Source organism: Typopeltis vanoorti, chromosome 4, assembly GCF_054136105.1.
Source record: "Typopeltis vanoorti isolate ZY-2024b chromosome 4, IOZ_Tvanoo_1.0, whole genome shotgun sequence".
Classification (NCBI taxonomy): Eukaryota; Metazoa; Arthropoda; class Arachnida; order Uropygi; family Thelyphonidae; genus Typopeltis; species Typopeltis vanoorti.
The window spans coordinates 95293361-95437539 of record NC_143552.1 but is presented as its reverse complement, the minus strand read 5'-3'; the positions used below and the strand labels follow the sequence as shown (position 1 = coordinate 95437539).

Genomic DNA, 144179 nt, shown 5'->3' with positions numbered 1-144179 from the left:
CCGAGTTATAGTGCCAAGAGTGACAGTGTGTTTTGACGAACGGTCCGAAAATGAGTGTCAAACAGAGAGGTGCGATTGGCTTTTGTGTTAAACTTGGCAAAAGTTTTACCGAAACGCATCAAATGCTTCAAAAAGCATACGGTGATGAATGCTTATCCCGTACTCAAGTTTACGAGTGGTTTAAGCGATTTCAAAGTGGTCGTGAGATGCTTGAGGAAGACGAAAAGCCGGGCCGTCCAAAAACTGGACTTAGCGAAGTTAACGTGCATGATTTCATCAAAGGAAACCCGAAATCGTCTGTGAGATTGATTGAAGATGAATTGGGGATTCCAAAATCAACTGTGTACAATATTTTGACCGAGAATTTGGGCCTTCGTAAATTGAATTCGCGATTTGTTCCCCACAAGTTGACCGACGACAAAAAATGTATCGAAGTGAAAACACTGCAAGGACCTCATTAAAACCGCTCGTAAGGACTCAAACTTCCTTGAAACGATCGTTACTAGTGACGAAACACGGTGTTTTGAGTACGAGCCCGAAACAAAGCGCCAGAGTGCTGAGTTGAGACCAACAGAAGAGGGGCATCCGAAAAAAAAGTCGCTTGGAGAAGTCAAAAGTAAAGACAATGCTGATTTGTTTCTACGATTCCAAGGGCATTATCCACAAAGAATTCATTCCGCCTGGCCAAACGGTCAATGGTGAGTTTCATCTCGAAGTTTTGAAGCGATTGATAGCTAGGATTCTTCGCGTACGGCATGAATATCGTGATGCAGGCAGCTGTTCATTCACTTTTGCACGATAATGCACCATCTCATCGTTCGAACATTGTGAGACAGTTTTTGAGCAAAAACGAAGTTTGTGTGTTGGATCACTCGCCGCATTCACCTGATTTAGCACCCTGTAACTTCTTTCTCTTCCCCCGACTTCATTTGCCGATAAAAGGAAAGCCATACGACACCATTGAAAACGTTCAAGCGGCAGTAACCACAACCCTCATCGGTATCCCTAAAACCGATATAAAAAACTCATTTAACGAATTAATTGACCTGCCAAATGCTGTATCGAAACTGAGGGAGAGTATATTGATTGAAACAAACGATTTGAATAATTATAATTGGCCTGTTTTTTTTGTTTTTTTTTTTATAAAAAGTTTGGTTTCGTTTTGGACAGAGGGTGTATTATATTACAAATAACAGAACATAAAGCTTTCCGAGTCATTCTTGCTTTATTATTATTATTAGTAGTAGTAGTATTTAGGTGGGATTAGCACCGCTTAATCAAATGATGCTCATTAGTCAATCACTACAATTAACTTCAAAGTCACAATACCTTAACCGATAATAATATGGATTATTATTATTATTATTATTATTATTATTATTATTATTATTATTATTATTATATTTTATTATATTATTATTATAAGGCGCAATGCCACACAAGATGTTTATTGTATGTATAAATATTTTAGCAATCAATAAAATTTAAAAAAAATATATATATATATATAACATTCTGTACTAAACCGAAAATTATATGTGAATAGTCTAAATGTAAATAGCCGTATGATAATGATAACACTTTGTCAAATAAAAAAAAGGGGAAATAATAAAATGTAAAATGCAGCATGTAATCATGTTAACTACCTTGTGTAACTGTGAATTATATTTGCAAACGATTGCTGTGATTATTATTCTGTTACATGAATTCCACATTATGCAATTATAATGATATTAAGAGTGAAAAGTGTAACGTAAGAAATTATAGCACTGTTGCCTAAATATTATAAAATATATGTCATTCTCTGAGAGGTAATGATAAGTGAAAGTAAAGGGATGTACCGAATTGTACACAAGGTTAATACAGAATTGTAAAGTCTCATTGTATAAATTGCTAATGTGAATTGTGAATAAAAATGAATTGTAAAATTAAAATGTAAATGACAAAATTTTAAAAATAGCTCTTTACCTGTTTTAATGTAAAACTGTTACTGTAAATTGTTTTGGTTAGGATTACAATTAATTTTAACATTAATTATAATATTACATTGTCCTAATCGTAATAATTTTAGTAACATTCAACAAAACGTACTCTACACTCATGTAATTTCTTTGAAAAATAATAAACTGTGTATTATTATTATTATTAAAAAAACAACAACAACTGATAAACTCAACACAGCAGTCAAACCAATAAATAATAACTAACCGGTGTCATCCTCAGAGAAATTACATCTCAACCGAGATCAACAAAAAGAAAAAAAAAGGGGGGAGGGGGGAATCCATATATTACATTTAAGTGCCGTAGTTACAACGCATAAATACATTAAATCAAAAATTGTAAATATATATAACTTATTGGTATTGTATAAATGCTGTAAAAATGCATTGTTATTCAACCGTAACTATAAATTACCAGTTACAGTAACTTTTAGTAATACCTTATACAGAAAAAAAGAGAAAAATTTGTATGAATTTCAATGTTAAAAAAAAAACAAAAACAAAAAACAGAACTATGTGTTGTGAATATGTAATCACAATACGTAATCATAATTTTAAAAATAAAAAAATGATTGACCCGTGTGGGGACACCTGTAACCCCCATCGGGCGCGTCCCCTGGTGGCGGATCGGGGAATGCTCGTCATAGTTTACTATGAAGGGTAGGAGGGAAATAAAATACCTCCCGCGGACCAACCATTTAGGCAGTTCGGCTATCTCTTTGTTATTTCGTTTAATGAGTGAAATTTTAAGGTGTTCTGGGGATTAGCCTTCAGCACCCGAGTCTGGTGGTGGGGCTGCCACCTTCGACTAAGCGAGGAAAAAGGTACATGAGATACGAAACATGGAACGTTAAAAGTCTACATGAAAAAAAAAACGAATTAATAGATGAATTTAAAAAATCAAGATTGGATTTGCTAGCAGTCACAGAAACAAAAAAGAAAGGTCAAAGTTGCCAGAAAATGAAAGATGGGTATATACTTTTCTATTCAGGGGTAAACCCAAGAGAATGGGGAAAACAAGGGGTAGCTTGCATAATTAAACCAGATCTCAAAGAATATATTACTAAATGGCAACTAATAAACGAAAGGTCGTTGACAATCCCTATAGATTTTAAATCAGACAACCAAGTATTCACTGTAATTGTTGCATATGGCCCAAACGAGAATGCCAATAAAGAAATTAAAGATGAATTCTTCGAACTCTTACAAAAAACAGTTGAAGTTCAAGGGCATATCATACTACTACTAGGAGACCTTAATGGCCGGATAGGGAATCAAGTAGATGAAGAAACGAAACAAGTGTTGGGATCACAAGGAGAAATAACCCGGAATAATAATGGAGAAAGAATAATAAATCTTTGCCTTACAAATAATTTAGTAATAGAGAATACTATGTTCAAGCATAAAGAAATCCATAAGTTTACCAGGGAAAAATCTATAATCGACTACGCCATCATAAGCAGATCGTACTGGAAGTATACAAAAAATGCAAGAGTCTACAGAGGTCCTGAAATAGGCAGTGACCACTACTTATTAGTATTGGAAACAATCCATAAAATAAAAGTTGAAAAATGTAGAAAAAGAAGCAAGGAAATAAATGTTAAGATAAAGAACTACAAACGAAAGAAAGAAGAAACAGCCATTGAGTACAAAAGTAAAATAGAAGAGAAGGTGAAAGAAGTAGAAAAAGAGATATATGAAGACCAAGATGTAGAAAACCTATGGTACAGGTTCAAAACACTTCTTCTAGAAACAAGCAAAGAAATTTGTGGTGTATCATTAAATAATAAATCTTCTTACATTAGAAACATAAAACACCCTGGTGGACCGAAGAACTAAAAGAAGAAATTAAAAAGAAAAAGCAATTATGGAAGAGATATATAACATCAAAGCTGCAGGTTGATAGAGAACTATACAACAATCAAAGAAATAAAGTTAAAATCTTAGTGAAAGAAGAGAAAAGAAAATGCTGGGAGACTTCGGACATACTTTAGAACAAAATTTTAAAGGAAACCAAAAACTCTTCTATAATGTTTTAAGAAGAATGAGGTCAGAAAAAGAATGCCCATAAAGTTTATCAAAAATAAGGATGGAAAGTTACTGACAAATTCCGAAGACATCATGGAAAGATAGAAACAGTACTTTCAAGAATTATTGGAAGATGCAGGACACGGGAAAAATAGAACCCTAAGAGCAAGACACACAAGCGAAATAGAAGATCAGAGTGAAGAAATTCATGCAAATGAACTGTTAGCAGCAATAAATAAAATAAAACTGGGCAAATCAGCAGACCATGACCAAATAATACCAGAAATGGTAAAGAATTTAGGAACGAAAGCCATAAAATTTCTTTTACACCTATTCAATGTTGTATGGAAAAAGAAAATTATTCCCAAAGACTGGGAAGTAGCTATAATAATCCCTATATTTAAGAAAGGAGACAACCGCAAATATGAAACCCATAGAGGAATTTCGCTTTTAAGCGTTCCAGGAAAATTATATACCAGCATTTTAGAAGCGAGGCTTAGGAATCAAATAGAGGACACACTGGATGAAATGCAATAGGGCTTTCGAAAAAATAGAAGCACGCAGGATCTCATCTTCAGTCTTAGACAAATATCGGAGAAAACGTTGGAATATGGAAAAGAACTACATTCATGTTTTATAGATTTTGAAAAAGCCTTTGACCGAGTTCCCAGACACTTAATATGGCAAACATTAAAGAAAAACAAGAAACAAGATACCCTAATAGTTGCCATACAAAGCCTCTAAAAAGTAATAGAAATTATGTAAGAACCTGTAATAATAGATCAAAAGAATTTGAAAGAAATGTAGGAGTGAGGCAAGGCTGTATCCTCAGCCCTCTTCTCTTCATCGTAGTAATGGATGAAATTTTAAAGGCATGCCAAAAAAAAAACAAAAAAGTTCCACTTAGGATAAAGGAAACTGAAAGAAACCAGGATTTCACATATGGCTTTTGCAGATGATGTAGTGATTCTAGCAAATACAGCTGAAGATTTGCAGTACAATATCAACATTTGGTATGAAGAAACAAAGAAAAGGAATATGACCATAAATATAAATAAAACTAAAACAATGATCATATCTAGAAACCAACAAAAACACCTAATAAAAATAGAGAATCACCAACTGGAACAAGCCCACTCCTTTAAATACTTGGGATCACATATACAAGAAGATGGTAGACTAGACACAGAAATTAACAACAGGATAAGAGGGGGGAAAAGCTATTTTATGCAATGAAAGGCCCACTCCTAGATAAGAAAGAAGTCACCCAAAATACCAAAATGGCAGTGTACCGTTCAGTGTTTCTACCAACATTAACATACAGTGGTGAATCTTGGTGTTTAACAACAGGAAACACAAATAAACTGCAAACAATTGAAATGAAATATCTCAGGAAAGTGGCAAAAGAAACAAGACTAGACCGAATAAGAAATCAAACCATAAGAGAGAGCCTTCAAGTTGCACCTCTGAATCAATTCATAACACAAACCCAAATGAGGTGGTTTGGACATCTCAATCGAATGGAAGAAGGAAGAATAGCAAAAACTGTATACGAAAGCCAGAAAATAGGAAAAAGAAACATAGGCAGACCCAGGAAAGGTTGGAAAAAGGAATTTAAAGAAAAATTGGAAAAGAAGGGAATTAACTGGAAAGAAGCAAACCAACAAACCTTGGACAGGACGGCATGGAAATCTCTTTGGCAAAATCTCGACGCTTAAAAGCACTAGAGATCACAGACGAAGAAGAAGAAGAAAAATAGTTGAATTAAATATGTAATGTATGTATCATATGTAATCACAATATGTAATCATAAATTTTAATAAAAACTAATTATTATCTAAATTAATATTAAAATATATTAAAATTTAAAAACATATTAAAATTAATTATTATTATTATGAAGTTAAAATTTCATCCAATATTCTTATTCTATTCCCCATTTTTATCCGACATCTATATTTGAAGTGCATCTATATTTACATTGATATTCATAATACTGCATTTTAGTTTCTGCTGCTTAGATGCAAGAGCATTGTTGAATCTAAGTGGCATCCTCTTTTTTCTTTCTTCTTCTTCTTTAGTCTCTTTTCCCTGCTGGATATAGGCCTACTCCTTAACTTTCCAGCCGTCTTTATCCAAAATCCACCATACAACTTAAAACCTTTGTAGATTATCCTTCCATCTTGTTCTTTGACTATCTTTCCTTCTCTTGCTATCCACTCAGTGCTTAATTTTTCTTCACCTTTCGTCTGGCAGTCTACTAACATGGCCAACCCATTTCTAGTTATCTGCTCTTTACAACACTTCACAATAGCTTCTACTCCAGTCATCTCTTTAACTGCAGTATTTCTTATGAGGGGGGGGTCTAGAAAGTTCTGATAAACACCTAGAACAAAAATAATATTACAGCAACTGATATAACCACAAGAAAGAACATACGAGGATATAAGACATAAGTTACCGTCCTCTGCTATTAGTATTTTTATTTCTTTCTTGTGGTTTATCAGTTGCTTTAATATCATTTTTGTTCTAGGTGTTTATCAGAACTTTCCAGACCCTCCCCCTCTCGTATTTTATCCTTTTTTTTGTTATGTGGAGCAGTCTTCTCTCCAAGGATCTTTGGACCACACACCACTTGTCTTCCTGTTTTTCAGTTGTTGACCATGTCTCACTTCCATAGGTCAACACTGGGACAATACACGTATTAAAAAAGCTTTATTTTTAGGCATTCAGGTAAATCTCCTACCAAGTAATCTTTATGCAGCCAAAATGCATTGTTTCCTTGTGTAATTCTTATACAATTTCAATACGATTATCTGACAATTTTAGTTTGGTATGATCTGAATTTGTCATCAGTTTGGTTTGAGTTAGATTACTCTTTGAACCATTTTCCCCTACATTCTCTGTCAAGGTCATTTAGCATTTCCAGAGCTTCTTTATGTTTTCCTAAAAGAACAATGTCATCTACAAAAACGTAAGTGGTTGAGATTTTTTTTCCATTGATGTTAATTCCATAGTTTTCCTGTGAGACATTTGGAAGAAGTCTTTAAGAAAACCATTGATATAGGATAGTAGTATACCAGGCGCTTTGAACAAGATCAACATCAAGATAAGATAAGGAATCATGAAGTGATTGGTTGTTGAGATGATGACGTCATTTTGGAATGTTTGGAATTTCCCTGGGGCATATGTGTCATTGACATCAGTTCTTGTGTTTTGGTTCGCGTATGGAATTATGGATGATGGTAGAGATAAGGATTCGTGTCGTGATTGGTAGTGGACTTCTGACCAGATCAAAATCAAGATAAGATAAGGAATCGTGACGTGGGTGTGTGCGTTGTTTTCAGATGTAGATAAGCGACGTCATTTGTTGTTGTCAATAAGTGACGTAATTTGTTAGTTGTAAATAAATGACGTTGTTGTTTTGAATGAAAAAGGGAGATATATTAGTGGATAAGGATTCGTGGGACACTTCTGACCAGATCAGGATCAAGATAAGATAAGGAATTGTGATGTGATTGGTTGATAAGAAGATATTGCGTGTGTGACATCATGTGTTTGGAATTTCCCTGGGGGCATATGTGTCAATGGCTTCAGTTCTTGTGTTTTGTTTGCATATGGAATTATGGGTAATGATTAGAAATAAGGATTTGTGTCGTGATTGGTGGGACACTTTGAACAAGATCAAGATAAGATAAGGAATCATGTCGTGTGTGTGCGTTGTTTTCAGATGTAGATAAGTGACGTCATTTGTTAGTTGTAAATAAGTGACGTTATTGTTTTGAATGGAAAAGGAAGATATTAATGGATAAGGATTCGTGTCGTGATTGGTGAGATACTATGAACAAAATACGGGTAGGGTGAATGGAGGGAAGTGACATCAGTGTCTTCGATGTGTATTGTTATGAGTTGTAGATAAGTAAATGGCTTGTGCATGGCATTGTGGGTGATGGATAGTAATAAGATAAAGTTTAGAATGTTTGGAATTTCGCTGCCTCCCCCATCCTGTCAGGGACATAACGTGGTGTGTTGGGTTTGCATATAGAATTGTGGGTTTTTTAGAGATAAGCAATCATAAGAAATTCATCAGCTTTTCCAAAGTTTTGAAATTCATGCACATATTGTTTTTATCATTTGGTATCATTTAAATGAAGACTGGATCTGGCTAATTTTAAGTTCGTTAATGATTTTTCATTTTTCTCTTCCAATGACATGCATTTTTTGATATATGCATCTTGATTCACTTGTTATCTGCATACTATGATAACATTTTATTTTTTTGTCACATTTCATGTGAAATGTTCTCCATTAAAATTCTGCCTATTGATTTAAACCCATTTCCTTTTGCTTCCAAGAGTTGACACAGTTTCACCGAGTGGATTTTCAAAAAAAAAAAGATTCTCTGCATCTCTACGTTTTTGAGGCATGAAATTTCACAAGGAAAAAAAATGTCATGGTCTTACTTAAATTTGTATAACACATCAAAAACACCCAATTTGTTCATTTAAATTTACACATTTTATTTGAGTGAAATATTATTTACAAATTGTATTTACTGAATCTAACATACAGAAGATAAATAAAGTGAAAAATACAATCTATTTTTTTGTTCCTTAATCTTCTTATTGTTAAATTTGCACTGTTGTTCAAAGGTTCTTCCCATGCTTGTGGAATTGCCATCATGTGCTTTTTGACAATGTGACTCCCATCTGAAAGTTAATTTTCATTTGGTGATCATTGGAAATTTATTACTGTAGTAAAATTAAGGGTTGCATATTTATTTTTTTGAAACTAATACATATATTTCTGAGCATTATTAAAAGCACAGAAATGTTCGCTGTGTTTCCAAAAGCAATTAAAAGTAAATCATAACGTGAAAACACGTTATGTTTTCACGTTTTGGGCATCCCATTTCATTTAAATCAAGAGCTGGTCTCCCTATTAACCTCGTTAATGTTTTTGATTTTTTTCTTCATTTGGCAAGTAATATTTGATATTTGCATGTCGATTCTATCATCCAATTTCTTAGTTTGTCCGGAGATAGTGAACCAATTTCCCACTTCAGCTGATGGTTATATTTTATTAACCAAGAATTCTGTTTTTTAACTCTTTCAGGTAATTCTTTCCAACTACAAGATGATTTTGTCAATGCATATCTTACAATAATTCCATCAGAAATACACATTTCTTTAGGAAATAAATTAAGTCTTATTCAAAAGAAATTGTACATCAATTATAGCAATGATAACCGAAAAGTCATATTTTTCATCCACTGTCGATTTTGCATATTCGTTTTTCTTCATTCTTCTTCTTACATTACTTCATTTTCCACCACAAATAAATAGTTATTTCACTGATTATTAGCTCTGTTCTTATATTTTATGTTAACTTTCTGTTACAAAATTCTGAACAATTAGAACTTTTCACAAAGATTCAAAGAATTTTGTGGCTCACCCATTGTTTTTACATTACCAAACACAAAACACCACAACACAAAACCAGCAGCTGCAGTGGATGAATGATTACCTTAAGTCCAAAGTCACTCTACTCTATGGTTTTTTCTTATAGTACTGTTTACACTTACCATCCCCTACCCTGACCGTTCCTTCAAAAATGAACCTTTTGCACAGATGACTCAACGACATGTTTTCACATGGTGCTGGATATACTGTTGGTGTGTTTTTATCTTACTTTGTGTGGGAAAAAGTAAAATATGTATTTGTGTTATCTGGAGAGTACAAATATTTTTTCTATACCAAATGTTTAGAGTTTAAATCACGTTTTTAGGGTTAATTATCTGTTGTCTCTCTCTGTAAAACAACCAAATTCTAACAGTTCGGATTTTCGATTATGTGAATGAATTGGTTTCAGATAACACAAACAATGTCAATAGGTAGCATTAGACAATTTCTAAAATAATCAATTACAAGGGTATCAGTTTTCAACACTTTTTTTCCTGGAATTCCATTCCTGGCATTAATTTCACAGTAGTGATTTCTTTTTTAATCATTAAACAGAAAGCATTAAGGTATTAAGTTATGGATTTAAATATCAAATTCTAATCAGAATAACTGAGTAAAAATTCATTGTGGAAAAACAGAACAACAAAAACACACATCTTTGTTCATTTCAATTTACAAATTCATATTTTATTTTGCTGAAATACTATTTACAAGTATATTCACAGAGAAAAAATCGAAACATGTAATTACCTAAAAATATTTCACAATATTTAGTTTACACTCTTAACATTTTCCAAAAAGTTCAGTAAAGGAAATGTTCATTACTCACTGTAAACACCATGCCTACCTAAACCTCTAACTGATACTGTATTTATCAGTATCAGTTGGAAGTGACATCACTAAAAGATATCCGGAAATGATGAGCTTGTTCATCTCCACGAGCCTGAGCATCATCCCCCTATTCTCCCCTCTCCTCTTCTGGTGGAGAGGGGTAGAATAGCAGGATGATGGGGGTAGGTGGTGGGTTGGGAGAGCATTGCAGAGAAGATCTCTGTCAGCCTCTTGACTACTGTTTCACTTCCACCACCTAATGCGATTTTTTTTCTCATCCCAACAATTTTGGACATATGAGTGAGAGACCTAGTCACATGGTCTAACATCAGAAACACTTTTGAGCATAAAATACTTAATATAATAAGAACAAATAATATAGAATACCCTTCTAGCCACAGAGATAAGATTTGCCCTATGATGTCTCAAAATAAGATAATCTCACATCAACATCATATCCAACAGCATGTAGAAACATGTCCAAGAATCATCTGCACCAAAGTTTCATTTTGGAAGGAACGGTCAGGGTTAAATGTCAGGTAAAGAGGAAAAACAAACAAGTCAAATGTCTTTGCAGTTATGACAAATTCGTTCATCCAGTGCAGCTATCATGTTGTTTTGTAGTGTTTTGTGTCCAGTAAAGTAAAGTAAAATAATGGGTGAGCCACAAAAGTCATTGAAAATTTCTTTCTTCAGGAAAATAGCACAAGACAAAACTCTTCACTTAGCTCTAAAAGGATGGAAATCGATTATTATTTTAGAAGACATGTACATTGTGATGTATTTATACAGGATCCCTTGGGAAAAGTTACACAGGAAGTGGCCTGATATCCTCGGCTACTTGCGAAGAAGAGTTGACTATGAAACAGACTTTGGTTAGTGTTATATTCTGAAATGTCAAGATGGGGAACTAATACTCGATGATACAGGAGCTGATGGAAAAGTTTTCTCTATTAGTTGTGAAGAAGCTGAGAGATTTTTGACAAACATGTACGACATTGATAATCATTATTTTTGGAAACTGAATTATCAGCTATACGTATCATGGGGAAAATTATCGCTACCCATTTAAATTCATCAATGGTAAAATTAGACTTTCAAGATTTTATCCAATTCGATAAAGATTCTTTATTTTGGGACATTTACGAACATTTTACAAAAACTGTTTGTATATATATTTGTTGACAAAAGAATACACAGAAAATTTAGGGAGTCATGGTGTCATTTACAGACTGACATGATATCAAATGTATGGTTTTGTGCTTACCATGGCATCTGCTCTAAAAACTTGTTTGCATGACCAGCTAGTTTGATGTAATGTAACCAGTAAACAGTGAGTTACTAAAATTTTCTTTATTGAACTCTTTGGAAAATGTTAAGAGTGTAAACTAAATATTGTGAAATATTTATAGGTAATTACATGTTTCGAATTTTTTTCTCTGTGAATCTATTTGTTAATAGTATTTCAGAAAAATAAAATATGCAATTGTAAACTGAAATGAACAAAGATGTGTATTTTTGTTGTTGTGTTTTTCCACAATGAATTTTTATTCAGTTATTCTGATTAGAATTTGATATTTAAATCCATAACTCTATACCTTAATGCATTCTGTTTAATTATTGTAAAAAAAAATACTACTGTGAAATGAATGCCTGGAACGGGGAAAAAAGGTGTTGAAATCTGATATCCACGTAATTGATTATTTTAGAAATTGTCTAATTCTACCCATTGACATTGTTTGAGTTATCTGAAAACAATTCGTTCACATAATCGAAAATCTGAACTGTTAGAATTTGGTTGTTTTACAGAGAGACAGCAGATAATTATCCCCAAACACATGACTTAAGCTTTTAAAGTTTGGTATAGAAAAAATATTTGTACTCTCCAGATAACACAAATACAAATTTTACCTTTCCCCACACAAAGTAAGATAAAAACACACCAACAGTATATCCAACAGCATGCGAAAACATGTCATTGAGTCATCTGCACAAAAGGTTCGTTTTTGAAGGAACGGTCAGGGTAGGGCATGATGAGTGTAAACAGTACTATAAGGAAAAACCATAGAGTAGAGTGACTTTGGACTTAAGGTAATCGTTCATCCACTACAGCTGCTGTTTTTGTGTTGTGGTGTTTTGTGTTTGGTAATGTAAAAATAATGGGTGAGCCACAAAATTCTTTGAAAGTTTCTTTGTGAAAAGTTCTAATTGTTCAGAATTTTGTAACAGAAAGTTAACATAAAATATAAGATCAGAGCTAATAATCAGTGAAATAATAATAATTATTATAATAAATAACCATTTATTTGTGGTGGAAAATGAAGTAATGTAAGAAGAAGAATGATGGAAAACGAATATGCATAATCTACAGTGGGTGAAAAATACCAATTTTCAGTTATGATTGCTATGATTGATGTACAATTTCTTTTGAATAAGACAATTTATTTCCTAAAGAAATATGTACTTCTGATGGAATTATTGTAAGATATGCATTGACAAAATCACCTTGTAGTTGGAAAGAATTACCTGAAAGAGTTAAAAAACAGAATTCTTGGTTAATAAAATATATCCATCAGCTGAAGTGGGAAATTGGTTCACTATCTCTGGACAAACTAAGAAATTGAATGATAGAATCAACATGCAAATATCAAATATTACTTGCCAAATGAAGAGAAAAATCAAAAACATTAACGAGGTTAATAGGGAGACCAGCTCTTGATTTAAATGAAATTGGATGCCCAAAACGTGAAAACATAATGTGTTTTCATCTTAAGTTTTCACGTTATGTTTTACTTTTAAATGCTTTTGGAAACATAACGAAAGATTCTGTGCTTTTAATAATGCTCAGAAATATACGTATTAGTTTCAAAAAAATAAATATGCAACCCTTAATTTTACTACAGTAATAAATTTCCAACGTCACCAAATGAAAATTAACTTTCAGATGGGAGTCACATTGTCAAAAAGCACATGATGGCAATTCCACAAGCATGGGAAAGAACCTTTGAACAACAGTGCAAATTTAACAATAAGAAGATTAAGGAACAAAAAAATATAATGTATTTTTCACTTTATTTATTTTCTGTATGTTAGATTCAGTAAATACAATTTGTAAATAATATTTCACTCAAATAAATATTCCTACTGTGAAATAAATGTCGGGCTGAGAGGGCAACAGTCAATTGGGACTAACGGAAATGTGTTTTTCATAGTTGAACTATGTAAAAACAATAGTTCAATTTGTTTTGAAATGTCACATGGAGAAAAATCACATGAATTACACATAAACGCCAGTGGCAAATCATACACTATGAACATCAGTGCATGTTAAAGCAAAAGAATAAGAAAAAAATTCTGTGTTTTTCACTTTATTTAATTTCTGTATGTTAGATTCAGTAAATACAATTTGTTAATAATATTACAGTCAAATAAAAGGTAACACAGAAATTAACAAAGTATAATATTACACAGCTAATATTCATTTGAAATAGTAAGAAATAACTATTTATTTGTTGTGATGGCAAAAAGAAGTTTCTAAAAGAAAACGTTATAGGGAGTTCAAAACCTTCTTTGTCTCATATCCATTACTTAAAATTACTAATGCTAAAGAAAAAAAAATAAATAAAATAAATTTCAGTTAAAGAAATAGGTTAAGAGCACAAGGAATCAATGGTAAAATTAATAGTCATATTCGTTTTTTTTTAAAAAATAAATGTAAGCATTAATTTACTACAGCAATAATTTCCCATGTGAACGAAGAGTTCCAACCTAAACACACGATTTCTCTCCTATGTACAACAAAATTGGCGACCGGATAAGAGAAATGTCTTTAAGGTAAGACTTAATGAGAAATCTAGAGTGTTGGAAAATAAATGTACATAAATTTAATTTATTTATTAATTTTGCTCAGTTATTTTGTTAGAATATGTAGTTAAACTGAATTTTAAAAGTAAAATAGAAAAAATAACCAATCAATTTGAAAAAAAAAATCATTTCACTTGTCAGAATTCCATACTCTACCAGCACTCTGAATTCGAAACCGGAAATAACACTTACCCTCAACAAAACAGTGCATAGACTTTTCTACCAAGTTTGGGAAACATAGCATGAGCAACTGTGGGAAAGAATTAATACAGAGAACCAATCGGATAGTAATCTAAATTAAGTAGTCAACTAGCCTTTCTGGTTATTTACAGAAATATCTTTCAACTCCTATGTTTTGTGTGTTTTTGTGGTGTGAATATATGTTAGCCACAGTAACCTATAATGAAAAAATGAACTGCATTTTCAGACTTGTGTTTGTGTTCTGTGCTGTGAATATATGTTAAAAATCAACAATTTGGAATATTCAGAAAAGCTAGATAGTACCAAAATGTTCCCATTCTGGAAAAAAATGTAAGTTAATTTTTTTTAACTTAAACATAACAATTAATAATTGTAATTTCAATAATCACTACTCGTATGTTTTGGTATGCGTAATTCTAATACTGAATAGTTTTTTTTCATGAGAATAATCACAGGGTACATATTAGAGTATCAACATGGATGCATTAGCGACTTTTCATGTCTAATGTGTGTGTGTGTGTGTGTGTATGTTTGAGAGACACCAGCATATAATTAAATTATTCAGAAAAGCGCAATCAATGCCGCCATCACGACTCTACTCTAAGAATTCTTACCCTTTAACAGGAAAGAAATACCCCAAAATGTATTGGAAAATTAGTACAGTCATCTATAGACAACCAAAGAGAAAACATCACGACAATGATGGATGTGTGTCACCATGTGAAAATTCCAAGATATCTCATCTCAAAAACATCGCCCGCAATTCCATAGGCAAACCAAAATACCATGTGATATCACAGAGAGACATATGTTCCCCAGAAATTTCTAAACACAACGTCACGATTGCTTATCTCTAAATATCACCCACAATGATGAACGCGAACCCAACACACCACGTGATATCCCTGACAGAATGGGGGTACCAGCGAAATTCCAAACAATCCAAACTCTATCTTCATCTGAAAACAACACACATCCACGTCACGATGCCTTATCTTATCTTGATCTTGATCTGGTTAAAAGTGTGCCACCAATCATGATACGAAGTCTTATTGACTTATATATCTCCCTTTCCATTCAAAACAATAACGTGACTTATTTACAACTAACAAATGACGTCACTTATCTACATCTGATAATAACAAACATTCACGACATGATTCCTTATCTTATCTTGATCTTGCAGAAGTGTCCCACCAATCACGACACGAATCCTTATCTCTAATTATCACCGATAATTCCATAGGTGAACAAAACTCAAGAACTGAAGCCCCCCCCCCCCAGAGTAATTCCAAACATTCCAAACCTAAGACGTTATGCACACAATTGCGTCATCATCTTATCAAGCAATCACGTCACTGTTCCTTATCTTATCTTGATCTTGATCTTGTCTGAAGTGACAAGATCAAGATAATATATTGACTTTCATTTCAGTTAAGAAACTCAAGTTTGATTTAGCTTAACTAATTATATTCACTCCGTCTCATTATTTCTTATCAAACAGAAACGTTTAAAGATGGAAACAGCGGTACGAACAGCGATGCACATCTTCCTGTTTCTACTTATTAGACTCGTATCTCCTTTCCTAAATTACTCCAGTTTGTTTCCTTACCTCAAACTTTTTATATTTTTCAAATTAACTTTATATGATTGTCTGGATCGGATTCCATGAATTTTTTTTTTTGTTTTTCAAATTTGTGCGACTTTCGCTTTTTTTTTTTTTTTTTTTGTTTTGCATATAGAAATGCCAGCTTCTAAATCTGAAGTAAACCGTTTTCTTTCTTTCTTTCTTTCTTTCTTTTTTTTCATTCTGCTGGCAATTTAATGTTTGCAGTTCATTTTAGCAATTTTGAACTGACTTTTACTGGCTGGTTTTAAAAAAATTCAAAATAAAAATATATAGAGTTTTTAATATTACTGATTGTAATTTTTTGTAGTAAGTTTAAAAATCTGTCTGCTTGGTTGGCTGAGTGGTTAGCGTATCATCTTTCCAGCCATGAGGCTGCAGGTTCGAATCGCGCTTAGGGCATGGATGTTTGTGATTGTCTTTCACCTTCATACATTCATCCAGACAAATATGTATACAGTCTCCCAAGATGGAGTGGATCAGCATGGGCGAAGTAGACTCAACCCTCCCGCAAGTGACAGGCCTTCACCCAGCAATGAAGAGGTTATAGGCTGTTTTCATTCATGTAAAATCTCAAAGAAAAATAATTTACTCTAGACTTTCAAACGTATATCACGTACTTATTCAAAGATATATAGTATGTCAGTCACATTTATACCACAGCGATTAGAACACTTTTTAATCATCAGAACAGCTTCAACTAGATGGGGCATTAGACTACAGAAAGCTTTCCAACAGGGATTTTCAGATGCACACTGAAAATCAGATGGACCGAAATCGATCCTGTTGCAAAAAACTCGTTCCTCGTTCCACGGATGCTCAATGAAATTCATATCCAAAGACTGAGCATCCCAGTGAAGAATGGGCAGTTCATCTTTATCCTTCTGGGATTATTCTAGAATTACCCTTCGCATAGTGTGTTATTCTGCTAAAAGCAACTGTTACCAGGTGAATAAACTGAGATTTCGATGGCATGCATCTCGTTGGCAACAATGCTAAACAGGTAGTGACATTTAGAAGTTGCTCCACCAGTTATCATCAGCTTCCAGTGTTGCCACCAGATATGATGGGTCTGTTGCTTTTAGCTGACAGGAGTAGAACTTATCAAGATCGTTTACTGCTTTATCCCATCCATGACAGGATCCCGCTCACTGTGCATCCTGATATGCTCCATGCAGACCATCGTTGAATTGCGCTGTCATTTGACCGACTGCCTCTCGTCTTTTAGACTACAATTAATCATATTTGCATTTCACATAAAGAAACTGCTTCGGCTGGATCTTTTCTGGTTGTTAATGCATTCTCGGCACATTAGATACGCGAACACTTGGACAGAGGAACTGTCGATACTTGAACAGGAAGGTCTTATACAGCCTATTCATACTCGGTTGACAGCCATTTTGAACGGCCCACTATCGCGTTGATTTGCGCATGTTCCCGAGCACGCACACACACACACACACACACAAAGCTGTCAAGCAAGTGAAACCTAAAAGCACTAATTAAAGGTGAATATATATATTGGCTCCAGGCAGAGTTCTTATCTTTTAAGTAGGGCAAAACCAAGGCAACTCCAATGCCAAAGGTTATATTCTCATAAGCTGTCTGGAAAATTTGAATCTGGCTACATTAAAAGAATAGATATATGATATTCTTTATATCATAACTTCAGTATGGTAAAATGAAGCCTTCCACGCTCTTTATTATGGTCTCTCTCTCTCTCTCTCTCTATATATATATATATATACACACACACACACACACACACACACACACACACACACACATACATATATACAGGGTGTCCCAAAATTAACGCAAGATTTAAATTTAGCGCCATTTGTGCGGTAAAGTGTAGCCAACGAGAAAAAAAAGAGAAGATGACAGCTGACAGTTCAGGGTTATTAAAAATGACCACATACAGCGAAGAGAGTTCGTTGAATGGATTATGGAACAACAACAAGTGGATACTTATTTTTCGAACAAAATCATCTTCAGCGATGAGGCTCATTTTCATCTTGATGGTTTCGTTAATCGACAAAACTGTCGCATTTGGGGTTCAGAAAATCCACGAGTGATTGTTGAGAAACAAATGCATCCACAAAGTGTCACTGTTTGGTGCGGATTTTGAGCTGGAGGCATCATCGATCCATTCTTCTTCGAAAATGCGGCTGGTAAGGCAATAACAGTTAATAGTGTTCGCTATCGACATGATAATCCAGTTTTTTGTGCCTAAATTGCAAGATATGGATGTGGACGACATGTGGTTTCAACAAGACGGTGCCACATGCCATACAGCCCGAGAAACAATTCAATTACTGCATGAGTCATTTCCTGGTGGTGTAATTTCCCGTTTTGGTGATCAGAATTGGCCGCCCAGATCATGTGACTTAACGCCGTTGGACTTTTTTCTTTGGTTTTTTTTTTTTTTAAGTCTTTTTATGCCAACAAGCCCACGACCACCCACGCCTTGAAGGAGGAAATTGAACGCTGTATCAACGAAATTCAGCCACATTTATGCAAAACGGTCATGGAAAATTTCGACAAAAGAGTGCGTATGAGCCAGCAAAGCAGTGGAGGCCATTTACCCGATATGCTATTCCATGCATAACCCTAAACTGTATACTTTATGAATCAATAAGAAATTACAATTTTTAATTAAAAACCTGTGTTTTCTATCAAAATTACTTCTTGCGTGAATTTTGGGACACCCTGTATATATATATATGTAGAAAGTTTTTTACCTTGGGTATAATATATGTTAAAGATGCCAAGCTATTTTGAACCTGGTTTTACTCCATTTCCCAAGTAAGTAAACAGACAAACAAGTCAAGTTTGCGCCTGCATGTATGCAAGTCTAACTGACCCACAAGGTAGTGCAAGTCTAGGCAACTCGTGGTAAAGTTGGAATAAGCTCTGATCACTATTCTTAATACTTACATTTAATGAAAAGTCCATCTCCTTGAGGAGATGTATGATGCTATGCATTAAAGGCAAAGGGCCACTACCCAGACCGGTTTCGACCTTATGAATAAGTGAAACAGGCTCTAAAAATAAGACGATCTCGAGAAATCGCCCAACTCCGCGTTGTTCCACTCAATGACAGGTTCACCCCGTCACCGAGAAGAACTTCTCCGCATTGGCTCTACCCAGTGGCAGGCTCACCCCACCACCAAGCAAAGCTCATAATCTCAGTGGTGGCCTCACTCAGAGACAAGCAAAAATCCGTTCCCAAGAAGAGCCTCTCAGAACCCAAGTCTCACCAGGTTTCGAACTTTATTGAGATCTCATCAGTGGAAGCCAGGCTAGGAAATACCAAGATTAAGTAATACAGAGCTTATAAGTATTTTACCAAAATAAGTTACCGAAAGACGCTTTCACCTTATTAAATAAAAATCTCAGGATGAGAGATAGATGTAGAAAGTTTTTTACCTTGGGTATAATATATGATAAAGATACCAAGTTAGTTTAAACCTGGTTTTAATCCATTTCCCAAGTAAGCAAACAGACAAATAAGTCAAGTCAGGTCAAAGCACCTTTCAGTAACTTGTTTTGGTAAAATACTTATAAGCTCTGTATTACTTAACTTTGGTATTTCTAAGCCTGGCTCCCGCTGATGAGACCTCAGTAAAGGTCGAAACCAGTCTGGGTAGTGGCCCCTTGCCTTTAATGCATAGCATCATACATCTCCTCAAGGAGATGGGATTTGCATTAAGGGTAAATATTAAGAATAGTTATCAGAGCTTATTCCACCTTTACCACGAGTTGCCTAGACTTGCACTACTTTACAGGTCAGCTAGACTTGCAACTCTTGCAAGCGCAAACTTGACTTGTTTGTCTGTTTGCTTACTTGGGAAATGGATTAAGACCAGGTTTAAAATAGCTTGGCATCTTTAACATATATATATATATAAGAAATATAAGAAACTAAAAAAATATAAGAAACTGTACACTCCGTGTATGATAAGGTAGTTTATTTTCAATACTTCAATTTATATATCTATCAACCTAAAGAGGTAGATGATTTTTATCGTCTGGTGTGATAATAGCAATCATTCTTATTAGAAATCTGAAATTGTCTAAAATAGAGTTTCTTAATATTTTTGAGATTGAGGAATTCTTACGTACGTTTTTTCGTGGAACCCCTTTGAAAATTTTCATAAAAAATTATCGAAAGTAATCATGAAAAGGAACCGTTATTGCAAAACATTTTAATCGAGAAAACACTTGATGAATACTACAAATAATAAAGTGATAACGTTTTGAGTAAAGAAAGTCAGTTTGTTAAAAATGAGTATTTTCTCCAAATGTTTTTTAGAAACTGCATCTTATACAAGTTATAAATGTGGGTATACTCTAGGGAACCTCTATAAGTTTTCATGGAACCCTAAGGGTTTCTTAAACTAGGATTACCGCGTTATGTAAACCTTGGCCCATTCACCCGTACTAACGTGCCAAGTTTACAAAAGGTCACATAACAAAGGCTACATTATGATCTGAGATGTGTTAATGTGAATTATTAGTACTTTGGAAATAACAAATAAAGCATTTGTTATATACTTTGAAAAACTAAAGAGACCTGGAAGTGGTAGTGGTATGTCAGAAACAAAAGAGTATAAGAACTGAAGGAGACACACCAGGTCGTACAATAAAAGACTGATATGAACTTTCTCCACCTCCCTTTTCACGTATTAGGCCTAGTGGCCCGTTACGTTCATATTATGAGGCATGGCCTATTACGATTTCGAACCGCGACCAGGGTGACCACTCAGCAAAAATATTTCGTACCAACTTATGCAAGAAAAAGGTACTAAGTCTGAAAAAAAAGGACTAGATTTTTATTTGCTTTCGTTTCACTCTGTTTTGGGCATTTTACGATATCACTACCTTATTATCATAGATGAACTCATTGTAAAACCTCTAAATGAACACATGTACGACAACAATGAAAAGAAAAGAAAAAAAAGTCAAAACTCATCTCACTGTAGTCATCTATGAGTCCAAGAGGTGCAGTTGTCATTCATCATAACAGAAGATGCAGTTGTAACTCTAGCACTTCCTATGTGTATTAATTTAATATATAACTTTTAGTGTTTAAAATAATGTAACATTATATTTTCAGTTATTTAATATGCTATTTACATATATACATATACAGGGGTGCCCATTCACAAGAAAAACACTGGAAGTATTTATTCATTATTTTTAGCAGATTTTGCTAATTTAATTAACTCTTCGGAAATAGTAAAATCTGTAGCTGATGAAAGTTTCAATTTTTCTTTTGTCAAAAGGAGTCCGTTCATCAAGGGAGTTTGTAGTTGCTTTCGTATTTATTGTCACTGCTGAAAATATTCTTTCAGTTCCTGCTGATGAATGACAGAGGTACAGTACAGCTTTAACTAATGTTGTTAAATTAGGAAGCATTTGTTCTCCTACAGCATTTTTCATTTCAAAAACTTTATTCAAAAAAAAACTTTTTTCAAAAGCTTCTACAGTCTTCAATAGTTACCATTCTCTATGTAGCTCTTTGTGGTACTGTCAGGGTACTAGATGTAGTCGCCCTGACCCCGCCCGCTTCGATGATAAACCGTATGCCTCCTAGTATGTCCCATGTCTGTAGATGTGTGTGTTCACGTTGTTTTACGCGGCAATTTATTTATAGTTATATTATATGATCTTAAATTTGGTGTTAATATAAAAATATAATTTTGTAAAAGAGAATTTAATTATTTAAATTTTAAATACACATTTTGAAATAGAAATAACAGATTCAATTATTTAGTATTTGTTAAAAAAATTTTTACAAAGAATAAAAGTAAACTTCCCATTTTGTCCTTTTCATCCTATTAAAATCATTAGTCAGAGCTAAAGGAAAACGTAATTAATACAAACGGAAAACAAACTAGTTGTTAACATGATATAAATTTAGATTTTCATTCAATGGAATCAAGTCTTTTCTGTGCAGAACTGAAATTAAAAAAAAAAATAATACTTTGTTAATCAACAGTTTATATTGTGAATTCAATAACGTTTTGTTCCAGAAGAGTCTGTATATAAACGAATAACAAAAGCGTTATTCTCCACAAGAGGGCGTGTGTCTAGGTCTAATAACAATGCTATCTTGTAGCGGTGAAAGCAACTGGCTCGCCTGCCAAGAGTGTACAGACATTTCAAGATGATTGCATTGTTATTACCAAGTCCTTGCGAGGTGAGGGTACGAACGCTCCGGTAGAAAACGAGACATTTTTATTTTGTTTGCTAGAAATTAAAGAGATTTGAATCTATAAGAGTCTGCAGATGTGGTTATCCGAAGCTTACAGAGCACGCCTTGGGCCTATTTCCTTAACCTTGCCGTGTTATTCTTATTCCAACACTAAGTAGACGAAATGCTAGTCCATGCTCATCCTCCTCTTCTGTTTCCCCCCCCCCTTTTCCCGGCTTAACCATCCCCATCCTCACAGCTATCTCCTCCACCCCACCTTGTATTCTGTGTGAGTCTTCAAAGGGCAGACTTTCCCGAGCTTAGGGCACCGGAGGTGATCACGAAACCCTCTTGTTCATTGCTCTGGCTGTGTCAGCGACCTTTAGTATCTGTCAAGGTCAGACATCTCCGATGATAATAGCGGACAACATAAGCGGACGCTAGGAATGTTTCTTCGTTATGTCTCTGAACCATGTGAGGTTTTTTTTTTTTTTTTTTTTTCAAATGTACGTGAAAGGTGAGGGGGGGCGGTATCTTTTGCCGCGTGATCCCCCGCTGCGAAGATACGAAACAGCGAGCTAATTGTGACAAACGGAATCGTTTGAATCGACAGAGATGTGTCTGGCCCCTCCGACACTTTAGTTCCTTGAACTGTTTGCATCCAACATTGAAGAGAAGGGGGGGAGGGGAAGGAAACTCAGACGCGGGCACTACCTAAAGCATCCACCCTTAAGGCACCCTTTCGTGGAAGCGGTACAAGGAATCCTTCCCCCCGCCCCCATCCCCCTTTCTTCACCGAACGTGTCTTTCACAAGTCCCGCTGTTTTCAGAGATTTAAATCTTCTGTTGAATGTACACCTACTTCTTAGCCTGCCTGCAGTTCTTGTAATTATAAGACGAAAGAAAAAAGCAACAACAAAAAAATCACCTTCTTTGTTGGTTCGCCGTAGCAGTGTCAGGTGAATATACGCTCTCTGTATTGGGAGGGGAGAGGATATCAAGTAGAATTACCGCTTTAGGTACCGTAATAGGTTCATCGCACACTACGCACAATAGGTACATGGGAAAAGTCGAACAGAAGATAGAAGAGAGAGAGAGAGAGAGAGAGAGAGAGAGAGAGAGAGAGAAAGGTTCACACAGAGAGATTAAGAATGTCGACTTTATGTCTAGAAGTCTGTAGATATCTTACTGTTCTTTATAAAATCTTTGAGCTAATCAATTGTTTGCATACTTCAACTCACAAAATAAATTCGGCGCTGCTTTGTAGAACAACTCGGATGTTTTGTTGGTAATTACCGTAATTTATGACGCATTTCAAGAAGTAATTTGAAGCAATTGCAGGTCTATTACTCTGGCTGCTTCAGAGACTTTTTTTAAACCTGACTAGGGAGACTAAAACAAAGTCGTATGGGAGAAGACATGTTAAAGAAAATCAGCTGTCGTTTACTTGGGAGGGAATACGTACAGAATGCAGTGGAAAGATTGAAAATAGAAAAGGAAGCCGAAAAGATAAGACAGGGGGAAACCAAGAAAAGGAACAACAAGGAACGTGGTGGACCAAAATTCCATCATGATGAAGTTCGGAATTCCTTCTACAACAGAGATGATGAAACAGGATCTCACAGATATTACCCCCCTCCCTCCCTTATAGTTGCTATGGATATTTAAAGTAAGAAACCACCGCCAGTGCCATATAATCGGAAATCATTATCAGTAATCAACGCCACGAAGTTGAATTGAACCAATTTAAATTTTTTAAGATTACTTTAAATTTTTTTGTGTTTTTAAATGTAACTTTACTGAATTAGTTTAGACGATTTAAAATTGAACTCCAATTTCGTTTTTGTGTGTGTTGTGTCAACTATTACTTTGTTAAGGTCAGCTCGAGGTTAAAAACTTGTTTTTTTTTTCCCCTAGTATACACAGCATTAGATAGGTTGTTACTCTCTTTTTCTCTACAGGACATGATGGATTATCAGTTAACAATCGCACTTTGTGTTAATGTCTGACAGCTGTTTTCCAACTCCTCCTTGCCGACTTAGAATTATTCTCGCAGCTAATCAAAGGTCCACACTATTTAAGCTTCATACGGGGACATTTGGCCTTTTGCATTCTGAGCACCCCAAAATAATGCAGATCACACAGTGAATGGGAACTAACGAATGTTAAATCACCTGCTCTTTTTTTATGTAGAGAGAGAGAGAGAAGAGTGGACTAAAGGGGAAAGAATGTATTAAGAAACATCCGTCATTATCAAGAATAGTAAATGACGAAAATCCAGGAAGAAACCAAAGGCAGAAGAACAACACAAGAAATTTCCCTTCACTTCCCCATTTAAATTGGTTCCCTCAACCTTCCGAGGTCAAAGGAAAGTTAACGACCTAAACCCACCCAGTGATCCTTCGCTGGGCCTCCGACTACGGGTGTCAGAACGTGCTTTGGCAAGAGGGAATAGAGCAGAGATGGTTGCATGAAGGGGGCATTTACCGATGACCCAAGGGCAACTGAAGGATTCTTTGTACTGCGCCCAACCACAATTTATACCCTTGGGGGGTTCCTGTGTAATGGAGATAATTTTCACGGACAAATGCACTTGTTTTTATATTTCTTAATGAAAGGTATGGAGGCCAAAGACGTAAAACATTCTCTCGATATATCAAAATGCCTATAACTGTATCGTGTCGCCGAAAAGTCAATGATCTTATCAGGTTGTGTCGTCCCTTAATCGTCGTGATCATTATGTGGATAATCTATAAGTTAACGACCCCTTTCGATGAGGTTAGCGATAGACCTTCAAATGAGACGGAAGAGACAGTTTTTTTTTAATTTCACATTGAAATAAAAGGGTTATTTATTGTTCTTTTATTCATTTTTCCCTTAAAAATTCATTTGTCTATCCCCTTTAGTGTTTAATTAAATATTCTGGGCTTTATGGTGCAAAGCTAATCGGTGACACCTGAAATCAATTATAGTCCTCATAGGACTACATATTTTCAAGAATATATTATCAAGACAATTATAGTCCTTATAGGACTATAGTTGAAATCAATTCCTTTCTTATAAGGACTGGCTTAAAGGGGCGAAGCAAGAATGCTTTTCATCTTCCCCGTTATCTGTAGAGGACAGTGTAGGGATAAAGTGTTATTGAGCAATTAAAGCTCTGATCATGGCAGGAGGGTAACAGCAATATAGCCAAGCCTCAGTTAGAACTTCATTGGCTACAGCATTGCCATCCATTACCCTCCAAGGGTATTGGATTGAATGAATCAATCACCGCATCTCACGGTCGATTGATTCAATCAGACTTTGAACTTGAACTTGAACTTAATTGGTTGATGGACTGAGTCCTTGACTCTTTATCCCTTCATCTGGATTTTAAATTGTGGGTGATGAGATTATTGTGGGTAATTTACCCGCTCATTGTGAGCATTGAGGCTGTATCAGCTTTCTCTTGCGATGGAGGATTTCGGTTTTTTATGTTTGAAACGATCTGAGGGCTTGTAGTCCGCTGCCTGTCGAACTAACTGATTTGGGTGATTATCCGTGATTGTGAAGAATTTCTCTGCAATGCTTGTCATGTAGGTCTTAATATCTGGAAGATTGGCTTCTTGATGTAACTGGATGTTTCTGATGAACCATGGGGCATTAAATGCCATTCTTAGGCATTTATTCTGTATTATCTGAAGTCTGTTGATGTTGCTTTTAGTCGTGTGACCCCAGGTTGGAGAGGCATAAGTTAGTTGCGGTCTGATTACCGATTTGAAAAGTAAGATTTTGTTGCTTATGCTTAGGAAGCTGTTCCTGTTCAAAAGTGGATATAGCTGTGCTATAGTCTGACTTGCCTTAGTGGTAACACTATCCATATGTGACTTGAAGTTTAGACGTCTATCAAGATGAATTCCCAGATATTTGGTAGAATTGCGCCAAGGGATGATTTTACCAAACATTTGTATGCTTGTATTCGGTTCTGCCTTACGTCTGGTGAAAAGTACTGCAGAGCTTTTGTTTGGATTAATTGCGATACGCCACTTGGTGTACCAATCCTCCAATTCATTGACTGCTCTCTGTAGCTTGATTGTGGCCAGGTGTGGACGGAGGGATCTGGCTATAATGATTGTATCGTCGGCATACAGAGCGGTGATAGCTGGAGACAGTTTGGGGAGATCTGCCATGTATATGGAGAAGAGTAGGGGAGATAGTAGAGAGCCTTGAGGTACTCCGGCCGTGATTCTCCTCTCCGTGGATCTGATACCGTTGAGTTTTATTTTAAATTTTCTGTTGTGTAGATATGATTTGATAAGTAGCACTAGTGGCAATGGAATACCAACTTCGTGTAGTTTAAAAATTAGTCCATCATGCCATACTCTATCAAATGCTTGAGTGATGTCTAGAAAAACTGCGCCAGTGTGTTGGTGCCATTCATACCCTTGGGTTATATGTTCGATAACTCTATAAATTTGTAGCGTTGTGGAGTGATATTTCCTAAAGCCGAATTGTTCATCTTGAATTATATGGTTGATATCTGTTGCCTCTTGAAGCCGTGTGAGAATAGCACGTTCGGCTATCTTACCTATGCATGAAAGAAGGCTGATTGGTCTGTAATTTACAGGAAACTGGGTATTTTTCCCAGGTTTGGGAATTAGGAAAACGTCGGCAATTTTCCATCGTTGTGGGAAATAATTTAGCCGGAAGATGGCATTAATGATGGCTACTAGATGCATAACCCCTTTGCGAGGAAGTAACTTGAGTACCTTATTTGTTATTCCATCTGGACCTGGAGCCTTTTTGTTATTTAGTTTTCTTAAAATCTCATATACTTCTGTTGGTGATACGGATTTGTTATTGGATTGGAATGAGGCATTTTGAGTTATTTTACGCACTTGGGTGTGAATTTTACTTATGAAATTTATATCTGTATTGATATAATTGGGGCTGCATTGTTTTTCTAAACTGTCAGCAAATGCTTCAGCTTTTTCCTCGTCGTTGTAGACAACATTAGATTCACCTTGGATTGGAGGAAATGTAAAACGCTTTGAACGGAGTGATTTCATCATTTTCCATATTGATTGATCCTCTGTGTTTAATTGGAGAATTTTGTTATTCCAGAGTTGGTTACGGTGGTCCTTTAGGGCATATCGAACCTGGTTTGTTGCTCTATTGACTGCTTGTTTATCCGCTGGGTCCATTGTTCTCTGATATTGTCTTCTTAATCTGTTTTTCTCTTGGATAAGACGTTTTATATCCTGTGGAAGTTTATTTGATGGTGTACATTTGGTTATATTTGTTACCTGCGTTATAGCTGTCAGTAGTTGTTTTTCAAGAGTCTTCACTGCTTTTTCTACATCTTCAGCAGATGTTATATGCGGTATTGGACCAAGGTTTTCCTGGAAGGCTGAGGGAAGTTGTTTCCAATTTATAAATGCGGTGGTGTTTTCTGTTATATCTTGTATGGTGCCTAGTTGTAATATGATGGGGTTATGATCAGAACTTAAGTCGTTGATTGCTTGTATCTGATAGCTGTGCGCTATGTTTTTTAATATAGCTATATCTAGTACATCAGGACGACCGGTAGCTCCATAATGTGTGGGTTCAGTGGGTCCTATTACTGTTATATTCCTTGAAGTGGTGTAAGAGTTGAGTATTCTTCCATTAATATTTGAGTTTCTGCTATTCCAGACTGAGTGTTTGGCATTAAGATCTCCGGCTATAATCACTGCTCTGCCTGTATTTAGTATCACCTCTAAGTCAGATTCAAGGAGTTTTTTATTTGGGGGGTTGTAGGCTGCATATATCGTAATACTGCTTGTATTTTCCATATGTATTTCTATTCCTGTAGTTTCCATGTGTTCTGTTTGGGGTTCTGCTATTGAATTATGTTTTATGTTACTTTTCACAAAGATGGCAGTGCCTCCACCTCTAGCAAAGCATCTGTCTGTTCGGTAAGTGCTATAACTATTGATTCTGATTTTGTCACTTGGACGAAGATGTGTTTCATTTATGAGGATGATGTCTGCTTGAGTTTCTGCTGCAAACTCCTGCAGCTCCTGTAATTTGATAGATAAACCATTTGCATTCCATGAAACAATTTGTAATGATTTCGGTTTTCTTTTAGATTTATCCATTAAGAATTTCCATAAAGAGTGATTGTGTATGCCTTAAGATGATATCTTTGGCTTCTTGAGTTGGGTTGGTTTGTTGGAGTTCAGCAAGCATTTCACCTAAGTGGCTTGTTATGTTCAGTAGGATAGGTTTGTTGGTTTGCTGTGACTGCTTTGGTTTTGGGTCTTTTGGGAAGGTTGATCTTGTAACTTCAGCATACGATCTTCCATCCGTTGTGGAGACTATGGTTTGATGGGAAGACGCTTGTTCTTGAAGAGGTTTACTGGTTTTGAGTTGTAATTTTTGGTTTTGAGGAAATGCTATACATCCCCTATAGTTTGCAGGGTGTGGTCCTCCGCAGTTTGTACACTTTGCTGGAAGTGTACGAGGTTTATGGCATTCATTTGATGCATGTTTGCCACCACATTTAACGCAACGAAATTCAGCCTTGCAGCATCGTTGGGCATGCCCAATCTTCTGGCATCTATGGCACTGGGTTGTAGTTGATTTGTGTTTCAATGCCTCAACTTTTATGACTAGATCACAGATGGTTTGGAGATTGTATATATGATTTTGGTCTTTGCTTATTTCCACTAGAATTAGGGGATAGGGTGTTTTATCAGCCCTCCGCATTCGGCTGACTTTAATTGGGCTAAATCCCTTAAGTTGGAGGTCTGCAGTGAGGTCTTCTATTTGTAATGTTTCAGTTACTCCCCTTAACACTACTTTTAAATTTTTTTCACTGTTGAGTGCAAAAGTGTGATATGGCAAGTTGTTGTTGTCTAGAAGTGTGGTCATTTTTCTGTAATCTGATGATGTTTTAGGTTGTATGCGAATCCCTTCTTCTGTGTTTGTGGCTTTAATGAAGGTGATATCTGAAGATTTCAGTGTGGATGCAACGGACGTCCAGTGCTCCTTGGCCCTTAGGACGACTGGGGGTACCCTTTCTTTAATTACATTATCTGGTTCTATCTCCACTGTTTTGGGTGTATCTGCAGTAGAGGAGATTTTCCTTTTCTTTTTGACTGTTTGAAATTCTGTGTTGGTTTCCACAAACTGCGGAGTATTATCCTGAGATGCAGCATTCTCTGTATTCGTGGAGTGACTTGATTCTGGTTCAGTCAACATACTTCCTTCATTAGAATCATCCATCCTATCTTCTGTGACTGCTGTAGGGGGGAATGTATCTAAGAGCTTTACTTTCCCTGGCCAGTTGTCGCTCAAAAGTTTTCCTAATCTTAGGAATTCTTTGTAAACTTCTTCAAATATGCCTTCATTGAGAGGTTTTGTCATGATTAACAGAAGGCAACAACTCTATTAAAATGAAGTTTGAGAAGTTAGTCCTAGAGCCCAATGTAAATATCCCGTAGATCAAGTCGATCTACCAGCAAAGGTAGTAAATGTTTCACAGAATGAAGAACACTTACCTCTATATATAAATATCCCGTAGATCAAATCGATCTACCAGCATCAGTAGCAAATATTTTACAAAATAAACTTTTCTTTAGAAAATCATAACAACTATTTAAATCACTGATCACATATATAAACACTTGGCAACCGCCATTACGCACCAGCGCCCTCTTTTCTAACCTCAATCAGACTCATTTAAAAGAAAGCTACTTAAAATAAACGTATTCAAATCAATATTGGGTTAATATGTTGCTATTACTAAAATATAAATAAAAATGATTTAATTCGATATTAATAGATATTATAAAAAAGAGTATTATAGATCCCACTATATTTTATAGTTAAACTAGTCATAGTTTATGTACTTTATACCAAGCAACTCCGATACCGAAAATTATATCTTTATAAGCTTTCTGGTGAAATTTTCTTTTTTATATTTGGCTATAAAATATGAATGGATCCATAATATTTGCAATATATTTAAGAACCAGCTGTTCTAGAGAAACTTTACTGCCTTTTCTTTTATCTTTTTCTTACTTGGATACATCCCGTGTTATTGTTTGGCTGTATATTTATTCAGCAATGTATTTTTCATAAAGATCATTCACTATGATAATGCTATTCTGAAAATCACAGCAACATCCAATCGCAACATGTAGTATAATATTCTCATAAATAACATCAATAGTCATACACTCTACAGGTACAATTAAAAATAGTAAATGTTTTTCAGTTATCAGATTGCTATTGTATAGTGGCGCCATCTATCCATAATTCAAAACATTATTTCTGAAATTTCGAAAAAATGGCTTTATCAACTTATATAAAGGTTTTCATAACTGGGTAAGCTGTTAAGCTTGTTTATTTATAGAATTATAAATAAATAAAAAATGTTACCACGAACAAGAATTTAAGATATATAGGAAATAATATAAAATAAAATCAATTTCATTTGTTAATCTAATAATGAATTTAAATTTAAAATTAAAATTTATGTTATGAGAAATCCGTATCTAAAAATAATAAAATTACTTGTATTTATATTTTCAACCACAGAAATATTTTTTAGGCCGTTCCTCTACTGCTTCCCGATTTAGTTGATTTTTGGCACATGAAGGTCGGGAATTTCTTCCAGGATACTGGGATTTTTAACCCCGTAGTTTAAAAAAAAATTAACCGTTAGGGTTTTAAGACAACGAGAGGGCAGCACTTGTCTACGGTAATCTCACTTCCTCAAATTAGATTCATTGATAGGTCAGAGCTCACCGGCAGTGATGGCTTAAGGGTACAGACCGGCTTCAACCGATCTTCAAAAAGTTAGTTCAGACTAAAGGAAGTCTGTGTACGCCCTTGAGGAATATGAAGGCATTCATTTATTATTTATATTTGGCGTTATATATTAATATGCAGCAAAACTAAATTTAGGACAGAAATACTAATTTAATGGAATCACGCATGCGTCCACACACACACGTTGCTTTAATCATCAAAAATAAATATATTATTAATTATTTGAAAGCGCTTTAATTATTTATTTTTACTTAGACGCACAAATTTGCTATCTTATACTTAATTAAGCAATTAGCTAGTTTAATAAGATATTTTGTGTGTCAATGCGGAAACAGACAACTCCACAGGGCATCCAAGTATTTGAATATTTTATTAACGCATTAGCGATATTTTATGAATTTATTTACTTCCATCATATTTTCCTGTGTTGCAAGGAGGAATTGCAAAGCGCTAAACTCTATTGTGAATGCGGCCCAATGGATATCGTTCCCTATTAAAGCTTCAATTTCTCCCACCAGGTTGAATACACAGGAATCTTGCCACTAGGTCAAGGACGCCGGATATAACACACTTTCAACTTCCGTTACGTTCCACTTCTGCTCCTTCCATTGAAAGGACATCCAGAGGGGGTCCCTTTAGAAGAGTGAGGGAGGGGGGGAGGATGGCGCTAGATGAATTATTAAATGCATGCGTTTACTTTCTACCACTTTAAACTGTCATTTAAATGATCGAACATCAGTTTTTATATTTAGTTTTATTTATTTATTTTTATTTATAGTTTTTTTTTTTTTTCAATTAATTACAAACCACGTTAGAGCTGGCATATAAGCATATGCAGCAATGATTCTTATTATTTCGATCCGCTCTGGTCTAAGTTGAATATTATCCATGCGTCAATTTTCATCCATAGACGATACAGCTTCCCAGTTTTGACATGTCGAATTCAATTAATGAAAGGACTATTCAAGTATAAAAGTGCGCATTTTTATTTATTTTTAGTTTATTTTCTTCTTCTTCTTCACCATCTTTAACAGCGATTTGGTCTTGTTGATTCTTACGCTGAATTGCTAAAAGATTTCTTGAGACATTCAGGTTAATCTGATTAAACTGGGAAGGAGAGGATGAAGATGAAGGAGGGGGTGTATGTATTTGCAAACGCTAATAGCGGGGTCTTCAAATGATCCAATACTTCGCTTATTTTATATGAAAATTAATTGTCAAGGAAAAAAAAAATGATAGTTAAAAGAAAAGTCAACTAAGTACTGGATAAAAAGATTTGCAACAAATTTGAAGCGGGCTACTTGGCTCACTTTATTATTATTTTCATCCTAAATCTTTCTCATCGTTCTCTTAAATACATTCTGAGTAATTAATAGCCGCTTATAAATTACAAATTGTTTATTTCCTTGTAGGGAACATCAGATTTAGCGTCATGAAGTATAATTAAAACTTATTCCTACAATTACCATATTTATAATTTAAATGGCTTGTTCTTAAGGTGAGAAGCTTTACGCAGATAAAGGAGGTGTTCAGTCTTGGATATTTTTTGTTATTCAAATTTCATTTCAAGTTTCATTTATCTAATGAAAAGCATTTTTTAAAATACATCTTTCTGTTTCGAAGACTATACCGTTTTACACATTATTCGTGACACCTCCAAGGAGTCCGAAGACTCATCGCGGGAGGACACCTACTGTACAACTCTCCTTCTCCACTACTACATAGAACCTCTACTACCAATCACCTACATCAACGCCATCTACTGGCCACCACCACCACCACCACAGCTAGTATTTTTTGTCTGTAAATTGCGTGTGTTCTGATTTGTCTGTATGCGGGTTGAAAAACCCGAGTTTCCGGGAGAAAAAACCCTGCTACATCCGTATGAGATCGGCTAACTCACGCTTCGATTGAAAAAGTCCATATAAAGATTCCTCCCGTCATGACGAGAATCGAACTTAGGCCTTTCCTAATCGAAGGGCGCAAGTTACCGTCGTTCTTCCAATTGCGCTACGGAGGCCCTCCTTAGGGCCTCCGTAGCGCAGTTGGAAACTAAGAATTAAAAATATTTAATTCTTAGTAATTAAATAGTTTTTGTTTTGTCAGTAATTAACTAAGAAGACCTACGCAAAGACTTTGTCAAGAATGAAATAGGCGGTTTTTTTTTGTTTTTTTTTCCTTGGTGATGTCATTGTGTGTATTAGCTGGTTAAAAATAATGTTCAATATGAATATTAAAGTGCATATATAAATAGATTAATTGGATTACGATTAACTAGGTTAAACGAGAGAGAAAAAAGAAGTCTCAGAGAAAATTTAAGAACACGCCCGTATTCTTAACAGTATTTTTCTTTTAAATCCTCTTGGAATATTTTTTCTTGCTCAATTGAATGCGTTTTTTTTTTTTTTTTTTTTTTTTTTTTTAAATTCATAACTCTCCCCACCCCCTCCACGTTTGTCTGTTTCTCTTTGAAGGATTACTAAGAAAATTTTCCATTGTGAAATGTGGTCGCAGTACGCATGCAAAAAAAAAAAAAAAAAAAGTGTTTACCGTAGTTGGGATTGGTGGAGATCACTTCCCTTCAGACAGTGACGTCATCAATATGTCTTCGAACATTAAATACCTGCACTTATATCATTCGTCCTTGACTTTCTTTATTTAAATTCACTTTCCTGTTATTAATCATGCGAGATATTTTACATATTTCAGATGGCGAAACTGTCAATCCTAATTGGCACCCACTTGTTTTCGATCATTTTAAAAGCAGCCTAAGAGCACATCGCGTTCTCTGTCATCCTTATTTATTAAGGAAAACGCGCGATACATTTTTTTTTACACTCTACGAGTTAAGAATGTATCGGATAGTTCAGCTGGACGATATATAAATAAAATATCTGAACTTGCAATTTTTTGAAATGATCATAATAAAAAGCTTCTTTACAATGGCTTTAAAACAAAAAAAAGTATCTATCCGTTTTTTAATATTTTTTGTACAGCGAAATTATAATAATCAGCATTACGCTGGCAATAATGTAATTATCTGATATTTAGGATGGACCAGGATTGGATGGCAGCGATAGGATTAGGCTGACACAGTACTGCTAATACCTGAAGCTACAAGCATCGGATTAATAATAGGAATGATATCACAAGCGAAAACGCACTTTGCCGAAATAAAAGAATGACATTAAAAAAAAAAAATGCTGTTAAGCAATCTATGGATTGATTAACAGAAAACCTGGATCTCACCATCATTTTTTTTTTCTATTTCACGTGGAATTTTATTTACAGTTTTTTTTTTTTTTTTTTGAAATCCTGCACATAAAACATTGAAGATTTTTCTAATCGCTCTCAAAACAATAAAAAAAAAAAAACTTGAATTTCTTGCCTATTATTATTAACATTTTAGAACTCTTAATAATTAAAAATGATCTTTATTTTAAAAAAGCACATTTTTATTTATCTAAATTAAGTGGATATTAAATCCAACATCATTTCAAAGCCGACTACAGAAACTATAAAAGTTTCATGCGAAAATTGACCCGAGAGCTTGCGGGAATACATTCGCCGCCGCCATAGTCTGGGGTCAATTTTCGCGCTTATCCACTTAATTTAGATAATTTTGCCTCGCCGATGAAGCCTTTTGGCTCTTTATTTTTAGTAAAAAAACATTTTTATGTATTTATTTTTTCCCTTTCAAAAGTAAATAAGTAGACAAATGACTCATACCAACACAGAGAGTGATGAAGGCCAACTAGGATTCTCTTTCTCTCTCTCTCTGTCAGGCATGCTTATTGTAAATTGTCCTCGCATTCATTATCAAAAGAACCCTTCAACTTCGCTTGTTGAAAGAGATTGGTCTGCAGTGTTCGTGTAAAACCTCCGCCACGGTAATTTAAACTTCCGTTTTTGCAACGAGCCTCTGATTGAACGAATGTCACACGAATAATTAGATCCAACATCTACCCTCGATTCTCGCATGGGACGAGAACTTGCCGTCTCCTAGGCAACCGGACATTGCAAACATTTCCCCTCCACGAGACTACGTGGTGCTCTTCTCTGGGTCATCGGGGTCCTCACGTGCGTTGTCCAAACCCTACAGGTTATACACCGTCAGCTGGTCCACCTTATTGTCGAAACCTTCGGTCGCCGTTCCGAACTTAGCGAAAAGGTGAGCACAAAATCCCGTTTCGATAAATACAGTAAACGGACTAACATTGACACGATGATCGAATTCGAGCGCGCCAATCGTTCCCCCCCCCCTTCCCCCCTCTAGCACAGGGGAGGAACTTTCAGAAACCGCGAGAGTGCACCTGTCGGCTTAACCTCTTTGAATGAGCGGATCGCATTGTGTAGGGTCAACTAATGGACGCTCGCTTAGCACTATTGTCAGGACACTTTTTTTTTTTTTTTTGCAATGCAGAGGGCCTTGACCGTTGCTATAACAACCTAAACTTCGATGGAAAAAAAAAAAAAAGTCTAATATGTTTTCTTGGAATATGCTAAACGGTAGAATCATACGTTTAATTTACCACCATGTGACACGCGATCTCCCTCCTCCCATTCCCACACCTCGCGAAGCATTTAAAATGGACCCGGTGCTAACATAGACATTATCATTTCTTTTATATCTTTTCACAGAATAATTAACTCGTAAATTGCCATTTCATTGCTTAAAATCATCTCTGAAATATGCAGAGGTCACTGCGTCACGTACACATGCGCCACCTGTTGAGGAATATGATTTTGAGTTTTGGGAAATGAAATTAAAATTTTATTTCACATTTCACGTTTAGTGAAATAGACGTAACAATGCTTCGAAATGTTCGCGAAGAGATAACACGTACGCTGACACGTGATGACTATGACGTCATCACACATTGAGTCATTATAGCACAGTTATCACAGTACGTTTGAAAAGTGATAGAGTACAGTCAAAATATGCGTATTTCTTCCTTTTTTTTTTCTTTCGTTTTCTCTCCCTGTAACTGATCTTTATATTAAGACGTAGTTACAACAAACTACTGTATAGGTTTTGAAAAAATAAATGAAAAGATGGAGACCATTATTTTTCCCCTACATCGCTACTGTGTCAATGGAAGCATGTATACGTATGAGCCACACTATTTGCAAAACTGCAACCATCTTTAGAAATGAATTCTTCACCATCAGCTGAATATACACACGTTATTCGAGCATCCTGTTCAAAGAAGAGACCAACGTTTACCTACCTCAATCCCCCCTTTTGTTCCCCTCCCCAATACTATAGAAGGATGTATGCCAGTCAGTAGTTTGCTTTTAATTGCGTGCAGTAGAGAGTTAACCCTAATGCTCTATCTCGCAGTTCGTGGCTGCAGGACACCTGTGGGAGTCATCCGCTCTGGTTTCGTTACGGTGAGTAGCAAATCAAGGGCGTGACGTTTTCAATACTAGTGCAAGTGCTTCTGACTCGTATTCATCGTCCATCCTCTCGTTCCAGTAAGTATCCGACTGAGATCTTATTTCGTACTATTTTCGTTTTTTTTTTTTTTCTGGGTTAAACTGCTAATTAAGTTGTTTCTTTTTTTATTTTTAAACTATTATTAGTACTGCAAGTGTTGTTAAAAACATTTTAAATAGTTAAAGTATTGTTGTATCGTCTGCTTCGCGAAAACTATAATTTTTCATTATTAGATTAACATATTGTTGGGAGAACTGGAAATTGTTTATTATGTTTGCATTGTTAAAAGCTTCAAACAATTTGAAATATTGAAAGTATTGTTGTGTCGTCTGTATCGAGCAAACTACATTATTTTTTTTTTATTATTAGATTAAAACGTTGTTGGAATTTTAAAGAGTATTGTTACGTTTATATTGTAAAAACCATCATTTTACATTGATACATAAATATCTGATGTACGAATACAATATATAAAAATCCTAGAAATCTTCCTACGTTTTGTATATAACTATTTTATAGAAAGGAAGGTTCACATATTATTGTAATAAACTTTCTATTTATTGCTACTGTATTTGGAATTTTTCGCAGTAAACAGGTTTAATAATAGTGATTAGGCTAGGAGAAAAGCTAAAGGAAGTTACCCGGTAATTAACTATTAAAACAACTTTCTTTTTATTATGTGATGTATCTCTAAGGGAATATTTGGGATAAGTGAAATGAGATTTTTCGCTCTTTCATGATGTCTAAGGTAAGATCAGATGGCTTTTATTGTTCTTCTTTGTATGTTGGTGCGTTCCTCATAAACAATCTTATATTAACCCAGATTCCATTCCTTTCAATACTTGCGAACCTTACGTGACATAATACTCGACTCGAATATTAAATGAACAATTTCGCAGAAGTTAATAATCGTGGAGGGGGGAGGGGAGTCAGCTGTAAGGTCTTTTCGTTAATGTTTACAGAATCTGGACGACTGCTCCTGAATTTAAATAGATCCCAAATAATAATTATTATTGAGATTTTTTTAAGTTTTCCCGTTTTTAAACAGAGTAGGCGCTTCCAAATAATTATAACGTTGGGATCGTAAAAATCTTAGAGGCATCATTTCCTTTATTCAGCTTACTACCTTCGAAAGATCGAAGCTGCGATTATCTTCCTTTCCATGAAAAGGGCGGAGGTTTAAAATCAACAATCGACATCCACGTATATTAAAGCAAGATAAGTTTCTTTGTTGATTTTTATGTTTTATATCCCCCCCCCATGTTCGTTTCATTTACTGATAAAAGATTTCAATTTTTCGATATTTGAAGAATTATTAAATATTCGGTCAGTAATTCCCAGTGCGGTCCAAATGGAAATCAGTCAGATATGTTTAATGCAATCTGCAGCCAGTTCGGGTTTAAAATCTAAACGAATGTTTTTTTTTTTTTTTTTTTCACTTTTTGAAATTGTAGAATGTGCGTGAAAAGACAAAGATTTCAAGGGACGCCATTTTGATGGCTTCTTTATGTATCTTTACATTGCCGAAACATCTTTACACTTTAGTAATAGGGGGCCGGGATAATGGACAAATATTAGGGGAGATGATTGAGATCTTAGGATGAGATTGATAAATATTACCAGTATATTTCTTATTTTTACTTCAATTTTTCACTGTTTAGGTGTTTATTATATATTTTTTATTATTTACCTGAAACTGAAGATTATTATTATTATTATTATTATTATTTATTCCTTGGGTGTAGGAGAGGGAACGTCGCCCTTATTACCTCTCCGCAGTGCTAGATAACTCTCTAGTCGCTCCTATTATCGGCTACTTGAGAATCAACAGATTGACGGCCCGAAACCTTTGCACATCTTGCTGATCAACAACTCGAAATTAAGAAAATTACGATGAGGAGCTTCAGAAAGAGGATTATTGTAGATGAAATAAGGAGATCGTTACTTATCCATTATATTTACATCTTGAACAAATATATAGGGAGAGGTGGGGATATCGAGATTCTGGAAATAGATCGTAGGAGGGAGAGATTCAATCCGCCCAGTTTGGTAGAAATCAGGAAAAAGTTAACGCTTGCGAGATATACAGGATGGCCCCTAAGTCACGAAGGGGTTTAAACATTTAATACCTTTTTTATTTATTAATTATTTATTATTATTATTTTTTTGTTATAATGAAACACAGAACCTGGAGATTTCTTTTATTTGTTATGAAAAACCTCATCGCATAAATGTCTCCTGTTTTCGGCTTCAGAAAGATGGGTTCCACGACAGCTGTTAATGTTTCTGGCTTCAGTACCCTAATTTCGACACGAATGTTCGCCTTCCGCTGTTGGACTGTCTCAGGCCTGTTCCTACCTACCTTTTCCTTCAGGTAATCCCATAAGCAGAAGTTGGGAGTCGTCAGATCTAAAGAACTTGATGGACAATTGCAGATCTTCAAGAAATTATTCGCGAAGATCTGGTTCGTAACGGGTTAGATGGGGTTCGTTGTGTTGGTTGTGAACTTTTATACGATTAATTTCCCAAATATTCATTAGAATACCTGGAAAAAAAAAATCGTTTACATTTTAAAACTGCTTCGAGACTTTTGGGCCACGAAGCAGTTTTAAAATGAGAATATTTGCAGAGAAATTTATTCGTGGTGTGAAAGGAAAGAAGAGAGAAAGAGCAAGTGTTCACCCCCCCCCCCCTCCGGCAGAAGCTATGTTTGGTTTGATTTATTTTGATTTTACAACCGAAGTAACTCAGGCTATGAAGGCAGTGTTATGATGTCTCTTAATTGCGTATGTTCTAAGGCCGGTTTGCATGAAAAATCCTTCCACCTTCCTACGAGACCGGCTAACTCTTTCCTTTAGTTGTTGTCCTATATAAACAGTAGAACAAAGGCACACACACACACACACACTCGTATATATAATAGCGACTCAAAGAATAAATCACTTTTTAATGTAGGATTATTTAAACTTACGACTGCTCTGGACATAATGAGGTTATGATGCTAGTTGAACAATTGCTTAATAAGTCATTGACTAGCCTTGTAAGTTAATAAAAAAAATATTTTTTCTTAGTTGTAAAACCATTCTATTGGAGACCAAGAATAGGATTGTACAATTTTTTAATTTTGAACGAGCTATTGTCCCCAGATGATTGTTTTGTCTCTGTGTAACTTCGAAAATGAAGATTTGCTAAAAGCGACAAATTAATGAACTTTGAAAAGGTCTCGTAATGAAGCGAACATCCTATCACGAGCATGTCAACAACTCTCCCTTTAAGTAAGATTAGAATGGATTTAATTTGTGTAATCCAATTATAAATAGCAAAGGATTAGTATTTTGCTAGAAAAACATTGAATAAATTTAATGCCCCCATTTAGGAGCGACTCCATGGATCAATTACTTACTGTATTATTCATATTTCCGAATTTAGGGACACAAAACTCACGTGTTGAAATGATTATTTTACTTATTATTAATAAAATAACACTTGACGTTTCAACCTCTGTATTGAGGTCATCATCAAAAGGGATACATGTGTATAGGAAACCAAGCTACATGCTCTTGCACTCTATAAAGGTAAATTAAATCTCGCTGTTAATTAATATTTTTCTTAGCCTGACCTCTATTGATAAAAAAAATAATAAAAATAAAATAAAATTTTAAATAAATAAAAAAAAAACTATAATAAACTCTGCTAAAGTTCTCCTGTACTAAGATTACTAAGATTCTCTGGATTTGTGCAGTTCAGATGGTTATACTACAATTTTCTTCTGTCCTTGTTCAGTTCAAGTTGTTATGGAATGTTAAGGGAAAAAAAAAAGCACTTCACCAAATCTTCTTGTATTGGGATTTTTCTTTGCCTTGTTCTGGTTGCTATAAAGGTTGCAAATGGGTCCTCTACATTCTTGGAATGGTTAGGTCATCATTTTTGTTCAGATTTGGATTATATTTGAGCATTTCACATGCTTCTTTAAATTTCCTCTCGAACTAGGTTTTGGTGCGGTGTAGAGACTTGGTATCTTTCCAATCAATTCTGTGGTAGGTTTGGAGTGCGTGGTCAGAAAGGCCGGTTTTCCAAAATGGAGGTATTTAATGTGTCCTTTGTGTTCGCCCTTCCTAATTGGGATGGTTCGCCCTGTTTCCCCTATGTATGGTAGGTTACATGTGCATTGTAATTTGTAAACCCCTGGGTGGGCTAGGTGGAAGAGGATCTTTGGAAGAACTGAATAGGTATCTTAATTTTGTCGGGGGTTTAAAGGTGGTTTTGATGTATGTTGTATTTTTGTAGTGTTTTGTCTATTTTTTCGGAAATGCCTCTAACATAAGGTATGGCAATAGCATTCTTGAAATCTTTTTTGTTTTTACTAGTATCTCTGTGGAGGATCTCGTGAATAGTTTTTTTATGTATCCATTTTTTATGAATGTATGGTTGATGATCTTGTATTCCTGGTTAAGAGCTCGTTCATTTGAACTAATCGTTTGAGCTCTGTGTTTAAGGGTGCTTATGACCCCTAGTTTTTGTGTTGGGTGGTGATAAGACTTTTTTGTGTATGTACTGGCCTGTGTGTGTGTGTGTGTGTGTGTGTGTGTGTGTGTGTGTGTGTGTGTGTGTGTGTGTGTGTGTAGGTTAGGTTTGCGGTAGACTGAGAAGGAGAGACAGCCTGAGGGAAGACGTGTGCGAGTCAGTTCTTCCAAAGATCCTCTTCCACACCTAGTCTACCCAGGGGTATACAAAATACAATGCACATGTAACCTGCCATACATAGGGGAAACAGAGCGAACCATCCCAATTAGGAAGGGCGAACACAAACGACACATTAAATACCTCCATTTTGGAAAAACCGGCCTTTCTGACCACGCACTCCAAACCTACCACAGAATCGATTGGAAAGATACCAAGTCTCTACACCGCACCAAAACCTGGTTCGAGAGGAAATTTAAAGAAGCATGCGAAATGCTCAAACATAATCCAAATCTGAACAAAAATGATGACCTAACCATTCCAAGAATGTAGAGGACCCATTTGCAACCTTTATAGCAACCAGAACAAGGCAAAGAAAAATCCCAATACAAGAAGATTTGGTGAAGTGCTTTTTTTTTTCCCCTTAACATTCCATAACAACTTGAACTGAACAAGGACAGAAGAAAATTGTAGTATAACCATCTGAACTGCACAAATCCAGAGAATCTTAGTAATCTTAGTACAGGAGAACTTTAGCAGAGTTTATTATAGTTTTTTTTTTATTTATTTAAAATTTTATTTTATTTTTATTATTTTTTTTTATCAATAGAGGTCAGGCTAAGAAAAAGATTAATTAACAGCGAGATTTAATTTACCTTTATACAGTGCAAGAGTATATAGCTTGGTTTCCTATACACATGTATCCCTTCTGATGATGACCTCAATACAGGGCTCGAAACGTCAAGTGTTATTTTATTAATAATAAGTAAAATAATCATTTCAATACGTGTGTTTTGATTCGGATACATGAATACTGATCACCGTGCAACCTTAAAAGAAAGAGACGTAGTGTATTATGCAGTGTGTTTTGACTCCGAATCACATTTTTTTTTTTTTTGATTATTTTCGATCATTAAGACACGCGTATTCCAAGTCTCTTCTATAGTATTATGAAACAGATTTAGAACTTCTACATTTGTTCAAAAGGTCTTAAAAGTATTGCTTCTTCTTTAATTGTTGTAACTATTGTCTCCATTGTTATATTTTGCGGTCTTCATTGATCATTACAGCGATTGTTATACGATGTAGTTCTCCTTAATTGTTACAAACATTGTTATATGATTGATTCTTCTTTGATTATTAGAAATATGGATATTATGTATCATCTTTATCAATTCTTTTCCTTATCTTTAATAAGTATATTTCTTAATCTTCTTTGATCATTATAAAGATGGATATGCATTATTTAGTCTTCTTTATTGATTCTTTGCCTTACAATAATCGTAGAGATTGTCAATTAAAAATAGTCTCAGCCACTTTCCTCTCTTTTCAGATGGATGGTACAATTATAGCACTCTTCCTCCTGTGTTTGAGTTGGAATGAGTTTACAAGCCGTCTAACTGAAGCTACTTATCACCCCAAAGGAAGAAGACAAGTCCCCACGCAACGCTCTTGGTGTCCGGCTACAGACAAAATTTCTCCGTGTAGATGCGATGGTCCACGAACCTTCCCGTTACTGATTTGCGATAGGATTTCTGGTTCATATACCTTAGAAAATGTGTTTCGAGAGTATTTTCCTGTCAAGGAGTTTGGCAAGTTCAGTCTTACCAATTACAATCCATTTACAACCACTTTTTCCAAGGACACCTTTGGACCTTTGAAGTTCGAGTACATCCACATCAAGAAGACCACTTATGAAACGATCGAATCTGGAACATTCGATGGATCCAAAAAGTGTCTTAAGAGACTGGAGGTGACGAACAACAATGTGGAAAAATTTCCATTCAAGGATTTCGATGGATATCACAAACTGGAAGATATTTCTCTCAAATATAATTCTCTTAAACTGATTCCTGATTATGCCTTTGGTCGCAATTCCCGTCTTAAGAGGATCGATTTGTCTTTCAATCAAATAAACTATTTAGGAACGTATGGTTTCCAGGATTTACCAGCGTTGGAACTGTTGGATCTCCGAAGAAACAAGCTTGTAGTCATCAATAACCACGCTTTCAGTGTGAACAAACCCAACTTCAACTTAATCCTTGACCTTTCGTACAACAAAATCATGTTGATTGCCGACAATGCCTTTACCTGTCAGGTGCCCAAATTTTTGAATATGTCCAACAATAACTTGAAGAAATTCACAAAAGAACAATTTTCGGCAATGCTTTACGGCATGGAAGAAGCTAACAACGGATGCATTGATGTGCACAGTAAGTATCTTCCTTTATTCGCGTTAAAAATTATCTTTTATTAAAAGTAAACACCATTGTGCTGGAATGGGTTACGTTCATAGTGTCCACAAGATGGCGCCACTATGATGGTTAGAGATAAACCACCATTGGACTATCTATGAGGTTCACATTGTCAATGGAGTCACACGGTATATTAATAACGATTATAATTTTCATGCTAGTTAATTATTAATTGTCTCTCTCTTTTCAGATAATCGATTAAGATGCACCTGCCAGTATATTGGATGGTTAGTGACAAAGTCTTATTCTTATAAGCAGAGGGTTCAGGGATTTGCGTGTGCAGATAGAGAAGGACAAAACCTCCAGGAATTAAGACCGCGTGACGTGTGCTGATATAACTCTGAGGTGCTGTGCAACCCCTTTAATGTATCATTCTTTATGCATAGTTGACAAATTAATTATTTTTTAAAAAGCAAAACTTATCACTTTTCTCAATATTTAGTGAAAAAAAGAAGCCATATTGGATTATTAGGTTAATATGCAAGGGATAAAAATAGTCTCCGATGAAGGATTGTTTCTAAGCTCCGAGTTCCATTGGTAATTTGGAAATCAAGTTCTTTCATGAGAGACGTGCCTCTTAAGTTTAAGTAATTAATTTAAATATTTCTTTTAAAAATATTTCTTGGATTTATTTGCATTATATAGAATGTATAGAATAATACAGTGAGTTTTTAGCATTGGACGATAGATGTCGCTGTAAGCATCACTTGACGTTAATGAGCGGGTGATGGAGTTCCAATTGTATCTCGATTTTTTTTTTTTTAATCATTTATTTTGTTATTAAAATAAATCACTTTGATGTACAACATTGTGCTATTTTTATTTTTAATAGAAGTGAAGCGTAATAAAAAAAACCAGGAAATAAAACACGCGTTTATATTTGATTATTTAATATTCCAGTTCGTTAATAGGAAAGATTTATTGAATTCTTCCATGCATGGAATATAACATTAAATTTTATAAACCCCAAAATGAAACTATCAAATTTTAGTAGTGGATAAGACTTCCTAGTAGGACATTGTTTAACATGTCACATTACTCGAATGTAAATACAGATCAAATGCTATCTTCAACAATGCCTTTGTGTTCTAGTAAAAAAATATATTACGCAACACGTTCCAACAGACTGGTGTTAACATCTCGAGCACGTGTTCCACTGGATGCATATTTGTTGTAGACTAGTGGCGCCATCTGCATTTTTCAAGGCGTAAAAATAACTTTTTTTTTTTTTGCATACATACGAATAAATATAAACGAAAAATATAAGCACATATAAATATGAAAAATAAAATAGTTATAATTAATGAATGTATAATAGCTAAGCAAATTAAAGCGGCTACTAGATAACATTTTAACGTAATAGTTGCAATTGGTTAATATATTTCACACAAGATGGCGTTGTGCAAAGACGGAAAAAAATAATGTAAAATATTACTATTTATTGATTTTTCTACTGCAGTTTCTGTCCAGGTGATGGCGCTGATTGTCATAATAAGCTAAGTCGTCTTCTCGGCTATATTACACGAAAGTGGCTTTCTCGAACATCTTCCAATTAGAGGGAGCTCACGTTGCTCGTTTTGTCTTACATTAAACGCCATCTACATAATACTAGGAGAGGCACAGAGACATAAATGACTCTGTTCTTTAGCGTCTTAATAAACTTTAACATCCCAGGTACCCCTATTAGCCACGTGTTCGGAAAAACGTAAGAAAATTCTTACGTATTCCTGCTTGAAAGATGATATTGTCATCTACTTTTAAGGTTGTGTCCAAATGACTTTAATACTGATATCCGCCAGGTCAAAGTAATGTTCGTATGAATTATTAAAGGTTACACTGCTAGTCACAGAGCTAATATCATTTTGCTAGACATCTGCATACGTAGAAGAATGTTATACGCACGCACGCACACACACATGCACTCCTTAAACCTATTCGCGAGAGGTAATATCACATGTTGACTCCTAAACTAACATGTAATTAATTATTTACATATTGCACGGAACTCTATGATTAGGAGGATTCTACTAGTGTTTATTGTTTTATGAGTTAGGATATATCAAATTGATAATTTGTTTCGTGCTGCCATCTATGAAACGTTTTCAGTACTTTAACAACATTTAAAATGTTTATTTTTTGGTGGTTGAGGATATTCCTTATTATAGATATTAAAATTGAAATCAGCCTTTCATTGGGATAGATGAACTTAGTAAAGACTGTTTCCACATCACACGATCAATGTAAAATGCGACTGTTATGTTTTGTTCTGTTTTATTTACTTATTAGGTGTATAAATTCAAATGCATCGTCTGGTCGATTACTGTAACAATGAAACTGATTCGGATGTATAACAATTTCAGTGGCCACGTAACAATGCTATTTTGATAAAGATTTTAATCATGGTATTCAAACAATGAAATCAAATGAAAATATCACTAAAGTCGTCTACTTATGGCCTTTGTTGATACATATTACTGTAAACTGAAGATATTAGGTTGTAAATGCATTTTCCCGGAGGTAAAAACGCTAATGCACACACATACGCACACAAACTAAAGAAATCTTTCAACACTTTAGATAAATTAATTTATTGCGGAAACATTCTGAGTACACGAAGATGAATAACCTTAGGTCGGAATAATCGGATATTGATATGGTAGGAGAAAGAGAGACAGGAGCGAGAGACAGAGAAGAATGGAAATGGTACGAAAGAAGGAAGATGAAGAGAACGCATCCAATGACACACAACACTAGAAATGAAGACAACAAAATAGAATAAAATTATACAAAAATATTTGTAACATAGTTTGCTACATGAAACTTCTTATGAGATGGCATAACAGAGATAATCTTTATATATATTTAACATGTGACTCTCTTCGTATTATCGCTGTACATAAGGACTTGTGGAATGATCTGAGTTTGAAGAAAGGGAAGAGGAAGTTGACTTTTCTTTTTTCTTTCTTCAGTCCTCCGCCCAACCAAAATCCCTCCCAATGGACTTGTAAAATATTCGATTATAAGGGGCATAAAACTGCCTCAATTTGTGAACTGCCTCTTGTGACACCACGGGGTGCTTCCGTCCTTTACTTTCGTTCAAACACTTTTCCGTAGTATCGTTCCTAACGCAATAAAAACCTTTAGTCTTGTTGTAGAAGAAATTGTCCTTCGATATCCTGTGACTGAGTCCAAGGAACTCTTCGATCTTCTGCACTTCGGGAAAGGGATCTCTGATGAGCAGGTCCCCGTCGACGATGTGAATCTGTTCGCGAGAGAACACCCGTAACCAGCGTTGGAAAAAGACGGAATACATGCTGATGCGGACTGCCTTGTAGCCCATGTTCACCTGTCCGTCCGGATGAAGGACCAGGTCTTCGAAAGACGCCAACTGTTTGTCCTTGCGGGCCTTGTTGGCAGCGAGCTGTGCGTAATCGGAGATTAACCTCGTGACCGGATCGCGTACGATCAACAGCAACTTGATCGACTCGTTCATGGCTCGAATCCGGGCCGGAACCGATTCGGTGATGAAATAAGCCGGACTTTTCTCGATGGTGATCTGGTCTGGAAACGAGTAAGGCATTCGCCTGCGATACCACTCCAGGCCAAGATTATATTTCGCGTCTTCGTCGAAGAAGTGAACTTCGTCCGAGGCTTTTTGAATGGATGGATGCAGGTTGAGAAACTCGAGCAGCGCCCGAGTTCCGCACTTTCGGACGCCGACGATGATGCACTGAGGCAAACGGCGCTTAGTCCGCGGGAAGCGAACCCGATCCTTGAGGGTTTCGTTTTCCAAGATCCCGCTCCGACGGTAGGAGTCGAGACATATCACGGGGGCACGTGGATATCCGAGATACATCAGATGTAGGGCGACGCAGAACGAGAAGAAGAACAGAAGGAAGCAGAGCGTGTAGAGTCTCCCTTTGGTGAGATAACAGGGACGTTTGGATGAAACGGAGAGGGTGCTGTCCCTGCTAATGTAAGCCCAAGAGCGAGGAGAATGGGACGCGAACGACCAAGGAGAGCAAGGCAGCTCCTTGTTACTGGTCATGCTGTCTTCAACCCATCTGAAAGGAAATAAAAGAAATCCATTAATAAAATATATTTCTTAGTTTTGGCGATGAAATTCACTCCAAGATAAATCAATTAAACTTCATTAAACGCTGAATGAAATCTATCTTATTTTCTAAGGATATCTCAGCAAGGGGTATTGCTTTGTTAATCTGTTGTCCTTCTACCGCATAATTATAGGAGTTCAAAGGACTTCTCCGAAGTTTTAAACTTTCATGCATTAGAGCAACGCTTCCCAAACTGCGGGCACCCCTTGGGGGTCGTTAATTTTCTTGAGCGGGGCCGTGAAATAATGAAAACAAATTTAAAATCTTTTAAGACTAAGTAGATTTTTTTTTTATCTTAAAAGAAACGTATTTCATTTTTATTATTTCTTTTTTGTTATTTTTTATATTTTAATGGAAAAATTCACACATTGGTTTCACAAATTTTGCTTCCTGCGTATTTTGGCGCTTAATGAACATTAGTAAGTATATGCTGATTCATATACGTTTCATTTCAGAGGTACTGATAAGAAGCACAAAAAAAAAAATTACAAACGCAAAACCTCGCGCTCATTTAAAACGGCCAAGTTTTTTGCGCTTTAAATGAATGTTGCATCGCTAGTGTGCGGCGATGCGCGGGAAAGAAATATGCTTGGGGTGTAGGTTTTGTATTGAATATAAATACAATAAATATTATAATCATATATGTCTGTATTATATTAAAATCATTATCATTATAAATGGGCTAACAATCTCTTTGTAACGAAGACCACGAACTAAATCAGTAAAAATTCGAGAGATGAATAAGCGATTGGTGTTCATTCTTCGAGATGCGATGGTCAAATAAACGTACCACAGCAAGTATTGGAAATAAATATTCGGTCGGTTCACATTCCTTACAGAAAACGATTGAACCAACGTCACCCTACATATCGTCTGGACATCCGCCCTCATGACCTTCTCCCCCAAATATGAGACTTAGATTTTCTATGACCGTATTCGCCATACATGACTACTTCTTCCCCCTTATAATAAGCCTTTTCAGCACAATTAACAAGTTGAAATGTACATGAAATATAACAATAGAAATAAATTAAAAAAAAAATTCTATTTTATTTTTACATTCATCAGATGTTTCCCTAAACGAGATTTTTTTTCTTCTCTTTTTACTTGCCCCAATTTATAAACTTGTATTTTGGAGAAAAAATATTTTGTCTATACTTTTTTTTTAAGGAGTATATTTGTTTCTTTATTTCATTCAAAAGTTGAATAGGCTTCCTTTCTAAACCGTTTCTTTGTTCCAAATCTCATTTGGTGTATTTCCAAAAAGCACGTGTGGGGGTGCAAATGAATTCCTTTGTCTGAAATGTAAACTTGCCAGACTGGTTTTCCAAAATGTGGGAGGAAGTGTGTACCCCTGGATGACCTTGGAATTAACAAGCATGGGAGCGAAGGCAGAGAGTCACATGACTCCCTAGTAGCAAAATTCTTACTTCAAATGCCAATCACATGGCATTTAGTACGATCTCCTTCATCTTAATCTTTCTTGATTAATGACTAGTGGGTTGTCAAAAAGATGGATTGTCCTCCAACTACAGAACGGGGGAGAATGGGTCGGAAGGCGGTGGGAAATATGTATGATAGGCCAGCTGTGGGGTTTAGATCCACGAAAAACTTCCTCGGAGATCAATTAGCCCGTCATCTGTTGCGAAATTCATGTACAAATCATAGGAACTTCATGTCGCAGTTGGATTAGCGCGTATAGGAGAGAAAGATGATTTGCTAATACCCATAACAACAGATTGCTTAAGAAGACGCCACCTGACGGGCAGTTTACTAATTAAGAAAAATATCCCTCCCCCCCCAATTCGTCTTCAACACTCATTGGTGTGTTGTTATTGTCCGATATTTTAGAACCCCTTTCCCCCACCCCTCCACCTCCCAATCCATGCAGCAATTTCATTACTCTTTAATTATTCAAGTATTTCTTTCTAAAAAATCCATTGATGGTTTCGAGTTCAAAAGGAACATAAAATGATGTAGATGATCGCTTGGAAAGACAGAACGGTAAAATGATTACTACCCATATCAACTTTGGAACAAACTAAAGAACTTCCGAGGTCCATTTCTGTTTGTTGGCAAAGTGCCAAGAGTCCTGACGTCATTACCGAACTCTTGTATCGGTGTATCTCCTTCAAAATTCAGTGCGTTTCTTACTCTACTGGATTTTCGTTTCTATGGAACCTGGCAAAATAATAAGGTACTGGGTAAGAGATGATCTAACTTTAATCACTAACGACAGTTTCATGCAGTCTAGATAGCAGTATCTATTTTAGTTTTTCCATAGGGTTGCATTAAAGTTTCATTCTAACACACTTGAAATAACAATCCTAACTGGATAGTTTTAGTTTGCTATTACGTCATATATAGAACTTTTCTTTTCGTTTTTTTTTTTTTTTTTTTTAAGTATATTGTAGTTAATGTCGTTCATTATTAATCTGAAAGAGGTCAGTTTCTTTAAAAGTAACACAAAGTGTCGCATTGAATGAAGCAGACGAACAATGAAATAAATGTAGTCAATTTGTTTTATATTTAGATGAAGCAGGCGAATTCTGCTTTTGAAACAATTAAAATAGTTTGTAGATTTCTCCTTTCAATTTCAACAATGAGTTATATTCTGTCGTTTGGCAACAATGAATTATATTCTCTGTAGTTTGGCAACAATGAGTTATATTCTGTCATTTGGCAATAATGAGTTATATTCTGTCGTTTGGCAACAATGAATTATATTCTCTGTAGTTTGGCAACAATGAATTATATTCTGTCGTTTGGCAATAATGAATTATATTCTGTCGTTTGGCAACAACGAGAATGCTTCATATATTGAATAATATCATACTGTATTTTGATTTGAACAAACTAATACCTGCTTATGAGTAGTGTGTTGCTTAAACCTACATAGCATTGTTATAAACAGATTTATAGTATTAATAACCGAAGTGAAAATTGCTTCTACCAGATGGCACCACTTGACTTTTCCAATTAAAGCATCTATCAAGGAATTGAACTGTATGTAATTATATTTGAAGAACCGATACTTCGTGATTTTATTGTAAACATAATGATCTCACCCGCAGAGAACTTTATTCTCTCTCTCTTTGATCATTTTCTGAATGAACAGACATTAGACAAAGGGGAAATTTAATTAAAAGGTTAATTTTTATTCGTTGCAGATTGCGCGCGAGTGATATTTTCTCACAATTATTTTTCGAAGACATCAAGGGAGGGGGGGTAAGATTGTAATCAGCCATTAGTTTTGCAGAACAGAGAAATCCGTTTCTATAAACTTCCCGCAAGCCCTAGAAAACACTGTAGTGGTCATCTAGAGCAGCGTGTCTACTGGTAGAAGCCCTAGTTATTATCTCGGTCTCCCATACATGAATATTTCACGCAGAATCTGCACGCTATATCAAATTAATTATCTCATCGTACTGCAGATAATCTTCAGCAGTGCACCGGATGTATTAAATATCCAAACTAGCTACGGATACTTGCTGTAGCACGGACTGTTTGTGCATCATTAATTTATTCCCTGCCGATACATGACATTAAGGGGTAGAGGGGGTGGGTGGGAAGAGGAAGTAAAGGGGATGAATACAGAAAGATTGGTGATGACCTTGTTATTCGGTGTGTCTCTACAGTGGTGATTAACAATAATGCAGCGACCTCTAGAGTCACAACACATCAATCAATAATTTGGTAATAATTAACTCTGTACAGCTATGAGGTCTAAGTGCATGAGCGGGATTAGATGATGCCGATCTACGGTTCGCAGTAATCTACGGACACACGAGATTGGAATAATGATGTGAGTTACGAACAGGAATTCAAATCCAGGACATATATTGTATTAATCCTTATCATAATAAGGAAAACACATGACTACACTCCCTTATCGAAAGTGAGGGAATATCTTTAGTAATATTTAGTATAAGATAATCATAAAAGGGAACGAAGTGATCACTAGATGGAGCCACATTATGCTCTTTTATTTTTAATGTTGAGTCGAGGCTACATGTTAATACATAATGCAAGACTCATAAAGGCGATGTCTTATTTTTCTTGTTTCTTTCTTCTTCTTTTTTTTTTTTTAAGAGCTAATATGTGTAATAATATATCTGTCGATGATGTTACTGCAGTCATCAAAACCATCATCATAATGGGATGTTATTTTATAAAAAAAAAAAAAAAAAAAAAAAAAGAAAGGAAACAAAACAAATAAAGCAATAGAATATCGAATTTGTGGTGTCATCGGGTGAAGTTTTAGATGTGTACAGTTTTTCTAAGGCACGTAACGATCCCACAGGGTCACAGATGCTAGTGATAAATGTTAAAACAAAAAAATCTCACCTCTAGAATTCTGAGGGAGCGCCTGAGTCTCATCTACTCTCCCTTGTTTTGTATTTGTCAGAAGAGATGACTTTTTCCTTTAGCAAAGAACATTGTTTGACCTGCAAGAAACAATGAAATCTTTTGTTTGAAAGCAGACGACACGAAGAACTAATAAACTAAGTATATAATACATCACTTTTTCAATATCGTCAACATTTTCAGGGCACTCCGTATGATTGGCCATTTCTGACTGCTACCAGAAGCTCATACTATCTAATCGCTTAGTTTACCACTACGGAAAGAATGTTTCATTTAAATCACACTAGAGGGCGCTGTGGCGCAAACCTTGATCAAAGTTTGCAATACCGTTCTTGCTATTATTATTATTATTATTATAAATGGTATTCTTTTTTTTTAATTTAATAGTTTCATTTCTTTAAAGGATTATCTATTTTAACTATTATATTTTAATTATTTTGAGAAGAATTATTATTGTTTCATTTTAATATTTTTTTTTTTTTTTTGCCCAGAAGATGAGACAATCATGGTCTCATCTTCTGAGCAATAAACTGCGCATGATCACACCATGAATGATCATTCTCAAGGATTCATGAGTATGAAAGATGAATCTATTTTATTGCAGTGCCTGTTTATTATTTCATTTGTAAAGATAGGAAATAGAGGATATTGTATTATGATAAATGCATTATTTTCAACTTACCTTCACGTGATCGAGGTCATCTTGAATCAAGTATCAGCATGACTATTGTGGCTTTCTAAACAAAGGTAAGAAATAAATCTGTGGCAAAAACCTGAAATTAGAAAAGCACACAAACTTTTAGCGATACATCAGAAATACTCTAAGATTAAAAAAAGATCTTTTTAATATTTCAAATTTCAAAAACTCTAAGACTCCAACTATGTTAGAGTAAACCTTCAAGACATGCCGATTTTTTCCTCTAAATATTTACAAAGAAAATATTTATTTTTCAAATTTAGTTATACTCGCCGTGATAAATATTACCGCATACCATTTTAGGAAGGTAGCCTACACTGCTTAAATAGACGAGATTAAGGAATTGCGACAGAATAAACACAGCCCTAATTGACCTCGGTGGAACACATAAGGGATTCCGATAGATAAAAGAACCAGGAAATGAATTTAGAATGAACTGGAGCAGATCATAACTATCTAAAATACATTCGGATCTAATGTTGGTATATCCCAGGATACATTCTGAGTTCATTTTTTATATAAATAAAGAATGTTTATTCAAAAGCAATCGATTGATAAGTATTGATACGTAAAAACAAGCAAAAATGGACTTTTATATTTCTGTTGTATTTGTGTGTTAACAGTAGCGCCTTTGACTTCGCTGCATTTGAGATTCGTGTCCCTTTAGCTTTCTAAATACGATCCTAACCATTACAATGAACTCCAATTGGATAACACATCGTTATTCTTAACTCTTATAGAACAACAAGCTCTTGTATAATGTGCTAATAACCACTTGGATTCAATAAATGCATATTTTAACGAATTCCTACAGAATAAACTAGCATTCTCATAACTTCCAGAGTAAATAAACGTGTGTGTGTGTGTGTGTGTTGTTAACAGGTTAATCACCCAGAAACCATGACAAATCAGTTTGTTTAAACAGTCTACACTACAATCAAGCAATCGAAAACGCATTTATTACATATAATTTTATTTATTTTTTTCCTGTACGGAATAAATTTTGTCGTTAGAGTTACAGAACGAGTGAATCCACTCGACAACGCACTTTGCCACCGATAATCGTGCTTCCCATATAAACTACGGAAGAGCTACAATCGCTTTTCCGTCGGAAACACGGTTCACACGATGCATGCCATATCTCTTGCGACTGTGACGACATCTACCGGAATGAAGGATGATTACAACTACGCTCTACCTGCTTTAGCAGTCACGCGAATAATGTCTTCATTAATAATTCTTTAGCCGAAGGTTTTACTGCTGATAGTCAGTCTCTCCTCTGGGCTTGCTTGGTTAAGGCCTTGAAAAATGAAAAACGAAAGATTGGAAAGGTAGGAATTAAAGTAAAAAATATGACTGGAATTAAAGTAATCCGGTTGCATTCATTACTTCGTTGTCATTTTAAGGATATCACCTTTAGAAGATGCTTTTGTAGTTAAATTTTTTATGAGGGGAACTCAATCTATGCGAATGCTTCTGTGTGAGGGAAAGAATAAAACAAAAACTTGCTTGGAAAGGCTGAAACGCATGCCGAACCCGTGAGAGATTGAACAGACGTGAGTCTAATTACTATGATAGTACACTATTTCAAGTTTTTTTTTTTTTTTTTTGGCTAGATGGGTGAAGCAAGAATGCTTTTCATCTTCCCCGTTATCTGTAGAGGACAGTGTAGGGATAAGGTGTTATTGAGCTATTAAAGCTCTGATCATGGCAGGAGGGTAACAGCAATAGCCGAGCCTCAGTTGGAACTTCATTGGCTACAGCACTGCCATTCATTACCCTCCATGGGCGCCCATTTTAGTTGCCTCGTACGACATGCATGGGCTGCTATGTAAGTGCAGCCCTTTCTAAAAATAAGGCGATTCCTCGGACCACTCCTCACGAGTGACCGAAAGATCGTCCAACTCGGCGTTGGTTCCACTCAGTGACGCCCCCCCCCCCCAACCACTGAGCAGAACCGCGCTCATTTTCCAGGGAAAAGCATCCACCGACAAGACCCCTCACGGGTCACGCCAGTGAACACCCTCCCTAGAGACTCAAAATGCTCTCTCAAGGCAAAACCCCGAAACCTAAGCCGCCCCCACCGGGAGCAAAATTCCGGAAGAAACCTAAGAGAGCAAAACTCTGCGTCCATTTTAGTCGCCTCTTTACGGCGGGGTTACAGTGGGACTATTCTTAGCCCGGCCGCCACACTTTATTCCTTCACGTATGTTACTTAACCTATTTATTTATTTGTATGGAGTTTTCCTCCCCCATCCCTATTGGGGCGAGTTGATGTGTGTTCACGGGGCCAGTTTGCCTGCTTGCGGGATGAAAAACTCCAGATAAACTGGTGGAAAAAACCCTACTGACCGCGCCCAAGACCGGCTAACTTGGCTATGCCTGAGGAAGATCCTCAAATTCCTCACGTCTCCGACGGGAATCGAATCTGGGACACTCCTTCCCCAGGCATAGGTTACTATTCCAAGTACACCAAACAAAATAAAATTTATTTTTATTTATGCAAATGAATAAATGGTGTGAGAATTAAACATAAAATTAAATAAAGTTTTAATATTTTTTTAATTTTAAAAAACTTCTATTCTATAATTTGAATGTAATAATAAAACAATGTATAAATATTTTTAATTTAAGGGTTTATTCAGTCTTTATAACCCGAAATCATGTTCTGTTATGATTATACGACTGAGGGAACAGAGTTCAATATATTACTGCTATTAGGAATTCTGACAGAACACATTCGGAATTATACGATTGCCTTAAGATGTGAGGAATTGTATCAGCACAATTAATTACCACGAAGAGTTAGAATAAAATCAAGCCATTATTATCGTGCAGCCAAATTTTGAATTTTAAACCGAGTAATGAGTTTATTATATGAAGGAAACATTTTGATGCAAAATTATGAGCCGTTCTATTACTGCTTGCGCACAATTAGACAAAAATGTGGAGAATTGTAATTATGAACTCGTCCCATCGGCTCTGTTCATTCGAACCGATTGTACGATACCATTTAGGAAAGAAATGGCCGTAATTAATTGAGAGAATTATGAATTGGACTTTCATGCTGGCCAAGGCGAGTGTTGGAAAACATAACAGATCGTTCTTGCATTTTTTTTTTTTAATGTTTTGTTTTGGATCGATAGAAAGATTTGCTATCACTCAAAGGATTAAAAAGTGGACTTACTACCAGAGTACTGCAACTCAACCCCCGGTTTACGAATAGAAAAACTTGCTGAATATATTAAAATAATTACTGGGCCCCAAAATCCCAATCTTCTTTTACAAGCCGTAAATTGAGAAAATGAACAGCTGTTATTTTTAACAGTTGTTTTTTTATTTTGCGAGATAAAAAGCTGAGTTTTGTGGATGAAGAAAAATATCCTGCCACCACAACGTGAGATAGGCTAATTTCACCTTCATTTGAAAAGTCCACCACAATATAAGACCAGGGCTAACTCATCTTTATTTGAAAACCCTGATAAAGGTTCTTCCTATTTTGCATGGGGTTCGCACTCAGCATCAACAATGTCTTTTCCTGATAAAGCCCCCCCCCCCCTCGTCGATACCGACTGAGCCCGGGTTGAAGAGTCAACACCCAGCTTGTTATTGATATCACATTCCAAATTGGATTCAGTAAGTGAATTAAGCGATTCTGATGGTGTTGATAGTGAAAGTATAGTTGATTAGAATTTCTCTAACGAAACCCTCACAAATATAACAAACAAAATACATCTAGATAATTCACGCTGTCTCTCGATGACGTGATACTTCATAATACAAGGAAAACGATGTGTTCAAACAGAAAACAGAACTCAGGCCAACACCCTGCAGCAATTGCTCCGATCACTTATGCACTCACGCCAAATATTGCTTTTACTTTCATCTTAACGAAAAGTAAAAGCAATATTGCTTTTACTTTTCGTTAAGACAAGAATATTTTTCCATCGAGGATATTTTTATGATAATCTCATCCAAGAGAGAGAGAGAGAGAGAGAGAGGATATTCAGCCTATTAGCACCGTGAAATCACAGAACCAAAAGGAAAAAGAAATGACGAAGAGAAAGAAGAAATTCGTAAGCATCAGATTTCGATGTTTATAGATTGAACTGTTTAGGGAATACGTAAGAAGAATGATCGTGCTTAAAGACATCAGCACAAGGAATTAATGGACAGAAAGCGAAACATCTGTTCAGAAGTTTTGAACGCAAGGATGTAAGGAGGGAAAGTTTTACTGTCATTGAAATTATCGGCAGGTTATCGGCGAAATAAGAAAGAGGAGTCGTCTTTCTCTTTTATAAAGTTCATCCGCAAAATTGTAGATGAGATCTGCAACCAAGTAGAACAAGTAAAGAACATAACCGTACCGTGAAGAATCCAGGAACTAGTTACATAGTCGAGGATAAAGATCCACTCACAATCAAGCGTTAAAAAAAAAAGAAAAGAAAAAGGTAACCCAGTTGCAGAAGTCAGATTATATAATGCGAGCTTACTTAATGGACTTTGGTGCCAAACACGTTGGAAATGTTCATTACTTGATCCACGTTTCCGGATAGCGTAGAAGTTGATATTTCATGGGCGAGAAATTGCACGGTAATTTGATGGTAAAAATTTGTTGCCGTTTTTTAGGAATATATTAGATACAAATGGATTACGAAGAATAAAAAGATAACAGTAAACAGACGTCTTTTTTTTTTCCTTTTTTTTTGTACAAATCTTCAGAACATTGGGAGCAATGCCATATACGAAAACAGGACAGGACACCTTTTGATATGCAGTTTAATCAAAATTCATCTGATTTCTTTGTCGGCAAAAAGCAGGCATTGAATCGCGTATTTGGAATGGTACATTTTTCAGGACTGTCGATACGAAAATTGGAAGAAAAGCTAGAAAAATAGGCTGGCATTTTCTGTGAGTAATGATGCAATGGAACTATTCAGATGCAAAAGAGATGAGAACACGGTGGAGCAACTTTTATCTAAATGCGATTTTTACCCCTTTCAAGATCAGTTTAAATGCGTTTATAATTTCATGCGAGTAATTCGAGCTTCAAATTAAAGAGAGAGAGAGAGAAAAAAAAAAGGAAAATCTAGATGTCAATGAATGTCAGCTGTTTGGTTCTTCTTTTGTAGTTCGCTGGACAGACTTCTTAGAAAACAAAGGTTAAACATCGGACGAAATTTAAAGCGGAATAAATGTTCCTATAAGAATTATTTCGCTAAGACTAAAAGCAATGATTAAAATTAAGAAACGGAAGCATAGAAATCACAAGGATTGTCCCACTGAATATTCTTATAAAATGCCAGGTAAAGCGTGGATGATGTGATTCATTGTGGGATGTTCCAACGAAGAAGAAATCAACAGTAAAGTTCGGTTCGAATTGCCTACGAAACAAACAACTTCAATGATCTCTATGAAGAACTGATCCACGGTAATAGCAAATGTCTCAACGTCTCTACCTGCTTGCTGTTTGCAGTTCGAACAGAAAAGTAGTTGCGAACATTAAGGACGATGACCTTACTGATAGAGAAGTTGGACTGGAGAAAATTACCATTTAATGAAAAGAAAATAAACCACAGATCCAATGGTCGGTAGCAGTAGGAGAGATAGACAACAAGTAATTTTGATAGATGGGATGAAAAGAGAGAGATTTTTAGACAAGAAACATCAAGAAAAAATGAAATAAAAGTTGGAACGGTGTCAAAGGGTGGTAGAAAAGATGCGATGAATAGTTTTTGAAGAAGCTGAAAGTTGAGTAACATGAAAGCCAGGAAGAAATTGGATGGAAATGAATATGGTTGACATTAAGAGGTTTGTTTTTATCCTCTTGTAAAGATTTCAACTCTTAGAACGTAATGAAAAGTCAAAAGAGAAGTGAATTGATTTCAAAGACCACCATTCACAAAGATGTTGGGTTAAATTCTCCACTCCACGTATAAACAATCTTAGTAAACAATCTATTAATGTGTATCCTTTATCCCTCTCGGATACTTATAAATTGTAGAGACGTAACGTCTGTGTTTACTTCATTTTAACGTATGTAACAGAGTTAGTGGTAGTTTCAAAACGTGCAAAAATTAATCTCATAAGCTTTTATATTAGATCTTTATGACTTCGCAAGGATCTTATACGAAGATCACTTTTGCTTTACCATAAAACATACGCGTAATTCAAATTTTCATTTATTTTGAAAATAATTCCTTATTATCATTATACTGAATCTGAAAATCTGTCAGTGTTTTCAGTAAATATATTACTGTGTGAACAAGGAAATAGATGACGTCTTTCTGTGTCATTGAACCTAGCACAAAGATTGTGGTAAAAGTGTTCCACACTTGTACATGCATTGGAGGAACACGTCTGTAAGGAATCAAGACAAATGTCTGTTTCACAACCAGCTTAGCAATAACAATCTGTAGTTAGTGAAACCTATCAGTCACTGTTGGATAAATTTAATAGTACGCCCAACATCATTAAGCAGCGTGTACAAGAACGCGAGTGTCTACTCATTCGTGTAATTAGCAACAAGCTGTGAGCTCCACTGGGATGCTAGCACGTGGCTCGACATTGTTAACAAGTTACTCATGTCAGCTTTCACCATACATTCGACAATCATATCGCACTGCGTTAAGTAGTCGGTAATTCAATAATTTTGAAAGATTCCAAAAGGATAGTCATTTAACTATATAATGCTGGTTATTTGGTTTTTTTTTTTTTAAATCGTGATAAATGGTCGTTTTAATTGGCTAAACAATAATAACCGTGTTGATTTCGTCACGAGCTCTACATATTTAAATGCATATTACAAAATCTATTGTTTAAAATGTGCATAGAAATAAACTCATAAAATATCTAAATCTCATTGTTGAAACATACGCCTAAAAAAAACTACATCTGATTGGTCATCGTTGTAACAATACAGAACGTTTTTCAATTTGTCAAACGACTTACAAAAAAATTTTCGACTGTGTGACGTCATCCAAACTCTTTCTACTAGTGTGCGTATATTTAGCTGCATTGATAATGTTTCCGTTTCTCTGATGTGCAGCCATAAAGAAAGATAATATTGATCTGTGGATCTTCTTGGGTCCAAAACGATCACGAGATAGCACACCCACACACATACACACACACACACACACACACACACACACATACTAGTAATCCGTCCCTGTAACGATGCGTGTGTGACCTAAGAAGATGAGTATTCGCGGTCTGTAGCATGCACCTGCACCTTTTTTAGACTCCGCCCTTTATTAGAGAGATATTGGTAAGAAAGACAGTGTGATAGAAAGAAGATGGGGCGACAACTATGTAGAACAAGCCTGGATGTCTCCAAGGACGGTAACCATCAGGGTGAGCGCACCTGTTCGTTCTCACGCGCGAATCGATAGAAGTGTCTGATCGAGAAGGTTGGACAGTCTATTCGATCCGCTTCTGCGAAAGAGAGGGTTAAGTAAAAGAGACATCGTCCATGGTAAGTGTACGACTGACCGTATGAAACACGTGAACATAGAAGTGGCTTCCTTTTTCACGCTTGCTTGGTTATTACCCATCATCCTTCATTTCCTGACAGTCATGTGATCTAGAGTGAGAGTTACGATAGAGCACAACTGATAAACACGTCACAAACACGGATAGAGCGAAAGAGAAAACAAACGAGAGGGAGTAATATGAGTTGACGGTAATTTCTTTGCTTTATTGTATTTATTTTGTTAATGAAGCACATTAAGAAAGGCCATTAGGAAAGACCAAAAAATTCAATAAAAGGAAAAAAACTGAAGATCTGGGATGAAACAATCAGAGAAATAATCAAAAAGAAAAAAGAAGCCTATCACAAATGGTTAAGCAGTAAAAGATTAGAAGATGAAATAGAATATAAAAGAATGAGAGCCATAGCTAAGAGAGGTTAGAAAAAGACACAGAATCATGGAACAAATTCGATTCTAATTTAGAACATGATTTATATAAAATAAGACAGAATGTATATAAGATTTTGAAACACCTAAATGCAGATACCAAAGAAAACATAAAATTAAATACCGAATTAAAATTAGAAGAATTTCTAAATTACTACGCAGAATTGTGGACAGACTAATATTTTAAAAAAGACAACTGGCAAACAATTAACGAAAATGAAAAGGAAATAACTAACGAAGAATTAGAAATCAGCTTGAAAGAAACAAGAAACGGAAAATCACCTGGAGAAGAAAATCACCAATAGTTCTGAACCTAGCTTTAGGTTCAGAACTATATAAATACGCAGGAACAAGATTCAAAGAAAGACTCTTATTATTTTTAAATAAAATTTATTCAACTGGTATCCCCCCAATAGAATGGAAAAAAGCAATTGTGATTCCTATCTTTAAAAAATGTAATAGAGATGACCCTAAAAACTATAGAAGTATCAGTATACTAAATTCCTGTTACAAAATATGTAGCAGAATCTTAAATAGCAAACTAATGAAATATTCCGAAAACTTTATTTTAGAAGTACAGAATGGATTTAGAAAAGGACGATCATGTATAGACCCAGCCTTCTGCCTAAAATTAATAATAGAGAAAAGAAGAGAATATAATTTAGAAACACATATTGCATTTATTGACTTTGAAAAAGCATTTGACAAAGTTAAAAGAAACATATTATTTAACATATTAAAAGAAAGACAAATACCAAATAATATCCTAAAAGCTGTCACAAGTATATATGAAAATAATCAAATACAAATAAGATTAAATCACGAGCTATCATATACAAGAGAGATAAACCAAGGGGTCCCATAGGGATGTCCCCTCTCAGCAACTCTTTTTAATATCTACTTAAATGAAATAATAATAAAATGGAGTAAAAATTTACATCAAGGAATTAAACTTTCACCTACAGTTAACTTAAACACTCTCCTCTTTGCAGACGACCAAATAATAATTACAAATTCTGAAGATAACTTACAGAAAGCTATTTTAAATCTAAATGAGATATCCAAAGATTATGGTATGATAATATCAACGGAAAAATCAAAAACTATGGCCTTTAAAGGACAAGATCCAGCAAGAACTAAAATAGTAATAGATAACAAGATCTTAGAACAGGTGAATTCATTTAACTACCTAGGATGTATGATCACATATGAAAATGAAAAAGATATAAACATAAAAATTGAAAAATATTTAAAAATAACAGGAGTAATTAACTCTATATTTAAACCAAACCTAGTTCAAAAACAAACCAGGCTAAAAGTATACAATACATTAGCCCTACCGGTCTTAATGTATGGAAGCGAAATCTGGACAATAAAACAAAAAGACAAACAAAGATTAACAACAGCAGAAATGAAGTTTATGAGAAAAACTGCAAAGTATACCCTATTTGATCACAAAAGAAACGAAGATATTATGAAAGAATTAAACCAAGAACCAGTAATAGAAAAAATGAAAAAATATAAATATAAATGGATGGAACACGTTCAAAGAATGAAAACAGAAAGATTACCAAAACAAGCCTTAAAGTACAAGCCATTAGGGGGAAAAAACAGGACGTCCTCTTAAACAATGACTTCTAAGGCGGAACAGGCCACGCTAGGTCTAAATTCTTGATACGCATGATGATGATGAAGCACATACAGGATCATTGGATAAGGCACAAGACAGGTGCTTGCAAGATAAACAGCTATGCTCAACTCGCAATAGTTGAGGTGAATTGTTTTTCTTATAAATTTCAGATAAATATTTGTTTTGTCATTTTGCTAATGACGTCATAACTGGCTTTTTTTTTTTTTTTGTAATTAGATTTCTTGTTATCAAGCTAGCAACAAAATTGTCATTTTCTATGGCACCAATTTCTCCTTTCTTATAAGGGTAATTTTGTCTCAGATTTAATTCACTCAAACCACGTAATAAAAAAAAAATAAAAAATAAAAAAATTCCCAAAATGCATCTGAGAGTTTTCCTAATTACAACACCTGCTTTTAATCTTCATATTATGCATGCTTTTTTTTAAGAACACAGGGATTCGTACAGGTTAATTATTGCAATAAAAAGAATTACCAAATATGTAAAAGCTTATTAAAGTAGTTTTCTCTGCAACATACTATTACATATAATATAACCGAATAGCCACAGAAGAAAAACAAAACAGGCCAATTCTTTAGCTCGTAGTCTACTTGCTGGTTAATTAAATCTACATCCTACCATTAAACCAATTAGTGGAAAACTTAAATTTAAAAAAAAAATCTTAAATTGTATTAATTTATTTCAGTGGATTACAAAAGTTCGTTCCTGTGATGGATGCTGATTGTATTTGGACCGTTGGTATCATAAATAAGTCTGTAAGATTACAGTTTGGATTGGAACGAGCCACTTTCTTTAATAGAAAGAAATTTTTCTGATAGAATAACGAGAAACCTTGGTGGTTTTTAACAGCTTAGTAAAGATTAAAATCACTTAAAAATACGCAGCAATGTTTATATTTTCCGGATGGAATCGAATTAACAGCGTATTATGAAAATTAAATTCACTTTCAACTTGCTAATATCATGGATTGATATCAGCAAGATGTTCTAATCACATAATTATTCCAGCAATTCCCTCTATCTTAGAAACCATGTTCACTTAGACCTCTGCCTTATTTCAATTCCACCACAACCAAAAAAAAAAAAAAAAAAAAAACATCTGTTGATTAGCAGTTTAGCCCATGCACAGCATACTCCCCCCGAATGAGTAGAATGGACTATTCCAACAATGCTCACTGAGGAAACATGATAATTTATGCTGATTGTAGATCGGAGTTTAGAAGGCTGAGAACAGGACCAGCTGTTCAGTTCATAGCTCTGATACCTCATGCGCTGTTTGACTCAGCTTGAAGTGGGAGGGCAAACAGAAGCTAACTGCACCGTGCATGAACTGAGTAAAAGGTCGGTGGCCCAGTAGCTGAAGGTGTGGGTTAGGTAGAAAACTCAGATGTGTTTATTAACCAGTGTATTCACCTAATCTTTTATCTGTTCTCGTGTACTCGTTTTATGCTTCTATTTACATAGTCTCTGTTAAGCCTATTGACCCATACACTTTCTCTAAAGCTAATAATATCACACTTTCCATTGTTGACAGGTTGCGCCACCTACACAAAAAATAATTTATTTATCGGAATCTTTCCCTCAGGCAACACATAGCAAACGGAAGTTTTCGTTGAACAGAATAATAATTAGATTTATTATTTGATTAAAATACTTGTAATGTGATTGTTGCATACGCTTGAATCTTATAAGGCTGTACATGCTGAGAAGGGCGTCGTTTGTTTATTATGGTGGATCAATAATTAATGCCAGCATTCTCGCTTGATTAGGGATGGACAACGCTAATTAATCCAATAGCTAACGCAGACACAACGAGAGAGAGAGCGTCGCATTAATCGAATCGAGATTAATTACAGATATTCATCTCCAAATACTCCAAGTTTGTCAACAACTGCAAGAGAGGGTAGGCTCGTTTAATACCCAACAGTCATCTCGCTAGCGGCAACAACTACACGAACCTTTCAATGCACCAAGGAGTCAAAACGAATGATCGGAACTCAATTAGGAAAGCTAGGACTCTACAGGTCACTCGCATCATTATAATGAAGAAGATAGGGGAAAATAATATAATAAACGTAGAGTATATATAGGGAAAATGGTAATTATCTCTACCTATTTCAGAGCCGAAAACGGAAAAGTTGCCATTGTTTTTATTTGAATTAAAAAAAAAAAAGTATGCTTGTTTTTGTGTAGTTCTGTGGCAACTTTTGTGGTTCTATAATGCTAGATCTCCAAAGATTTGATTTTAGTAGCTTACTTAAAGCTAGTTCAGGAGTTAGTTGAACTTTCAACAAGTACGTTTTTTTTTTTTTTTTTTTTTTCCCCCCGAGATGTTTAACCAAACAACTCAGATGTATCTAAGAAATTATACTATTAAAAGAAATAATACCTTTCTGGGTTTAGGAACACGAAATGGCAGCAATCATTTTCCGTACGTTTTTTTTTTCTCTCCCCCAAATGTTCTAAAAATCATCGGAGGTCATGAACTCCACTATTAGTGACAACTATGAGTGGAGACTTCTGCCGAACCGATTTATTTCCAAACGTTGGTCAGGGCTAAAAGAATTTCGCCTATTCCATTCAACGACATAAATAGTTTTAGAGAATTTATTTACTTATACTTGTTTCTCGAAAGTAAATTAACACGAATCTTAAATTACTAATGCTATGACTTTGTATTGGAATGATAAATTGTTCTCCCAAATAGGAAAAAATGAAACAAAATTAAAATTGAAAATGAAATTCAGCACGTGTCCATCTGATCTACATGAATAGGGCTAACCAACCGAGGATAAGGTAATTAGCCCTCTCGGTGTATTATCTTATGTCTGTAGATGCATGCGTTCACGGGTTTGCCTGTTCTGGGAGAAAAAGCCCGAGTTTCCGGGTGAAAAAAAAAGTCCCCTACTTTGTATGAGACCGGCTAACTCGCCTTTAGTCGAAAGATAAAGGTTTCTCACCTCATGGACGGGAATCGAACCCAGGTCTTTCCGACTAAAGGGCTTAGGTCTATACCAGCTGAGGTATAGACAGAAGAGGCTCCACTAAATAACCTGACATTGATTAAATGCTTATGATTCTATTAGACATCGGATGAAAGGAAGACAAATGGATCAAATGACAAACTAAAGAAAGCTCCTAAGACGCTGAAGGATTTTCTTTTGTCTGTCTGAGATTTATTGATGATGTGTTAAATTTAAACGCAATTACAGCACATTCGTTCTGATAATATAATTAGCAATCCTGTAGATTACATTAGCATCATCAATGAATTTCACTTGCGAAGCACCCATGATACTGTCTGCTGAAGATGTTTTTTTTTTCTTTCTTTCTTTCCTATGATATAAATGTACAGCAGTTAGATGTCACTACTTTTGCAGTGTTAATTCTTGTTTATTCAGATCAAGCGATAATCTCAAGCGTTTTACCCCTCAAATAAGTGAAAGAAAATTTTTAAAATTGATATTTTAAAAGTCTCAAAATTGGTTCACACTTTATCCAGACTGTCTTATTTGAGAAAGTTGCAACTCAAAAATTATTTTTCGGTGTAATCTTCTTCGTGTCTTATTTTACAAAACAATCATCTATTTAACATTTATATAATACTGAATTTTCTAAGAAGGCACCGTTCTAAGTTTACTAAGAATTATGAAATGATATTCGCCATTCTAAGTGTGCCTAGAGTGGTGATAATGATGATGATCATTCTAACTTTTCGTAGAACGATGATTATTCCAAGTTTACTTAGTATTATAATAATGATGATAATCACGCTAAGTATGCATAGAATGATGATAATCATCATTCTAAGTTTACACAGAATGATAATGATGATGATGGGTATTATTCATTATCATTCTGTGTAAACTTAGAATGATGTAAACATTTATTTTTTTTTAATGAAATCAATTTAGGGTTTGCATTTGCCGCAATTTTGGTCCTTCACACATTTGAACGAGAACCACAGCGAAAGTTGAATTATTGGATGCCAAAAACTTAACCACACATACATACAGTTGATGATAAGCAGTAAGATGAAGAGGAGGAGGGGACAGATAAGACCAACGATCGCTTCCAGGTATTGAAAGTTTCAGGTGCAGTTTCGAGCAAGCACTTCGGCTACAAACACCGAAGTGTCTTCGACCGCTAAGCACGTTGATTAATTCTTTCATTAAAAAAAAATAAATGTTTACATATATACACTATGTCTACACACTATTTCATAATAATAATAAGAAGAAGAAGAAGAACAGAAGAAATGTTTTTTTTTTTTTTGTTTTCGTTCCATTTTAAATAGCGTTCTAGAAGGTGTATTTGTATTTAGCTCTGCGATACTTCTCTCCGTGTGTGTCTTACTGCTCTGAATCTCTTTACGGAGACGGAACAAGGGATAGAGAGTGTCACGCGCAAATAGTAAAGTGCCGGTTAAGGGGAGCTAATCTCATTTTACGAACCATTACGCGTGGGGGAATGAGGGGAATCCTCGGCTTAATGCAGGCACGTGCGCGCTTACAACACGGAGGAAAAAGTGAGCGCATGACTAGCAAATAAACGGACATGCTTTGGCGAGAGAGAGAGAGAGAGAGCCCGGGACAGGAACACCCTCGACCTTCGGCACTGCACGTGCAAACAGACTGCCTTCCGTCACTCGCAAGCACTGTGTTTGTGTGTAAGGGGAGGGGGGGGGGGAAGATCTGAATGCGATCAGTGCATTTTTATCCTTTCTATCTTTCTTTAAATGTGTACACTAATCGTCATAAGTGTTGCGGGGCTTTTCCGTAAACTCGCTTCCTGGTGCATGGTATGATGGCGTCGTACTATGAATCTTTCCGTGACCTTTGACCTTCCGTGGCGTTTGAAGTTCGGTAGGGTTGGTTGGCGAAATCTGTCATCCTTGGAGGAACCCCCCCTCCCCCTCCGTCGACAGGAAGCTCTTAAAATGTAATTTTTATTTCTGGAGCCGATAGCGCGTTTTAGTATGCTGTCATTAATAAAAAAAACAAACTCAAACATTAATGTGTGTAGCATTCTTCTGCCCCATATTTTTTGCTTTGTCCTGCACAAGTGTGACACGAGAGAGAAAGAAAGAGAGAGAGAGAGAGATTTCCTTTGGTGATGGATAACATAACAAGGCTGCTCTTAACAATGAAATGAGAGCGTGGCACGCATATCTTCCACTGTACGTCTGTTGCTAACAACAATAGCACGTTTTGCATTGTTGATGTCGCTACAGGCTGGGCAAGGAAAGGGTTAACGATCTGCACTTGTTACGTCTTTTTTGTTGTTGTTCAATTAGAAATTGGGTTCTTTGAATCTTCTGTAGGACTGAGAGACTATCCTCTGCCCGAGTGGTATTAAACATTCGTATTCACCTCAAGTAACATTTAATAAATAATATCCAAATGAAAGTTGTAGTAAAGATTGAAACAGGAAACGCGAGTGAGTTAGCAAATCTAATAGGACTCAGGCACGATGTTCATATAATCAGAATTGAATGTAATTGAAATTGTACTTAAAAGGTTACTCTTTTGACAATGAGATCCAATCGTGTATACGATGTACAGATTTTTCAAAACCGAACTATTAATATATCGCTTTAATTTAACGAAACTCAGGCCACAAGTTATAATCATTTTTTACTTCTGCTCTATTAGGATTTATTTTTATTTTATTTATCTTCACTTCACATTTGTCATGACACGTATGTGAGGTCCCTGAAAAACGTGCTTACTGTATCCGCTATCTCTTTATTTATATTACCAAGACATCGAAAATATGCCACATTGGCAAACTCATGGCTAATCATTCGCAGACATTAATGATAGCACTTCATATAATAAAATCATTTCATTTGCTTGTATAAGACCGATGAGAACTTCCATGTTTCCATGACAACAATGGGATTCTGCTTGCTCCTATTCGTACCACGTGGTGGAGTAGTCAGCGAATATTCTGATAACAGCGTTGGAAGTTATATACTCAAGAATGAAATAGGCGAATCGTGCATAGGAAACCGATCATCATTGAAGATCGTAGAATCTCATATGAAATAATTTTTCTATTTCTTTCATAGAAGAATGAAAGAAAATAAAAATAATAAGAAATATAAGTACTTCATTTTTTTAAAGATTTTGAGTATTATCACTGGTAATGTATTGCATCACAGGAGTTATTTAGTAAACGTAAAACAAATTATTGCAATCTGGTCTGTCCAACTCGCTCTGACCGATACAATTCCAATAATCCCTATGTTCCGAAGGAAGCCAATGAAATACATACGAGTCTAATACTGATTTCTTTAAAAAAAATCGTTTCTGAATATATCTTAATGTCACTTTTGAGAAGAATCCCAGTTTGTAACGAAGTGATAACATCAAACATTTTTCTAGTTTGGCAGATGAAAGACTAACAAACGTACTTAGTCCTTATAAGGACTGGCTTAAAGGGGCGAAGCAAGAATGCTTTTCATCTTCCCCGTTATCTGTAGAGGACCGTGTATAGGGATAAGGTGTTATTGAGCTATTAAAGTTCTGATCATGGCAGGAGGGTAACAGCAGTAGCCGAGCCTCAGAACTTCATTGGCGATGTTTAAGTAAATCCAACCTCTAAAAATTCGGACGATCCCTAGACTACTCCATAGTGGCCGAAAGACCGTCCAACTCAGCGTTGGTTCCACTCAGTGACGGGCTCCCCATCGCCGAGCAGAACCGCTCATATTCTGAAGAAAGTATTCACCGGCAAAGCCCCTCAGCGGGCCGTGCCGGAAAACACTTTCCCCCTGAGACTCAAATTACTCCCTTAAGGCAAAAACCTTAAGAGAGCGAACTCAAACTCTCGAATTTCTGCGTCCCAGGGGGTAACAACAACAACAGCAGCAGAGCCTCAGTTAGAACTTCATTGGCTACAGCATTGCCATCCATTACTCTCCCAGGGTATTAATCAACGCATCTCTTAGTTCTTAAAAGAACTGGGCGATGGGCTGAGTCCTTGACTTTTTACCCCATCATCTGAATGAAGAAAATCTGTGTGGATGGGGTGTTATTGAGCTAAAAGCTCTAGTCATGGCTGGGTAACGGCAATAGCCAAGCCTCAGTTAAAACTTCATTAGCTACAGCATTGCCGTTCGTTACCTTGGAAGTCCTAGAAAGGAATTTTTCTATATCTCCACAAAATCCTCCTTATAAGGACTGGCTTAAAGGGGCGAAGCAAGAATGCTTTTTATCTTCTGCGTTATCTGTAGAGGGCAGTGTAGGGATAAAGTATTATTGAGCTATTAAAGCCCTGATCATGGCAAGAGGGTAACAGCAATAACCGAGGCTCAGTTAGAACTTCGTTGGCTACAGCAACGCCTTCCATTACCATCCAAGGGTATTGTTGATCACCGACTATGTAAGTAAAGGTGACATCTCAAAAAATCGGACGATCTCTAGGCCACTCCATAGTGGGCGAAAGACCGTCCATATCTCAGCGTTGGTTCCACTCAGTGACGGGCTCCCCGACCACTGAGCAGAACCGCTCAAATTCCGAGGAAAATAATTCACCGACAAAGCCCCTCAGCGGGCCGTGGCGGAGAACATTTTCCCCGGAGACTCATAGTGCTCCCTTAGGGCAAAACCTAAGAGAGCGAACTCATTAACCCAGGATAACAGCAACAGCCGAACCTCAGTTAAAATTCATATGGGCATCTCATATAAAATCAATCACCGCATCTCACGGTCGTTTTTCCACCGGTTTTCACATAATCCTCACGGTCCGTCTGTTTCATTTATACCTATCTTTCTGTTGTTTTATTTTGGTTTCTTTCTTTATTAAGATTTTTTATAAAATTTATTTTAAAAACTCTTTTATTTACATAAAAAGTTTAATATAAAATAAAAGTCCATCTCTTTCTTATAGTTAATATCTAATCGTATCTAATCTTTTTTTATCATTCATATAAGCTTAACTTTAGTTAGAACATTTATTTCAGCCAGCCACGTGTACTTCAACTATTTAACATATTTGTTGAGTTTATTGTGACAAGGTATAAAGCAACAAAACATCACGACACGTTCAGATCATTATGAGAATGTTTCTTCGTTTATAACTGCGTACATTAAATTCATTGAATATAAAAATGAGATTGGTTGCAACCAGTGTTTTCGATGGAACATTGTCAACAGCTTTATTATATATTTATAAATATTTATGGTATGGATTTAAATATTATTAGGAAAACATCAGAAACATTTTTCGTTTGAATAAATGTTAGCAGAGTTAGAACACATGCGATTTTAGATGTCTGGGAACTCGAACATCTCTAGCCGAGTTTACAGCTACGTGAAAAATATTATTTCAACTAAAAAAACGCATTAAACCTAACGATTGTTGTTTATGCAAGTTATTTCTCTTATTTTATTTATTTTTTACATATCCATAAAGTGGAACATTATGGATATGTAAAACTCTACACACACACACACACACACACACACACACACACACACACACACACACACACACACACACACACACACACACACACACACACACACACACACACACACACACAGAACGCGATGCCTTTAATCAAGATTTACTGCTCATATTATGCACTCATAATTTCGCTCTGAAATCTGCTTTGTACATCTAAATGACATAATTTAACTTCCTACTCCCATCAAAAAGTACTCTCAGCCATCGAGAAAGTAGTTTATGAAGGGAGGTATTATGCGAACGTGCATCCCCTCCCAGTTATAATGGCTAGCATCCTTAATTGGTATGTTAACAATAGCGCACGCAAACAGAGAAATCCCTTCATTTAAAAGTGATTAGCTGATAAATCTCGTTTCCCTTTTCTCATAAGATAAAACAGTCATTGGCACTAGTACACTTCAACAAGCAAGTATGCAACTATAACTGCTAAGTAAAAGCAGCATGTTTGACAGCTTGTATAGTGTTAAAATTTGGCGTAATTGTAGTAAAAAGAAAGATGTAATAATCTGTCTATCTGAGGTACTCACATTAAACGAAATGTATTAAATTTTATATGCAAGATTAACTAAAGCAAACCCCCCCCCCCATCTATCTTCATATTTAACTAGCTAATCTCTCAAAATCTGGATATATCTATTTTCATAGGAATATATATACTCGTGTAGAATATATATTCATGTAGCTGCTGTGTATTTTATCTGTTTTACTAAAAATATTTTTTATTAAAAAATAGAATCCAAATATGATTTTTAAAATATTTATATTTTAAAATTTTAAAATGATATATAGGAGTATTATAACACACCTTTAATTTATTAATATAATTTAGAAATATTAATTCGTTAAGAGAGTACATTTTGTGGAGAAGCCCTTGGAGGGTAATGGATGGCAATGCTGTAGCCAATGAAGTTCTAACTGAGGCTAGGCTATTGCTGTTACCTTCCTGCCATGATCAGAGCTTTAATAGCTCAACAACACCTTATCCTTACACTGTCCTCTACAGATAACGGGGAAGATAAAAAGCATTATTGCTTCGCCCCTTTAAGCCAGTCCTTATAAGGACTATAAGAACATTTTGTGGAGGAGGGGTGCGACTTGATTGGTCATGGATTGGATCAATCGACCGTGAGATGCGGTGATTGATTGATTCATTCAATCCAATACCCTTGGAGGGTAATGGATGGCAATGCTGTAGCTAATGAAGTTCTAACTGAGGCTCGGCTATTGCTGTTACCCTCCTGCCATGATCAGAGCTTTAATAGCTCATTAACACCTTATCCATACACTGTCCTCTACAGATAACGGGGAATATGAAAAGCATTCTTGCTTCGCCCCTTTAAGCCAGTCCTTATAAGGATATAAGGACATTTTGTGGAGAGGGATCAATCGACCGTGAGATGCGGTGAGATTGATTCATTCAATCCAATACCCTTGGGGGTAATGGATGGCAATGCTGTAGCCAATGAAGTTCTAACTGAGGCTCGGCTATTGCTGTTACCCTCCTGCCATGATCAGAGCCTTAATTGCTCAATAACACTTTATTCCAACACTGTCCTCTACAGATAACGGGGAAGATGAAAAGCATTCTTGCTTCGCCCCTTTAAGCCAGTCCTTATAAGGACATTTCGTGGAACATTTATTTGTTTCCTGGAAATGAAGGTCGTTTGTTATCTACTATTAATTTTTTCAGAAGTTGGGAGATTGCTGATAATGCACTTTGTATTTGTATATGGATTATATAGGATTTCTTGTGACCACATCATGATCATAAATTCACACAAATTCAGCTATAACATTTACTAGTGTAAAATTGTCTCCATATCACGAGATGTTTTACCATACTAACAGTTTATTTATTAATAGAATTTTTGGTTTTTGAAATTTTGAAATAATAGTACTAATTTTCCATAACGGAAGTGGTACCATTATCTAAGCAGCGATAAATTCCCAATTAAGACATTTTCAAAATGTGATAAAATTAACTAACATAAAAAAACAATATCTCAAGTGAAGGCTCAATCTGGTTTTGTGACGAGATCATCATCAAGGGACATGAAGATGCCCATATCAGTTTTTGTCAATATCATATAACTCAAGTTATGGTGAAATATCCAGAGTGCAGAGACAGTGTGTGCGATGCTCCTCATACAACCACTTAGACAGCAGTTGCCGTCAAGATAAATGTTCCAACTGCATACAGATCAGACATATCGCAAATCATTGATCCAAACTAAAAAAAAGATTGTACTAACTCAGGAGTGCCAGTACAGTCTGTCAAGAACGTATATACGTAGGAGGCCAACAAAGAAGACTTCATAAATATTCCAATTCAGTCTAGCAAAGAGAACATTGAAGTAAGGATTCTTATTCTTTCATCACTCCTTGGATCAATATTTCAGGTCATAATGTAGTTTTACTTAACAAGTAGTGATCGGCCCCAGATCATGGAAGCTTCCAGATTTCCCAATGATATTTTCCACCAGACGCCAGATTCTCTGCTTCAACTAGAATGATATTACATGGTAATGGAATCCATGGAAAAAAAAACGTAAAATAGAAATCTAATGGTGAAGAAAGAAGTGGCCTTTCGTCAAAAGGAAAAACTTATATGAAGAGAGAGGCTGGTTCATAACAAATACAACAGCACAGAATGTAGTGACATCATCATCAAAAACACTAACATAAATAGAGAACTGGAAAGGTAGAATTGGAAGAAAGGAATGCATTTTAAGATAAGAATACAACATCGGTCAACAGACGTCCCTTCAACTACATTCTTCAACACACACAGTTCAAATTTCAAAACAGAAAGAATCCTCACTGAAAACTCTGTGAATGGAGGAAGACATTTTTGACTCCTTTCAGAAATACTGTGAATATTTGAAGACAATTGCAACTTAGAAAGTATGACCACTGGGATGTTAATATCTTTCTTGTTCATATTCAAGACGGACTCAACAGACCTATTGCGACAGCTGAAGTTATCACAGCCTAACTAGGATCAGATGGAACTTTATAGTAAACCTGTTTCATTTTAAGTCCAGTCGATAAAAAGAAGTTAAAAACGGAATTTCTCCAAGTAGCAAAGAAGAATGGAAGCGTTGGGTTGCTGGTATCTAAATTAAGCAATACAGCCTCAAAAATCCATAAAAAATTAGACCACTCACAAATGTGCGAGTGGTCGTTCCCAGTACTACTCAGTGTTTCATCTCCCAATATTTGGAATAAATGATTACGAAGGCCAAAGGCTGAGTTTATTCCTGAATACTAAGCAGCATTCTATGCATAACCCTGAAACTGTTACACCATTTCGGAATTGACAGTCTGTTCATCAATGACAGTAGAATCTTGTATATGGAAATATTCAACCTCTCTTGCCTGTAGAGTGTCAAGAATAGCCTAGCAGAAGGAACCTTGCTTGGAAATTGCGTAAGGTCGCCGTCCAATACATGCCATCAAATGGAGATACTTTAACAGAGGAGATCCAATCTGTGACATCTGTTACAGAACAGAAACAGTAGAACATGCATTTTATAGCCTGCTCTTTCCTCCTTGCGTATTTGGAACAGACTAACGTGTTGGGCATTGCAACATTCACAACTTTTATTTTTATTTATTTATTTATTTTTATTTTTATTTATTTATTTATTATTTTGCTGCAATACCATTCATTAGCAACGAAAAAAGGATATTTATACGTAATGAGTTAAATTATCATTTACGAAAAGTTAGAGGGAAAAAAAACAGTGATATGACAGAAATGCTTTATAATGTTGTTTTATGGAAATTATGCCATTTATTCCATCGTATAATCACGTAGCCTTTGACTACATTATGATATGAAGATATGAAGCCATTCATTTCTCCATTGTCCACCTACTTTTTCTTTCTCTTAAGACTTTCAGAATATCTTGCATCTTTATACGACTCTACGCCTATGATGGGTACTCTTTAATCTCGCATTTAAGTTTCTTAGATTTAGAATAAATAAGTTCAATTTTGTTCAATATTTGAATAAAGAAAAAAACAATTGCTAGCCTGGTTGACTTGAAAGGATAGATTATTTTTATCAGCCGATGTGAGAGTACCATCCTGTTTATTGAAGGTGTGTTGCGATTGAAAAAAAACAAAAAACAAAATTCGAAGTTAGAACGCCACAGAAGAGTTCTGGGATTATTTAACCCAACATATAGGATTACAACGTTTCGAGGGTGAGATGAACATTAAAAAATAATACTATATGAGATTGGCTTACGTAAAATATGAAATTATGCATATTATTTATTTACAAATGGAATCATGCTTCCAATGGAGATCTCGTGCTTTAAATTATTTCCATTTTATTGTTCTCTTTAAACTGCTTTTCGGACAAAATGAAGAGGGATTACCTGAATTGTCCTAATCCTAGGGTTAGGATAAAATGTAATTGGTTTAAAATTCATAAAAATATTTCAGGAATTAACAGCAAGTAAATCGGTTTAATAGAGTTTTGTTTAAGCCTAAATCATTTCAACTTACTCGCAGGGGCTTCTTTTTCTTTTGGCTACAAATTGCAACTGCAAGAACCAATAGATCGGGATATTAAGAATAGTCATCCTGAAATTCTCTACATTAAGAAAAAGTTGGAAATGGAACTCATATTTTTAAGGTGTAACAATTTCTCTTCTCGGAATTAACATGACATCAGGCTTCTCCTGGCATAAACACATCACAACCATTGCATCCTCAGCTTCCAAAAAACTAGATTTTTTCTTTCGCTCAAGACGCTACTTCACCTCTAAACAGCTGTTAACACTATACAAGTCACAAATCCGCCCAGCTCTCGAATACTGCTCTCATATTTGGAGTGGGGCTCCTAAAAACTGCCTCAATATAGAGGAGAGCAATTAGACTGATAAATGATCCATCTCTCACCAGCTCGCTCCCCTCACTTTCACATAGACGCTTGGTCTCTGCGATTTGTATACTCTACAAATATTTCCATGGAAAATGTTCATCTGAAACAGCGTCAATAATTCCCCCACTCTGTACTAAGCCCATTGAAACACGTACAGCTGACGCCCAACATCCTTTCACAGTGCACCTTGGGAACCCACAGAACAAGTTTCTTTTCCTCCTCCTTCATCCCTGCTACTGTGGTACTATGGAACAGCCTTCCCCCTGACGTATTACCCAAGGAATACAACATACAGGCTTTTAAATCAAATGAAAACAAGTTTCTCCTTTCCCAACCCATCACCCATATACGGTACTAAAGTACTATAACTTGACCAGCCAACCTCTCTTATATGAGCCGAACATTAAAAAAAAAAAATTATGGCCGTTACTATGCCACTGTTAACGGAAACGCGCACTGACCACTGTGACAACCTAAATATACAAACAGAACTTATTATTGCTGTCGAAACATGGTTCTATCCTCTTTAGTCCGTCAGACGAGCGAAATTATATTTATACATACACTCTCTGATCGAACAATTCCGGACATTCCCTTCTTAGTAATGGATAAGGCTGCATAAATCACTGCATACGTAGCTCAGACTAGTATAAATGGAATCGCACAGTTTTGCAGTCTTCATGCACAAACATTAATATTCAAATGGGCAATACTGAAGAGCTCGATGACTTTCAACGTCGCGCTATCATAATGATTCTACATATGCAACAGCTCAGTTCAGTTTCTGCTGTCCCGATCAATTAATTGTAATGGATGTTATTGTGAATTGGCAAAAGTCTAAAGAGAAGCAACAACAACACAATCGTGACCTGGTGGGAAACATAACATCACAGAATGGGAACCCCCGGAGTATCGCCTGTCCTGAAATACTCGTTACCAAGTTCGGCAATTCTTATTCAAGCAGTTCATCAGGAGCTGGAAAACATGGGTTTTCCATGGCCGTGCAGCCACATACAAGTTGAACAACAGCAAAGGGAAACGTCAAGCATCTGGTGAAGTAGTGTAAAGCTCGTCGCGACGAATCGCTATCTGACAGATGGCGATTGGGTCCCCTAGTTCCAGTTACGAGGAATCTGAACGCTGACCTGTAGTCTCTATGACATTCTAGACAATTCTGTGCTACCCACTTTATGGCGACAGTTCGGTTAAGGCCCTTTCCTGTATCAACACGACTGCTTCCTTCCACAAAGCGACGTCTGTGCAGTGTAGTTTCATGGGATGGGTGTTGTAGAACTTAGCTTGCACAGAGCCCTGAACTCCATCCGTGGGATGAATTGGAATGCTGATTGAAAGCCACTCTCTAAGAAGGAATTACTGTAGCAATGCATCAAAATCCTTCCCCGAAGATTGAAGGCTGTTAAAGCAACACAGAGTGGACCAACTCCACATTAATACTCTTTTTTAGATTAGAAGAAAGGTTGGGATGAGCAGACATACAGATATTATTGATCAGTTCGTGTTATACGGCTAGAAAATTTACCCGTTCTGGATTCTATGAGAGAGAAAATACTTTATCCGAGAACTTATCTCTCAGGATGTATGAAAACTATCTAAGATCACTTCGCCGTTTTATTTTCTATATGGAAGAGTTACAGTCTCATTAGTTAAATTCAAAGGTTCGAAATCACATAACTTCCAAACAAATCTACATTATTTATAGTCCCCCTAAAAAAAATTAAATAAATAATGATGGAAAGTTTATTTTGCAACTAAATAAGTTTCCCTTCCCAATCCCTAAATCAGCGGCTAAAACAAGAAAAGGTAAATCTCTGTTTAGACAGACATCCAAACGATTCATAAGCTAGGCTCAGAAACGGTTCTAAATAAAATTATATCCTGATAAAACAGAGATTTAGTTTTTAAGCCGATAAAGTTGGAGAATTAGAGCTTATTGTAGCTAATAGAGTGTCAGTTGTAGTTGTATCCAATACGTCTAGAACTAATTAGAGTTGCGCATCATTTACTATGTGATAGCTTCAAGCAGCACATCGGGGAAAATAGAGTAGCACACTCATCGTCAACAAGACAACCTCGTCTTCTTTTAGCGCGTTCAAAGTATTAAATTCAGCTACAGACTGTCACATTTATTCTTTTCTTTATCGAAGTAGACGGGAATAATTGGAAAAATCCTGAATTATGTGGATCACACATCTTCTGTGCCATTCTGGAAACCCAAGAAACAAATGCATCTGACATTTTATCTCTTATCTTTTATCCCTTACTACATTCAGACTGTAGATTGAATGCAGTAAGATGCTCTTTCGCTACTAGAAAGAATTTTGTAAGATTCACTAAGAGATCGTATATCATATTCACCAATGAGTTGTAAGTTTTTATTTTATCTTCTTTAATTCTATTGAATATTTATAAAAATAGTTTTCCATTTGGTGTAAGAATTTTTATATGGTTAGTTTACACCTATTTACTCTTGGAGGAGATGATTCCTTTGCCTTAATTTTAGAATTATATCTTTCCGCACTTCTTTTTTTCCTTCATAGTTCAAAGCAAAACATTACATATGAAGACTCGATTTGAAAAAAAAAAAAAAAAAGTGACGCACACACGTTCTCTCGTTTGCGCGCACACACACGCACAAGCAATATTAGTTTCTACGGAAACGTACCTTGGCTTAATAGGAAATGCAACAGCAATTCAGTGTATATGTTTATACAGTGATAAAAAAAATGACACTTCCAAAAACTCACTGATGAAGATTTCTAGCTTCTGGCTATATTCGCGGAGTTATTAGGACTTCAAAGCGATTTACTGTGGAGGAGTACAAGTAAATATACTGCAAAAGAAACTATCACATCTCTACGAACTGCATGAAATTTTCAATGTCTAACACAGTACTTCCCAAACATATGGATGTAAAGGTCCCCTTTGTAAAAATTAAACTATTTGACGGCCCCCCCAATCGAAAAAAATCGTAATACAGACATATATTATTATAATATTTATTGTATTTATATTCAATACAAATTTATTTATATTATTATAATATTTATTGTATTTATATTCAATACAAATTTATTTTTGCGTTTGTAAGCTTTTTTGTGTTGCTGATCAATACCTTTGAAATGAAACTTATATGAATAAGCAATATTTACTAATATTCATTAAGCCCCGAAATACGCAGGAAACAAAATTTGTGAACCAACACCAATGTGTGATTGTTTCCATTAAAATATAAAAAATAACAAAACGAAATAATAAATAATAAAAATTAAATAAGTTTATTTTAAGATTAAAAAAAAGAGCTACTTAGTCTTAAACATTTTAAATTTGTTTTCATTATTTCACGGTCTCCTCAACAAAACTTACGGGGCCCCCAAGGGGGTCGCGCCCCACAGTTTGGGAAGCGCTGCTCTAACAGACTCAGAATTATAAACCGGAGAAATTAAACTGTTGTTCATTCATTTGGAAAACGAACAATTTTATCTGCGATATTGATGAGACGACAATATGACACTGTCATTGACACCTTCTTAGATGACTTCATGAAGTGAAATACAGATGGCACACACACACACACACACACACACACACACACACACACACAAAAAAAAACAGTACCGACTAACTGCAATGATATATGTTATACAATGAGCCTCCTGGGGAAATGTTCTGATTAAGGCAATGATGACACTATTGCTTAAGGCATGCTTACGGAAACGAGGAACAATTTCAGTACTTTTTTTGCGCTATATCATACCTTACTTTGCGATAATTTCAATCCAGGATGGAACGAAGAAAGCAAGTATTTATGAACAGCATGCTATTCATTAAAAGAACGCTCTAAACGATCTTTGTCCAAATCATCCCAATGATTCACCAAAGGCACAACTGATTATCAATCTCAGTACAAAATTAGAAAGATCACTTGAAGTAATTTGCTGATCGGTATCAATGAATGGCAATGGTTTATGATAGTGATGTAATCTTTTAAGCAATAATCGTAGTTCGCTCAGTAAGAAGGAAGTTTTGAAAAGCAGATATCTTCTCTACGGAAGGAGCAGAAGTTGGACATTTTTCGAATCTCTTTCTTATATGTAAAATGGGTTTTAATTCTTCGTGATTGTTTGCATATTAAATCCGATGTTATCTTAAGCGACAAGATTAAGTAGATTTAATTCTTGACTACCCGGGAATCTTCTTATCTTGTTTAATGTAAAATTGATAGAAATTAATCCGATATCTCATTGAATCCTTAAGATATTCGAATGAATTCATATACGGATTTAGGCTGCTTGCTATTAAACCACTGAGGCGCAGAGAGGGAGAGAGAGAGAGAAACATAAATGCAAATGAAACGTACGTAGACCTTATTTAAAGTAGTTATCACACACAGAAATGTAATCCGAAATCTATTTAGTTATTTGAATGATGCGATTATATCGAAGTGGTATAAAAAAGTCAAACTGACCAGGCAGAAGCTTCACTTAAAGCATTTGTTGTATTAATTTTTTTTTTTTTTTTGCTTGCATTTGGAACAAGCTCTTTGAAACATGATTTGTGTCAATTTAAATGGATGATTGATTAAACATACGAAACTATTCTTAAGGCACGATATTCGAAGAAACATGTCTTTCTGTAATTGTTTCACTTTTTCTACTCGATAGTGCAGAACTAGAAATTAAAAAAAAAAATGTGAAAGTATTTGTGGACAAATGCCACCCAATATATGACGAATAGCATCGTTCTCTCTCTCTCTCTCTCTCTCAAGCTGTCACAGTTTTTCCTTTTGCATATCACTTGCTTCTTATTAGAGGGTGAAGATCGCATCATTAAATGCCAGTCTTCAGACATTTTCTTAAATCCACTTATAATGTTACCATTAGCTAATATTTCGCTTTTTATTAAAAAATATGGGTCTAAAGGTTACATAATCTAGAAGCCGTGATTTATACAGTAGGCAGAAAATTCACCGAAAACAATTCATCGAACGACAATTTACCGAAAGGCAAGTTATCGAAACTACAAATCATTGAATGAACAATTCACCGAAAAATGAATTATAAGGCACGTGGAGTAACTTCTATTTATGAAAAATAGCTGTAATGTTTATTGGATTAAATTGTGATGCCGTTGAACCTTGCCAATTAATTCCTCTTCTTTATTTGATGTAGACTGTGTGTGTGTGTGGGGGGGGAGTAGGGAAGTTTTTTTTTTTTTTTTTGAGAAACATTCCTTTTAGTTTGTATCTGTGTTTTTAGGTGTATTTTACATAATCTGGAATCAATGAATCTACCGATTTGCAAAATAATATATTTTTTGTTTGTTTCTTTTTCAATGACTGCATGAATTAACCTGACGATTTGCATAATCCTTTGAGATACGATGCGGATTTAGTTGCTTATTCATTTTGTCACTCGAGTTACAACAAATAATAAGGGTGAGAAATAGAGAGATTCAAAAATGAAAACAAATAAACTACAAATATGCACATATAAAGTACAAATTTTAACCATAGAGTAGTTGATCAGAGGAAACTAATTTATCATGAAAAACAGCACTCTTTTGTTTTGCAGTACTTTATAAATGTTCCCAAAACATTGTGTTCGTGAAATTCACGAGGGATTATCTTCAGAGCATGTTTTCCAATTTTATCCTTTGCAATAATAGCCAATCCAGATGGTTCGTTCATTGGCAACAGTATATCGGCATGGATGCTTCATGGGATGAAGCATCATGCATACACCTACCAATGATAACCGTTTTTATCATTATTATTTTCCCTCATTCTTCTCTCCACACAATCCAATGGTTTGTGGACCATCAATGCTACTTTACTAGTAAACAATTATAAATCAAGATGGCGTCCCATTGTTTTCCTTGTTCGGTAAGTGTTTTATGTCTGTGGAACTGTGTATTCACTTATCGGTATGCGCGATGAAAAATCGCGCATACCGATTTTTCATCCCCGTATGAGATCGGCTAACTCACCTTCGACTGAAGAGGGCTAATAAAGGTTCTTTGCATCATAAACGGGATTCGAAACCAAGACCACTGACTTGGTTTTATTGGAAAATTTTGGAACAGACCTTTCGAAATTAAATTAATAATTCCGCTGATTTATTTATCGATCAATTGTTTTTGTGAATTGTTGTTCGATGAATTATTTATGCGATAAATTGCCTTCTCGATGAACTATTCATTAAATCGTTGTTTAATGAACTGTTTAGTCAACGAATTGCTTTTTTCGACGAATTGTCATTATTCACAAACATCGAGCCTAGAGTGGGATTCGAATTCACAGCTTGTTGGATAGACCACAGATGCACTGTCCACTTAGTCATCTCGTCTGGCATGTTGATGACTCTAAAACAGTATCTAATTAAGTACAATTAATATTTTTTTTATAACCATCCAGACCTCAATGTGGTTCTCTTGCTTATTCAAGATATAATTTCGCTGGATGAGACTCGTCAGTAGAATTTGCGAGGATGAGATATTTGATATAAGTAGATGATGTCACCATCGCTATGTGGTGGATCAACAAGGATTAGACTGTCAAGTAATGTTGACATCCTAATCCAGTCGAGAGAATACTGAATTAGGATGTCGGCTAATGTTGACATGTTAATCAATACTCTTGTCAACTACTCACCCTAAGAGGTCAATATCAAGAATCTCTTTGACCCATTTTCTCCCCAAAAGACTTTTGTAAATAAAACGTCCCTTTGCTCTGGTTCTTCAGGAGGCATTCAGAAGTTTTCCCAATGGCCAGGAACACTCACTTTCCCAACGACATATAGATTTTTAGCCTGAATAGGCCGAATCCTTGTCCATTTATTTCAATTATGCATTCAAATCTCCTATTTTGAAAGGATAAGATGATGGGCATAATCTTCTACCTTTTTTATCTCGCAATGACTTCAATTTGTACGTACGTAGAATTACCAGATGGATTAAATGGGCTTCTTCTTTGAGAAAAGTACCAGATGTGTGGATAGTCAAAGACACTATGTCATCTGATCTTGCCCATTTCCAGTTACAGATATCCGCCTTTCTGATCAATGCTTCTTTTAAGAAATCTTATTTATATAAATATATATATGAAGTAGAGCAAATATAGCAATTTAGAAGAGATCTCCCGAAAAAAAATTGCCGGGAAGGTGCACATAAGAATATTGTTTAAGGTTCCATAGAATGAAAATACTTCACTTACGTTATCATTTTTGAGTGATCGTTATCTCAATCTAGTGCTGTTTTGTGATTCTCGAGTTCCTCATTAAAACGCTAAACGAGCATTTTAAACACTAGTAAATCGTGCTGGATTTCACCGAAATTAGTCAAGCGGTTATGCTATCATCGTTGCTGACGATTTCCTAAAACCTGTACATCTATAGCATACTTGACTGTTTCGTCGTTTTTTTTAAGCATCCGTCTTTCATTGATTATTTTTTTTATATATAAATGTAAGTAAATTATACTTTACTACAACATAGCAGGAGATGTATTTAATAACTTCGCAAATTAAAAAAAAATAATTATTTAATCTACTGTCTGTCAATCTGCATGAATATTTCCTTGAATCCCTCTCTGCCTACTTCACACCAACTGAACACACGGGCTTATTCAAAAGCCAAATGTAACAATACCAATCCTTTAGGTTACTGTTCTTGACGCGAATCTATTGGGAGCAAGGCTACATCACCTGTGACGTCATACGCACAGGGTGATGTCCATAGTTCAGGCACACGAGACAACTCTCTGTTACCCACGTGCTTGTGTGTGTCCTGCCCTGGGTTGTACGGTTCTTGCCTCCTGCTCCCTCTAATGAATAGTGCATAAAAGAGAAGACCTAATCTGCTGTTCTCCCGCCTAGTATGAGTCAGTTATGCGCGTGGCTGGTAATACCACCCTGGTGTGGAACAAGTGACACTTGAAAGACGTGCTGTGTACCCTCCGTCGATTAGCCCTTAGTCTCTGCTGTCAACCTTCGAAGACAAAAACTTTTATCACTTGCCCCCTTCCTAAGTTCTCTCAATTGTCGGCCCGATCTGAGCAAAGAGCGCGCGGCTATGACGTCACTCGAGTAGTAATTTATTTATACGTCACTCTGTTCATCCATTCAAGGCTGAAACTGGTTACATGCTAGGAAACGGTATGGTAAACAAAGGCACAATCGAAGATCCGATAAACAATGTACTAGAAGGGAGATGAAGTCGTTAAGCACCTACTTAACCCTTCCCCCCCTTTTTTGTGTGTGATAGATGGGGGAACGATGAGAGGGGGGGAGGACGTGTGGCGTTTCTACTTCACTAGCTTAAGTTTACCTGCACTGTAACTGAACCGTGAATGTCAGGTAAGGGATTGGAGGTCACCGACTGGCGAAGTCTCCGAAAGCCACAGATCAGTTAGCAGCGGACAAGACTCTCATTCATACATACAAATGATAGACAACAAACTATCGTGCGAATACACGGAAAGATGGATAATCAATAGATAGAACGAACGACACACGTAAGAAGATTTATGGCGAGATTTTTATGGAGCCTTTTTGATGAAGAGTTTCCTTATAACAAACAGGACCTAAATGGCTCGCATTTGCTATAAGGAAATGTTAATCAGATTGGAAAAAGGCTTCCACAAGTGGATTTTCAAATGCTTCGTATAAATATAGTAATCAGTTTTTATATCACAGTCAAACATCCTTCCTGATAGTGTTAGAAAAATATAAGTATTTTGAATCCAAAGGAACGGGTTTACTCAAAGCATGCATTTCATTTATTCAACTTAAGTGAATAAAGTGATGCCGGATTGTTGAAGATCTGGAGAAACAGGTAGTAGAATGTATTCAGTTGTTTGAACTTCATATAATCCTCCCTTCTTTGTCAATCGTACCGCAATTTCGGAATGTCTGATATCAGAAAATTTCGTGGTTATTGGAAATAGACACGTGATTCCAATATGCATTTAAAAGACAATGAAGATTGTTGCGTACTTTTCGCTGCATCAAATGAAAGACAATAGCCAATACATTACTTCAGTTTCGAAAAATATAAACATCACTTAATATATACATTCCTAGCAGACGCACGATTGTTATTGAGAACAATGGAGGATTTAGCAACAATGGTATTTTTCATTGATATCAGGGTAACAATAAAAATATATATATAAACTGGAAGACTAAGTAGTAATAGTATGTTTCACAATAACCATGGTTACGATCAAACCGCAGTCTATTTTTCTCAACAATGGCATGTCTCGTGACCTAATTAGATCGTTTTCACTACACATGCAGGTACAGAGAAAGAGTGCATGAGAATCTTGAAATTGCACTTACCTCAGCAAATCCGTTATTCCATAGAGACACAATTTCCCTCTTCTACATCCACACACGTCTCTCTTTTACTACATCCTCTACCACCACTGCCAGCATCACTTCAACCAGCGTAATCACAGATATCAAAGGCGAGTTTTCCTTTGTTCAAATCCTCTTCGAATGCCTCGCTTCTCTTAGTCCATTACAGATGCTTTATCTAAGACCCACCTCTTGGTAATCGGCTCCGAAAATCCTCATCTTCTGATGGTCACTTAAACAATACGTTTTCCCCTATTTCTCCTCGCTACCTAACAATAACACGCAACCCAGCTTTTCGCACGCTTTGTGACGTTGGCGCACGTGCGCCAGGCGTTAATGGTACCTGATATGTCAGTTAGCGAGGGTGTGTGCTACTGTTTCCAACTGGATAAAAGTGTAGCGGTGATGGCCAAGGCTTTTGAGAGACGTGACAGGCATTTGCCCTGATAAAAGCCCTCTGACCGGGTGTACAACGGAGGTTTTTTGGGGGGAGGAGGGGAAGAGAGGATGAAAGTAAAGCCAAAGGATCAAAGCTCTCCTCATCACAGTAATCATCTACAAGGGGGGGGGGGGGTCATGTGATAGCAACGACTCCCGTAATCAGCACACAGTCATTCATGCCCATCTTACATCGCGCAGACTTGGTTCTTCGTCCGTACACAAGACGTTTGGCTATCTTTGTTGCTGCGAGGTGGGAGAGCGTCGCGATAACTGAACATCACATACGCCTACAGCAACTTTGTGCAAATCGTACAACGGGATCAACAAAAGAAAAGCCGTTGTGTGTGTGTGCCAGCTACGTAGGAAGAGCCAAGGGGAGTTCACATCACCAATATTCCCCCTAGGGACCTCTGGCACAACGACAGTGTCGCCCACTATTGTTCAGTAACCCCCGTCTTTCCCCCCGAGGGAGTGTTAATCAGATAGCCGGAGTACGAGTCATTTCAATGGTTTCCGTAATACTGGAGTGGTCCAACCAAATTAAGTGGTACAAGTGAAGCGCTGAAAAATTGAGGTACAGAGAGAAAAGATGGGGGGACTGGAGGGGAGGGAAGAATTAGACGGTTTCTTCTTCCTCCTCCTCGCCCTAATGATGCAGTCCTCAAAACAGGACTTACGGGATCAATGCAAAGGAAAGACCAAGTTCTATCGGCCCGTGAGGGGAGTCATAGGTAACATATGGTGGCCCACATTTCGAGTATCCTACGGCGTCATTGATAATAAAAAAATGGAGAAAAAAGAGACTAAAAATTCACCAAGCCATCTGCAAGCAGTAAAAATACTGCCTAGATAATATTAAAAGAATTGTTTCACTTTTCCATTGTTGAACTAAACAGAAGACCAACTACATTTTTAATTATTTTTTTTCTGTATGCATTACAAATATTATTGTAGACAACAATGGAAATGATGCACGCTTGCCTACTATGCACCAAACTAACACATACTATCCAAGAATGACGTGTCATAGAATACTAAATCATCTACGTGTAGCAATTGACATGCTTTTTCTATGACGTCACATAGCGTTTTGGCAAAGGTGAAGGAATATTTGAGTGAAAAATTGAACAGACTCATACATATTAAAGTTGCGTACGCCTGATGGTAACTATCTCGTCAGAATGTCTCATATTTAACAGAACATAAACCATATTGTCATTAAAACAGACTTTTTTTTTTTAAACAAAAGACATTAAGTTATATTTGGAAGTATACTGCGTAAATGTTTTGTAGTTTAAGACCGAAAGAGATTTTAGAAAGGCCAAGTGTCCCTTAGAGTGTCTTTAAATCCATCTGTTCGGAGTATTTTAAGTCCCAAATCTCTGTTTAAGTCAGTGTTCCTCATCTAACGTACGGGAAAAAAATATATCGCGCTTTTGTTCATAAAATATTAAATATTTACCTTGTGAGAGGTCTTGCAGCTGGTATATACAAATTGCTGCTACCTAACTGCTGTTGGTTCATTCTTACTGAACTACGAAATGGTTAATATTGAAAGTGGTCTGTACTGACTACTTCCCATGCATAACCATAACAGAAACATCCCGTGGGTTAGTAATTCCATGCTGGCCACTTTAGATGCAAAAAGCAAAAAATTAGCAGAAGGCATACTTTACTGCAGGTGTATCCAATGACAGAAGCTTATTAAATACGTTTGTTTTTCTAAATTATTGGATAAAACAACAAATTCTTCGTGGGACAAAGAGCATAGTGACCAAATACTTCCGTTTAAACTGCAGTTTTTGACTAATTATTGTTTATTTTCATCCAACTATGATGAGATTATTTATATATAATTTTTAAGACGTCTGGAGTGAAGAAAATATTCTTGAAAATTGTAATTTTTAAAAAGTTTTTTTTTTTTTTTAGTATTTTCCCTTTGGTTGGAGTTGGACGTTTTGGAGCAGAAATTGACTACAACAATCTTAAATCAAGAGTTATTGTATTGATTCTGTTAACTGTATTTTGAGAACTCATTTCTTTGTGAATAAATTTATTCATTTGTTACGCAAACAAATACAAAGCAAAAACAATTGATGGTATTTGGAAGTAGAGATATTGTACTAAAAAACTTACAGCTAATAAATTCCAGTTTGAACAGAATATACTTGCAGGATAGGATTGCAGAGTTGGTAACATTAGTAATCTTAAAGTTGTTAGTAGTGGTAAATGTTTGGTTTTAGTTGAAAAGTTAAACAGTGAAGTCAGCAGGTACTACTTTTCAGTGATTTGTAAATAAATCTCTAAAGTAAGCAGCATTTTTTATTTTTATTTTGAAATAAATTCAGAAAGTGAGTTTAGTTTAATGTATAAAGTCTGTTAATAAGGCCTACGAAAATATTTTAAACGAAATAATTAATAATAAATGAATAGCAGTGAGTTTTGAACTTTCTATGTAGAGATAACTACATAGAAAATTTATATTAACATTTAAAATTTCTTTATGTGAACACACGCACGCACGCACGGAGTTGGGATTTTCATGTTAAACAACATGAGATTAATTTAAAAAAAAGCGATATTTAATGATTTACTGCAATGAGCATTCTCATCATAGTATTCAAACCGTAACACACACACATGCAAGAAAAAACTCTCCAGACTGAGCTCCAAGTTTTCCATGTTTCCACCCAGCCTCTGAGGTAACTAGTTCAAAATGGAACCGTCAGGTCAGCTGAACTTCTGTCAAAGTCCTAGTAAAAGACGACAATACGTGCTCTTTGAAGAACGTCTCTTAATGCACCAAGGTAACTAACGGTGACAGAGCTCGGATAATCCAAAATTAGTTTCTTTATTTGATCACAACAAATGAATAATTTTAACAATTTTCTTTATGAAATTCAATGACAAACGAAGTCCTTTTTGAGGCACTTTGTTAACAAACAGTTCTTTTATTTTTAATGACAAAGTACCGATCAAGAAACTTTCAATATATGAATATAAATTAAACAAGAGTTTCGTGGACGATTTTTTAAAATATTTTTATTGTTTTTATTTGAAAATACCCCGGAATTTATATGAAGAGATTTCTGATGAACCTGAATAGATTTTTCTTTTGAAAATCTTCCCAAATGTGTCGAACGCATCCAGTAATGCTTACAGTCGTTAGGGAGTCAAATTTCGCTGATGTCTCATCTGTAATCAATACAAATGGGGCCCTCACTTTAAAGAAGAATGATCCTGGAAGGAAAAGGTCTTAGTGCAAGTAACTGGAATGTTGGGCTTGGTTCTACAGTTAACTAAGACAACCACAACTAACCCCCCCCCCCTTTTACACACACACACACCGCTTTATTGCCCTTCTCTCTCGTTCCTTTCCCCACGTTTCTCCACCTCGCGCACCTGCAGCTTCTCATGAATTTATCGATATTTGCCTTGCTAAAGCTGAGCTCCCGAAGGTCCGCCGAGCAAAGGAGCCGACACACACAAAGACTGAAGGTTCCCGTGATGAATACAGGACATCGTATGTGGTAGCAGTGCAGTCCGGAATAGAAAGGTGGCAATGAAATTGATAAGAGGTGCTGAAAAAAAAAAAAAAAAAAAACCTTAAAGTTTAGCGAGATTAATTTTTTTTTTTTTTTCATTTTTTTAGAAATGCCCTAAATTCCCTTTGAGAAATTTGCTTCTGCCTTCAAAGAGACCAAACCCAGACCATCTTTATTCATAGAGATCCTCTTCCCCCTCACACATATGATCACGCATTTTCATTACGAAGATATTTAGTAAAAAAAAAAAAAAAATAGTTGCACCCATTGGTCATAAATACTTGCCTGAAATCAAAACAAAGAGAATGAATGCTTTGTGTATAATAATGTTTAAAGTCCTCAATGCTTTAACGTTTTTGATGACGTCACATGAAATGACAATGGAAGAATTTTTATTTTTGAGTCATCATTTACATTTCAACAATGGTTTATGAAAATGCAGCAGCATAATAATGCTGTGCCCTGATTGGCAATTTTAAATAGTTAACAAATAGATCAGAAAATTTTTAAATAACGCACAGGTAGACTTAATAATGCACTATAATATATCCCATATGTAGGAAGAAAGTAAAAAAAGAAAAATAAATTGAATAACCATGGCAACGAAGATGGAGACGCAAATAGCGTGTCGATGGCCTTGCAGACATGTTATGCTTTAAGTTCCAAGTAAAGCAGTTTGTATTAACTGAGAAGCGTCTTAGTCAATAGAAACTTAGAACATCTTACAAAATTCTCACGAGGGAAATAGTAATCAGTACAATTCCTCGCTACTTTACGGAATGGAGCGTCTTTTAAGTGCATTTGAAATTTCATTTAGACACAAAACCGGAGCCAGCTCAGGTAACAATGAAGGATTAGAGTAAGAAGATCTGCTGGCGATCTTTTAAATAAATAAATAGAATCGAATTTTAGGCCTGCATTTTTCACTTCCGTTTTAGCGAAATTAGTAATCTGTACTAAAATCTGTTCGGCAAGTAATGCATATTTAATGATAAAGACGAGAGTAATCTTGCATGGACGCTGCTGTTGTTTTTATTCGGGCAAAGCGTGGAGATTCTTTACATCATTAGGCTTAACAAACTTCATACGATAATTATGTATTCATGTATTTGCTCGTATGGAGACTTGAACGCCATAACACGATATTCTTACACTTTATTCAATCTATGATGTCATAAGTACCGTAAGATGGTGTCCTTGAGACATTTTTAGATTTTTTTTTTTTTTAAATTAGGTAGATTGCAAAAATTGAAACAATTACCTATTCGATCGGAAGACGACCCCGTCTCCTTAACTATGTTCGACTATTATTAAACAAAAACAAACTAGATGAGAGAAAAGATGGTCTGCGTGTTTATCCCATATTAAAATCAACAGATGGATGAAGATTCTTAGATACGATCACGTGCTTACTCCCCATCCTCGTTTATTTAGTTTGTTTATCGATATACGGGCACGTGAATATAATAATACAAAATGAAAGATTCGTACCTTTCTATCTGGTCGTATATTCCGAACGGGTCTTGCAGGTCGCATAAAAAAGATCGGAAGGCACAGAGATGTTTACTAGGTATGTACACTTTTGGCACAATATGCGACTTCTTAGCTGTAGCGTCTACAGAAATCCCAATATCGTTCATTTCTGCTTGATATCAGTAACGCATACTAACCGTGAGAAAGCCTGCGCGGGAGTATTTGAGGAGCTGGCAACACCTGCGTAGGTACGACATCTGGTCTGGTAATCAAAAACTGAACACCGTTGGCTGTAGTGAAAGCGGGTGTCACACACACACACACACAACTGTACATTCAACAGAAAGAATTTTTTTTTCTTTTTTCGATGTGTAAGCGCTACTGAATTTTACATAACGCGATAAGAATAGGAAAAGATTCTCTTAACATTCAAAGCTCTGATTAGATTCGAGTAATTAACTGCACAGCTGAATACATTCGATTTTTTTCGTTCTCTCTATTCATTTCCAATGTTTGTTTGTTTCGATAGGCTGATGTTTCTCTCTCTCTCTCTCTCTCTCTCTCTCTCCCCGAATACATCACACGTAACTAGAAGATTAAGATAATCTTAAGAATTAACTGCGACTATAGAATAAACGATGGAATATATTCTTCTTCTATTACTGAGTTTTAATGAAATATTAAAAGAGAACTAATTTAAAGTAGCTTTATGATTGCAAATCAACTCTCTCTCTTAGATTTGTTGCTTAATATTGTCGGCCTTTAGATATCAGTATGCTATGTCTGTCCATGTGTATGTTTTTCAATACAGCTTTCATCGAAATCGTCTAAAAATGAGCGGCATCCTTGTTAAGATTGAAGCTTTCTATAATTTGAAGTTAGATTTCCCAAAGAATCATTCTTTTGAGTGTGCTACAGAAGCGTCGGTCTGGAGGAAAATCAATTGACTAGTGAACATTATTCTAACTTTCTGTTGTTGTTTCAATGTTTGTCTAAATCATTCGTGGCTTAGTCGGTAAGATGTATACCTTTTGGTTGAAAAGATCCGCCTTCAGATCCTCAGGAATTTAAGAATCCAGAGCAACTTTCTAAGATATTTGTAATCGAGGTTAAGTTAGGAATGTTTATACTTTGATTTGGAAGTGTTGTAGCTAGAATTAAGACAATAAAGTCAACTCTTTTTTTTTTTTTTTTGCTACTGCGTGAAACACCTAAATTTCATCGAGTCCATCCGTACGCATATGGCACTGTAAGGTTGCTAAGTGTGATGATTTCTGGGATGCTTGCTCTTCTTTTCCGTGCTCTGATTATGGTTTCGATTTTGCCAATCCAAGCACTTGCTCCACTCAAATAACTTAAAAATTCCTTATTGGAATGAGACCCTTCATTTCCATCTCACTGCAAACTCCCAACTTCTATCCAAGCCCTGGTTCCCTAGCAATCCACTTTTGTATTCCGTGATAAAAGTACAGCATATATTCAATGGCCCAAGTTAAAAACTCCAGATTTTCACTCAGCCTACACTAGAGCCACAAACAAGTGTCAAAAATCATTCGAAAAATCCAGAACAGACTTGCTCAATGTCCAAATGCAATGAGCCCACATTCTGCTCTTCTAGCAATCGAGCATGCTGATCCCTTGCTAAGGTTATCGGGTGTACCTTCTTTTACCTCATCTCCCTCTCTCTCGCATCTTGATGGTGCTATGGTGACATCACCCAAAGATAAGGCAGATCTCTTGCTATTAATATTTTCCATCAACTCTTGCTTAGATGGCCACAGCAAACACCTCCCGGAATACCACGAACTTCACACAGAATTTCCCCTTTAATGTTTTACGATGGACATTACAAAAATTCTTATTAGTCTTGATACGAATACGTCTCTTTGTTCAGATGGTATCATAACAGTTGTACTCAAAAATTTGTGCTGGAATTAACATTGATCCTGTACTTTCTCTGTAAGTTGTTCCACAAATCTGGGATTTACTAACAGCATTGAAGTAAGTGTTCATCCGCCCTGTTCCAAAATAGGAAAACAAAAGTCATCCATCAAATTATTGTCCGATTCACTTATTTCAGTGCTCTCAAAACTGATGAGGAAGGTTATCAACGAGCATCTTCTTCACCACCTGGAAATACTTCATTTAATTAGTGATTGCTAATATGAAGTCTGCTACTTTTGTTCTAAGCAGACCTCTTCGTTAACCTTACCAAGTTATAATCTTTTGATCTCTCCCCTCCTTTGCCAAAATCGCTGATTTTGGTCGATCATTGCATGGCATGGTGGATTTCCTCTAAAAAAGTTGTAACCTTATAGCATATTTAGTACCGTGTGTAAGCTAAGAGTTAATATTCAAGGATAAGTAAATGGTTGGTGCTTTCATTTTTTTTTTGCTGAGAAAAGTACTAAACAAGATACTTATTCAAATATCTTCAAACCTGTAATAAGCATAATTGTAGTTTTACACTGCGCAAAATTATCTACCAACGCAGATTTGAGCCTTCAGGAGGTGCAAAATCTCCTGACTGTTGGATCATTGATGGTCTTCGGTGAAATATCTCCACATGGACAGAAAAGTCCGTGAGGAACTCAAGATCTTGGTCCGAAATCTGTCGATACATTTCGGTCATGATATAAAATTGAGAACATTTGCAACCAAATTATAGGACATTGTGTGAAATGATACAAAATGCAACAATGTCCTATGAGATTATATTTGACTGCGGTGTGCTTTAAAGTCCTTGGTGTTTTGACATCCTTAGTTGAGGGAACATAAGTGATTCCATAGAGTGCCTGTGCAGCTCTATGGAAATGACTTTTGCTTCTGTAGTACTTAGTCATCAATAGAAAGAACTTTCTAACTTCTAGTTCTAGTCAACGACCAGGGAAACGTTTTCCAGGTCTTTTTTTTTTTCTCTTCTGGTTCCTAAATTACTCGATCTTTAGCAAGAACAACTGGGTCCTTTTTCCGCAACTGAGGAAAATCAACAACAGAATTCATACCATTTCAGACAATAAATAATATAGTGTTAGGGCTAGGGAACGCTTGATGGCAGCAGTTGTCTGTCATAGTCTCTTTCCCAGAAGTATCTTGAACATTGATAGTCTTTCACCAGCTATCAGTAACGGCTAATGATGAAGATTAATAGGACATCAATCTTCAAAAGAAGTTAATGAGGATTAAAATGGCCTCACCATTCCCTTTGGGAAATAAAAGAATATTTCATTATATATTCGTTCGTTAGCGAATATATAATGAAATATTCTATATTACATTTATAGTTATTAGATTTATTATAGTTACTATATTATAATTATTAGTTAATGTTTATTAAATCAATAAAAAACAAAACACTATACCTCTCTCTCTCTCTCTCTCTCTCTCTCTCTGCGTGCATGAGATTTTTATTTAATAAGGTCAAAGCACAAAGTTATGGTAACTTGTTTTGGTAAAATACTTATAAGCTCTGTATTACTTAACCTTGGTATTTCTAAGCCTGGCTCCCATTGATGAGACCTCAATAAAGGTCGAAACGGTCTGGGTAGTGGCCCCTTGCCTTTAATGCATGGCATCATACATCTCCTCAAGGAGATGGGCTTTGCATTAAGAGTAAATATTAAGAATAGTGATCAGAGCTTATTCCAACTTTTTACCACGAGTTTCCCAGACTTGCACTACCTTGTGGGTCAGCTAGATTTGCAACACTTGCAGCATAATCTCCCTTAAGACTAATACATTTATTTCAGCGATACTCCAGCTCCATTATCCCGTCTCCGTACTGGTTCTCTGTAAGATCTGCAAAATACCCCTCTACAGTTGGAATCACCTCTTGATTCGAAGAAAAACGTTGATCCGCTAGGAAGAGTTTTAGTTTTGGGAAGAGATAGAAGTCAGAAGGAGCCAAATCTGGGGAATAGGTGGATGGTCCAAGAATTCATAGTGTAGATCCCTTAATTTTCCCATTGCCAAAACATTTTTGTGGGCAGGTGCATTGTCCTGATGAAAGTTGATTTTTTTTCTTCTGCAAACCTGGTCTTTTCTCACGAATGTTTTAGTCTAGTCTGGTTAAAAGATCGAAATAACATTTCCCGGTTATTGTTTTACACTTTTCATAATAAGCAAAATGCCTGTAGCATCCCAAAACACTGATGCCATGACTTTTCCTGTTGACGGAATCGACTTTGTCTCCTTTAGCGCTGAACAGCCGGCTTCTGTCCACTGTTTTGACTGCTGTTTGAATTCTGGTGTGTAATGGTGAATCCAAGTCTCATCCATAGTAATAAAAAGACGCACAAAATCAGTTTTATCTTGTTAAAATGCTCCAAGCACAATTCAGAGATTTTCATGCCCGTGCGTTTTTGATCAGCTGTGAGCAAGCGCGTCACCCATCTTGCGCAAGTTTCCGGGTTTCGGCGCCCATCTTTGCATGTTTTCGGCACCCATCTTTTCATGAAGACTTCTTTGCAAGTCTTCATGCAAGACTTGCAAAGAAGAGTGACCATAAACGTTTGTGAACTTCGAATGAATTTCTTTTGTCGTTAAACCTTCTTTTACAAAGAATTTCATAACCGCACGATACTCAATTTTATACATTTCAAGCGATACAGACAATACTTTGGCTCCAGACAGCGGTATAAAACAAACCACTTGATAGAATGACTTCGATTTCACATGGATGGTTATGACAGATGTACCAACTTGGAAAAAAAAAATCTTGTCGATAGTGTTGCTATCTATGGTCGAAGCCGAGAACTTTTCAGACCACGCTGACGTGGCGTCGCTGCCTATTTCGGTTGGATGTGCTGTCGTGTTTCTTATGTAACTCGCGCGACAAAATTCACGTCAATTTGACTCTATGATTGAATTTTTATCGATGTCTTTAAGAGTGCATAGTGCATCAGCCATCATCGTAATTGGTCCAATGCAATTAATTGTAGGATAACTGTGAATACTTTAATTTGTCAATTAATTGTAACCAAATCTGCGAACAGTGGGGAACAATGTATTTGCATTAAGATATATTAGAAAACAATAATGAAGGAGAATGCTGTAAGTAGTATGGGTGACGCTTTGAACAAGATCAAGAACAAGATGAGATAAGGAATAGTGACGTCATTGGTTGATAAGGAGATGATGTCATTGTGGACATGACGTCATGAGATTGGAATGTTTGGAATTTCCCTGGGGGGCATATGTGTCAGTGACATGAGTTCTTGTGTTTTGTTCACGTATGGAATTATGGGTGATGATAGAGATAAGGATTCGTGTTGTGATTGGTGGTGCACTTCTGACAAGATCAAGATCAAGATAAGATAAGGAATCGTGACGTGGGAGTATTGCAGGGAAGACCACTGTCACCCTCTTGTCTACCCTTTCACTTCCACCACCTAATGCTATTTTTTTCCTCCAAAGTTATCAGTAACAGTTGGAGGTGACATCACTAAAATATATCTGCAAAAGATGAGCTCGCTCATCTCCACTAGGCTGAGCAGATATTTTCTGGAGGAGAGGGGAAGTGGGGGAGTATTGCATGGAAGACCTCTGTCACCCTCTTGATGACCTTTTCACTTCCACCACCTAATGCTATTTTTTTTTCAGATCCCAACAATTTCGGACATATGGGTGAGAAAAATAGTAACATGGTCTAACATCAAAAACACTTTTTGAGGATAAAATACTTAACATAATAAGGACAAATAATATAGAATACCCTTCGAGCCACAGAGATAAGATCTGCCTTATGATGTTTCAAAGTAAGATAATCTCACATCAACATCTATCGATTATTATTTTAGAAGACATGTATATTGTGATGTATTTAACTTTTCCCTTCGGAAAAGTTATGCAGGAAGTGGTCTTATATCCTCGGCTACTTGCAAAGAATAGTTGACTATGAAATGGACCTTGGTGAGTGTTATATTCTGAAATGCCAAGATGGGGAACTAATACTTGATGATACAGGAGCTGATGGAAGTAAAGTTTTTTCTATTAGTTGTGAAGAAGCTGAGAGATTTTCACCAAAAATGTACGACATTGATAATCATTTACTATTTTTGGAAACTGAATTACTATCTATTCGTATCAAGGGGAAAGTTATCGCTAATCATTTAAATTCATCAATGGTAAAATTAGACTTTCAAGATTTTATCCAATTCGATAAAAATTCTTTTTTTTTGGACATTTATGAACATTTTACAAAAATATTTACTGACAAAAAAATACACAGAATGTTTTGGGAGGCATGGTGTCATTTCCAGACTGACACAGTATCAAATGTATGGAAGTGTGGTTACCATGGTATCTGATTTAAAAACTCTTTTGCGTGACCAGCTATTTTGATGTAATGTAACCAAGAAACAGTGAGTAACAAAAATTTTATTCATTGAACTCTTTGGAAAATGTTAAGAGTCTAAACTAAACATTGTCAAATATTTTTAGGTAATTACATGTTTCGAATTTTTCTCAGTGAATATACTTGTAAATAGTATTTCAGCAAAATAAAATATGCATTTGTAAACTTAAATGAACAAAGATATGTACTTTTGTTGTTGTGTTTTTCCACAGTAATTTTTTACTCAGTTATTCTGATTAGAACTTGATATTTAAATCCACAACTTTATATCTTAATGTAATTATGTTTAATTATTTAAAAAATAAATCACAACTATGAAATTAATGCCAGGAACAGGGGGGAAAGTGTTGAAAACTGATATCCATGTAATTGATTATTTTAGAAATTGTCTAATGCTACCAATTGACATTGTTTGAGTTATCTGAAAACAATTCGTTCACATAATCAAAAATCCGAACTGTTAGAATTTGGTTGTTTTACAGAGAGATAGCAGATAATTAACCCAAAACGTGACTTTAACTCTAAAATTTTGGTATAGAAAAAATGTTTGTGCTCTCCAGATAACACATATACAAATTTTACCTTTCCCCACACAAAGTAAGATAAAAACACACCAACAGTATATCCAGCACCATGTGAAAACATGTCATTAGTCATCTGCGCAAAAGGTTCATTTTTGAAGGAACGGTCAGGGTAGGGCTCGGTAAGTGTAAACAGTACTATAAGAAAATACCATAGAGTTGAGTGAGTTTGGATTTAAGGTAATCCTTCACCACTGCAGCTGCTGTTTTGTGTTTGGTAATGTAAAAATAATGGTGAGCCACAAAATTCTCTGAAAGTTTCTTTGTGAAAAGATCTAATTGTTTAGAATTTTGTAACAGAAAGTTAACATAATCAGTGAAATAATAATAATAATAAATAAATAACTATTTATTTGTGGTGCCATATGAAGTAATCTAAGAAGAACAAGAATGAAGGAAAACGATTATGAAAAATCGACAGTGGGTGAAAAATACGAATTTTCAGTTATCACTATGATAATTGATTGCCAATTTCTTTTGAATAAGACTTCAAATTTATTTCCTAAAGAAATGTGTATATCTGATGGAATTATTGTAAGATATGCATTGACAAAATCGCCTTGTATTTGGAATGAATTACCTGAAAGAGTTAAAAAACAGAATTCTTGGTTAATAAAATATAACCATCAGCTGAAGTGGGAAATTGGTTCACTGTCTCTGGACAAACTAAGAAATTAGACGATAGAATCAACATGGAAATATTGATTTTTTTTTCGCCAAAGGAAGAGAAAAATCAAAAACATTAACGAGGTTAATAGGGAGGCCTGCCTGTTCTTGATGTAAATGAAATTGGATGCCAAAAATGTGAAAACATAATGTGTACTTTTAAATGCTTTTGGAAACATAACGAAAGATTCTGTGCTTTTAATAATGCTCAGAAGTATATGTATTGGTTTCAAAAAAATAAATATGCAATCCTTAATTTTACTACAGTAATAAATTTCCAACGATCACCAAATGAAAAAGTAACTTTCAGATGAGTCACATTGTCAAAAACCACATGATGGCAATTCCACAAGCATGGGAAGAACCTTTGATGTATTTTTCAATTTATTTATTTTCTGTATGTTAGATTCAGTAAATACAATTTGTAAATAATGTTTCATTCAAATAAAATGTGTAAATTTAAATGAACAAATTGGATGTCGTTGATGTGTTATACAAACTTAAGTAAGACCATAACATTTTTTTTCCTTGTGAAATTTCATGCCACAAACTAACCAGACACTTTTTTTTTTGACTCAGTGAATTAAAAGTCTTATTTGTTCATGCAAACCCACCCTGAAATATTTCATGAAACTGTCTACTCTTGGAAGCAAAAGGAATAATTGGATATTAAATTAATAGCCAGAATTTTAGTGGAGAAGATTTCGCCTGAAAAGTCACAAATACTCTTAGAGTTTGGTTATTTTACAGAGCCATTAGATATTTTAAACCAGTTACTAAAACTCTTAAAAAGATTGCTGTAGAAAAACGCTGTGGAGAGTTCAAAACCTTGTTTGTCTCATATCCGTTACTTAAAATTACTAATGGTAAAGAAAAAAATAAAAATAAATAAATTCCAGTTACAGAAATAGGTTAAGAGCACAAGGAATCAATGGTAAAATTAATAGTCATATTGTTTTTTTTAAAAAAAATAAATGTAAGCATTAATTTACTACAAAAATAATTTCCCACGGGAACCAAGAGTTCGAACCAAAACACACGATTTCTCACCTACCTACAACAACTTGGCGACCGAATAAGAGAGATATCTTTAAGAAAAGACTTAATGAGAAATCTACAGTGTTGGAAAATAAATTCACATACATTTTATATATTTATTAATTTTGCTGAGTTATTCTATTAGAATATGAATTTTAAAAGTAAAATACAGAAAATAACCAATGAATTTGAAAAAAAAAAAATTTCACTTGTCAGAATTCTGTACTCTAACAGCAATCGGAATTCGAAACCGGAAATAACACTTACTCTAAACTAAACGGCACCCAGACTTTCCAAACCAAAATCATAGCATGAGCAACTGTCGGAAAGAATTAATACAGAGAACTAATCGGATAATAATTTAAATTAAGTAGTCAACTAGCCTTTCTGGTTATTTACAGAAATATCTTTCAACTCCTATGTTTTGTGTGTTTTGTGGTGTGAATATATGTTAGCCACAGTAAGCTATAATGAAAAAATGAACTGCATTATCAGACATGTGTTTCTGTTCTGTGAATATATGCTAAAAATCAACAATTTGGAATAATCAGAAAACCTAGATGGTACCAAGATATTCCCATTCTGGAAAGAAATGTAAGATAATTTTTTTTTTAACTTGAACATAACAATTGATAATTGTAATTTCAATAATCACTGCTCGTATGTTTTGGTAAGCGTAATTCTAACACTGAATTTTTTTTTTTCATAAGAATAATCATAGGGTATATATTAGAGTATCAACATGGGTACATTAGCAAGTTTTCATGTCTAATATGTGTGTGTGTGGGGGGACACCAACATATGATTAAATTATTCAGAAAAACGTAATCACTGCCGCCATCACGGCCCTACTCTAAGAATTCCCACCTTTTAACAAGAAAGAAATACACCAAAATGTATTGGAAAATTAGTACAGCCATCTATAGAAGAAAAAAACTGCATGTTTGAGTGACATCAACATATAATGAAATTCAAACATTTACGTCACGATTCCTTATCTTATCTTGATCCTGATCTTGTCAGAAGCGTTCCACCAATCACGACACGATTCCTTATCCACTAATGTATCTCCCTTTTCCATTCAAAACAATAATTTACAACTAACAAATGATGTCACTTACTTACAAATAACAAATGACGTCACTTATCTCCATTTGATAACTACAAACATTCACGTCACGATTCTTTATCTTATCTTGATCTTGATCTTGTCAGAAGTGCACCACCAATCACGACACGAATCCTTATCTCTAATATATCTTCCTTTCCATTCAAAACAATAACGTCACTTATTTACAACTAACAAATGACGTCACTTATCTACATCTCATAACAACACACACCCACGTCACGATTCCTTATCTTATCTTGATCTTGATCTTGTCAGAAGTGCACCACAAATCACAACACGAATCCTTACCTCTATCATCACCCATAATTCCATACGCGAACAAAACACAAGAACTGACGTCACTGACACATATTCCCCCCAGGGAAATTCCAAACATTCCAATCTCATGACGTCACGTCCACAATGACGTGATCTTCTTATCAACCAATGACGTCACGATTCCTTATCTTGATCTTGTTCAAAGCGTCACCCATACTACTGCTGTATTTGGTTGGTATATTCGAATTACTGAAATGTGTAAATATGTGAACCATCATTTATAAGCCATGTGAGAATGAATAATGAAAGGAAAGAATAAATGTGAGTAGAAATACTTTCACTAATGGTAAACGAATTATTAATACTTAATATTTGTGATATGTGTGTCCTATAAGGTGCTGGGGAGAGTGAATAGCATGTGATCCTATTAAGTCTAGACATGAAAAAGAGAATTTATGATGGCATAATTAAAAAAAAATCTTATTAGGAGAGGTAAAGAGACTTGCTTGCAAAGTAAAAATAACTAACCAATAATAAACAGCCACTATAGGGAGAGGCTAATCCTAATAATGTTGATCAGGTGATTCATTTAGGCGTGGCAGGAACACATGTGGTTCGATGGTGGGGCAGCAAATCATCTCGTGAAATTTATTATAGTGCATGTTATGCGTGTTTATTTGGTTTATGTATATTTCGCTTCGTTTTCTAAGAATTTTCTTTTGTTTACTGAGACTCAGTATGCATTTGATGCAATAATAGGATACATAATATTCGATGATTACCGGAATTATCCACACTTTCAGGAATCCTACATTCATTACTTTTTTGTTTTTTTTTTTTTTTAGTGTCAGCGGCTCTTCTCTCTTATCAGTAATAAATACCTCACGTACTAATATTTTGTTGAAGATCAACAACTTCTTATAATACACAGAAGTATTCATTTTTATTCAGAAATAGATAAATTTTTACTATGTCTGTTGTTTCCGAAGACTAGAATAAAAATGTCCTTATACAGGTTAAAAAATTTTTGTTCATCACTGTTGATCACTGGAACAAATGGAAAAAAAAATGGCGTATTATTTAATGTCGGATAATTTTCAGTTCTCGTGTTTACGTTATTAGTTTGTGCAGAAGTTCAATTATATTGATGGTATATGTGTGATCAGACATTCCTAGGTTAAATGAAGTCATTAATGTGGTACTGTAATGCTCAACTCTATGCTGGTATACAAGGTGAGTACCTACAACAAATAGGCTTAATGTTAAGCACTAAACTCTAACATAATGGGAATCCGCTGCAAAGTTTGCGAGATGACATGTATTGATGTTACACCTATTATGAAGCGTGCAGATAAGTGCAAAAGTAGTTATCATTTTTATTGTGCTGGTCTTAGCGAAAGCCAATTTAAAAAGCTCTCCAAAGACAGGAAACAAAATTGGAAATGCGCTTCTTGCAAATTTGGCAAACAACAAAGACCGGCAACTTCTTCCAGGGGTGATGACTCGTGCATTCCATAGATTAGTAACGCAGACAATACATGTATAACGGATTTAATGGGATTAATAAAAGAATTAAAAAAACATCAACGACTTAAGAAGTTCGACTGAATATACCTCGAACAAAATGGATGATTTTTTTTGTTATCATTGCTGGCCTAATACAAGAGGTTAAGGAACTTAAAACAAAGAACTATGTACTAGAAAATGCAAATATGGATCTGCGTAGAGAGCTGAAAATAATTCATGAAACTGTGGATGACTTGAATCAACAGGCAATTAGCTCAAACCTAGAAATTATTGGTGTTCCTCATGAGTCACGTGAAAATGCGCATGAAATAGCGAAGAAAATTGCAAGTAAAATCAAAATCAGCTATAATGAAGATGATATTGAGGCTACACATCTTGTTCCTAGTGGGAAGAAAAACAGACCAATGCCTATCGTTATTAAATTTAAAAGTAAAATGATCAGAGACAAATGTTTGGACGGAAACAAAAGTATCAAATGTAGACTAAGTACAACTGATATATGTAACAGTTTTAAGGATAGTAAAATATATTTAAACGAACACTTGACTGAAAACCTAAAACACCTACTATTTATTGCCAAGAAATGTAAAGAAGAAGTCAACTATAAATATCTCTGGGTCAAACAGGACAAACTTTTCATGAAAAGAGACGACACATCTAAAATATGGCGAATCAGATGCGAAGAAGATTTATCTAAACTCCGAGAAAACAACGAGAGCAATAACTAATGACGAACAGCAATGACAGATGAGAATAATAACTGTGATGTCCCTTTTCATAAATGTGTAATTTGTCATGATTCAGTAGAATTAAGAAACTTTTTATCCTCAGACACTGTAAGTACCTTGAAAATTTTATTTTGCATATAAATATAAGACGTATTCGAGATAAATTAGAGCACATTGAATTACTACTAGACAATTTAAATTATCGGCTACATGTTCTGATATTAACAGAAATATGGGTTAAAGAGGAATAAATTGATTTATACCAATTACGCGGATTTAAAAATTATTATCAATGTAGAAATTGTAACAAATCTGGAGCTGTAGTTATCTTTATTCGAAATTCCATATCTGTGAATTACATTACTAATATAAAAATGAAAACAGCTGAAAATGTCAATTTATATTTAGAACATCATAATGTACGTGTACATAATGGCTGTATATAGGTCGCATTGTTACACAGAGTTACACCAACGTTATACAAGAACTCGAGTGTAGTCTAGATGAGATCAGAAGTGAAAATTGTTCTCATAATTGGGGATACGAATATTGACTTGCTGAGGAATAGCGGTTCCTCTCAAGATTATCTAAATCTACTTGCCATGCATGGATTCGAACAATATATTATTGTCCCCACGAGAGAATTCAATGGCGGTAGAACATGTCTAGATCATGTATTCGGGAGAACGTTAAGTGGAAACAAAATCCAAGCAGCAGTTCTGCGCCACCCTCTCGCGGATCACTTTCCAATCGGTATTAAAGTGCATTTGCAAGTACAGCACAAAGATAGTACAACCGAAAACATCCCCTACACAAAAATTGACTCCAGAGTAACTTAAGCACTGTCTCCTGGGAAGATGTAATGATGGAAACAAATATTGATACCTCGTAAATTTATTGCAATATTAAACAATAAAATACAAGGCTCAATTAAAGTTAAAATGATAAACAAAATGAAAGAAACAAAGGCCTGGATTACACAGGAAATCAGACACTACATAAAAATGAGAGATAAAGTGTATAAAAAGTTTAAAAAATACCCGCACAATCAATATTATGAACACAGTTTCAAGTACTATAGGAATCTGATACATCATAAATTAAAAGAAAGTAAAAACGAATACTATAGAAATGAATTCCTAAAATGCCAAGGAAACTCCAGAAAACAATGGAAGTTTGTGAATAAATTAATCAGTAAAGATACACACAAACAAAACTTCCCCATACTTAAGGACATCGATAGGAATAGAGAAAATGGAGACAGAGGGTTAACTGAAGAATTCAATAACCATTTTGCCACAGTCAATGAAAGCATTTTGAAAAATGCTTAACCCACCCCTCAGAATTGCACTCTCAAGAGACTTGATATCTCCATATATCTTTTCCCTGCTTGTGAAAACGAAATCAAAAATGTTATAGCTAGCCTTAAAACAACCAAAACTTCAGGATACAATGGTATTAACACAAACATTGTGAAAGCATGCCAAATGTACATTATGGAACTAACTCCTAATGTACATTTTTAACTTATCACTGATGACAGGCATGTTTCCATCAGATTTTAAGAAAGCCGTAGTTGTATCTATTTACAAAAAGCGAAACAAAAATAACTTAAATTATTAAGTTTTTCAAAAATTACAAAAGAACAATTTTTCAAAAATTGAAAAATTACAGACCGATCTCCCTTCTACCGATCTTTTCGAAAATATTAGAGAAATTGGTAAAAATTAGACTTGAAATTTTTAGACAAAAACAACTTCTTTTCAAAGAATCGATTTGGGATCAGGCAAAAGTTTAGCACAGAACATGCTTTACTGAACTTCATAAACACAGTTTATACATCTCTTGACGAACATAAACTAGAATTAGCAGTATTTCTAGATATACACAAAGCTTTTGACTCTGTATCACATGAAATTTTAATAAAAAAAAATTAGAAGTCATAGGAATACGAGGTACTGCCCTAACTGGTTCAAAAATTACTTCAATGCCAGATCACAAATTGTAAAAATAAACAACATCTATAGCAGCTCCAAAACAGTAGACTGCGGTGTACCACAAGGATCTGTCTTGGGGCCAATTTTATTTAATATTTTTGTCAATGACTTCTGCAATCTTAAACTAAACAGTAAAATAAATACTTTTGCAGATGATACAGTACTAATTTTCTCTACAGACACAGCCGAACAAATGCAAATCATCGTGAATGCTGATCTTTTAAAAGTAACAAATTGGTTCCTGTCAAACAAACTCAGTGTGAATGCCTCAAAAACCAAATATGTAAATTTTAACTTGCGAAATACAACAGGCAAATTGAACGTCACTGCCCAATTAATTTTGCATGATTGGAATTGTAGGACAAATCCAAATTTCAACTGCGAGGAAATAGGAAAAGTCAGTGTAAGAACTTATTTGGCTTTAAAAATTGATTGCAATTTAAGCTGGGAACCGCATATAACCGATGTCGTAAATAAAGTAAGGATTATGTTAAACAGACTTTACTACCTAAACAGATTCTTAAATTTAAATATGCTAAAAATAATATATTCTGCCTGGATTCAAAGCACACTACAATATGGTATATTAAGTTGGAGAGGAATCTATCGCACTACGCTGAAACCTTTAGTCTCGACTCAGAATAAAGTAATTAAAATCTTAAGTAGAACCAAATATAAGGATACTGCAATGTGTAATAAATACACCATACTAAACATGCTACCCCTTAGATATTTATACGTCTATAGGGTACTATTATTCATAAAAAAAAAAGACAACGAATACGTAAATATCAAACAAGATACTTTCCTTAGTAGATATAATGGCCAAAAATATTAAGTTCCAAAAGCAAATAAAGAAGCAATACGCAAACAGTATACTTATTTAGCGCCAAAAGTATTCAACACACTACCTTTAACAATAAGAAATGAAACTAACCCAAACAAATACAAAACTCTAATTAAAGAGTATTTATTTTCCCACAGAAATGAAGCTCTGTTCAAAATAATTGTATAAATTATTGGTTTTTAGTATATTTGTATTCAAAGATCCAGTCTCATCTGTAAGACGTAAAATTTAAATGCTATTTAATTGCTTTGTTCTATTTTGTTCCTAATTAATTGTTATGCAACTTTCGCTGTATGATGAAATTTTATTTTATCTGTGATTTTATTATGTAATTATATTATAATAATATGTAATATGTATATTATATGAATGTACATATATGTATATAATGAAAATGCATTACATAAATATTTGTAAATTTATGCATATCGCAACCTGGATGAGCTGTTGCTCTTAGGTTACATATATGATTGTTCGACATATTGTACTATTATAGGAAGCTCACAATGCTGCATGCATGCTTCAGGCACAATAACCAATTAGAGCTTCTAGGTGCTATTGTTTCAGCGCATATATATATATATATATATATTTAAACTTTAGTCTGAAACAATAGACGGAGGTGATGTAATGTTTCCATGGCAACTCTATTTTGTATTTAGTTGATGCACATAACACTTTCCATCTTTTCTGCGTTTGGATACAAACCGCGAATTCGTATTAGATAATAAGAAAATGAACAGCATCACGTACGTCTGTAGTTGGAAAATTGCTTGGAAAAGGAAAATTGCTGAACTATAAATAATTAAAACATAATTACTAATTAAAGACATTAATTACGTGGCACCAAGGAGGGTTGCTACACGAAGACTAATCGTATTCAAAATCGAAAATCTCAGATGTTCCACATGTAAATTCTGTAGGAAACCATTCTCTTTACGAAAGTCAATGAAACTGTCTTGAAAAAACAACAACAACAACCTGAAATTAACTTAAACAATTCGAAAGTTTTTCTATGTCTGATCATTCTCCTATTAGGTTTTAACAACAATCTGAAATAGTTTTAGGTCCCTCCATCAATGACTCTTTCTGTTCTTAGCAGGAAGAGAGAAGAAAACACACACATCCTTTATTGATTCCAAGAAAATATTTCTGCCATCATTACATGTTGAACTGAATCTCATGAAAATCTATTAAAGCACTGGCCAATAAAAGGACTCATTTCCAGTAACTAATGATAAACAATTCCAAAGGAGTCACTCTAAAACAGGACTGCAAACCTGGCAATCGTACACGGTTATTGATAAAGGGATTTAAATAAAACTGAAAATTATAAAACGTAGTTGATTCCCTTATAACAAAGTGCTACAAAGTGGCAACCAAGAATGTCACTGAAGATATGACAAATAAGGTGAATAGATTCCCCTACATTAACAGGATATAGCGGCAATGAAGCAACGATACCAGGGAAGCTGGACTGATGGGAGACGACCGTTGGTTCCTTCAAAGTAAAACAAAATACTTATAGCACTTATGCAACTGGGTGTATTTTAAGAACGTATTTTTATTTTCTAATTTATTATAAATATCGTAGAATATGCAAGTACTGTACTTGATGTTTAGCTCTTTGTGTCCATTTTATCCATTTTTCTTTTCAGTGGCAATTTTTTTTTTCTCTCTATCATTGAACCAGGCTTATCCAAGTTAATGTTTTGGAATACGTCCAACGAAGAACTGCTGATGAAAAAACGAGTTCCGTTTATATTTTTTACTACCAAAAATACTTAGAATCCACCTGTTTTCATTCCACTTACGAATTCTTTCTGGATCAGGGTTATTTGAAGAATAATCGCATTTGAGCAAAAGACTTTAATAGAAGGTTCATAAAAATGCCCTGAGCGGTTTCAGAAATTAAAATAATAATAATAAAAAACACAGTAGCAACGACTAGCAAAAGATGAGTTTGAATTTTAGCAGTGTTTCAGAAAGATTGAAACACTGCTGAGTTTTCCTTTGGATATTATGCAGCCTTTGTAATACTCGTGATCAAACTGAATCCGTACGTGAATGTAAAACTTGTCCGTTCCAAATGTGTTTCAATAAAAGGAGTAAAAATAGAAAGCAGATAGAAAAATCACCGTGAAAATGGTTCACTGTGTTCTCAATGGAGAAAGAACCGAGGGATAATTTCAGTAATTTGAGAGGAAAACGTAAAGAAAATAAAAGATAGTCATAAAATTCCACTGCTGTCTAAAATGATACAAAGTTCTTCAGGCAGTCATTTTCAGTTCTATTTGACTGTTTTATAGAATTACATACACACGTGTGGTTCGTTTTTTATTTCTATTTGTCTATTTCATTTCTATGCCGATTTTTTTCATATATCTTCTAACGACTCAGATCATTTTCTAGCACCATCTATATTGTATTGGTAGCATCGCTGTGATGCCCCTATCGACCATAATATCACGAACAAAAAAGAACACACGCACACACACACACACACACACACTATTGCGCGATTTAAGAAAAAAAATCTTCTTATTATTTCCCTCTAAACGTATTAATAGGAAATCACATTTGCTGTTATCCCTAGAAAAAAAAACAAGAACGTTTGTCGCAGATAAATGCTATTTAGTAACGTCAGAATCACACGAATTCTATAGGTTGGTTTGTCTGTTTTCTTAAACTAGAAACTACCGTTTTCCTGCTTTCTAGAATACTCTCTGGTCCAGTCTATAATTCTTATCAAATTTTCGGTATTACTTCATCGTATTGCTTCTTGTGTTATTCAGTCCAATATGTTTCTATAAAGTGAAGGGCGGATATTACAGTCATTCAAATTACAATAATTCATTTAATTGTTGAGAACCTCCTTAAAGTTGAATTCAACAAGTTGTGCAATTTATCAGCGCTTTATCCTTTATAAGCAACAGGGTTTTATTGGGGAACAGACTTGGATGAAAGTTTTACTGGATTCTTATCGAAATTTAAGAAATAAATATGATTTTAGGGGACATTAGATATCTATTGACAAAAGAGGTGTGTTATACAATAATTCACAATTTATTTTTCTGTTGTGTTGTATCTGACTAAGCGTGACGTATAGAAGAGCCAAAATGATTCTCTCTTTCGTCCTGTTATCGTGCGGTATCTCAAGAGTTGCTTCATTACTATCAAATTTTTTAGTGGACAGAGAAAGGAGAGAATATAGCAGCTAAACATCTCTTCTAACTCTTTAGGTTCATTGCGAATCACTGATTAATGCCTAATTTACCTCAGAAATGGATTCTTTGGATCCATCGTTTCCTGAGTCAGATTAATTGAACATAAAAAAAACCAACTTAGATCGAAATGCAGACATCACGTGGAACATTCTTTAGCATTAATCGTCAATAATAACGATTGGTAGTTTTATTATAATAGGAGATTTACTACTGACTCTCCCCCTTAGCACCTCAGACTGAGTCGAGCAGACACACTGAATTATTCAATAATAGCAATAACTGGATCAAATACCAAAAAATCCTGACCACTGGTCGAAATCGCTTCTTTTCTTGAACAGCTAGTTTTCTATTTTTGGAATGAAATACTCCAATTCGAATTACTGAAATCATTTAATCTAAGAAAGAACTCAGAATTACGATCAGTAATTCTAGATCGTTGGATTGTAAATTGTTCACTTTTTTTTTCTTCACCTTTATTCTTTATTGAAAAAACTATAGTTTTCCAAATCAAGGCAGATCAAAGAAGCCAGAAAATATAGCACATTATAGTTACACTTACTTCTGCATTTAACTTGCTAATAGTGCACTTATTTCCAAAACTTTAAAATACTTCTCTCTCTCTCTCTCTTCCTCGGATAACAAAAAAGATCGTCCGTCTTTGCTGGTATCCTGCCAATTGTGTGTCTTTGGAATTCACTCCATTTTTGTTCGGCCCTTAACCCCCTCTTGTTCTACTGGCATTTCCTCCTGCAGTCTGAAATTTTCCAGTCGAGCGTAGGTCTACTTAAATGAAGACCACTTTTTTCGATTGAACTGCTATTCTACTGAGACAATAGCGGAAGACACACAGCCTCCTTCACTCTAAATTCCGTCACTCTGGATCCAAATGGATTTAAGTAACTATTTCAAACTACCTTTGAACATGCGTCATTGGAAGGCTTTGGAGGAAATCCAAGTCAGTGTTTGACATCGGCATAAGAGAATGCGCTGAAGAAAGTATAGAATAAGCTCATATTTTATGTTTCTTTCCTCTTCGCAACTTGTTCGTTAGATTTTTTCTCTGACTAACAAGAGAGAATTTAGCTTTTTTCTTCAAATTTCCGTCTAATGCAGATCTTTTCCATGTATTGGCATTGTTTCTTCTTTTACCTCATTTTTATTGAACACAATAACCTCTCATTGATGGAGTATTACTCATGGCTATTATGCAGATGGTAGTCTACAGTCTACTTTATTTTGTTATTCTCTAACAACATTCGCAGTGCTCAGTCTGAGATTTAAGAACATCCATCAAACAAACATTGTATTTAAGTAGTTGTTTGAAAGTCTATTTAACATTTTCAAAGAGGACTAGATAAGTTCTTCAGTGGAATAAAAATTCAGTGGAATAAAGCGGTCCTGTTTGTTTTCATAAGGAAATCCTTATTAAACTATTCATCTCCATGACGATCTACAGACGGTCGACAAAAAAAAGCAGGTGTGAGTGTCCCTGAGTTATTAACCACCCTACTTAGCCGCCATAAATACATCTCATGTTTAGCTGTCTCAGTCTTCAAGAAGCTCGACTTCCTTCTGAGAACTATTACATGCTCAGTACTAATTCTAAATTCAATTTATATTATTTATATTTAAATTTTATCTTCGTATTTAAGTTAATAATTCAAAAAAGGTCGTAATATTAAATGATCTCATCTACATATAAGCAACCAACTATATTTCACATCTACGTAGTTTTTCATTACTCCACGTCTCATTTCATCATTGCGTTGAGTGTGAAGAACTATTTTTGATCTTCACATTTATAAGGATTCTGAATTCTACACACACACACACACTTATATTACGCTTCTATTTACCAGTGTTTGTTGATTCTAGTGGTTTTATTTTAAATATTTCTCTTTATTTATCTGCCTCCTGTAAAGAATGCTCAACTTCTTGTGAAATGAAAATTAAAATTCAAAATTTTCTTGAACACAGGATTGGGAATGAATTCATAAATATGCTACGTTACGCTTTCACAGTTGGCTTACTTATTTTCCAATATTCATTCCAACAAATTACACAAAGCATGAATACGATAACAACCAAGAAACAGCGTAGAGAGAAAGAAAGATAGAGGGAGTAATAATAAAATTTAAAAAACAAAATCAAGTAAAAGAACAAATAAATAATTTTAACTATTTAAATGATACCGTAATAGTTAAATATCGAATCTCAGTAGGATAGGCAATGAGATTACTAAATTAGAACCCGCATACGGGAAAAGTAATAAATCAATCATTATTCCAGAATCAAAGATTCAGGAAGAAATCTGTTAGCCTTTAATGTGAAATGGCTCCTAAAAATTTATAAAACACGCTGGACAGAATTCAAAACGAACAGATTAGATGGATTTGATAGATTACATACAATTATGGATAATATCAAACAACAACTGTTGAGTTGTTACAGTCACATTGTGAAAGCATCTAGAGAGAGACTAGAGCATCAAAACCTAGACGGGCAGATGAAAAGATCTCGATCCAAAGACACCGTTAATATGATTGCAGACATTACAAACAAATAAACTTCGTGAGCCAGAAGATTACGAGAGATCTTTTACAAGACAGAAACGAATAAGGAATCTTCAAGAGGCTCAAGATGTTTTAGGACAAAAGAGATAACGTGAAGAATAAAAGAATAATATAACTAGATTTTGAGAGAAAAAAATTATCGTTTTAATTTTAACAAAACACGAAAAGGACTGTTCTCGAAATAATTGTTTTTTTCTCTCCTCTTTTTTCTACACAACACAGGTTACAGAAATGTTATTGACTCAAATTATTAAGAAAAAAAATGAAGAAGAAATTGACGTGTACAATAATTAAGAAAGTTAATCATAAATCGAACAAATAAAAACGAATCTTTATGAACGTTACGTGTGCGAAGCGAAAGGTAAAATCACATCAAAAACAAAAAGCCATAAAAATAAGTAGTCATTGCTTAAAGTACAGAAAGGAGACTAAAACATCACAGATAATCCCGAGGATTACTAATGAAAACTTCGTGTTTCAAGTGATAATCCTTAAGATTATCTGTGATAAGGCGAATAATCTTCAGAATTATCGATGGAGCAGGAAAATTCTTGTACAAAACAAAATCGCCCTAAGAACTAACGCATTTTCATCTTCTTTCCATAATAAACAAGAATAAAAACGATCAACTCGACTAAAGAAAATTAGATTATCTGAACTGCAGAAACAACCGCTAGAGGGCATCAGCACAAAGCTCAAAGCCTAAACAAGTTAGGGTATAAACCCAGTAGAATTGGCTTCGCTAGAAGGACCAGAAAAAACTAATAATACAAAACCAACAAGATCGATTTTTTTCTTTATACAAAGCACCTTTAATTACAAGTGAGTTATTAATTTTGACAATGAATTCCCTTATAAGCTATGGACAACATTTAAACTGACAACAGAAATGGATTCCTTCAGCCATCTGACGGATCTCTTTAACGATGCACATCAGCGAAACAAAGGATAAAGCCTTCGTCAGCATGCCTAAATAGTGAGCCTTCAAAAAAGATTAAAAAAAAGCACTTTCAATGTAAAAAACATAAAAATTTAAAAAGTGAAAGAACGAATGAGATCAATGAATGAATAAATAAAAAAGAGTGAGATAATTTATGTATGAGAGTATGAATAAAAATAAAAAGAATGTGAGAGAATGAATGAGCAGTATAGCTTAGTGGTTATACGCAAGGTATCTTATGTGAATTTCGTGGTTCGCCTATCGGTGTAACACAGTGATGATTAGCTACAATATGGTTCACTTGCTTTTCGTGTTGTGTTCAGACCGAGGATGTAGCGTTGGTGTTTCCTCCAGATGATCCGGTTTTCGTTTCACAAACATAAAACAACCACCCTTGAACACATTTAGCGGTAGTTATGTGTGCATCCTGGCTCAAATATGAATTCAGATAATTCGTGTAGTTCATAATAATAATAATAATATACTTTGAAAGTTTACTGTTTGACTCCCAGGTAGAATTCCTTAATATTTATAATGGCTTTTAATCTTCAATTTTTTTTTATTTTATTTTAAATAATTTATAAACACAACCAAATTTAACGCAAGAGCAAATTGTTAACTTATACCAGCGGCAGTATAATAGGAGCACTCGTACTACACATACACACAGGGGTCACTGTAGAAACTTTTATTTAATACCTTGTTGGACTTCATTTAGCCCGAATTGCAGAACATATACGGTTTGACATCGATTCCGCAAGATGTTGGAGGATCTACGTGAGTGATCTGAAAAGTTCTCAGCATAACAATGAAAAAACGAATTTATAATTTGAAAATAATTCTTATTTTTCGACATAATCTCCCTTAAGACTAATACATTTATTCCAGAGATGCTCCAGCGGCATTATCCCGTCCCTGTAGTGGTTCTCAGTAAGATCTGCAAAATATCCCTGTACAGCTGCAATCACCTCTTGATTCGAAGAAAAATGCTGACCAGCGAAGAAGAGTTTTAGTTTTGGGAAGAGATAGAAGTCAGAGGGAGCCAAATCTGGGGAATAGGATGGATGTTCCAACAATTCACAGTGCAGATCCCTTAATTTTCCCATTGCCAAAACACCTTTGTGGGCAGGTGCATTGTCCTGATGAAGGATGATTTTTTTCTTCTGTAAACCGGGTCTTTTCTCACGAATTTTTTCGTCCAGTCTGGTTAAAAGATCGGAATAATATTCCCGGTTATTGTTTTATCCTTTTCAAGATAATTAGTAAACAAAATGCTTTTTCGTATCCTAAAACACCGATGCCATGACCTTGTCTTATTTCGCTTTGAACAACCGGCTTCTGTCCACTATTTTCACTGCTGTTTGGATTCTGATGTGTACTGGTGAATCCAGGTCTCATCCATAGTAATAAATCGACGCACAAAATCAGTTTTATTCTTGTTAAAAGTACAAGCACTGTTCAGAGATTTTCATGCGAGTGCGTTTTTGATCAGTGTGGCACCCATCTTGCGCAAAGCTTTTTCATTTGCAATTCTTCATGCAAAATATACCCTACACGTTTTTTTGAAATGCCTATAGTCTCAGCAATTTCACGCACTTCGATTTGCCGGTCATCCTATACCATATCGTGCGCTTGATCAATGATTTCTGGTGTTGTTACACTTTCTGGACGTCCTTCACGTGGATCATCTTCAAGGCTGGTACGGCCACGTTTAAACTCGGCAGCCCATTTCTTAATTGTCAAAAACGAAGAAGAAGAGTGTCCATCATAAACTTTTATGAATTTCGAATGATTTTTTTTCTTTTGGCGTTAAACCTTCTTTTACAAAGAATTTTATAATCGCACGGTACTGAATTTTATCCATTTCAAGAGATACAGACAACACTTTGGCTTCCGACAGCTGTATAAAACAAACTACTTGATAGAATGGCTTGTAACTTCACTTCGATGTTTATGACAGATGTACCAACTTGGAAAAAAAAATCTTGCTGATAGTGTTGCCATTTATGGTCGAGCCCGAGAACATTTCAGACCACCCACGTACGTCTACAGCATACCAGGAGATGTAGACGTAGATTCAACTCGTTCAGATTTGACGGAAGAGGATTTTGGCTTCGGATCTCTTTTTCTAATATTTATATTAGAAAAAGAGATCCTTTTCTAAGTGGGGTTATCAAAAAGAGATCTTTTTAATAACCCCCCACTGATAATGTCCCATACATTATCGATGGGGTTAAAATCCGGGATTTGTGGTGGTCAGAAAAGATGGTGAAAGTCGTTGTCATGCTCACTGAACCACTACTGAACAAATCTTGCGCGATGGACAGTAGCATTGTCGTCCATGAAACAACCATCACCTGCTGGATAAAAAAGCCAACAGTGCAAAATAGATTTGATCGGCAACAATGTACAGAGATTCCCTGGAGGACACCCGACCTTCCAGCAACATCGGAGGACACCAGTTTGGTGCCAACAGAACATGCTACTCATCATGACTCCACGTCCATAACCTAATTCCTAATGATAAGTATTAATAAAATAAATAAATAAATGCATAAATATTTAACGATTTTTTATCGAAAGGAAGGGCAGTTTTAGTTTCGACTTTTTGCAGATAGGTGGTGAAAGCTTATCTTCGCTCCCTCACTAGCACCGAGGTAGATTACATTTTCATTTGATATTAGAGAGGAGGCGGTTTCTAATCCTAACGAGAAGTACATATACAACCCTATTTGTATGCACTTCTTTGAATTCTACAATCGATTGGATTTAGTTCATTGAGTTGTGGGAATACAAAGCTGTCTTCTGAGAGAAAAAAATCCTAATTAGCTGATCCAAAATTTGGCTAATTCTAGTCGGATGAAAAAATAAGGTCTCGATAATATCCTTGTAATTGGTGACTACAGCCGAACCCGTAATTCTGACATGACTGCCGAGTGGAGAGTACATCCACCTTCCCCCAACAAGTCGTGAGTTCAAATCCCGCTGTAAGCATCGATGCTTGTGATTGTCTCTTAGATGAACTGTGACATCGCTATCCTACTTAGTAGAGACTTGCAATGACTTGACAAAAACTTTCAAGGCACTGTATATTTACAGCCTCTCTTTGTGGAATTAATGTGGAATTCACATTAATGATGATAATGGCGATGACTGGAGGACTGAAGTAAAATGTTAACCATCTGTTGAATTGTGCCTTCTCATTCAAAAGCACCGAAATACAGAAATGTTTCCAACTTTTTCTCTGTATTCCTTATGGTAATTTCATGCTGTTACGTTCAAGCCTAGAAGAGAATTCTGCAGTAAATTATAAGCTCGCGGTACAATACACATCGACATCCCTACATGTTTGATAAATAAAGGAAAATACGTGATAACTACAATGAATTCTTCCTTACTAGATTAAGTTGAAATAATTCCCGTAGGAAATTCCCACGGGACTATTTTTATGTGATTGTTGGCATCTTGTCAAATATGGTTGAACAGTCTCAATCTAAGGACAATCTAAGTGTGGCTTTTAATCGCTATTCTAAGTCTGTATATATATTCTTGGAAGACTCCCTATTACTTACAAACAATTGACTTCGCCACTGTCGAATAAGCTTTGTCCATAAACACAAAAATATGTGAGCATGTTTACGATATCAGTTCGTCACAGGATAAGTAGCTTAATCCTTATTAGATCATGGAAATGAAAATCATTTGAACCGCTGTCTCTAAACAAAAGCTTTATTTGTTTAGTTGTTTGAAATGGCGTTGGTCTGTGAATATTTATAATTACGTAATTTAGGACAGTCTATTATGTCATTTAACTTCGTATGTTCTTTTGGTAGGTTTGAAAAACCCACGTTTGTGAAAGGTATTTGGGATGAAACAAACCCACGTTTTTTTCATCCCAAATACCTTGCCATCTTCGTATGAAACAAGGTCAGGACTTGTTACGAGGACTTGTTACACTTTGCTGGTCTAATTAAAGCATGTTGAATAAGATAATAGACAGCGGAACATATTATTCATTGTTATGACCTTGACTGGATAGAGGAAGGAATATTCCATCGATGAGAAATGATGCAGTGGCTATATGGAAATTATACCGTCAAAGCTGAAGGAAAAAAGACATTTTGGCAACAGCCTGTTGTCAAATAGTTTTTCATCTTTTATTCTTCACTTGAAGCAATTGCTGATTTGCTTGCTGTGCACATCAAAGGGTTAAGTTATTAATGATGACATTTTGAATGATCATCTATATTAATGCATCATATAACATAATTTTAAGAAAGTATAGACTTCTAATTCAATATATGGTGAAAATGGTGATCTTTTTCGACTGAAACATTTCTGGAGTTTTTTAACCTACAAACTCCGCATCAAAGATTGATTTCTTTGATGCACTTAAGAATACACAGTCGCCTGGTTTCGCTTCGAAGTTAAGTTTGCACTCTCATGAAATAGTGAGAAACACCCAATGGATGCCATCCATTTGGAAACAACTTTTGCTTCTCCCAGTGCGCCTGATTAAAGCTTACATTTCCACGGAACTGATCCATTTACAAGTATTTTAATAAAGTCATCTTTGTGAGCGGCACCGAAGGGTAAAAATTCGTCTTGAAGGTGTGTGTATATATATATGTATAAGCGTTCTATTCAGTAGCATAATCGTGCAACTGATAGGTTTGTATACATGCGCTGAATAGTGAGCGCTTCGTAGTCACTTCCTCCACCTACAAACACTCCACACGTCGCGAATTTGCACTGCAAAGTTCGATGCTATCAGTACATTAACGCCAAAGGCGAACAAGAGCAGTAAACCTGCATCTGACATGGGTTGGGAAGAGGAGGAAGGGGGGAGGAAGCACAGAGAGAGAGAGAGAGAGATTCCAAGCAGAGAGAGAGAGAGAGAGAGAGAGAGAGATTCCAAGCAGAGAGAGAGAGAGAGAGAGAGAGATTCCAAGCATCGCTATCGTGGTTCTTGGTGTTTTCAGGTTGTGAACAGCAGTTACGCTGTTGGCTATAGGCAACGTTGACCAGACGGTGGAGGGATAAATTTAACGAGCTACGGAGTGGTGCAGGAGCAGAATCATTAATTGAATACAATGGCCTATCCGGTATCGGTTAAGTGGTTTTATTGTGTACAATCCTTGTATGCAATGTATATATCTCATTTCGTAATCGGCTCACAATCAAAACTTAAAAAAAAAAAACATGAACCCGATTTAATTGTGTCGTGATTTTATGGATGAAATCTCAATGTTAAGGTTAAAAATCTCATCTAAATGAATAAGGTAAAATATAAAGACGAAATTTATTTTGAAGAAAAAACTCAATTTCGAGGAAAAGCTATTAAGGATAAAATCTGACTTTTTAGGCTAAAATCTCAATTTTAAGGATACGATATTAAGAATCAATTCCTTTCCTTTTAAGGAATTTTTCTTTAATATTATATCTTTTCAAGGGTAACAACAAATAAAGGATAAAATTGTTTTAAGGGTAACAAAATGTTAAGAGCGAAACTCTGTAATATATTAAGGATAAAATCAAAATTGTAAGGATTAAATTGCTTTAAGAAAAAAAATTCAATTTTAAGGCAAATGCGCTTTTAAGGATAGAATCTTCAGGATAAAGTCGCCATTTTAAGGATAAACACTTAGCAGACTGAATTTTTATGAGTTCTGTCTTGGGATTTTATCTTAAGCTCTATCTTAAGTATTTATCTTAAGTTTTATCCCGAGCTGTCTTGAGTTATTAGTTTAGTGTTTTTTTGTTTTGTTTTTTTTCTAATTTTAAGCAAAATAAGTGTTCTGGATTTTATACTGGCACGGTATTTTGAGTTATTTGTAATAATTTAAATCCAGTTTAATTCATTACGACCAGTTAAGTTATTATGCAGTTTTTCGCTTACCAAAGTAACGTGCGTGTTTGTGGAAGGAAACATGAATGGCAGTACAGACAGAGTCCACATCAACTGCAATTATCTGATTGACAAAGTGGGGCGGGCGACAACATTCTTATTCAGGTTCACGCACTATTGACTGTGCTATGAAAGAGTTGCCAGGGAAATGACATGGATGCTTCCTAATGGAAACAGCATTGCATAAAATATAAATGGCCAGTCTGCAGTGTTTACTGTTGTTTGATGAGTGGATACCGTTACTAAGGGATTCTCCGTTCTTTTCGCCTATTTTGTATTCGTCAATATTTCGAGTTCTTTTGTGCCCTCACTTTTCAGAAAATGGGTGGGTGGTCTCATTTATTTTATTTCTGCAAAGGGAGCTTTCTCTTCTTCAGTTTTTTCCGCTGTTGTTCTTAGTTTAATTTCTTCTCTCTTTCTCTCTCTCTCTGTCTCTCCTTCTCCTTCACTTCTTCATTCTATCATTTTTGTCTTCTTTATTCTCTCTTTCATTTTCTCAATTAATTTTCGCCTTTTCGTTTCTTCTCTCTCTATCTACATATTTCACCCTCCGTCTTATTACTCTTTTTTTTTCTCTATCCCGCTTTTTCTTTCTCTCTTTCTTTCTGCTTCTTTTTTTTTCATTACTATCCCTTCTTCTTCTCTCGTCTCTTGAGCTTATCTTTTTTGTTTTGTTCTTAATGTTTCAACCTCCAGAATTCTTTTCTGGAAAATAAGCAATCGCTAGCAGTGACGTGGTTCTCATGGTAGACTATGGTACCATATTGACATGTGTCTAAGTGTATGCTTTGTGTTTGGTAACCATGGAGAATCGCTGTGAGCAGTGCCACGAAATTCCTCATTCACGAACTAACCGCCGTTAGCTATGCCGCTATACGACAGACATTGCACAATTGGTTGCTCCAACAGCAAAAAGAAAAGTGAAGTTACGACACGGGCTTCATCCACGATTGTGTTATTTTATGAATTCTTTGCATTGGCTCGTTGGGTGAGCTTATATAATAACACTATTTATTAATAATATCCAGGAATGATTTTTATGAATGACTGTTTCTCTTCTCTCTCTCTCTCTCTTATTACAAAATATCAGAACTGAAAGAAAAATAAAAACACATATCCTGTATTTTCTCTCCCTAGTATCATTCCAAATCCGGATTATTCCCTGTCATTTGTATTTATTTCTGCACCCAGTTTTACTTCGTTACTAGTATTATATTCCTTATTAAATGCATTTTATTATTCTGACATTTGTTCGTCATCTTTTCATACTATTAAACTCACTAAACAGATCGAGAGAATTTCGGCAAGTCAAACTATCAAAATATGTCACAATTCAATAAAATTATTTTTTTGTTGTTGTTGGAGGATAGTGTTTATGTAATAATAACTATTCTATAATTCCAAATGTTTCCTGCAGATGGCGTCGAGAACTGTTGTTATGTAATTATGGAAGTAAATATTAAATATTCTTAAATTCCTTCCGATGTTGTTTAATGATTACAAAATTAGGAAAGATATCGTACTTGAAATCGTATCTGATCAGGATCAAGGTAACCTTAGAATTAATGTTTTCTTATCATCCAATGACTGATACGTTTCCTATTACTTTCTCAAGGAAAGTTTCCTCAAGGTAATGCTGTATGCTACAGTAAACGCAAGCATTAGGACTGTAAGTGAACATAACAGAGCCACCAGTAAGAGATCGAACGGAGTTTTTCAGGATTCGTAGGCTATTCTTAGGCTATGAATTGCCATCCCATAATTCCTACATACGGAAGACAGGATATGTCCACAGCTTGAAGCATACTTTAGCCAATCCGAAGTTGTGTTCATTACTTGAGTGTAGGTCATAATATGAGCATCACTTCTATGTGACTCTGGTTAGGCCAGTTATGCATTGGGTGCTCAACCTCAAAGCAGCTTTAGTAGTCTTCATTCCGTGTATCCATTAATATATTAGTATACCTCTATAGTATGGAATGCATGTATGTATAACTCTTTTTGACACGCACACCCGCGCACTCTCGAATATTCTGATTTGATTACGTTCGTAATTTTTATGAGAAACTCCATGTCAGTGATCTCTAGCTTTGGTATAAATTATTGTGTTTCCAACCCAGATTTCTAATCTATAGGTTAAAACCGGATTTAAGCACTGTTATATATACTGCTAGCTTAGTATTTTGGCTAACTTCGCTCTCAGGTTCCATATAATCTTAGTCAATTGGCTCAGCACTGCAAAATCTAAGCCTTGCTAATTCTGTTACCCACATTTAATTCACCTATTGCAACTCATCATTAAAATATTACATACTCAATCGGCTCTCTTACAATTGTAGTTTTTCTTCCTGTTTTCGTAATTTTGTTGATAACTTTCATACTAAATTTGTCACAGCAACTTTTAAAACTGCAGTTTAGTAGTAGATTCATTTAAATTTTGAAAACAGTCGATCTAACTGGTTTCTCAAAATATGAGATATCCCGAGTGTAGAGGCGTAACTGTGGTCCTAAAACGGTCTATCAAGGACTAGACTGCCGTTGTCTGAGAAAGCTTCTACGGACATAAAAGTTTATAATTTAATGGCAGTTATGTGTAGTTGACTCAGGGCATATTCTAATACTGGATTGAATAATTTGGGTGAGATAGTCCTTTATTTATTTGAAATGGGATGCTTTGTTCATATATAAGGATACTGGTTGTTACTTTTTCATATATTTTGTTTATTAGCTGTATAGAAATTTGTCTTATTCCACATTTCTTCATTGCTATTAGGATTGCTTGTTTTTCAACTGAACCAAATGGTTTTTTTATAGTCCATAAAACTTAAGTACAATGGTAAGTTGTATTCTCTGCATTTTTCTCTTAGCTAATTTAATGCCTGCAGAGGGTCAATTGTGATAAACACCTTTCTGAATCCAGATTGTTAAATACTGAGCATCGCACATAATGATCTGGTGATTCTGTATGCTATTATTTTTATAAATAGTTTATATACTTGTGACAGCAAGCTTATAGGTCTAATTTTCTATCTTTTTTTTATTACCCTTTTTGAACAAGAGCATCATAATATCATTGTTCCAGCTATTCCGTTATATCTTTTAGTCATTTATTAAATAGATTTTTTTTTATTCTGCTGCGTTCATCATTTCTGATGTAATTCCATCTTCTCCTGGCATTTTAGTATCTTTCAATGCTTGGTTCATTTCAAAATTTTGAAACAGAACAAGCATTTTGAAATGTTATCCATAGTACTGACATATCGACAAGTAATGTCGACAGAGGCTTTATTGTATCGAGGCATGTTTTGTGGTCAGAAGTAGGATATCTGTTGCACACTAGCTAACATGTGACTAGTTAGTGGCCTACCAAAAGAGGTACATTCTGATATATCTTCTAGGTACAATTCATGCTCTATTTACGCTGTAAAGATTTAGTTCAAGAGACGAGTCTTCAATGGCCTACAAATTGACCAGGTATCAACCCCAACAGAACAGTTAGATGATATTGTGGAACGTGCAGTGAGAAGCATGGACATTGTATCCTTCTTCATGAGACTGTGAAATGCCTTCCAGATATCGTGGCTACAAATTCACATGACACCATTAGACAACCGGTGCAGCCAATGCCACTTATACCAACTGTGATCTGTGTGAAACTGCTCAAAACAATATGAAGTGGATTTCGTTATGTGGCTCCCTTCAAAAGATTGTCAAACCACTGTAAATGGGGTAAGGGTTTTTTAATTTTTATTTCATTTATTTTTATATGTTTTTACATGATTCGGATACCATGCTCTAGGGACTAAACACCGAACTATTTTAAACACACTCCAGTACTTTAATAAGGGGAGGAAGGTAGTATCTCGCACTCATAAACGTCTATGTCAATGGAAGGATTTGATTGGAGATTGAGTAAGCTTACTTTTTGGCTAACCAAGCCGGTAAATTATCATAATGCAATGTTATATTAATTTACACTATAAATAATAATGGCGCATTCCTACTTTAATTTCACCACCTTCATACAGATTCTCCGGTTCTAACTGATGCAAGTTAGCAGTTAAATTCAAATAATGTACTGCGTATGGGTCTACTTTAGCTGTCTATTTTAATGGTCTTCTATAAGGAGACTTAAGTCTATCTAGAATGACTACAACAAGAACTCCACGAATTACCCGAATTCATATAACTTGATAGTTCGTCTCACATACTACCAATGAGATTGGTTTCATGTTTCTAAGGAAACGTTGGCGCATCCTGAGGAAAACCAACCCTACAGTCCGAAACCAGCTGAATACTGAAAAAAAAAGATGAACAGCGGTTAATTGCGATGCTGAATAACCAAACTGTGACTATTTAATTCCATTTTTTTTCTTCAGAACTTGATCGTATATCTTTTTGAAATAGAATAGAGATTTTAATATGTTTAAAGCAGTTTAACTACTGTTTGTTTTTAAATATTTCGTCTTTAACATTTAAGTGTAACGCAGTATATTTATATTTTTAATACGTTTTCCTCGGGAGATTTTTCTTAGCTTCTTCTTAAAGATGTTACGAATCTTACCTGAAATTCTCAGTGGGAAAATTCATCTGTAATTCTCAAATTCAGTTGAGTTTTCCTTCTTTCCGATGGCACAATGAAAGCCCGAATTCAATCCTACTTTGACATTTCTTCCAATACAAAGAAACAGATTTGATAACGCACACATTAAAAAGAGATACGCAAATGTTTGCCCAAGTTTTCCTTCTCCTTTTGAACAGGCCTGTAAATTGTAACATTTAGAAATAATTTATGATTAACTAAATGTCTTTTCAGATACCTTCAAGTGTCGTCAATGCAGATCGAATATCATCCACTTCATGTGGCCTCCATTACTGAAATATATCCATCACTACATTCCTTCTGGATGCGTTCTACTCATTTCCTAACCTCTAAGTATTCTTGTGTTTCCGTTTTGAGTCACGCTTGTAATTGTTGATTTCTTTGTTACAATCTTTACTCCTTTCTTTTTAATAACCTCCACAAAAACTTTTAGCCTTCACGATATTCACCTTCTTTATTCTTCCCTAAAATCTTTCATAAGTTTAGTTACTTTTACACACTATTTTTAATTTTTTTTACAATTTTCTGTGTATTTATTCTTTGAGAGTGCAAGCTGATTTGCTAGCTCGGAAATTTTGTACGATGTTTTTCTTTAAGACGTTCCTTTGTCCATCATCTAAGTTATTTTGTTTCATATTCGCAGACAACATTCCCAGTCGAATAACCGAATTATTAAGGGTATTTATAATTTTTCGATAAAACACCAAATTTTAAAATATAGATTATATTTTGTATAGCATGTTTACCTGGGTTTTATTCAATTAAGTCTTAGCAGCCATAGGAAGTATATTTTAAAATTTATCCAAGGATTAATATAATAACTAATTATGTAAAAAGAGAATGTGAGAAGGGTAAAAACTGTTGAGTAGACAGAGAAAATACCATAAAAATAATGGGGACAGAGCGACAGAATGAGAGAAGAAGAAGATGATGACAGCACATGAAATATTTCTAAAGGAATCCGACAATTCCATGCAGGTAGTTTAATGCAGATTGGTAACAAAACTCCGTTAGCTTTATTAATATTGAATCGACCGAGCTTGTCGATTCTTTCTGTGTTCGTGGTTCGTAAATTATGAAATATTTACAATGATAAAAAATTTAAAAAAATGATAAAAAACGTTAATTGTAAATAATCACCTAATACAGGCTGTAAGAGTTTAGATCGGAATTCTTCCTTTAAAATCTTAAATGAATTTGTTACTCTTAGGAGGCAAAGATTAGAGAAAAGCAACTGAAAAATAAGAAAGAACAAGAAAAGTATAAAAGACATAAAAGTGATCAAAAATATCTACGAATAAAAATACCGATGTAGTTTAATATCTAAGAAATTGAAAAAGGTTTTAAAAAATCGGAAAATTTCGGAGAGCGTCAGCTGAAAATTATGTGGTTAGCATGACCTTCACTCGAATTTCAAGGTCATTCGTAGCCTTTTAAAATGCAAACAGCGAAAGCTGTGAATGCAGTTGAAGCTCATTTAAATAAATAATATTACGAACTCTGGTTACAGATGGCTGCATGTTACAATAATACGATATATCTGAGCAGGAACTATAACATTGCGTCTCAGAGTTTAGTTTTTCATTGTTTTTCACCCAAAATGATCAAGTACAGAGGACAGGATTATTCAGTCACTGCCTGTTTTCTTTAAGATAGATACCTAGATTGGAATCAGAAAATTGCCAGTTTTCAACGTAGTTGAAACATTCAACGTACTACCTGCTCTTGCTTCATCAGCGTTTATATTTCTAATTATTTATTTAAAACATCTGAATAGTTAAGACTACATGAAAACAGATATTCAGAGTGATCTTGGAATACAATATGCTAATATTCAAACAATGCACTTGATATTCCCTCGTCGGTGCTTATTCAAATCGTGTGTTTGAACGAAATCTCTGGAATTATTAATCCGCGTGTAGAGATAAACGGAAACATTCTTAAGTATGCTCGAGCTTACAAATCGAGCATGTTTAGAAACACCGACACACATAACAAATAAATATTCACCATTTTGATTAGAATCATAGCTCGTAAACAAACTGTGTGTGTTTCTTGGATATATTATACGTTCAAAAATATCTAAATAGAACGTTTACTGAGAAATTCTGACTAGCATAATGAGTACTCGAACTCGAACTAAAAACAGTACTCGAATAATGAGTACTGTTTTTAGTTTGATAAGAAAGCCAGATTTACATACTTTATCATGAGATTTGTTCTTTATTTTGAAAAGAGTAATGTGGCTTTAAATGTACTTATAACCGATCATTTAAAATATATTCTAAAATTCTAGAATCACTTCATTACGGTGTTCTCAAAACAGCCTCAAGTATTAGGACGTTATACGCTTCGTATACTCAAAAGATTGTAGGACTTTGAACGTTTCTTTTCTAAGAGATAAATAAATTAATCGACACAAATATCGAATAAATAAAAGGTTATTGAACTCTTTCCATTACGAGCTAACTTATTATGGAAAGTATATGAATGGAATCTATTTAGTATTCAACAATATCTCTTCCGAAAATTCCTATTAAATATACATAAGAAAAAATAAACACGGATTGAGAGTATTTTACAATATGGCCGTCACCGATGAAGGCTGCACACACTTTATGCAGGGGATGATAATGGAGTGGAACTTCCGCATTCTATCTGGGAAGTCGGCAGGTGGATCACTGTTAAGGTATTGGCTTGTTACTTTCTGTTGAATTCTTCGCATAAAGATTCACGTGCGACATTATTGTTTAACAATAATCTGTCTGTGTGTGAGGAAGTTGCATGATGCGTATACAACTAGCTAATCCGTTTTCTGTTCCGATAATAAAACGAACTTTAGTGCTAGAAAAGAACTCTTATTTCACATGAAGTAAACACTTCACTCATTCTCTGTGATGCCCATAAATATTTAAGCAGATGGAACGAAGCGTGGAAAATCATTTTAATAATCAAGGGATGTTTTCTGGGCAAGCGGAAAATAGCCAAATGCTGTTTGTTTTTTTATCATTTTTATTCTTAATCGTGTCTAAAGCATCGTTGAATTATTATAAAAGAAGAATGGCAAGATGATTTGCGATGAAGTTTTGAAAACAGACCCTCTCTCTCCCTCTGTGTGTGTGTGTGTGTGTGTGTGTGTGTGTGTGTGTGTGTGTGTGTGTGTGTGTGTGTGTGTGTGTGTGTGTGTGTGTGTGTGTGTGTTGAGGAGAGACAGAGAGAGAGAGAAAGAGAGAGAGAGACCTACCAAATAGAAAGAAAAATCTATATAGATAGATAGAAAGATGTTTGTTCATTAAACAGTAAAAAATACATTTGATTCCCCCAAAAGGAAACTATCTAGATAGAAAGATAGGTAGACAGGTAGGTAGCTAGATAGAGAAAAAGAAATGACACACACGCATGCAGAATAAAAAAAGAAGAGAATTCAAGCAACAAATGTTACGTATGTGTTGAAACAGTTTTATCTGCATGTAAATCCTTTGTAGCTTGATCTTTTATGAGCAAATCAGTCATTGGGATTCGACTAATTAAGATAGCCAAACATTGCTGTGCCACTACGTCACTCATGGAATCAGTGCAGCAATCACTAAAATCATGTAAGTCGTTTGAAGAAAGTATTGTTGTTGTTTTGGAGTCAACAGTTCTTTTGTAGTGGATGGCAGCTGAAACATTTATTAATAATTATGAATAATACAATTAACTTCTCTAAACTGTGCCACAGGGGGGGATCTTTATCTAAAGTCGTCATCTGATTATATTTGTATATACGACATATGATAGGTGTTGTATCATGTAAAAAAAAGGGAAACGAAGATTCTTTAGGCTACATCAATCAAACAGGAATGTATTCGGTTCAGTTTCACTCGCACACGATCAATCCTTTCGTTCTCGTTCCGTAAATGTGAAAGGTCAGGGTCAAGGTTATGATCGCGCATCGCTGCTGTTTTTCGTACCTGCATTAACAGGGAACAGTTTATCTGCTTGATGAAGCCTGAGAAGTGGAACAGTAATGGCGGTGATACAACACACATAAACAGGTGAGCGGGGATCGGGAGGGTTGCTAAACCTCATGCTGATACACCAACAGTTAATGAAAAAAAAAATGTTTTTGAGTTACAAAAGATCAAACAGAGTCCATCGTATAAGTTTATCAAAGACGTTATAGAAGCTGAAGAAAACTTTCAAAGAAGTGTTTTAAGAATATCTTAGTAGATTAAGTGACCCTCAAGTGGGGATGTTTAAGAGTACAAGAGTCGGTAAAAATTACTTACATTTATCACCTTTTCCTACCAGCCGATACTTTTTCCCCTTTTGACCTTCTGTTGTCGACCAGCAATTATCCTAACAAACTGTTCGGACCTCCTCGAAGACGACTGATCCAACTATTTCCTGCAACCATCTAAAAGATATTTCCCTAACTCTTTCCATACTACACGAAAACAGACAGACAAACACATGTTGGTATCCCTTCTACGCCGAAGATAATTCAGTCGAACGGAATCCGACTTTCGCCGAAAAAAAAAAAAACAGATTCACGTACCCCCTTCAAAAAAAAAAAAAAGAAAAGAGGCTTCAACTTAAAAACCGGGGCTTTCCGCCCCCCAAGTTTCCTGACTTTTTTTTTCCTTTCTTTCTCTTTCTATACCTTTTCCCTTCTTCTTCTCTCTCTCTCTCCCTTCTTTCTACAGAAGCGTCAGCGGCGTCGTAGTCGACGTCGTCACGTTCCAATGTAACGCGAGAGAGATAATGTTGTTAGTGAGCGCGAGCCCACAACAGCGAACGTTCTCTGCATTCATTTCCACTGCCCTCCACCACCCCTGCGAGTCGGCTTCACTGCCATGACCAGAAGCCTGTCGGTGTTTCTCGTTCTCACATAGGCTCTTCTTACCTCACAACAAACAAACACACAAGTCATAAGACTACTCGCGCGGCCCTCATGCGACTTGCGTTCCTGGTCGCTCACCTCCGATTGGTTGCCGCCAGCAAACGGTGTCTGCAATTCCTTGCAAGGGATTGGACGGTTCGATGCTTATGCTAGAGAATTTCAAGGAGACCGTTACGTCGTGGGTAAATGAGGGTATGCGGGGGTAATTATGTAATCATCCCGCAGTCCAGTTGCTGCGTAGGAAGACAAAATAGACTTTCCTTTGTTGAAGGTCGCACGATCACCTCCCGTATTCTCCATCTAAGACGACGTATTTGTGGAGACATACTTAAGACGTTTCCTTTGCATCCCAACGCCACCTTTATTATTATTATTAAAAAAAAAAATTATCTCAATAATGCAGACATTCCTCTCACAAAGGTCATACGGTAAGAAAACGTTTTACAGATCACAGAAAACCCACGCATAGTAAAAAACGACCTTTCCGACGATTACAAAGGTTATATTCGCATTTTATAAAAGTTCACTCTCTCGACGACACTCTGACATTTACTTTGCCGAAGTTTAACACTTACGATGTCCAAGGATTAGGACAGTCTTTAGATAGGATTAAGTATGGCGATTAAGAATTCTACTAGCCTCGCTACGTCACGAATGATTCTCCCCTTTTTCCATCCACAACCTCATTATTGTAACGACATACATCCCCTTAACCTTTAAAACAATGCTGACGTCATAATAGACTAGCATCGCGGTTATGGATAAATGAAGCTAAATAGATGCGCTTGGAAGTAGTCTGTCGCCTTTGACATACACAAACAAGCCTTTAGAGATAAGTACACTTTTTAAAAGTGAGATTAATTCTGTGTTGACAGATAAATCTATCACTCCCTCATCCTGTAGAAGCGTAAGATAACCATAGCCAAAGACGCAGCCTATAAAAAGCAACTTTGTTGGTTATTCTCTGAAGGAAATAACCTATCGAACATCGAACCTCACTTCAGCATGGACCATCTGCAAAACAATCAACTATTAAATTGGCTAAGGTTCAATTTTGACAGCTCTCGATGTATATTTTTCCTCCTTTTTGTCTATAAGACAAACCCATAGAAAAATGGCAACAGTTATATATTACAATCCTCCAAATATCATTTAAGCAAATCTAATAATCACTTACCAATTCAGTTGACTTTTGTAGCCTCTTTTATACTTTTCATTAGCAAAAATATGCCGTAGATGTTTGAACTCCATAAAGTTCTCTTTTCTTGGAACTTTGCCGAGGTTTTTAGCATCGGCAAAGTTCCAAAAAATAAAATAAAATAAACTACAAAAACATCTTGCAGACTTTCCACAAGTAATATTTTGGATTTTGTTAGAATTCAAAGCTCGTTGACTCCACCGATGTTATTGGTCCAATGTGAATGACCAGACTCCACGCAGCTTTCATAACGCTGCTGCACAGAGAATTGATTGGATAGAATCACATAAAGATTTGTTTTTTATTTTTTGTCCGAACGGATTCAAAATATTCGATGAGATTAAATTGTGCTCGGATGAGATTAAATTTGTCCAAATACAAAATCCTGATTATTGAAGCTATATATATATGATTCATCTATGACAGGAGGCCAAAGATACGCTGGAGGATTGCATGAGACCAAACTGGGACTATTTGTTATAGTAATCTACTCAAATCTTACATAGATTAAAAATGAGAAGGAATTGTCATTTAAAATCAAAGCATAAAAACAATAAGGGAATTTGAAATAGTTAATATTACGTATATATTTAATAAAACAAAATTGCCAGTCAGTAGAGAATCAAATATCAGCTAAGTGATTACAAGAAATATTTATTTTGCAACATGATGGGGATTTTAAGGCTCATTTACGTACAAATAGCCATATACAGGGTGTTCGGGATAAATTTGACATATTTATAATTAATTATATTTTTCCGTAAGTTACATGTATTAACACACACTTCTCTTCATTTAAAAGTTTGGACCCTTCTTCATTCATATACAAGATGTCAGAAAGGATGGATAGCTGGAACCCACCTGAATCATGGAAGAGAATAACTTGTATCATGATGATTCGTGCCCGCCATCAAAATAAGGATATTACGACTGCTGCCCAATGCTCCCTGAATACAGTAAAAACAATCAGGCATGAACTAGAGACTTGCAATGGTGACTACGAGGATGTAGCAAGAAGAAAGATCCCTAGCAGACGATCTGATTGCGTTCGTACAGCAGAATTCCTCGCAAATCTGCAGGAACAGGTGTTGAAGAACCCTGGCATTGGAATTCGGGCTTTGTTCGTGGAGTTGCTAACTGTAGTCAAGCCCTGGATAACAAGGGTAGCCAATGGTAGGCCGTATGTATGGCAGCAGGATTCGGCCCCTTGCCACACCTCTGGGAAAAGTCAAAAATGGTTGTCTGAAAATTTCTACGACTTCACCAGTCCAAATGTTTGGCCTCCAAACTCCCCAGACCTTAACCCCATGGATTATTTTGTATGGGGCGCAGTTGAAAAAGACACCAATCGCACTTCCAGTAATACAAAAGCCCAGTTAATGGATAAAATTAAAACAGTTTTTGCGGCCCTTCCCAGGGAGACTGTAGCATCAGCTTGTTCGAGGTTCCGAAGCAGAATTGAAGCTGTGATCGATGCTAATGGTGGTTATTTTGAGTAAATCTTGTTGACAGTATTGTAATTAACTCTGCCTGTAATGTTTTTTTGTCAATTCATTAAATTTAATAGATACAAAGAAGATTTTCTTTTTCCTTACGAAACTGTCAAATTTATCCCGAACACCCTGTATATATATATATATATATATATATATATATATATATATATATTCCTCAGAGTAGACGATCTAAATGATGTACAAAAACAAACATTATCGTTTGAGCCATCCAAGCAATTCAGTTCAATTTTTTTTAAAAGATTCAAACTATATTAAATTTGCACATCATAACTGTAATGTCAAGAAATTTCAGTATACATTTTAAGGCGATAAAATATTACGTTTATATTCATAATCAGAATTCAAAATTCTAAAGAAGTCGCACTCCATTTTTCAAAGAAACAAAATCACTATTGTGATAAAAAACACTCAAGGCAAAACTTTTTCAGAATAATCCCGAACATAAATTTTCTCGGAGCATTTATGTTTGAAGAGCAGTCGCCATCTTGAATATAGTTGTCGTCTATCTCCACTTAATAAAGTGGGTGTACGTGTGAGTCTGATTGAGCTATACTGTTAAGTTGGAGGTTTCTGGAAGAGAAGGGGGTGGGGTGGGGGGGAATGAACTGCACACCGTCTGATTTTTAAGCGAGTTCAGATCACCAATAATCTCTGCCTCACAAATTGACTCCATCTGTATTCATGAGTGTTCTTAGGACCATCGTAGTATAATGGTGTCAAAACACGTCACTCGAAATATCTTAAGGTGTTTTTCTTGACTCGCGATTTCTTTTTTTTTTTTTTTGGAGGGGGGGAGGCAGAAGGTTTTTCCACTTCAGAAAGATCAGCGAACTATAGGATTACAGCGCATGCATTTGTAATACTCTAGTTCAGGACCACCCAGACGAAAGTATTTTAAGCAAATAACACTATTAATCGAAATGAAAAATTGCAGTCGGAAACTTCTTTATAGAATTCTTCACTGGGTTTGATTCTGTACTGTGATTTCGTTTCAATAGACAGAAAAAGAGAAGAGTTTTTACGTATAATATACAGTCGTTTCTTGCAAATTGAAAACTAGACTACAAAGCTATTATAAAGATAAGGATAAGGAGAGAGAGAGAGAGAGAGAGATCTCAAAAAATAGGTATAATAGGAAGAGACCGATAATGGTACAAAAGTAGATAGAAAAATAAGAAGAAGAAAAAAAGGATAGAGATAGAAAAACGGGAGAAAGAGATAGGGAGAAGATAAATAGGAATAACGAAGAGCAGATGCGAATAAACGAAGAATAAAAACAGACAGAAATTGGAAAAAAACAGGATTATATATACATTGGCAGAAATAAGCATAAAGTGAAAGATCGTATAAGAGAAATGTGAATACGTGGAAGAGAATAACTTGAATTATAGCAGAAGCAGTCAAATCAACAAGGTAAGTGTGTGTTATGTTTATATAATTTTGTGTGTGTGTGTGTGTGTGTGTGTGTGTGTGTGTGTGTGTGTGTGTGTGTGTGTGTGTGTGTGTGTGTGTGTGTGTGTGTGTGTGTGTGTGTGTGTGCGTGCGTGCGTGCGTGCGTGCGTGCGTGTGTGTGTGTGTGTGTGGGGGGTGTTTCTAACCGGTTCGCCTGCGTTGACAGATGAAAAATCTGAATTTCCTGAAAACAAAAATCTTCCATCTCTGTATGAGACACCTGCTAACTCACCTTCACTCGAAAAGTCCCGATGAAAATTCTGCGTCCCAGACTGGATTCGAACCCAAGGTATTTCCAACTAAAGGCTTCGTCGAAACCGATCGAGGTACAAAGGCTGAAAGTTAGATATGCAACGGACAGAACACGGGGGAAAAAACCACCAGATAGAGAAAGAAAAAAAATAAAATAAAAAGAAGAAAAAGCATTTAGATTGTATGAAACGAACATTAAAAGGATGACAGAAAGAAAAACGAAGAATGAGAAGCACATGATCCCGAAATGCAATAAGGGAGAAGAAAATTAAAGAGAGGATGAAGGAACGTGACGATTATGCTGGAAAGATGACGAGGGGAGGAATGAGAGAAAGAAATAAAAGAGAAAAAAAGATGCAGGAAAGAGGAAGAAAAAGAGAGAAAAAGAAAAGAAAGAGAAAAACTCTGAATGCGAGAAAAGCAGCAAGAGGAAAAAGATGAAAAATGCGGAGTGGTTATCGCAGGACTCGGGGAATGTGCTGGTGCGTCTCTTGCGGGTGTTTAGTGATGCTTGTCGTGAGTCGTTCGATCGGAAGGAATAAAAAAAAAAAAAAGCGGAACGTGCACACCCCTGAAATATGTATAAGTGGCTATCGTGTTTCGCTCATTCATCCGCGTCCGGGGACGAGCGGTTAGCGGTGACGAAAGTATCTTTGTAAAAGCGAAAACGGACGGAGATACGATGACAGCAATAAAATTTTGTAAAAGCGACGAAGTTGTGGAGAGAGAGAGAGAGAGAGATGCGAATAAATCATTGTTATTGGTGGCTTGCCCTCAGCATCCCATTCCTGTAAAAAGTAATGCGTTTCCTCAGATAGAGCGAGTGAGTAAGACAATTTCGGAGTGTCAAAACAATTTTCATATTTTGCGACCTCCTGATTTATGGATTCTAAATAGGGTTCGGTCTTCTCTTACAGAAACCTCCCCCCCCATTTCCAGGTCTAGGGGGGGAGGGGGAATGGAATGATAATGGTCGACGTCCAAAATGATGTTGCCGCATGAATTCAGAGAGAGAGAGAGAGAGATGTAATCGTCACCGACCGAAAATAACACAAATCGGCAAGAGGTATAGGCCGAACGATAGCTTGCTTTCGCCACTAGATGTCACCTCATGTCTCATTTTATTTATAGCATTCTCGCGTCGAACCGAAGAATGGCATCCGACATTGAGAATTGCCAAGTTTGTAATCTGAATGTTTATGGAATCTTTTTGTACTGTCCCCCCCCCCTCCTCCTATTCCTAGGGATGCTCCTCTATGCCAATATGAAGAAAAAAAGCAACGAATGCCTGAGGATACTTATCTCTCTTATTACGTAATATGCCTGATTGGGATCAAAACCTTAGAGAAGCTCTTGAATTCCTAGTAAGTATTGGAGTATTACTCTTAAAATTTGTTTTCTGAATTCGCTCTTCTTATTTTTACTAAGACATCTCCAGTTTTCTTTAAATAGCTGAACTCCTCCTCCGTCTATTCCAGCGCTAATTAACACTCAAGTGCGAGAAAGACCAGAATGTAAAAAGACATCTTTTTAATTTTCATTTGCTGCAAGATCTATTGAAGCCTCCTTTGTATCTTCTTAGGACACCTGACTAAGGAGGAAAGTACAAAGAATCTCCAGTTTCTATTCAGAACTCGGCGAACTAAATAACAGCACGTTCAAATAGTTCAAATCGATCTCTATTAAACCTGTTTCCCACCTGCTTAGACAATAAAAATGCTGTAAATGGAAGAACAATGGGAGGATGGAGAGTATTTTTTTTTCTTCGATTTGCTAAAGAAAATATAAGAGAATATTGTCGACCTGGACTTATTTAAATACATATCACATAAGAATTCAGTGTTAAGCAAGCACCGATATGACATGTACTAAATCACCAGACCCGGAAGATACGATGGAACCAGCTGTGAGAGCAGTTAAGAGGGAGACTCTTCGTTGTACGATGGAAGGTAGGAAATTCCGACAGACAGGAGATAGGAAAGTGTTTAGTTCAAAAATGCGACGGTTTTTAAGAAATAAATATGGTGAAATCGCGACACGTGGAAAAATATTTGAAGAAATATATTGTTTTGTGTTTGTTAATAATAACAATGTAATAAACGTAAGTATCAACAATTGAATTATCGTTCATACTTGCATGCATTGTTGTAGATAAGCTTTAAACAATGGGAAACTAGAAACGGACGCGTAGGAGAAATCACAAATACTATAATCTCAAAATCAACTTTGTAAACAAGTGTAGGAGTGAAACTATAACTTCAAAGCGTGGGCGATAACTTTGTAAAGGTTAAAGGGTATTTGCTGAATTCTCTTGTACTACAGAAGCATCGTGTGAAGGTTGAATTAAATCCTTAACTACACGTGGATAGATTGTGCCTTCTTGTGGTGGAGAGAAGATCGGATGGGTAAAATGGAGGGGAAGAATATGACATTTCAACGCAACACAAACAATTCTTGAGAAATACGAAGTGAGTAGGAAGGGATTTGTATTCGCGCGAGCTACTCGTTAACCATTTATAAATGTTAACTCTTATCGGAAATAGACCTCGTGGGAATTGGTTCGTTTTCTTTATTGGTCACATCTGTCGATAGCCTGCTGCAGTCGGCAATTACATTAAGTTGGTTAAAGGACAGCGTAAGACAAATTCCAGACGTTATACGGATGATCCATCTTTTGCTGATGAGTTCAAACACATCGCCGCTATTGAAAGAATTATCTTTTATGATTTATTGCCGTACTCTGTAAAATGACTTCTTTAATTCCTTGAAATCATCTCTCACGTAGCTCAAATAACACACCTATCTACAATAATGCAGTCAAAATCCCATAGTCAACCGAACAAAAATTCATTTCTCACAGATTCCGTATATTTGTAAGTCTTCGTTTTAAAATATCATCCATTAACACAATATTCTCTCCGATTGGCAACTAGATGGCGCCTGTGTAGCAGCAGCATATCGTCGATGGTAGTTTATCTGCAACTACTCATCTCTAATTTTGTTGTTGAAAAAATGGGATTTAATTTCAAATATATATGCATAAAAGTGTATTTAAATAATTTTATGCATAATTCATCTGTTATTCAGGAAAGTATGTAGTGACTAGGCTAGAAACTCACTACCTTCATAGTTCTTATCGCTATCAATGAACATAAAGATGTGATTATATCGTTCATGTTTTCCTGCCAATTCTCTCAATCAATATCGGTTACTTCGTAGAGTTATAACATTTTATGATATGATGATATTTATTAAGCAGAAAAAAATTAAATGCATAAAAATAAATAAACAGAAAAATAAAAAGAGAGATGAAAAGAAAATAAATTAATTAATACTTAAATAATTTAACAAAAGATAAAGAAACAAATACACCTATAATATTTTTATATATTTTTCACTAAATAAATTATTGTCCTAAGCCAGTCTTTATAAGGACTATAAGGACATCTTATGAAAAAAAATTTTTTTTTTTTACATCTTATAATTATTTTCACATGAATTAACCATCAAACGAAGATTATTTTTTGCATTCTCTCACAGTAAGAATCATGTTATTTTATGAAAATTGTAATAAATTAATAACTGCTTTCCATCAAAATGGAATGTTTAAAAATATTTGTGCGAACGAGTAGTGGATTATTTCAAATTCAACAATGAAATCTATCAGCGCATGCACGTGTGATTGAACATTGTTGCGTTTTGACATTTCATGATCATCTATCGTCACTTCGTTTCTCCATTAGTTGTTTTATGTGCCTTTTGTTTTGTAAAATGAGTTATTTTAAACCTTTTAATGAGGGTTGATAAAATACCCTTCGTAAAAATTAACAACTTTGTAATTAACGTCAACTTAATATGATGAAGTTATCCGATAAACCAAATTACTACAGATGTGTATCTATATTTCGATACAGAGTGAGTAAAGATTATCACTGGAATTTAGCATGAAACATTTTAGATGAGAAAAAAAATATCATCTCATTGAACAGTTTAGTAGCTAAACTCATCTTTAGTGAGTACACATAACTTCTGTTACCTCTATTTTAATTCCAATGGTAGTAAAGCTTGTTGTTTAGCCAACTTGGATACAAGGAAAGTACATGGGGTGCATTAAAAGAGACGCCTCCCAAATTTAAAACAGCTAAGGAAAACTGAATAATATGCTGATCAGAGATCGGAGATGAACGTGTAAATTGAAAACCGCGGAAAATGGGAGATTCATAACTTGTACTACTGTGATCAAAAATTTACGGACTCATTGTCAGGTGACAAATGGTAGCTAGTGCCAAGCGTTCATGGAGACGAATGTACTACTGGCCATTCGCATTTATTTCAACGTTGCGGGTCTCATCATTGAGGAATGATACATATTTAATGTGTGCTGTGCCTCTTGAGACTTCAAAGAATAGTGCAGCCATCAAGTTCTTCTCAATGTGAGAAAAAGGCTTCACAATCCTCAGTGATGTTAAAGCTTGCTTTTGTAGAAAAAGATAAACAGAAGTGGTTATTATTATTATTATTATTATTATTATTATTATTATTATTATTATTATTATTATTACCTGAATTCATTTCCCACCTCCATTGGCAATCCGTTCCAATCACGCACTGCTCTATAAGAGAAAAATCTTGTTCTCATCCATTTCTTGACTGCATTCATTGTCAAAATATATGGCTACCCTCTTGTCCTCTCAGTACCTACATGAAATGAAAAGTTCCATCTACTGAAATTCTGTATGTCCCTTTCAGAAGTTTGTAAGTCTCAATCACCCATCCATATCATCCCCTCTTTCTCCTATTTGCTAGTGCATGAAATCTACAAATTTTCAATCTGTCCTCATTCCACAGTCCGATATCACCTTTAGTACTCTCTCTCCACTAAATGCGCATTATCGTGGAAACCAGATCAGCACACACACACACACACATAAAATTATCATATTTCAATCATGCACTTAGCTCTCTTTACCCTCCTTAGTACAGATGATGTCTTATCAAAAAAAAAAAAAAAAAAAGAGGCTCAATGTCTTCCTTATGTTTACATGTCAATGTTCGTTTCAGCACTGCATTCTTTGCTACATGGCTCCTGAATTTCAGCTTCTTACCTATTGAAACTTCAAGATCCCTAGTCTCGTTAGTTTCTTCTAGCATACTCCCACCAATATAATACGACACTAGACATCTCATTACGTACCCCCGGAGGTACGCGAAAGATCGTTAGGGGTACGTGGCAATTTACGGCTATGCATAATTAAAGGAGTCATTATATTTTTCAACAAACAGTGCAATTAGAGACAACCGGGATAAAACGGCACTAACTAATGAATCACATCCCCTCTCCAACAGAAACTGCTGTATAGACCAAGCAAAATCATATGTTGCCGGTGGAACATATGGTTTTGCTTGACACCACCCCCGTCGTTAACGTGTTAAAACTAAGAAATATATAGTGAGTGTGTTTCAGATATTATGGAATTCTATTGAAGGGAATTAGCATTTCAACTCAACTGTTGAAATGCTAATTTGTCTTTGGTTCGCGCGATCTTTTGTTAATACTGCACCAATCATATGCAGTTCTTCGCTGCTCTACTTATCTCAAGTCTTGTAAATTACTGGTAATTTTTGCTTGAAATAATAGGAAAGAAGATGACGCTATTTGGGTAGATGACTTTGACGATGCACACAAAGAAACTGTTCTCGAAAGAAACTGCCAAAAGTAGTGATAGCGAGTAGAAGCTTCTTGGTAAGTCGCACCATTTTCAGTTTTTTTTTTCTGAAAACTTTAGTTTCCGAAAATTCCCGCACGTATCTCGCAACACGATTTTTTAGCTTTAATTTTGGAAAAAAAGTTAGAGTTCTATTCGAGTAAATCCAGTATTTTTTTTATCTTTCAAATTCTTACGTATGGATCATTGGTTAAAGATTGGATTTATAAAACCCCCAAAAGAGAGCAATATAGCAAATACAAGTAGCTGTAAGCAACAAGAAAACGTTGATTTTGCATCAGGATCAAATGAAATTGACAAGAGTGTGTCGTCTGACATACCTAGAGAACCAAAATTAGAAAATAAATCATATTTTTTGTTTACGTGAACATATAAATTCAAATAAAATAGATATTTAATTGTAATTAATATTTTTAATTAATTAATTAATTTTTAATTAATTATTTATTTTAAATTAATGAATTTATTTATTTTTAATTAATTAATTAGGGGAAACTTGGTAATAATGAAAATTTAAGAAGGAGTACGCGGATATCTGAAGTTTGAGAAACACTGCATTACACCAAAGTACATAATTTTACATTTAGTAAGATTGAACTAATTCATTTTTCAGTGCCCACAATTCCAGCCTCTTCAAATCATTCTGCATATCAACAGCACCCCCTGATTACCCTACATATCTTTGCATCATCAGCAAATAGCTGTATATCTTCCTAATGTTATCAATGTACAGACTGAATAACAGTGGACCAAGGACTGATCTCTGGAATACAGCACTGGTTACCTTAAATCATCTTGCATACTCGCCTCCCTTATACACAACTTTTTAAGCTTAGATATCCATTTCTTTTATCCATTCTAATATTTTATAATTCGATCCCATGTCCTTAAACTAATGCGCATCCTATCAAAAGCCTTAAGAAAGTTCAAAAGTATCAAGGTGTCTCCTTTCCCTTTGTCTTACTCAACCGTAACAACATTATGATACAAAGTGAGAATACTGATCAGACATGACTTTCCCTTAGTATCCATGCTGTTCCCTGCTTGTAAAGTATAAGTTGTCTGTCAACTTATTTCTGTATGCGAGTTCTTACTAACTTCTCTAAAATCTTTGCAATTATTTCAGAGATATTGATAGGTCGACAGTTGGATACATCATTCGTTTCCCCCCCCCCCCAATTGTGCAATGGGATTATCATGCATGCTTTCAACTCCTATGGAATCTTTCCTGTTCTGAAATAGCGTAGTCAAAAGTACTTCCAGCTAGGTTCGCTGAACGTACTTTTAGCATCCGTGATGATACCCCGTCAGCACCTATTTTCGTATTCTTATCCAGTTTGTGCAACAGCTCTAATACTTCTTCTTCATACACCCGAGTCTCTTCATCCAGTGAAGAAATGCAGAAGAGATTGTTCAACCTCTTCTGCATCAGTCACCCTCACATCATCTGCATTCAGAAGAGTTATTATTTCATATTCATATACGAAATTTTTACATGTTGTGACTCTTCTTATGATAATATAATTTTCATAAGAAGAGTCACAACTTTTTTTTTAAACGTTTCCCATGGACTGCCAATATCCTTTCCATCCAACAAATGATAAAATAGGACTGAATCTGTATTTTCTTCAGCTGGTCATAATTTCTAAGTTTGTAATTCAGCACGTAATCTTTTCTAAGCAGAACATCCATATATTTAGCAATTCCCATGGTCAATACAGCATGATTACTATCACCAGTCGACGGAAGAACAGTCACCTCTTTTACCGACAACCCCTCGGACACAATAGTCAGGTCTAATACACTTTGACTTCGAGTTCCTTCTTTTAGATGCTGCTTGAGAAAGTTTTCCCTTCAGAGCTCAATAAATTCGGCTTCATTCTCCTTATGAGATTTCACCGCTACCCAGTTATTGTTCTGGTAATTGAAGTCGCCCAAGATGATTACTCACTTAGCATACATCAGTTTAGCGCATGTGATTTGGCGAAGCATTTTATCGTCACCAGCAATTACTCCATTTAGTGTAATCACAACATCCCGCTATGAATTTGAGCTCGTTACACTCCACCTCACATCAGATAACTTCAAAAACTCGCAGCCATTCATTCTACTCAACTCTACATCGAATTGTTTGCCATCGTAGCCCTTCTAAATTCAGTACTTTTCACTCTCTCATTCTTCACTTTCGCTTCTTCCAGCATTTTTTCATATCTTCTCTCTGTCTCTCATACTGTATTCATCACTAGTTAAATCAATTATACCTATAAGAATTACAGTTTTTTTTTTAAATTCTCTTGCCTGTTTTTCCATTTCATTCAATGGGCTATTTAATAAGTGAATCTCCATCACCAAATCGTGTTGCTCGCTCTAACAGAATTCGCACAGTGCGCGATTCAAGGGGTTTAATAAAAACGCAGGGTTCATTACGAAATTTGTAAAGGACCCAGGATTCACCTTCATTTCTTAAATGTATCTGCTGAAAGCTCGTTGCAGAGAGCTGGAAAATAATAGTTACGTCACAAAGATGTCCATTCAAGATTAATATATTCGGGTTTCCTTCTATCTACTTTATGGTATGAGCCTTGACAATTCCACATTTATAACTGTATTTGTACTTGGTCTTTTAAATATAATTTTCAGCATGAATATGTTAATTATTTTTATTATTCTGTTCCCCCCCCTCCCCCTTTCAAACTACCTTTACGGTTTTCTACTATTTTATTTTCTTTTATTATTTATCTACCCCGAACTCTTCCCCCCCCCGTCTCCAACACCGTCACCTTTCGCTTTAAACAACCACTCTCTCTCCCCTCCTGTTCGATTTCAGCCGCCCGGTAACAGTGCGTCGGACTTGCACGTGACCTAAATTTCCTGACACCGCTCCCTCTCTCTACGATCGGATCGCACAACACAGACCATCGCACACTCTTTCTACGTGACCTTGAAACTAGCGTGAACGCAGGTAAGAACAGTTTTCTTTCAATGCCAGCTAACAACCCCCCCCCCACACACACACCTACCTGTAGGCGATTATTGTTATATTATTGATATTAAGTATTAATACTTCACAATAAATACTTAACATTTATATTTATAATTAATAACTACGGACTTTATTTGTTTATTTGAAATACCCTAAAGATGCGTGATGCGCACACACCCTTGCATGTTAAAGACTGCAAGTGATTAATGACGTTGGTACAGCTGGTTGGGGGTGGGGGGGGGGCGATTGTTAGTGATCCGTCAAATGTTGGGCGCGCTAAATTCGTGTCAAATGTTGGGAATTAAAGTGAATCGTATTCGTATATCGTGTATCTTATATAATAATAATACGAGTTTATTGTAGAAATACACACACGCACATGAATCTTAAAAGACGTTATTAACCATTATATCGTTTTTATAACTGGAGATGAGTTTAGCTAATCACTGCGGACGTGGAAGGGCTTTTCTCTTTGTAAAGAAGATGGACCATTCGAAGAACACTTGCATTTATCAGTCATAATGCATTGGCCTTAGTTGAAGCAACAACATTCACGCCTTGTGTATTCCACCCTTGGCAGACTGCCAATAGAAATTTAGGATTGCGTTCAAAAGGTAGTTGAATATATTGGAGGGATTTAAAGATGATAAACGAAATTGTCCGCGTTTGAAATTATGTACTAATGGAAGGTGCTTTTCTGTTGTCAGCGTTGGGGTTAAAGAATAAAAAAAAAAATAAAAAAAATCTGGAAACATAATGAAATCTTTAGAAATGAAGTTACGTTCAAAATATGCGATATGTTGAAGATAAAATTGTATTTGGCAACTTTCAGTATAAAGAAACGAATCATCTTGTATTAATTTGGTTATCTGGTTCCGGATATTTTAAAGTCGCTTTGACTTATGTATACATAAAAGGAATTAATGCATAAATTATTTAAATAAGTAAAATAATAAGATATTATAATTATAACGTATTTAAATTTTTATTAAATATTAGAATTCCTATTTAATCATTCAAGCAGGAAAATCGACCAAAGAACACGTGCAGTTAATAGTGAAAAATACTAAGAGGATAGTAGATGGTGTAATACAGACGCGGATGTTATGCAGTGTACAGTAGATCGCATAATGTTCTGTGGCCTCCTGCGAGGAATCCCCAGACTCCTATTATAAATTAAATTGCAAATTTAATTTATTTCTATGTAATAACCGTGAAAAAATAATAATGAAAAATATATCATGATTTTTCTTTAAAATTCGAGAAAAATACGATAGAATCTATATTTTAATAAATACACCAGTACTTATATATTATCTTCTTATTGAAGTATCTAATTTGGATTTCTTAAATATGAATGAACTTTTCGATTGTTGCATCGTTTGATGCTGTGATTAATACCCGGGAGGGTAATGGATGGCAATGCTGTAGCCAATGAAGTCCTAACTGAGGCTCGGCTATTGCTGTTACCCTCCTGCCATGATCAGAGCTTTAATAGCTCAATAACACTTTATTCCTACACTATCCGATACAGATAACGGGGAAGATGAAAAGCATTCTTGCTTCGCCCCTTTAAGCCAGTCCTTATAATGACTAAATTTGTATGGTTGCCGGGATAAGAATAGCACCAATGTTGCTAATGCATGTCGTACGAGGCGACTAAAATTGGTACCCAGGGAGGGTAATGGATGGCAATGCTGTAGCCAATGAAGTTCTAACTGAGGCTCGGCTATTGCTGTTACCCTCCTGCCATGCTCAGAGCTTTAATAGCTCAATGACACCTTATCCTTACACTGTCCTCTACAGATAACGGGGAAGATGAAAAAGCATTCTTGCTTCGCCCCTTTAAGCCAGTCCTTATAAGGATAAAGACTAAATTTGTATAAGGGCCTAAATTTGTTTTCATTGAAAAAAGAAGAGTTTGGAAGTAAGTGGAATTATTTGCTCTTAAAAAAAATAGTTTTCTTTTTATAAGAAAAGTAAGGGAAGAAGTCGACTTCAACGAATCTCTTTTATGAGTGGTTCAAAAGGTTCATGATCAGCACTGAAAGAAGTATTTCGAGGTGAGATCTTACAGTTACCGCAGAGAAAATGTTTGCTAATTTCAAAGCAAATAGGAAAATGATATCTTGATTTCTATCAATGAATTATTATTATCCAACCATTCAGGATGAAATTAATTTCCTGATTTTTATATTACTGGAAATGAAAAACCACACTGCACTAGAACACGAGTTAAGATTAGATTAGGAAGCGCAAAACTACGTTATTCGATCAGCACTTGGAAACAGTTGCGGTTCTGAAGTACTGGTCGCTGGTATTCTCTAAATAATGAATCGGGTATCTCTCACTTTTCTTTATTTACCTTTCTCTCTTAAAATATACAAATATATATACAAATACACACAACGCACTTACATATTTTTATTTATACACGTTTTTGAACAATCACATGTTATTTACATTTCTTTAAAATATCTATTCCATACTCAATAACTTAGCTTACTTTTTAAAAATAATACCTACAACACGGCACGTTGATTTGTTTCGGATGTAACATTAGTTATATTTAATTCAGAATTGAACATACCTAATTATATAATTATATATATATTTAATTCAGAATTGAACAAAGTCAGTGTTTCATTTATATTTTATGTTAATTATTATTTATTTTATAAAGTGCGCGAAAGATTAATAAAAAATTATCAAAGAATATAAAAAATTTAAGGAAAAATATATTAAATTATATTTTATATTAAGTTATAGTATATTAAGTTTTATATTACGTTATAGTATAATAGTTACAATTTTATTTTTATTGATTTGTAGATTTTTACTTAAAGTTATGAATATACAATCGTTTAAATAATGTCACATTATTAAAATGAGAATAGTAAAGAAGTGAGGTTAGAATGGTTTAGAATCAGTTTGTCAATACATTGACTTAAGGTAAAGGAAAGTAAAAAGAATTCGTTAATCTTAAATACGTGACTTATTTGTTTATTTAGTGAAATAACTCATTATTAAAACATAAATACTTAACAATAATTCACAGAAAATGAAATTTCTTTTGCATAATTGTCATTATTGAAATAACACCATACATTTTTATTAAACGAATTAGTATATATAATAAAAAAAAGATTGTATATATAATAAGATACATTGCTTTATTTAATATTTAATAAGATAGATATTTATTTTATATTTTATTTACGAGTACTAGACGAAAATTACTAGTGGCTGTCTTTATTTAAGAAAATCGTACATTACCATAATATGCGGTGCGTGTTTTCCACCGAGGAAGAGAAGCTCAGTCCGCCGTACACCTCTCCGGTGCCGACCGTCGTTCGTGTCCCCTCCGCCGTGTACACGCATAACGAGATCGTAGATTAGCTACACTAACTTTTCCTCCACCTACGTGCTCTCATAACGGAT

General features: G+C 35.3%; 3 protein-coding genes across 3 annotated transcripts; 2 read left to right on the top strand and 1 right to left on the bottom strand.

Annotated features, from left to right (window-relative positions):
• Positions 1-42581: 42581 nt before the first annotated feature.
• Positions 42582-43725, top strand: LOC150107509 (uncharacterized; the record flags this gene model as incomplete). Its single annotated transcript, XM_090392117.1, has 2 exons — positions 42582-43350; positions 43583-43725. Coding segments are annotated over 2 exons (912 nt in total), but the record flags the coding sequence as incomplete, so codon positions are not given.
• A 2632-nt stretch (positions 43726-46357) lies between these two features.
• LOC150107508 (heparan sulfate glucosamine 3-O-sulfotransferase 1-like) lies at positions 46358-92977 on the bottom strand. The gene is made up of 3 exons (XM_090392116.1): positions 92836-92977; positions 66156-66306; positions 46358-47456 (listed from the first exon to the last, which is right to left on the bottom strand). The coding sequence occupies exons 1-3, from the start codon at positions 92975-92977 to the stop codon at positions 46358-46360; spliced, it is 1392 nt and encodes a 463-aa protein (XP_090248242.1).
• A 9110-nt stretch (positions 92978-102087) lies between these two features.
• LOC150107507 (uncharacterized) lies at positions 102088-102630 on the top strand. The gene has a single exon (XM_090392115.1). It carries the CDS (start codon positions 102088-102090, stop codon positions 102628-102630), a length of 543 nt encoding a protein of 180 aa, XP_090248241.1.
• Positions 102631-144179: the final 41549 nt, after the last annotated feature.

Excerpts from the sequence above, each read along its gene's own strand:
- LOC150107508 (XM_090392116.1), bottom strand. The coding sequence starts at position 92,977 with ATGACCGAAATGTATCGACAGATTTCGGACCAAGATCTTGAGTTCCTC. Across the intron at positions 66,307-92,835 it reads TCCTGAAGGCTCAAATCTGC|AATTAATCAACGTGCTTAGC; the intron begins GTTGGTAGATAA and ends TTTTAATGAAAG. Across the intron at positions 47,457-66,155 it reads CTTACTGCTTATCATCAACT|ATGGGTTGAAGACAGCATGA; the intron begins GTATGTATGTGT and ends ATTTCCTTTCAG.
- LOC150107507 (XM_090392115.1), top strand. The coding sequence starts at position 102,088 with ATGGATCTGCGTAGAGAGCTGAAAATAATTCATGAAACTGTGGATGAC.